Below are 143082 nucleotides of genomic sequence, written 5' to 3' on the forward strand. Positions count from 1 at the left end.
TTACGGCACTCCTTTAACGGTGCCTGGTGATTTTCTGGCCACTGAAGATACTTCCGTTGCAACTTTTTTGCCAACGTTGCGAGATACTCTGCAACGCCTTTTGCCCCAACCGATGTCACGTCACTGCAACCCTCGCGTGTCCATCCCTTCAACGCTGAAGGGCAGTCCTTATGTGTTTGTCCGTCGTGACACTCACCGACCTCCTCTGACCCCACCGTACGATGGTCCGTACAAGGTCCTTCATACGTCGGACAAAACGTTTACGTTGGACATGGGCGGTCGTATTGCATTTCTATTGACCGATTAAAGCCCGCCCACGTAGATTTGACCGCACCTGTACCAGTCGCGCATCCTCCGGCCAGAGGACGACCAAGACGGAATGTGCATCCCCCGCAACGCTACCAAGCGTGACGCATGCCCGCTTCTGGAGGGGGGTCCTGTGGCGACCTCTCTTGCATGTGTACAATCGTGTTTATCGAAGCGTGCGTTTTGCCTTTTTCTCGCATTGTCGTTGTTGCCTTATAAGCGCGTTTTTGTTGTTGCGCGTTCTTCTATCATCGAACTGCATTGAAATAAAGCCTCCGCTTTAACATGTCCATTATATCAATACACAAGATTGCACTTGGTAGCAAATACTGTCCACGTGGTGTGTCAAGAAACCAAAACTTGAAATTGTCATCACTAAGGTATTTCAAAATTCCTGTTGCTTGTGCAATTGTTTGTTCTGCATTTAATATTGCCTGAATTTCAGTGAGGCATTAAACTTCATAGTGTGAGTAGTTCTTGTGTTTGCTTATTCCTGCATGACATATTTGGAATAGAAGATGTTTTATCCCAGTTTTCAATAGAAGATGTTTTTATCCCAGTTAAACTTTTTATTCAGGTTTTTATTATAAAGGTTAATCGTGACTTTTCAAAGTGTTACCGTAGATGACCTTTTTCAAGGTGGTAGATACACTTTCTAATTCAATGATGACTGCAAAAACTGAAGCCCACTTACATTCATCTTAAAAATTCACGACAAACCTTCAAACAAACAAATTAAAACATGGCAAAAAAATTGTTTAACTGTACTCACTGTCGAACTTAGAATATAGCAAACGGGTTAGCACGAGCCGCCCCTGTAAGTGCGGTGCCCTTGTTTTTGATCAACCTCTGCAGATTGGCCACGGTTGGATAAACCGTTGCCACGTGATGATTTTTATTTATTTTGCTAGTGATTGCATAGGGCGCTTTAAACTTTTCTTAAAGTATGTTCTAATTCTAATACAGTGTTTTCAACCGGTGTTCCGTGGAACACGTGTTCCGTGAAGCATCGTCAGGTGTTCCGCGAGAAATTTATAGTTGAACAATGTCACAATCACTATTTCAACGCAATGGTCATAAACAGCTTTTCTTTTATGGTAGTATTTATCCACCATCAGCAGTTTGAATGTTGCATTGTGATTTGCTTTATTTATTGTTGTGTAATAATAAGACTGCTTTTAGTTGCTACTGCTCAGTTGAGTGTGAGCTCAAAGTAATGAATATGTAAGTTTGCAGTAGGGGAAGTTATTATTACCTCAACAGTGCGAGAGATCGAAAAACAGTACGAATAAATATAATCAGATATGTTTGTTTTAGTTTTAGAGTTTAATGTTTGAACAGGCAATAACGGATAGATATTTAAAAAGGAAATGTGTAAATGAACAGGCTAGTTGTAGTAACATAGAAAAAAAAAATCAAAATGTGTAATAAGACAATACAGCGAAGATTACATTTCGTTTGGATTTGATTTTTTTGGTAATTCGACTGCCCCGATCCCATTATGTTTGATATGTGGAAAAGAACTTTGCAACAGTGCCAGTAGATAAAATTCCTCTATCAGACAACACGATTGCCAGACGGATCGAAGACATGTCTGTGGACACCGAAAAAAATGTTTTGGAAAAGGTAACAGCGGAAAATTTTCATTACAATTTGATGAGTCGACTGACATCAGTGGACATGCTCAACTCTTGGTAAACGTTCGTTTTGTGGATGGAGTTTCTATCAGAGAAAATATTTTGTTTTGCAAGAGACTGCCTGAAAGCACACAACCGGAGAAGAAATATTTTGTGTTACATCGGATTTTTTTGAACAAGGAGGACTTGAATGGTAGAACTGTAAAAGTGTCTTCACAGATGGAGCAGCGGCCATGGCCGGACGTCACAAAGGTTTTGTCAGCAGAGTTAAAGAGAGACACCCAGCTGTCAATACTTACACACTGCTTTTTGCACCGAGAAGCCTTTAGCTTCTGTACTTAATACTGTGGTGAGAATGGTCAATTTTGTTAAAACAAGACCATTAAAAAGTCGCATAATCGCTAGCAGAATACACAACTTTACTGCTGCACACCGAAGTCAGATGGCTGTCACGCGGTAAAGTCGTAGGTCGTCTTTACGAATTGAAACATGAGCTAAAGATATTTTTAACTGATGAAGGATTCGATGAGGCAAAGCTGCTGGCACGTGATGACTGGTGTGTAAAGTTAGCAGACATGGCTGACATATTCCAGCATTTAAATGAACTGAACACACGGATGCAAGGCCGAAGCGAAAAGCACAGACAAAATAAATGGATTTCGTTCAAAGGTGGAGTTTTGACAGCAACATGCAAAAATTGCAGTCGTTGATATGTTCCCATTTACACATGCCAGCAGCTTGAACGCAGCTGCTCTATGCGAGACCATAGGAAACCATTTGAAAACTCTTGAGGATAAATTATCTTTTAATTTCCCTTCTGTTACCACCGAACGTTTTGACTGGGTCAGGGATCCTTATTGCTCAGCAACTAATTTTGGCGAAGTCATGACTGTGCAAGAGCGAGAAGAATTTATTCAACTTAGACACGATCGCACATTAAGATTTTCTGATCTACCTTTGGAACGTTTTTGGGTGATGACCACCTAGGAGTTTCCTATTGTGGCAAACAAAGCTATTTTGATTTTGCTTCCATTTTCAACAACTTATCTTTGTGGGATGAGTTTTGCAAGCATGACTGCTATAAAAGTTAAAAAACGAGAACGATTGAAAATTCTAACACAGTAAGTCCCCAGATTTTAGACTGGGAAGATTATGTACATTGTGTCTGTTATTAAAATATGTTACCATACGTTTCTTTTCTTTTTCAAAAATGTCTTAACGCTGAGCGTTTAACCCTCAGTTTTTTTAGCTTGAATGGGAAGGTTGTTGTTGGTATATCTTCCCATAAGCAATTCTGCTGGTGAACAACCGCAATCTAACGGAGCACTTCGGTAAACAAGTAGAGCTAGATGAAAATCCTCTCCACTTTCTTTTGACTTTTTTAACAAGTTTTTTACTATTTGCACGGTCTTTTCAGCAAGGCCGTTTGATTGCGCGAAATATGGACTGGACGTTTTGTGTGAAAACTTCCAAGAGTTCGAAAACTCTTTGAATTCCGCATTGCTGAACTGTGGGCCATTGTCCGTAACCACACTAAATGGAATCCCATGACGCGAGAATGCCTGTTTCATACAAGTTATAACAGCTGCAGATGATGTACTTGCAAGTTTAAACACTTCTGGGAAATTTGAAAAGTAATCCACTATAACCAAATAATTATGTCCATTCCAGAAGAATAAATCAGCAGCCACATTTTGATTTGAAAATTTTCATGATGTTGAATGGGCTCACTGGAAAACTTGGGTCGATATGTCATACAAATAGGACATTTCATAACAAGGTTATTAATGTCTTCATTAATGCCAGGCCAGAAGATAAGTGTACGTGCACGATTTTTGCATTTTTCTGTTCCTAAATGACCGATATGAATCTGTGCAAGCATGTTCGCACGCAAACGCATTGGAACAACAAACTTTGACCTCTTGAAAATAACTCCTTTACTGCTGGACAATTCATCGCGATATGCTTGTAACTTAATCATAAGCTTTTGTACACGTAATGGACAATCATTCAAGGGTTTAGAAAATAAACATATCAAGGGCTTGTGATCCGTTTCCACAATAACGCATCGACCGTAAATGTACTGACGAAACGCAGTGCAGGCAAATGAAATTGCTAGTAGCTCCTTTTCGATTTGAGCATATCTCTATTCAGACTTGTTCAGTGAACGAGCTGCGAAAGCAACAGAAGCCCATTGACCTAAAAACGGTTGCAGCAGAACTGCTCCCAACCCTTCCAAAGACGCGTCTGCCGACACCTTAATGGGCGCCGTGGGATCGTAAAACCTTAAGAGGTTGACTTGCCACAACGTGCTTTAAATCTAGCCATGCTGCCTCATGCGATGGTGACCATTTCCAGTCACTCTGCTTGTTCGTCAGATCTCGTAAGCAGGCTGATTTTGCAGCAAGATTGGGTATAAACTGCCCCAGGAAATTTACCATTCCAAGAAAGCGTTGCAAGTCTTTGACTGATGTCGGTCTTCTATTTCCACAATTGCAGCTTTTTTTCGCGGATCTGGCTTCAATCCATCTTTGCACAACAAGTCTCCCATGAACGTTAAACTTTGAACACCAAACAAACACTTTTCTTTGTTTAGTTTTAAATTGGCCTGCCGTGTAGCTTTAAGTACTGTTTCCAGCCGTTCGTCATGCTCTTTCTTACTTCTACCCCAAACAATAATGTCGTCCATAAATATATCTACTCCCTCTATATGTTCATATAACAAATGAATTGCTTTGTGGAACACTTCGGGCGCCGAAGATACACCAAAAGGCAAGCGAACAAAACGATACCTTCCAAAAGGCGTATTAAACGTGCATAACTTGGAGCTTTCTTCCGTAAGTTTCATTTGCCAAAATCCTGACAACGCGTCCAACTTCGAAAAATACTGCGCTTTAGCAAACTGAGCCATCAATTCCCGTCTGGTTGGAAGCGCAAAATGTTCTCGCATAATTGCTTTATTGAGGTTCCTAGGATCCAGGTACACGCGTAATTTTCCGTTTGGTTTATTAACAATCACAAACGAATTCACCCATGCAGTTGGTTCGTTAACTTTTTAAATGACACCGAGTGTTTCCATTCGTTGCAGTTCTGTTTTCAACTTGTCTCTTGACGCCAGCGGCACTCCGAGACAAGCGTGTACTACAGGTGGCACCTCAGGTTTCAGTCTTATTGTATGTTCACCTGGAATGCAACCAAGACCAATAAAAACATCCTTATAAACATCATCAACAAACGCACAACTTGACTCAACGGATTGAACACGATGTAAAAGATTGAAATAATAATACAAGCTTCGCGTTTGTCTTTCTGCAATTCCCGCCCGAATACTAACTTTGTGCTCAGTGACAAAAACTAAAAGTGAAAAATTGTTGTCGAGTTGTTTAGTTTGTTCCACCATTATCAAATTTCGTTCGGTGTTCCGCGAGATTATTTTAATGAATATAGTGTTCCGTGGCTCAAAAAAGGTTGAAAAACACTGTTCTAATAAATAAAAGCCCGCCGGTACCGATATTTTTGGATGCAAAGCGCACCTAATTTACAAGAAGTAACATGCTTAGAGGAGAAAATCTACCTAATTGTTGTCGAAATTGATTAAGAGACCAGGGCAACCAGGGTTGAATGTCCAGGAACAGCGTACAGGTTGTCTCAATGCTACCAAGACCGATGTATCACCTCAAGAAGTGGAAGATGTCTATTCTATTGCTGCAAAAATGGCTAAAAGTGTAGTAGTAGATGTACCAGATGTTTGTCCTGATGTCTACAGGTCATTTATTTAATCAACTATACAGCAATATTTACTAAACAGTACAAACCACAACATTCGTACAAAAATTTGCACAAGTTCGCAAAAATGCATGTGAAGTTCTTGGAATGCAACAGGTTGTTTCTACTAATTTGTCAAGGGGGCAATTCGTTTTGTGTCAAAAAAACCTAATAAATGGTTTGTGCTAAGGTGTCCACCTAGAAATTTTATCATACCTCATTCACAAAATGCTATTTAGGACACATTTCTACTTGCACCAGAGTTTGGACAATCAATTTCATAAATTTTTTATTTCAACAAAAAGTTTACTGAAAAAGTCAACATAAAGATATATTTTATTTGGAACTTACAACAAAAAACAAAACTTGTGCCCAAGTAATGTATATTTTTGGTGGCAATGAATACAAGTAAAATCAAAAGTACTGCATATCAAAAGCAAAATGATTTGTTTTCTATCTTCTTGTTCAGTTTGAATTTCCTTCTTTGAAAATTTACTATATTCAAGTCTTTTGTTAAATTTCCATTCTTAATTTTATTTACACGATTGTTTGCCAGAGTAAATGTCATGAATCAAGTTCAAACATAATAGGTTTGTTCTGGTGCACACTGCAAAAAAACCTATCTTTATTATAAAAGTAAATAACTTTGGCACGAACATATTTTAGTTCATTCTATTAGCTTTAAAGCTTAACTATAAATGTCATGACATTGGTACCTGTAAACAAATGTCAGTTGTTTGAACATGTTAGTAAAGTAATGTTATACTAGGCTGGCGTTTGTAATTTGCTTGGGTTTAATGGGATTCTGAAAGACCATACAATTTTTGCATGTCCTAGACTAGAGTAAAATGTGTCTCCTTTTGTAGTCTTGGATTTTACACCCCACCTGTTTTCAGCTATGCCATCATAGTTTAAATCACAAGAAACTCAAACAAAAAATTTAATAAGGGAAACTTCTGTATCGCAATTTTAGAAAAGTACTAAAATTCAGAGACTTATAAACAAAGATTGAACCGCTTTGCGACTAATTTCTATATCCAGCTTCTGGATAATTGTGGTAGGTGTTTAGATCATATTTGCTGAGAAACTTACTTCCAGTTACACATGGTGCAGTTGGCATATAAAACAAAAGAAATAACCACAACATACCTCTTCAAGAGTTACAAAAGTAGAAACGATTTCTTTGAAAATTTTCGGACCAGAATTTACCAATTGCAAAACTTTGTCTTGGAAAATACAATAAGTTGATCACTGCCAAGTGATTTTTATGTACATCTATATTGAAGTAAGCGTAACTCACGCTTCAGTATGTCACAATTTTAGTGGCTACCCTGTATGCAGGATTGTCATTCTGGCGAAATGAAAATAGGGAGAAAGAAGAAATATGTTTCTGCAGTGTTTCCAAAAAAAATTCATTTTAATGTTAAAAACAACTTTTTTTTTATATAAAATAATACCGTTTTGATCTGGATCTCCAATTACGATTTTTAAGCGACCTATACAATTTAGCAAGTGCACCATTTTGGCTGTGAAGTAACGGCTAAGCCCTTGAATTTTACAACTGATTTTAAACACTTTCCGAAAATGAGAATTCTATAAAAATTGGCAGAAATGTAGACCAAAGCATGCTTAAAACCTTGGTAATAAAATAAATTTGGCGCGATTAAAGAATTTTCAGCAAAATAACTTTTTGTCAGACACCTATACAATTGAGCATGCATATGCATTGTTGGCTATATGACGTAACAGTATGACCCTTAATATTTAAAGCCTAATCTAAACACTTTCCGAAAATGAGAATTGAATAAAAGTTGGCAGAAATGTGGACCAAAGTATGCTTAAAACCTTGGTAATAAAATAAATTTGGCACGATTAAAGAATTTTTAGCAAAATAACTTTTTTGTCAGACACCTATACAATTTAGCATGTGTATGCATTGTTGGCTATATGACGTAACAGTAGGAACCTTAAAGTTTAAAGCCTAATTTGAACACTTTCCGAAAATGAGAATTGAATAAAAGTTGGCAGAAATGTGGACCAAAGCATGCTTAAAACCTTGGTAATAAAATAAATTTGGCGCGATTAAAGAATTTTCAGCAAAATAACTTATGGTCAGACACCTATACAATTTAGCATGTGCACCATTTTGGCTGTGACGTGACGGCTAAGCCCTTGAGTTTACAACTTTATTCAAACACTTTCCGAAAATGAGAATTGAATAAAAATTGGCAGAAATGTAGACCAAAGCATGCTTAAAACCTTAAAAGCAAAATAAATTTGGCGCGATTAAAGAATTTTTAGCAAAATAACTTTTTGTCAGAGACCTAAACCATTCAGCACATGTATGCATTATTGGCTATATGACGTAACAGTAGGACCCTTAAAGTTTAAAGCTTAATTTAAACCAGGGGTTTTCAACCTTTTTTTGCTCATGGCCCACTAAATTAGTAAAAAATGGCGTTGGCCCATTAACGTTTAATGAAAAACACCTAATGAAAAACTTCATCAACGAAAAACACCAAGTTTCAACAACACAATGAAAAACTTCAACGAAAAACGCCAAGTTTCAACAACACAATGAAAAACTTCATCAACGAAAAACACCAAGTTTCAACAACACAATAAATTAATCAGCTGAACATTCACACAAATTTAATGAGAAGGTTGTTGCTGTAGTTTGTCCACAAGACTTTGTATTCTGGGTGCAGTCGATGAGAGAGCGCACCGTATGTCAGCTGCAACATCAAGTCTGTTGCGCGGCTTGGATTTTATGTTCAATAGGGATGAAAATGCTGACTCACACAACCACGTGGTGGTGAAAGGCAGTAGTTTCATAAGACAATTTTTGCTGATTTGTGAATATGATGAGGACACTTGGATCCAGAATTCAGTGACAGGCACATCTTCAAATAGGTCACGACAGCCTGAGTCATTTCTAAGGTCAATTAGTTCATCTTGTAACTCGTCATCCACTTGCTCAATATCAACACGAAATGGATTCCTCACAAGTGTGAAAGCATCTCTGCTAAGCTCTGGAAAGTAGGATTTGAATTCAGTTTGTAGAGTACCAAGGTGGTCTGCCACTTCATCCCTAATCTCATCATCCACATCAGATATACATGCGAAACTGTGAAACATGTCAAAGTTACCATTTGTCACTTTACGTCTCCAATTGCCCAGCTTTTCAACAAATGCCCTTGTAAAGTCCACAAACTGAATGATATCTTTTCCTTTTCCTTGCATTTTTAAATTCAGCTGGTTCAAAGCTTCAAAAATATCCACCAAATATGCCAAGCAAGAAAGGAACTTTACATTTTCAAAATGTACTGCAAGTTCAGGTTTTGCTGTTCCCAGAAAGACCTTTATCTCATCATGGAGCTCAAACACTCTGGCTACAAGGTTACCTCTTGACAGCCATCGTACTTTGGTGTAGTAGAGAAGTTGCTTATGTTCAGAATTTAGGCCTTCACACAACTTCCGGAACAATCGAGTATTTAATGCGCTGTTTTTGATATAATTGACGCTTTTAACGACCACATCAAAAGCGCATTTTAGACCGTCAGGTAAGGTTTTTGAAGCTAATGCTGCGCGATGAATAAAGCAGTGAGTGGTCACAAGATTAGGTGCTTTATTCTTTACGAGCGTCTGGAATCCACTCTTGGCACCTAACATGGCTGGTGCGCCATCAGTGCACACACCACACAAACTTGCCCAACTTATGTTCTCTTTATCAAAAAAATCCTCGACCTTAGCCATTACATCTTTTGCCTTTGTGGTGGTTTCCAATTCACTGCAAAAGAGCAGCTCTTCTTTCACATTTTTCTCTGTTACATAGCGAACAAAGGCCATTAGTTGAGCTGCTGAAGAAACATCTGTTGATTCATCCAGTTGCAGAGCAAACAAACCAAACAATGACTTATCTTTAACTTCGGTGACCACTTGCTCTTTTATATCATTCGCCATAAGATCAATTCTTCTCTGAACTGTGTTGTCCGACAAAGGAATTGACTTTATCTTTCTTTCACTTTCTTCACCCAATACATTTCGAACCATAGCCAGAGCACTTGGCTTTACAAGAGTCTCACCAATATTATGAGCCTTTTTCTGTTTAGCAATAAATAGGCTCACTTCAAAAGATGCCTCTGTCAGTTTCTTATCTGTACGTGCAAACGATCCAGTCTTGTCAAGTCGTTGACGCTTCAAACCGTTTTCCAGTCTTTTAAAGTATTCAATATCTTTTCCCTTAAGGCCAGGATGATTCTTTTCCAAATGATTTTGTAATTTGGATGGTCGCAGTGATTCATTACTCAAAACACGATAGCAAATGACACATTGACCCTTTTCCTCACCTCGATCACTGAATGAAGTAAACCCATACTTTATAAAATCTTGATTGAATTTTCTTTTTGCCATGCTAAATTATTAAAATCTTTATGCTATTAAACGTTAAATTGAATCATGTCTAAAATCAAAATTGAATTTATTTAACGCTTGTACAGTATTTCAAATTCACTGCCCAGTGCCCACTCAACCAAAGTGTACCAGCATCAACGCAAGATAGCAACTTCCATAAACAGTTAAGCATTGTTAGCAGAAATTATGTCGTCACAAACGTAACGTTCTGTGTTGAATGTTCATAATGACATGATTTCTGATATCGCTGTATGCCAAGCTCTGTGGCCCACTGAAAACAGCGTCATGGCCCACTACTGGGCCATGGCCCATAGGTTGAAAACCTCTGATTTAAACACTTTCCGAAAATGAGAATTGAATAAAAATTGGCAGAAATGTCGACCAAAGCATGCTTAAAACCTTGGTAGTAAAATAAATTTGGCGCGATTTAAGAATTTTTCGCAAAATAACTTTTTGTCAGAGACCTATACCATAGGTAACTTAATTCACTAGATGCGCAACTCGGCGAAATCGCTCAGACAAGTCACGCTTGAATGAACCAGTACACATTGGCTCATTTACAATGGCGGGCAATGGGTGAAGAGTGAAGATATTGGCCAAAAATCGCAATTTATTGCATTAAACGTCACATCGTGCCAGCCAATGGCAAAAAATCTTTGTTTAAAATTTGCAATCCTGAATTTCAAAGCAACTCTGATATGAATAAACATTACAGCAATTTACAAAAATGTGTGCTCTCATTGCTTGACCCAACTTAGGGAGACATAATACATGCTTCATAAAGAAACGTAATATTAATTTCCTTTTAACCCACTTCTGTTGTCAAAATCAAACAGTAATTCTTTTAGAGCATTCATATGTGAAGATCACTTTGAAAAAAACGATCTGCTGATTACACTGGCCAACACAATTTTTGGTGTCTTTAATGTTAAAACTGATATTGACTAATTTTAGGGTGCTGATTTCAAAAATCATTACGGTTTTCTTCAATCAGATCAACTTTTTAAGTTATTTACAAAATCAAAATTTATGCCTACATTGATTCAATGACTTTAAAATCATGCTTTTATGTGTTTGTTAAAGTTTTGTTACATTATACACATCAATTTCCTACAGTGCAGTCAGTTTCATAGCATGAATATGCGTTCTATGCTTATGCTCTGTCTAAAAATGGTTGGTGCAGGCTAGCGATAACTTTAAACTATACGTGTTTTATGGAGTGATTTTCAGACTAGTAAAGCAAGGTGGTAAAACTAAAATTAATAGTGGCTAGGTCATCTATAAGGTGTTGTATGAATTACCAAGATGTTTTATGCTACATTACTGGTGACTACCCATACAACACAACTAAAAAGAAAAAAAAAGATCTGTATCAAATGTGCATATCTTGCACACTTCGATGTGGCTTTAGGGGTTTAGGACAAGCAATGGGCTCCACTTACCTAATGTTGATTGGAATATTGCAGTAATGGACAAAAACAGTATTTTTAACAGTATTAAATTATAAGAAAGAGTACAAAACTAAGTTATTAAGCGGTCTGAAAAATTTGGTAACAAAATGAGTATAAAGCTACACTTCCCTTAAAACGTAGGGGATATAAATGATGAGAATTAAGCTGAAAGGTTCCAAAAGAATATCAGTAAAACAAAACGTATCAGGGAAGAGGGAATAATGTGGTCCTGGCTAATTACTGTTGGTCAATTAAACGGGATGATATTGGTGCCAGTTACCAAAGTACATGTGTAGGCCTATACCTGATAACTTACAAATTTGAAACATTTTTTGTGTTGAATTTTGTTTGTTAGGAGTGTCCACCTGTTACATTTAAAATTAAATTCGAAATTTTGTTCTTGCAATAACGTTAATTCCAAATAAAATACTCAAAACCAGTTTCACTATAGTGTACACATATAGATTGTTTTTCAAACGTGGATGTACCATACCAGGAAATCTAGACGTGATACAGATAAACCGATTGCATTTTTGAAATCAGGGCACTAGAATTAGTCAAAATCAGTTAAAACATTACAGACACCAGAAAAAAAATATTTTTTTGTTGCCCAGTGTTATTGGTTGCAGAAAAAAGTTAAAAATTGGTGCTTTTCCATCCAAAAAAATTCCTAAACAGCAGTACAGGACAAAATTGGTAACATTGCCCATGAACATATAAATGTTTATTACAGCTAAAATCATTTGTTGTGGCCAAGACAAGCAGAAAAGCACCATTTGACAGAAAGGTTCTTTCATAAGTTAAACACCACAGTGTTAAAAGTGTTGAGAAAGCTTTTAAACTATTAGGTCCTCAGCTGAAAGTTAGTACACACTTCTTACGTTAACAATTCATTTTAAACAAGTTGTACAACATTTAGAAAAGTCATTTTATAGAAAAGGCAAATACCTTTTGGTAGAACAATATAAAAATAAAATTGTTAAAGCATACATAAGGTACAGTTATGTTTATTATGAATTAATCTGGGTTTCTGTATGTTATACTTTTTGTGGCAGACTTTGCATCTCAAGCAATGTTGAGGTTGAATGGGCTCCATTTTATGGATGGTGAGTTAAACCACTATCCTTGGGTAGTACTCCATTGAGGAAATCAACTTTAAATGCATTTTTAAGTATAACACCTGCTTTTAAAACAAGATAGTTTTTACCATTAAGGGCTCTACAGACATACTGCGTCAAGCGTTCGCCGTGCGGAACGGCATTTCATGCGTCCCGACGCGTTTTGCGTCGTGCGGTGACCATTGCACACAAGTCGCGGTTGTCGTTACAAATGCTGTTTAAGCGTTCTGCACTGATCATTGTATATATTATATACATTGTCCTGTACTGACCATTGAATGGTATAAGTATGGGGCATCTCCGATCATTTGAATTAAAATTTTATTAAAACTCATCTTAATTGTTTTGCTAAAACCTTAAGACATACTTTATAATACAATGTGACAAATAAACACAGTTTTTTTTAACCCAATTTATCACAAAGTATAGTTAGTTCAATTCCGTTGACACAAAACATCAACGCGTCACGCGGAAAAGTTAAAACATTTTTAACTCTGCCGCTTGACGCGTTGAACGGAGATTTTCGCCCCGACGTCGCCGTCGTTGGCGTGTGTGTTAAGTGTGCCGTTTGACGCAAAAACGCGCCGCTTGACGCAAAACGCAGTATGTCTGTAGAGCCCTTTAGGCTTTTATTGTTTTTTGTGCATCATTACAGGGGAGTTGGATAACTTTGAACTTTGTACGGGAGTAAGCAGGAAAAAACAAAAGAGTATTAACAAACATGTCATACAAGCATGGAATGCCCCGACAGGCACAACCATAATCCGCTCACCTCACTGCAATGTAGCCAGTAGATAGGGCCGGTAATGTGTAAAATGTGTGCAAAGTATGGCAAAAAATGGAACGCAACGGAGTGCTGCAAATGAAATCCAGTGCAACTAGTGAAGAAGAATTGGTAACAGTGGATGACCGAATTCATTAGGATATCTTGGTGTGCAGATTCAAATGTTTCTCATTTAATTTTGGAACAGTAATGTGTCATTTCCCATCTGCAGGATTTGGTTGAAAGTCAAAAACACTCACTAATGAGTGGCAAGCCTCATTTTTTAAAAATGCTTTAAAGACCATTAATCGGAGACGGTACCACCCTGATGTGGTTCATTGGGCAATTGAGGTTTTTGCTAGAGCTTCAGCAGCATATAATCATCTCAGAACCAGTGGTGTTCCTATATTGCCATCATCACGTACTTTACAGTAGTACAGGTATAAGTTGCAATTTTACACATAATTTTTTGAACTGACATATCATCACACAATCCTTAAAAACACTGTATGGTAGATTGTTAAAAATATTGGCTCTGGTGCATGTGGTATCAACCAATTGGCAGTCAATGCTCTGTGGATGCAAAGTTAGTTAACAGCAGCAATTTATGCACTTTTTCATGTTTTTTTAATTTATTATTCTCATGTAGTCAAGAAAATTGGTATTCTAGGAAGGCCACTTAGTTGGATTTATTGAATACGGGCCCAGAAATGCAGACACCATAATGGCAACCCATGTAGCAATGTGGTACACATACTGCAAATTGTCCAATTCAGCGAATTCAAAGTCCAAACTTGCTACATAAATAAGGTTAATAGCCATTTTTTTATGATATTATTATGAAAATTCCAAAAACTAAAACATTTTTATCAAATTAAACGTCGCAGCTCAAAAAACTATCGACAAGACGACAAAATATGTGTATGTTCTTACCAATGCACACGAAATGTGTACTTGTTCATTCGAGCGTGCAACGTCTGAAGGAAGGCAAAAACAATATATTCGCGTTCGTGGTAATTAAATTAGATTTGTTAAAATAAAAATGTTTAAAAAATACATCAACCACACATAACTACACATTAAAAGTTACATCTTGTTCTATGTAGTAATTCACCCGAGAGATTTTTTTTAATATTTTGTCGGCAGCAGGCCCCATGAGAGGAGGGTGCGCCGCACCGGGGCCCATGAGAGTCTAGGGGGCCCATAATTATTAAGTTGAAGATTACAGGGTGATGAAATGTGTACTTTTAAAATTATTTAGAAACTGGAAAAAGTTGATGCTGATCGCCGAATGTGGAGTTTGATTTGTTTGTAGTGCATCTCTATGCAACAAATTTTGTGATTGTCACGTTGGTGCATGCGCGAATTGTAGCGAGATCTCTTATTGATGTTTCTACTTTACTGTGCCACAGTTGTGTCCGTTGTTTGGCAAGAATTATGCACATTTGCGCTGACTACATAGTGCTGGTGAGTTTTCTGGACGTAGCATTTGTTACACGTATTTGATTTGGTCACAGCTTTGGTAGTAAGCGAGGTACTTTATTGGACCATATTTGTTAAAGTACATAAACGATAAAGCGACAGTTATGTGTGTGTGTGTGAAGACGTTTACTTTGCTCTCTGCCTTCGACCCTTCGTATTAACATTTTTAATTGGTCTGTACGTACCTGTGAAAATTACCGTCAAAGCAGTTATTATTTTAAACAAATTAGCAGTAATGGGGTATCATGTCCGACTTAAGTCACATTTTTCGAAAGCTTGACTTGACTTGAGTCTTCTCAGCTGTGAAAAGTCTTGGCTTGACTCGGTATACCAACAAAAACAGGAAATCTTTTACCAGATAACCTGTTCAGTTGGCTTTAACCAAACAATAGCAGAACTTTACTGTGCGATTTGTAGGTATTTTTGTTGGTATACTGAGTATATATATTTTATATTTTTGTGGTCATTTCATCCGGCCCTCGACCATATTTTTTGGTTTGCGAAATCGTATTGGTAACTTTGTAACATTCAAAAATTAAACTACTCCCTACGAAAGTTTTCCTGTCGCGATGTGTGGAATTGATATTACCTTGTTTCATAAGATTACAACGCCTATGATTGATTCAAAGCCAGTTTGTTACATCACATACAAGACTACAAGTGCTGATTGTGCGCAAACAACTGCCTTCCAAGTTACTTGTGACGTAATATACAAGCATTGCTCGTAAGATGAGACTAACTATATCAGGGGACGGCAACCACTGCGTGTCAAGGTTGGCACACTAGGAGGTATTTTATGGCACGCCAACCGATTTGCCTGTTTATATTGAAGTAACAATTTAACCTGTCACACTGCTTGTTTATAGTTTTTATCATGCCATGGTCTTAAAATTCAGCCTTTGGCACGCGTCGCCTAAAAGGTTGCCGACCCTTGAACTATACAGTTTAACAGTCGCATTACCAGGTTTTGGGATTTTAGAAATACCATGTCTTGGCCCTGAAAAAGTTTGTGGTGACCCCTGGTTTAAGCGAACACAGTACATGTCAAGACCAATATTTGCTTTTGAGCGTTTACTTTGTTGTACGAACGCTATAGTGCATGCAGTAAAAAGAATTTTAGGTTTTTAAAACTGTAAAGGTTTGACGTTATTGTCCAAGCTGTTTAATAAGTGCGGCTAGCTTGCTTTTGTTTGTTCTTTTGGCGAATCAACGTATCAAACGCTTGATCATCAGCACACAAAAAGTGTTCAAAGGGGGGCCCAGAAATTGACTTGCACCAGCATATTTTTTTTCTCTCCAGGGCCCTGGTCGGCAGACGAGTTGCGCATCTAGTGAATTAAGTTATCTATGCCTATACCATTCAGAATATGTATGCATTATTGGCTATATGACGTAACAGTAGGACCCTTAAAGTAATTTAAACTTAATTTAAACACTTTCCGAAAATGAGAATTGAATAAAAATTGGCAGAAATGTCGACCAAAGCATGCTTAAAACCTTGGTAGTAAAATAAATTTGGAGCGATTAAAGAATTTTCAGCAAAATGACTTTTTGTCAGAGACTTATACCATTCAGAATGTGTATGCATTATTGGCTATATGACGTAACAGTACGAACCTTAAAGTTTAAAGCTTAATTTAAACACTTTCCGAAAATGAGAATTGAATAAAAATTGGCAGAAATGTAGACCAAAGCCTGCTTAAAACCTTGGTAATAAAATAAATTTGGCGCGATTAAAGAACTTTCAATATATGTGTTACAGCGAGAAATTACTTGTATGTGCTTTCTTTTCCTGTTTCTGGTTCATGTCAGTAATCTGACTTCATTGACTATGACGTAACAAGGCGCCTGCCATAATTGGTTAGAAATCCAAAACGTAACAATGCGTGTGATGTCATTAGTGTCGCAATCTTGTCCTGACCACGTTTTACAGTTTCTTTCTGTGCTGTGAGCAGGCTTTTTAGTAGTTGCAGTTGTGGTGGATCTAATGTAGTTTTTGTAGATATTTATGTGCTAACAATATAGTGTATTATGTGCAGGTATAAAAACATGAAAGCTAAAGTTATTAAAATCCTGAAACGTCTTAGTCCGTCAAAGTGCCTGTAATTCAGTCCTGGACTCCAATTGTATAAGTTAAATGTCGTAATACTGTTTGTGTATGATTTAAGAAGTATTGACTTTCTTAACGTGACATATTCCTAAGTGTAAGTTTATCGGCCATATTGAATGTGCGTATTGTTGCCGATTTGTGACACGTTTCTGTTCGTTTAACAGAGAACCAATGCTGTTGTGCAACCAAGGAGAAAATTGTACCATCAGGCAGACAGTGTTGCGTTCAAGACAAATTAGGAAACCCCCTAGTGCGGCGGTCGGTGCAGATCCAGGCTGCACAGATTTTTAAGTAAATTACGGCCGCTACAATATGTTTGTCGGAGAATTATATAATGTACAGCAGTATCGATGTGCATGGTTTATTTACCGAAACAGTGCAAAATAATTAACACACAATCTCCAATTTAAATTTATTCAATATTTCAGGGTTTAGGTGTTTTTAAAATAATGTCAATACACAATAAAATGAATGTCAATACGCAATAAAAAAAACGGTATCAATTTACATTTTATTCACATATGCTACTGCCGAAATTCCTATTCGTTTGGACGCTTTCATATACGTTAAACTTTCGACATGCATTATGTAGTAAATGGCTGCTTCCATGTATAACACATTGTTGGTAAAAAAAGATATGTCGAATGTTTCAACCTGAAGCAAACTGTGAATAATGCTTCCTTGGATGGCTATTTCTGGCTTCAACTCCTTGCAAACACTTGTTTCCCTATATACTTGCTTACCCATAAGACGTTGTCGGACGCGAAATCGACAAAGTGAATAATCTAAAAATCGCATTAGGTTTTGAAACGTGTCTGTTAACAATGATGTTTTTTCCAAAGTTGACCTTAAGTTGTAACCAGTCAACTGCTTTCTACGGTTTTTCGAAAAAAGGCATAAACGATAACACTCAAGTTCATGTTTGCCGACCTCAAACGACTTTGACATAGCGGACAAAAGCTGACAATTGACAAATTTGTAAACTTCTGCTACGGAAGCTTCAAGTATCTCTGGACCAGAAAGCGCCACTACCTCTCCCTTGCTGTCTGTCTGCATAAATTCTATGTCCCTATAATCTATTCGTTCCGTAATGACAACGGCTGATGCGTACGACGACGCTTTCTAGGGACTACTTTAATCGTTTGATCACCCTCGTCACTTTCAGAGGATTGATCTTTACAAAGTGCATTCACTGATTTTTTTCGATAAAACAAAATACAAGATCCTGTGGAAATATTTTCCTCAACAAGAGTCCCAAAACATGTCTTTTACTACCAAATCGTTAAGTTCAGTTATTTTATCGCCATTAATTTTGTAGGTAATGTAATGCCCAGAATCAACTTTCGTTCCGACGTGAACAACAACAGACATTAACTGGTAAACATACTCTTCTGAAGCGGATTTAAACGACAACAATTGTGTGGCTTTTATGCGTTTGGTTGTTTTTTGGCCTGTTATGTTTCTATGCAAAACAACGCACAAAATATCTGATACATTTTCTAGGTGTGATTCAAAAACGATTTCCTTTTCCAAGTTGCAACTAGCACAAAAACTTGACGCCACGAAATTTCTCTTCATAGTATGCATTTATATTGCTATTATCTGGAATTGTTTCAAAAACTGGCAAAGCTAAAACCGATTGTTTATGAAGAATATTAGATTGTTGGCCACATGACTTACACGTTTTTGTTATATGTAGCTGAAACGTAGAATCTAAATTACCCCCTTTCAAAACAGAATTGAAATCAAAGATTTGCAGAAATTCACTTGCATCTTGGTGTTGGCCGAGAACCCAACCAAGATGACAACACATATCGCGGACTAACCGAAGATAAGCTGCCTCTTCCACTTTTCCTCGTCGGAGGTCGCAAATTACGTTCGCAACTCTCCCATTTAGATCGTTACAATCAATTAAAACACTCGGTAAATCTACAAATATACTTTGTATACCCTGCAGTACAGAATTGATTCAGCAGTTATTAAACTTGTTTGGAAGACCAACTGAGACCCCAGTTTTCTTCTTCGAGAAATTTATTATTTTTAAGTTACAACTTAATGAATCTTGAACCAATGCCTACACCAACCAAACTCGATAGTTCGTAACGTCAAAGTTGTAAACTCAAGTGCTTAGCCGTCACGTCACAGCCAAAATGGTGCACATGCTAAATTAAATAGGTCTCTGACCATAAGTTATTTTGCTAAAAATTCTTTAATCGCGCCAAATTTATTTTATTAACAAGGTTTTAAGCATGCTTTGGTCTACACTTCTGCCAATTTTTATTCAATTCTCATTTTCGGAAAGTGTTTAGATTAGGCTTTAAATATTAAGGGTCCTACTGTTACGTCATATAGCCAATAATGCATATACATGCTGAATTGTATAGGTGTCTGACGAAAAGTTATTTTGCTGAAAATTCTTTAATCGCGCCAAATTTATTTTATTACCAAGGTTTTAAGCATGCTTTGGTCTACATTTATGCCAATTTTTATTCAATTCTCATTTTCGGAAAATGTTTGAAAAAAGTTGTAAACTCAAGGGCTTAGCCGTCACGTCACAGCCAAAATGGTGCACATGCTAAATTGTATAGGTGTCTGACAAAAAAGTTATTTTGCTGAAAATTCTTTAATCGCGCCAAATTTATTTTATTACCAAGGTTTTAAGTATGCTTTGGTCCACATTTCTGCCAACTTTTATTCAATTCTTATTTTCGGAAAGTGTTCAAATTAAGCTTTAAACTTTAAGGTTCGTACTGTTACGTCATAGAGGCAATAATGCATGCACATGCTAAATTGTATAGGTGTCTGACAAAAAGTTATTTTGCTGAAAACTCTTTAATCGCGCCAAATTTATTTTATGATCAAGGTTTTAGGCATGCTTTCGTCTACATTTCTTTCCATTTTTATACAATTCTCATTTTCGGGAATTGTTTAAAACAGGCTCTAACTTCATACCTAATAATGTACACTGCTGCACATGCTAAACACACCTATCAAAGCTCCTGACTTGCTTAGCTTACTGAACAACACACTTGTGTTACCTAAACGAGAACAACAGTTTTGACTTCAACAATTTTGAATGAAGTACTAGAAAGGTAAAATCAACGTACAAACTTAACGACAACGCAGAAATAATGAAACATGTCCACGCCATGCTTTCCATACTGACACGAGGCATTAACTACGTAACAATGACCGCCACAGAACTTTGGAGTTAATGGAATTCATTGCTTGAAGAAGTGTTTGGTATTGGAGTTTATTTAGGGTTGGTTTGCTGTATAGGAGTGCTTAAAATTCATCACATTAAAAACAATAAAAGAAACCAAGCTGTGCTGAACCACTAAGTTGTGCAACAAATGCCGCGCATTGAACAGCAGAAGCATAAATGCTGTGTACCTTTTGTATTTACTGTTTTCTTTTTTCAATTGCCCAAATTGGCAATTTTGCTGATTTTGAAAAATTCCTTACAATATTGTACCCTAAATTTCGGACATTTGTAGTGGTTTTATTGGTAGAAATCCTGTCCAGGTATCTATGCCATTTCCAATCATGTACGGGTGACTCCGGACGTCTGGTTGTGTTGAAATACGGCACCTGCAAAATTAAGTCTTAAAAATTGTGCGAAATTTTGTGCAGTCGTAAGTAAAATAATTTTCCATATCTTCGTCGTTCATTTCGGCAGAATGACAATCCTCTGTATGCCGCATCTGCTGTACTTATGAGACCTTACACGTGAAAACAGTGTGCACTGCCTTCATGATCATTTTTTTCAGCTCGTGTTGTCATAATACACAGAACAGACATAAATAACCCTGACAAGTTACTTTTATGACAATCAGGGACATGCGAGTGCTCTTTCAAGCTCATTCCTAACAACTTTTCCCTTTAAAACTGTAGTGTGCATTGCTGAAAAGCGTCGATCTTACCCGGGTCATCCAAGCGTGACCGATCTGGCGATATTCAGGAGTGTCGCCTCTAGTATTAGTGCTCTATGGTTGGTTGTGGGAAAAGGCTCCACACGCTACTGCAATGGACGCACCCTTCTTGCCTATCCGGGCAATCTTCTAGCGCTTCATCGGAAGTTGACGGAGCCGGCTTGTGGGGAATTTCCGCTGCGACATTGCAAACCCACTCTGTAAACTTAATTTAGTTTTTGTGTGTAGATCTTCAGTCTCTCCACTGGTACTTGTGAGAGATACCGTGGGTTAAAATGAAACTGTTACAACTTCTGCAAAACACTAGTTTTTACGGAAAAAAACTCCAGGTCTCTAAATTCACAACACTATCACTTAAATCTAAACCACTTTATTAAGACTTGTATTTGTTCTTTGCTACTAGATTGAAGCATAGAGATATAGTTTAGGCAAAATAATTGATAATTTTCGTGTTGATTTTCCAATGATAAATGTTTTTGTACTGGAAGCACTGCCAGGAAGTCTTTTTGAGTTGATTGTGTTCCTTTAAAAAAGTTAAGTTCTTTAGTTCGGCTATTGTGAAGGATTTGCTACATTTTTCTTGACACAAAGGCTTAAACAGTCCAAATTTTTAATATTGCATTTGATTGTAAACATTTCCACATTGCCTGTTAAAAACGTTTTAACCAAAATTCCTGTTGCTTCGGCAATTGTTTGTTCTGCATTTGATGTTGTAAAATTTAGACATTCAACAAAAATTAGACAGCCATTAACTTTACAGCCACAAGGCCCTTTTTTATTGTCACTATTCAAAATTAAAACGGTATATTTCTTGTTGTTGATTCCTGTATGACGTATTTGGACTAAAAGGTATTTTATACCATTTTTTTCCTTTGCACTTTTTAAATAAATGATAACTGGAAAAAACCACATGCAGTCACCATGAACACGATTTACCTCTCAAATTGATGACTTTAAGCTGGAAACATAGTTGTAATATTTATATTTGACTGTGATGTAATAAGCTCCTCATAGATCATTGAAACGCGTAACAACTGAATCTGTACAGGCAAAAAAAATCATGGCTGTTGTAGTAAAAATGTATCGGGTTTAACATTTCATATTTGATGATACACACAGTGGCGTAGGAGCATATGCTGCCAGCCATGTCTTTCGTTGAAAATGCCGCCCTAAGTAGACTGCAGCAAATTTTAAAATAGTTTTACGTTCAAGCAATCTTTTCAATAAAAATAATTACAAATAAAGTGTCGCGTCTCAGAAGTTCTATACTGCTCGAGAAAGAAGCCTCACTGTCTCAACGTTAAGGCCAAAAATAAAAGACAAAAAATGGAGAACAAATGTATTAGGCAAATAAAAGATCAATAGCCGCTTTAAAATTGAACTTTTCGAGCTTTCGCCGTAGCAAAATTAGCGATAATATCTTCGAAATCAAGTTTTTGAACGTAGTCTCTTTTTATAGAAAGAATCGATAGAGCTGATAGCCGGTCATCATTCATGGTAAAACGTAAATACGACTTTATCATTTTGAGCTTTGAGAAACTCCTCTCACAGTTCGCAATTGAAACACCAATGGTAAGTGCAGCGAGCTACTAAGCAACTTACGCTCGTGGGCTCCGCTCTGTATTTTGTTCACTCTGTGCCTTAAGGGTTATTTGTATTCCTGCGCAGTTTAATTACATTCCTTAGTTCCGCTTAAAGTCTCTCGTTTTCGTGTTGCTTTCCTCAGTTGTAGTTTTCGCGTTTACTTGACATTTTGTGTTAACTTCTATTTTGCATTACAGGACTTATAGTGTCGATCTTTGTTGCTTAAAGCTAATAAACTGTATTACGTTTATGTAGCCAATTACTGCAATTTAAGCAACAAAAGATATCCGATGGGCAAGCTGCTTTTACGCCCGAACACTTTGACGATAGAACCTGAAGCTCCAAATGCTGACACTTTACGCATTGGCTTCGCACTGTTACAGATTACATTGACCATCTCTCTGAAGGCGAAAACACCGTTAAAACTGTCTATCACCTGATGCTTTTTCTTATGTAGAAGATGCCGATTCTTTTGAAGATATCGTCGTGGCACTAAAGCGAATATACGTAAAAAAGAAGAACAACGTATTTGCTAGATATCTACTTGTGAGTCGCATTCAAAATTCCGACGAATCCATATCTGAATATCTACGCGAACTGAAAACTCTTGCCAAAGATTGCACCTTTACTTCTGTGACTGCTGTCAATACAAAGACGACTTAACGCGAGATGCCTTCATTAATGGTCTTTCTTCTTCCTCGATTAGGCAGCGTCTTTTAGAAATTGAAGATTTAAACCTACTTAAAGCCGCCGAAATCGCTGAAAATCTTGCCAAATCACAGCAACAATCTCTCTTGATGGGTAAAAATTCATTAGTTGCTTCAGCACCCTCGGAAAGCGCCGGCGGCAGTACCGAAGACGCCGCTAGTTCATCTGCTCAGTTGTACCACGATGTGCCTCTGGCCACTGCTCGACGTACAAATCGACCCCGGGCAAAGTCTTGTTATTTCTGCGGTGGTGCAATGCATAGTAGCCGATCTGCTTGCCCGGCTCTTGAAGCTGTGTGTAATAACTGCGGGAAAAGAGGACATTTCTCCCAGGTTTGTCGCAGCAGCCCCTCTTCTAATCAAAGCAGCTCTCGTTTCCGTCCCACCTCAGCTGTGTGTTTCTCTCCACGACGCTATATTCCAAACGCTTTCAAAGCTCACTCTCGCTGGGGCTCCCCTAAGTCTGGGACCCGCTCTCGTAGACGGCTCGTTGGAGTCTAATCCAGTAAAAGTCTTAATTGATTCTGGTGCCTCCGGTAACTTTATTAGCAAACAGGTAGCCCAGTCACTTCACTTACAGACATCCGGCCCTCATACGCCCATTACTATGGCTTCTTCTTGTTTATCTATTGCCACCTCTGGCTCTACATCGGCTACCATCTCTTTACTTGGCCGTTCGTATTCGCTGACTTTCGGTATTTTGAAAGACCTTTGTGCTGATGTCATTCTTGGGCAAGATTTTCTCCAGAGACATCAAGAAGTGACTTTTTCTATGGGAGGCGCCGAACCTCCGCTTCGCATCGCGTCTCTGGGCGTTTCTTTGTTGGACTTACCCGCTGCAACGCTCAAGCCTCCTCGACTTTTCGAATTTTTGTTGCTGGTTGTACACCTATTGCCGCTCGGTCTCGCCGATACAGCATAGAAGACTTGCGCTTTATCAATGCGGAAATAAAACGGCTTCTGAAGTCTGATATCATTGAACCTGCCCGTTCTCCTTGGAGAGCGCCGGTGTTAGTCGTTTCACGAGGTCACACAAGAAACGACTCGTCGTTGACTATTCTGTCACGGTCAATAGATATACTCAGTTAGATGCCTATCCTCTACCTAAGATTGAGGAAATTGTAAATTTAATTGCTCAAGATCGATTCTACAGCTGTCTTGATCTCCGTTCTGCTTACCATCAAGTTACATTGCTGGAAAACGGACGCCCGTATACCGCATTTGAAGCGTGTGGTAGACTTTATCAATACAAACGGCTTCCTTTTGGCGTGACGAATGGCGTGGCTGCCTTCCAACGCGCCATTGATGATTTTATTCAAGACAATAAGTTGCATAAGGTATACGCGTACCTTGATGACATCACCGTTACTGGCGCTACGTTAGAGGAACACGATCTCAACCTTCGTCGTCTTCTTGAAGCTGCTCGCAAAAATAACATTACTATACATCAAGAAAAGTCCAGAATTAGAACAACTACTTTGGACTTTCTTGGGCATCGTATTTCCTTTAATGAAATTCGACCTGACCCAAATCGTTTTTGAGTATTTTATAGAACCATTCTTTGGAAACACTTCTTCGCTCAAGCTTAGTGCTATCTCCAACTTTAATTATTCTGCTGCTGGAAGCAAATGGGCCTTCCTTGTTTTGATACTTTTCTGGTCCTGCTTTGACTAGCTCAACTCTCAAATAGTGATCTATAACTTCAGGCCAAGTGGCCACATTATTGGGCAAGTTGTTGACTACTGCAACTGCTTCGTCGTTATTTTTACCTTCGTCCCCATATATAACTGGCAATGCATAATTGATTTCATTGGTATTACTTTTGATAGACCTTGTTTCTGCTGATAAGCTGATCTTTCCAGTATCTCTCTGGAGCTCATCGTTATTGTCTGGGTTTTCACTTGAATCGTTTTCTTGTAATGTTAAAGAAACATTTGAACCAGAAGAGGTTAAAAATTTTAGCATAGCTCCCTCGTGCTTTTTTAATTCTGTTTCCCTTGCTTTCTTCTTTTAAAAAAAAACTCCACTCTCTTTGACACGTTTCATTTTCGAGTCTAAATTAACACCTGTATAAATTGAAACACAACCTGTCATTTAAACGTTCAATAAAGGGGACACTTCTGTCTAAAAACCGATTTCGATATACAGTCACTCATTAACCTTGAACAAAAGTTGTAGAATTCAAGCACTGTGCCAATTCTACCCTTCAGTCTCTTGACTGGCAGAATAAGAGCGGTCAGGTTCACATGCACTTTATTGAAATGAAGAGTAATTCAAAACGATTTTCGACCACCTAAACCCAATAGAATAAAGAACGTCATAACTACAAAATAGTCCAAACAATCGTACTTACAGCACATAAAAGTATGCTCCGTAACACAAGTTAATATGCTCACAACTAACTCAGATGCCACTGTGACACTTACTGGACTGAATGTGTAGAAACGAAGAGACTGTAAAAAGTGAGACACACACAAGGTTAGCAGTTGTGATGTAACAATGTATGGTGTGATGGTTGCAACGGCGGGAAAGGTTTTTGTTGTAGGTGATTGTCCGTTACACAAGCCATAGCATGCATTAATCCCCACATATTATATATTGTTGGAAAGGGTATGAAATTTGGCATCACATTCATCAACTTGATGAAAAGCAAATCAAGAAAAAAATTTTGCACTTACAAAACATCTAAAAACTATATTGGTGAAGCACATACCAACTTGAATTTTTTTTTAATTCACACTATCCATTTATCTAAATATTAATGAGAGCTTTTTTTCTTAAAAAAAAAAAAAATTAAAGTTACGTACCAACAGATGCTAAAAATTTTCCAAACTTTTGTCAATAAAATTTTTACCAAATACATGTTCAGAATCCTGATAAAATTTCCTTTTTTATAAGAACAAAAAAGTTTTTAAAAAAAATAATTATTTTTATCCAGAAGTTTCCCCGTCATTTTGCAGCCTGCCGACCCTGGCGCAGAGCCAGAACCGCCAAGTGGCTGCTGCGCCACTGGGTACACAATCCCTGACGAATTTGTCTCAGTTGCGTTAACTTTTGTTTGCGATTCAAACACTTATTACGGAATGAATTTGGGATTTTCAAAAGTCACACGGGCGGCGACACGAGAAAACGTTACTCTAAACCAGGGGTCCGCAAGTAGTGGGTAGCGACCTTCCAGTCTGGGTCGCAAAATATTTTAAATTTTCTATGAATATAAGCATCGCATCTATAGTATTAATGAACTTCAACTTTTTTAATCTCCTAACTATTATTACATTGTTACATATGACTACGTAACTGTTACATCTATGTAACAAATTTTTGAATCATTCTATTTGAACAAGGGGGATAGATGACTGCTTAGGATTATTTAATAAAGCCATTTTGCTCAATTAAATTTGTGAACTGTACATCTGAATTCTGAAATAATGGGGAGATCAACCAATGTGACACAAATGGAAAAACTGAATCAAGCACTTGAAGAGTTCAAACAAAGACAAGATAAGTTGGAAGAACAAATCGAGCTAGTAAATGCTGTTAAAATCCCAGAAACTGTTTCCACAGCTGGACTCTCATCTGAAGGAATGATGAAAGAAGCTGGTGAGTTGAGGGCCACGCTTTCCAAACTTGAGACGGAGATCCGTACCTTCGATGAAAGGATGAAGAGCTGTGAGCAGGACTTGGATGACCTTGAGCAGTATGGCAGAAGAAACTGCCTGATTCTTCATGGTGCTGATAAAGTGCCCAAGGGAAGTCATTCTGACCTGGTTAACTTTCTTTTGCCTATTTTAAATGTAAAGTTACAGCCCTGTGTTCCAGTAACACAACAGGACATTGACATTGCTCATGTCCTTCCAGCAAAGAAAGGCACTCCTGTAATAATAAAATTTGTTCGAAGGTCTGTTCGGAATGATCTTTTCTTTAGGAAAAGAAACCTGGCTCGAAGTGGACTTGTTCTGACAGAATCCCTCACAAGAAAGCGTCTCCAACTGCTTCGACAAGTACAAGAGAGGATTGGAATGAGAAACACATGGACAAACAATGGAATCATCCATGCAATGGCCCATGGCCAAACAAAGGTGATCCGTACAATAGAAGATCTTAATTGCCTTAACTAGATCATCACACTTATTTTTGCATGAAAAATGTAGCACACTGTGTCCTACTGTACCAGATGTAATTCATTATAGCAACAACCTATATGAGCATGGCTTACCCTATGCCGGTCAGAGATCTACCTAAAAGCCGAAAAGGGGGCACAACTAGTAGGACGAATTCCATCCATACTACCAATTTTTTAAATACTGAATTATACTCTTGTTTCCCATTTAATTCACTCACGGACCAGGAGTTCGATTACCAACATAAAGGCACAAAAGAACCAAATATACTCCCAGATTACCTCTCCACTGATATTAATGATGATTGTGATTCTGAAAGTAATACTTCAGATAATGAGTTGACTGATCCTAGCTGCTATGTTTATTCAAACCAATTACCAGTGTCAAGTTGTCATGCTTCTTCCAGTTTTTCAGCACTCTGCATTAACGCGCGGTCAATAGTTAACCCAAATAACTTCTGTAAACTCGAGGGATTAATACATAATATGAATATTAAACCTACTATTATTTGTGTCAATGAAACATGGGTTAGGAATAATCAACCTGGTTTACATTGCAACCTGCCAAACTACACTTTTATCTCAAATAGCAGATGTAAAGCAACTGGTGGGGGTGTTGGTTTATTTATTAAATCTGGCATAAAACACTCTTTATGTAAAGACCTGACAACAATGAACGAAAAAGTTTTTGAATCTATTTTTGTGGATATAGATTTGGGCACTGAAACCATAACATGTGGAACTATCTATAGATCACCAGGGCAGAACCTAAACACAAACGATGAATTTCTAAGAGTTTTAAAAGATACCCTTTTGACTATTAATAACAAAAAGAATCATTCATACATTCTTGGTGATTTTAATTACAACCTCTTGGATATTAGCAATAATCAAATTGACAACTTTACCAATATTCTATTTGATAACTCTTTCATTTCATTAGTCAACAAACCAACAAGAATCACAGATACAAGTGAAACATGCCTTGACCACATTTGGACTAATGACCTTAAAAATCAAACCCAATCCTTCATAATTTTGGACTGTATATCTGATCATCTTCCTGTTTTTGTAAGTGTTAATGTAAAAAATAAAGTTGACAACCAAACCTCATTAATACAGTTTTCAGAAAAAAACCTTGCTAAATTTTCTCATCTGATGGGCCAAGCTGACACCTCAAGCATTCTCTGTGAGAATGAACCAAATAAGGCTTTTAAACTGTTCAGTAATTTATTTGGTACAATCTTCAATGAATGTTTCCCAATTATTAACAAACAAAGTCAAGCAATACATAATGAATGGTATGATTCAGATCTTTCTAAACTGCTTTATGCTAAACAGAAAGCGTACAAAAAATACCTAAACAAAAAAAACACAGGAACGAAAAGAGAAATACAACTATGTAAGAAATATTTATAATCGCAAATTATCTCAGAAAAAGAAACAACACTACCAGGCTATATTTGGCAAAGTAAAACACAATATGCGAAGCACATGGTCCATAATAAACAAACTTTTGGGTCGATCGCGTCAATCTTCTTCAGGTCATATACTTGTTGATGATAATCCCACCAATGATCCATCCAAAATATCAGATCTTCAATTGCAATTTTTTTTTCAACAATTGCAAAAAATCTGGCAGATAATCTAGAAACGCCAAAAAAATCATTTACTACTGTCTTGGATCCCCCACAAGCTAATTCAATGTTTCTGTTTCCGACCTGCCCTGGTGAAATAGTAAACATAATCAAAGCAATGAAACCAAAATTGAGCTGTGGTTTTGATGGAATTCCTATTAGGGTTATTAAAGCATTTCCAGAAAACATTGTGACCATCCTCTCACATATTTTCAATAGATCGCTAAGTACGGGTATTTTTTTGGATGATTTCAAAATCTCAAAAGTAGTTCCTATTTTCAAAAATGGAAATCGCAAACTTGCAACAAACTACCGGCCGATAAGCTTGCTTTCGAACCTGTCAAAAATACTTGAGAAGCTCGTGTTTACTCGCATAAACTCGTTCCTCTCATCCACCAACTTCTTCACTAAATATCAGTTTGGTTTTCGTAGAAATCACTTGACCAGTCATGTCACTACAAACTGTATAGCGAACGTCACGGAAAACCTAAACAATAAACTTACTACTATGGGAATTTTTCTAGATTTAAAAAAAGCTTTCGATACAATCAAATCATAAAATTTTACTACAGAAACTATCACATTTCGGAATACGCGGTATTCCCAACAAATGGTTCGAAAGCTATCTTACCGGTCGTTCACAGAAGGTCCTATGCAATGATGCTATTTCAAACAACCAATGTCCTATCTCACTCCGAGTACCCCAAGGTTCTCAATTGGGTCCTTCGTTATTTATTATTTATATTAACGACTTTACAAATTGCTTACAATTCGGATCGCCACTGATGTTTGCTGACGACACTACTATTTTACTACCTGCTAAGTCAAAAAACGAATTGCAATGCACAGCGAATAAGGAAATGATAAACATCACTGATTGGCTGTTAGCAAACAAACTGACATTAAACGTATCGAAAACAAAAACTATTCTATTTCAACAACAAAACCACAGCTATCAATCGATACAGGTCAAAATTAAATGTCCTGAAACAGGTACAATCCATAAAATTCCTGGGTACAATTCTTGATGAAAGGCTTTCCTGGAAGAAGCATATTAACAAACTGGTTTTGTCATGTAAACGAAACCTTGCCATTGTTTGCAAGATAAGACCTTACCTCAGAAACCCTACTAAGCCTTTATCATGCATTGATAATCTCCCATATAAGATACTGTATTGTTAACTGGCACCACGGTCAAACGAGGCTAATTGCAAAACTACAGAGAATATGTCACAAATTCTTAAAATGTGTTTTCAACATTAAACACAATAACAATCTACAAGAAGTTATGTCCCGACATAATATTCTATCTATCAAGGAGCTTTTTGAGTTAGAAATTGCAATTTTTATGTATAAATGTGACAATAACATGTTGCCAGAAATTTTTAAAGATGTTCTAAACATAAACTACAAACGCGTGCCAGGTCTTTTTTGTTCAACCCTTTTATCGAACAACCCAAAATCAACAATCAATAAAATATATTGGTCCCAAAATATGGAATAGCATTCCTGAGGAAATAAGAAACGCACCAAACGCAAGATTTTTTGCAAACTCCTACACCGCACATTTGCTACAAAGCTCAACACTTTTTTTAGATACCTTCTACACTGATGCATGCATGACAAATCAGTTTTTGTTCACATTCACCACCTTTTATAATCGGCCCTTTGGACAACCCTTGTCTCTACTACAGATCCAGCTAACTAGCATGCGTTTTTAGTTACTGACTGTATAGTGCCATCAGCCACATGTGGACTTAGGTCTACTATTATTTTATCACTACAATTACTTTATCACTACTAACATAATTTTTGTAATAGCGTTACCACGGTTGATGTACCACTTGACCACTATTTTTCTCTGCTACGACTTTATACTCTGTATTTTTTTAATAATACACCTATAGCCTACACTATAAAAGTTTGGTTTGTCACGAACACCTGTTTTAGTATGTGTGTGCATGTAACTAACAAAATCACTTGCGTTGTGTGATTGTTGTCTGGTAATTGCTCGAGCAGTTGACTTGCTGCCAATATTTTTACAGACAGCTGTCGAACAACCCGGATGGATTTGATACTGCGACCCACGTCCCCCTTCGATGCCCTCGACCGAATACGTGTTGCTTCTGAAATTCGACTTTTTTTGTTTTCTTTTTCTTTTTACTATTCGTGTACATATTAGAGGAAGTGTTCCTTTACGTTAATCTGTTATCTATTTTTATGTAGTCCAATTCGAACTACGACTAGTTTTAAAGGTTTAGAATTTTTAACAATTAAGTCAAATGTAACGTCACAATGTGTGTTCTGCACCCTTTCTTCCGGCGCTCGAAACTATCCGGCAGGGTTTCTTTTCCTGTCGAACCCCACCCTCTTTCTCTAACACGAGTGGTTAGATTAGGTCCCAACCTGACTGGTTCCACAAACGTTTCACCCCCAGTCTTGATGTCCTAATGCGCCAACCTCACCCTCTGATGTGAGTCCCCGTCACATTACGCCTATAATAACGGTGTAGCTGCAGCGCGTTTCTCACATCTCCACCAACTGTGCCCTCTACTTTGTCGCGCTTTTTAACGTCTCAACGTTGCGCAGCTATCTCCGACAAGGTGAATATTTTAGTGCAATTGTGTTACTACGATTTTTTCACCGAGCGAAATAAACTCAACTCAAACAAAGCAATAATTTAAGCGTACCTGCGCAAGCAGCCATGCTTTTCTGTTGCCATTTTGCAGAATAAATACGTTCGTTTACCTATCTGTTTTAGTTGAGTTTCGCTTGCCTTGCCCCCTAATAAAACACAAATTCTATGAAATAATTACACACCAGCAGTGTGCACAGTCTGCAGCTTATCATTTATTGGCTTGATGCTTAACAATCTTTACCTGTCAACCAAATTGTTATTTGCTAAAGAGCCTTTATATGTTTCAGTAAATCAAACTTTAAACGTAGGGCAGCTCATCTCCGTTGAAATGGTTCAATGTAAATTGAAACAAACACAGTTTATTTTAGGATTGGGTATTTGACCAGTTAAACAAAATCTGGTCAATTGACCCTACGTTTAAAGTTACCAATACTTGACAAATAGATCGAATAACGGTCAAATATGCGCACACTATTTAAGTCCAATTTTGGTAAAAGTAAACCGCAAGTAAGGATATAAAGGTTTAAACTCATGTAAAAAAATTTATGAAATGGAAAATCTTCAGTTAATTTTATGTCACAGCATTTCCCACTGCATCACATCAGTGTGTCTATATTTTTCATGAAATAATTACATGTATCAACTGGATCTCATAATACTCTATCTCAGATTAAAGTCCAACTTTGACTGTGAATTTACTACAAAACTCGCCCATCCATCTTGACGCCACAATCCTATTGTTGTGCTGCTGTCACATTTATTCTTATTCTTGACACACAAGGAATATACAAGCTTGTCATGTACTTATATTGTAGATCCCAATAAACTTACATGGCCTGTAATTAATCCAAAACAATCTATTCAGAGCAATTAGAAGTCAAATATCTACAAACAAATTGGAAAAAATGCCCAAAGTAATACACAATGATATGAGTAAAGTGCCTTCGCCCATGGACAAATTATACTAGATTTTTTTTTCATTTTATTTGCGCTGCAGATTTATTCAAAAACGCAAACATTTTTTAAATGCGCAGAACAATTGTGTCGGTTTGTACAAGAAATATGCGGCCTGATAGCGCTGTTACTGTTTCAATTCTTTCGTTTACAAAGCCTCTTCTTTTTTCGCGATTTTCAGTTAATTTTATGAGAAGTCCTTGATAGACAGGTCGTGGTGGTGCGTTCAAATCTGCTAGTTGCACTACATCTAAAGAGAATGAACGTGAAAACTTGTGTTGAGTAACAAGCGAGTTGGTCCTTCCATTTTGTCGCCAAGTGTATTCCCCGTAGATATTCCTGAAAAATGTGGGCAATGTGCATCGTTTCCACATTCCCAGGTCAGTTTGATCACAGCCTAAAGATGACATTCGCTGCTCCAACCAAGAGGGATGTGGAAAGGTCCATTCGTAGGGGCTAATGGTGATGAAGACATCTGGCAAACCGAACTGCGTTGTACAGTCTATCAGAAACAGTGTTGTCATTGTCAGTATGTTGGGGAGAAGTGTTACTCTTCTAATAAAAAAACAAGTGACAACACAAAATCCATTCAGCCAGCAACGTTCAGCAGCAACACTTCTGATAATAATCATCAAAAAGTATGAAGTCAGACACGATGTAATCATGAATGCAACAACAAATGCAACATCGACCTACATCACTCCGGACTCTGTCGATCATTTTACTGGTCTGCCGAATCAAAGATCTCTGCGGATCCTCAAGTACTTGACCTGTGCCTGGGCAAGTTGTTTTCTAGGTCACCTTGCGAATATATTGTAGCAATCTCCGTCATAGTTTCCGGAGAAAAAACTGGATATGGCAAACACCAATCCACAATGGCGCGTTGTTTGAGCACGATGTTGGATTGTGCTGACTCATGACGCTGTTATATCCATCAACTACTCAACTGGTGTAGCACATTGCAAAAATCGCTTGCTCGTCTAAGCGCGCAGTCATTGGATCCCCTGTTAAAAAGCGGAGCTGAAACCATGCTTCTCTACACAGGCAATCTCAATTAACTGTCGATCAGTAACATCAACGTTTCCGGTTTGAGTCACAATATTTTGGAGAAACACTCGCCTAAATCGTTCCAGATCATGTTTAGCATAGTTGACTTAAATCTTTGGTAGATTTATACGCTCTACATGGGCAAAAAATCGAACATTGGCACATCAGCTAGAAGACGTTTCACTTCGGGCAGGTCACACACATTTTTGGAAAAAATTATAAAACTTTCTTGACCGTGTTCTTCCCATTTCCTCCGCTGTTCAAGACCGATGATAAGTTTGCTTGAAGGTTTGGAAAAATCCGACATATGCGCCACAATAAATTCTAAATCAAAGGCTTCTCGAAGGACGCAAACAGTTGGAAGAACTGCTTGCTCGAAGCGTTGTTGCTTACCACTTGTCATGTGTTTGATTTCATTTCGAATTTGATTTAAGATGGCAACAAGTTTCGGATACCATTGCGCCACTTTCCAAGGCTGCTTGTTCGGTCCTTGAACTTTCACCATCATTGTGGTTGCAGGGCTAAAATATCTAACGATCCATAGATATCGATGGCAAAATCTTCCCCTCTTACCAGATATTTTGTTTCCTCACAATCATGGCCGATTTTCCGAGTTTGCACAAACGTTGTTACAAGCGCTGGGTAAGCTGCGGTCACAAGGTTTCACTTTTGTAACTACGCAATGCTTAATGCGCAACAGAGATTTTGGGTTGGGGAAAAGCTGTTTCATTATCATAGACGCACCATTTGCTGTTTAATCGTCTCCACGATTTGAGAACGGAGTACTATTACCCCGATGCACCTATGAAATCGCTCTGTTCTGATGTGCGCTAAAAAAATCAACGCGTTTATACCACAATACGCCTCACGCTAAAGCTAAACACTTGATTTAACGTCAAACGGAAAGTGGTTGTTGCGTTGCAAATCGTCTACTAGGTCAAAACGACGCGTTAAGTGGCAGACAGAGTGCTTTGTCCAGAATTGCAAGCAGGTCCGAACCAGAAAGTACAAGACCTCAACCTAACTCGCAACTTTGGCACGCAAAGGCGAGCGGAATCTTTTATTACCAGTTATCTAATAAACAAAAGAACTATAGATTTTAGCGAAATCATTAAAATTTCCAATCATCGCTCTTGGCTCTGCTATCTAGCTTATACAACAAAACTGCATAAACGTGACTGCCAGGTAATCAAAATACATTAGTTACTTAAAAGAACTTCAAAGGGACTGAACGCCTTTTTGAAACGAACGGTAACCTTTTAGGTTGCGCAACGTTGCGAATGCAATAAAATCGGCTACTACGCAAGGCATAAAAAATGCCAAGCATTGGCAAGTTACCAATTACATGTACCTTAACAACATGGTTCGATTTTTATCGATCGAATATTTGTGACAAACAATTACGTGTTTGGTAGGATCATAAACAATTTAGCATTGAACATTTTAGTCGGATTTAACATCGTTTAAATGCGAAAACAGTTTAATACATTACATTTAGTGCAGTCAGCACTTATGACTTCAGCGTCCTTGGCGGATAATCATTTTTGTATTGTTAGCGCAATAAACTATTCATTTTAACCCTTGTTACGTCACAATAGACTATTAGATGAGCCAATACAAAACGATGAAGGCGCACGGCTTTGAGATAAGGACTCCTTGTGCTCACGCAGCGGTCAAAAGAACGTTTAGCGTATTTAATTTACGCACATCTTCAAAATGGGAGCCCGGCAAATTTCTGAGGGGGGTGTCAAAACACCAAACACCCCCGTCTAGATCCGCCCATGGGCGCACTGATATAGTGCGTCATGTTATCGACACGGGTGACAACGGCCCTGTAAGACAGCCACCGCATCGCATGCCTCATCACAACAAAGCAAAGGTAGAGGAGATCTTAGCTGAAATGGACAGACAAGGCCTAATCCGACCTTCGAAATCACCGTGGAGCAGCCCGATTGTGTTGGTCCGAAAGAAATCCGGTGAGACTCGTTTTTGCGTTGATTACCGCAAGTTGAATGAGTTAACTAAAAAAAAATAGCTACCCGATTCCCCGGATAGATGACAGTTTAGACCAAATGTCAAACGCCGCCCATTTTTCAACTTTGGATCTAAAATCCCGGGAGAAAACGGCTTTCACCAGCCACGTCGGGCTTTTTGAATTTCATGTAATGCCCATGGGCCTGTGCAATTCTGCAGCGATTGTCCTGAACGGAATCGAATGGCAGGGAGCCCTAGCGTACTTGGATGATATCATTGTATACTCGAAAACTTTCGAAGAGCATTTAAAGCGACTGTCGGACGTGCTAACAAGAATCAAATCGGCTGGCCTAACTTTAAAACCTAGCAAGTGCACTCTATTTAAACACGAAGTAGACTTTGATGCGACCCTAACAAAATAAAGGCAGTTGCTAAATGGCCGACTCCCCGCAACGTAAAAGAAATCCGGCAGTTTCTAGGCCTTACTTCCTACTATCGTAAATTTTTTTGCGGTTACGCACATATCGCGGGTCCTCTTCACCGTCTGACGGAAAAGGGATGAAGATTTCAGTGGGATGACCAGTGTCAGGATGCCTTCTCTCAACTAAAACAACACTTGACGACTGCACCAATTCTTCGGTACCCTGACTTTAACATGCCGTTTATACTGGATACGGATGCGTCTGACGCTGCCGTTGGCTGTGTCCTTTCTCAGGAAATCGACGATAAGGAATGCGTGGTCGCCTATGGTAGTCGCACTTTGAGCAGGTCGGAACGTAACTATTCCACCACGAGAAAAGAGCTTTTGGCCGTAATATTTGCGACAAAGCTGTACCGGTGTTACTTACTGGGTCAAAAATTTACCTTACGGACCGACCATTCTTCGTTAAGGTGGCTTTGGAAGTCTAGAGAGTTATACGGGCAGTGCGCCCGCTTGGTAGAGCACCTATCCGCGTATGACTTTGAAATCCATCACAGGTCGGGAAGCAAACATAGGAATGCAGACGCTCTGTCACGCCTTGATGACATAGAAGATTGCAGGGCATGCCCATACAAATTGGCCGAGGGTATCGAAGATACCCAAGTTCACGTCGTTGACTTAAAATGTACGGTAGGATATCAACATGAGGACTTGTTGGAGCGGCAGAAAGATGACCCTGATCTAGCAGTCGTCTTGGAATGGTTGAATAAAGGTATGCGCCCGAAATTCAAAACCGTTAAAAAAGAATCACCAGTACTTCGCCATTATTGGTCTCGCTTTCCCAGCCTCCTACTTAAAGCAGGTGTACTTTGTTGTCTTGGAAACTCTACACTAGGCAGTGATTCTGTAATTGTTTTGCCACAGAGTTTAGTCGATGAAGCAATGTCAAATCTTCATGATAACGTACACGGGGGAGGGCATTTGGGCATAGCTAAGACGCTGGCTAAGACAGCGGAACGCTTTTATTGGTATAAATGGCGCGATTCTGTCGAGACCTTTTGCCGCAACTGCGTCACCTGTCAATACAATAAAAGACCCACGCATCATTTTCAAGCCCAGCTCATGCCCTCAACGGAGGACAGACCCATGCAAAGGATCGAAGTGGACGTTGTCGGACCTCTACCTCTCACCCGGTCGGGTTACCAGTTTATTTTGGTAGCGTGTGACATTTTCACAAAATACGTAAGAGCCTGGCCGATGCGAAATCAAACTGCTAATGAGACCGCCAGTTTGTTATATCGAAATTGGTTCACCGAACATGGGGTACCGGAGACTGTTCATTCCGACCGCGGTTCAAATTTTGAAAGCCATTTGTTCGCAGAATTATTACGCCTAATGGGATGTAAGAAAAGTCGAACGACATCATACCACGCGCCTGGGAACGGTGGGGTCGAACGTAACAATAAGACCATTATCACTATGATCCGAAATTATATACATCAAGATAACCGGCGGTGGGACGAAGCATTACCAGGAGTGGTGGCCGCCTACAACGCGAGTGCCCACGATGCAACGGGAGAAGCTCCGCATACTCTCTTAACCGGACGACCATTGCGATTGCCGGCAGACTTGATGGGGTCTTTGGCGCGTGACACCACACATTCGTATGGAGTGGAGATTGACCAGCTTCCTGATGGTCTACAGCTTGCGGAAGAGGTAGTGAGAGAGAGTCTCACGACGCAACGGAAGCGGATGGAAGACTGGTACAATCAACGACAACAAGGAAGACCCTACTCGGTAGGCGAATTTGTTTTGTTGACAAACCCGGTCGTCCCGATTGGACAAAGTAAAAAACTTCAGTATCCATACAAGGGACCATACAGGATCACCGACATTCGAGGTCCTGTGAATTACGTAATCGAAGACGCGACAGGCAAGAGGCAAACTGTACATTTTAACAGACTAAAGCCAACGACGAGTACATTCCCCTGCCCCACGCAAGAACCTTTAGAACATCCGCAACCGCCACCTGAAATGCCTGCAGTCGTGTATGTTTACAACCCTAAAGTAGTTTCACAGGAAGACACAACCGAGCGGAATCCTCAGGGCAATTCGGATGGGTGCAGAAGGTCGACTCGGGTACGTCGTCGACCAGCGCGATATTCACCGGAAACGATGGTGTAGACCAGTGGTTCCCAAACTTTTTTCTTTTAAGGCGCATTTTAGAAAAAAACAAAAATTATTTGGCGCACTTCGAACATTTGAATAAATTTTTTAGCTGACAAAGGCACTAACTATGAGGTCATAAAGCCGCTATACAGGTCACTTTCATAGCTAAATAGCCTAGTTGAACATCTCAGAGACGTGAAGCATGTTGGCCTAGTGGTCTAAGCACCTGGTACTACTACTCTACTTGATTGATTTTAATTTCAATATTTTTGCGGCACACCTAATGACATCTGGCGGCACACCAGTGTGCCGCGGCGCATAGTTTGGGAACCACTGGTGTAGACTGTTGTCCTACGGGAGTAGGACCTTTTTAAGTCGGGGGGAATGTGGCGAATTTTAATCACGTTCTAATTTTGACGCATCTTTTGAATACTTTACCTTCACTCACGTATTTTCACTTATTCTTTCACGTTACTTTGTTATATTTGTTCGGATTATTACACACCTTCATGCACATAACATTCTTTACAGTTTATTATCCTGTGTTTCACTATTGTTTAGTCTGTATAATCGTTGTTATGTTTCGCCACTCATTTATTCACTTAATTGTTTTGTTTAATCGTTGTTATGTTTCGCCACTCATTCCTTCACCTAATTGTTTTGTTTAATCGTTGTCATGTTTCGCCACTCATTTCTTCACTTAATTGTTTTGCGTATTATTCTCACCACACAGTATCCTCACTAAATGGTTTTTGTTACACATGATGCTTTTCCTGTGTTTTATACGTTCGCCTCATATGTGCCGTTTGCGTGTTCACCCTTGTTGGTTCTGCGATACCCGGATGTGCCTCTTGGAATCACGTGATTTGTTAATCAACGTGATTGGTGTGGTAAAACGTGCTTGAGAAGAAATCATGGTCAGTCTTCCTCTGGGCGCCGTGCGAGTAACACCGTGTTGTTTTATGTCGTGTATTGCTGGCGTTGACTTGTAGTGAAACTTGTCGAATTCGGAGTTGTTTTATGTGAAGGCTTTTCATCGTTGTGTTTAAACAAGGCGCCCATTAGTGAAACCAGTTTGTGGTCTTTCTTTGGCTTAGTGGTGAGCCGTTATTGCAGGGTTCGGGCCGTTTCCGAATTAGGGAGGCAGTTTTGGTTTTAAGGTATAGAATTAGGTTTAAGGCAGGGGTTCCCAACTGGGGGTACTCGTACCCCTTGGGGGTACGAGATTAAACATCAGGGGGTACGAAGATCCTTGGGCCACACAGCAGCATTTGAAAGAGGTTTAGGAGTACAGTTTTATTTTTTAAGGGTTTAACAGTACAGTACAGTTTTAATTGTAAATGATATCATGCCATTGTGGTTTTTGCTTTGAAAAAACACACAATTATCTCCAAATAATTGTTGTTATTTAGTAAGAAGCCTCATTGTCTCATATCAATGCCTTTTACTTGCTGCCAGCAATAAACAACAAAGCACAAAGTTAGAAAGACAATGCACAGATATAGGAGGCATTCAGTGTAGTCTTACTGTAAATCTGTAGAACTAGAGAAAGGCGGTGCAAAACGGTCACCATATTGTTTTTGTATTAAATGTAGAAAATATGATAGCCTAATTTATTCTTGGATGGAATGTTTAAGTTTAGACAAGTTTTTATCAAGGCAGCGTAATCTTTTAGTGTTGTTTAAAAGCTTATTATGGCTAAATGTTCAGTAGCGAAGAAAAGAAAATGGATGGAGGAGTACATACGTTTTGGCTTTACGTTAAAGAAAGGCAGTGATGGAGATGAAAGATCGCAATGCATTATTTGCAACGTTTTGTTTTGCAATGCGAATATGAAACCTTCAAGACTGAAAGAACATTTTAACAAAAAGCATGGAGGAGTTAAGCCTGGACAAGATTCAGAGTCACTGAAAACTAAAAGAGTTCGCTTCGATTCGAGTGGAACTCTTCCAAAGATGGGGTTCGTACCAACAGATAATCCGCTGCTACTTGCCTCCTACAAAGTAGCATATGAAATTGCCAAAAACAAGAAACCACACACAATTGCTGAAAATCTTATAAAACCATGTGCTTTAGAAATGGCGGGTATAGTTTTAGGAAAAGAAGCAAAACAAAAGTTACAACAAGTACCTCTTTCTGACAATGCTATATCGAGCAGGATTCCAGACATGAGTGATGACATTTTGAACCAAGTAATTACGGACATAAAAAGCAGTCCAACAAAAATCTCTATGCAATTGGATGAATCTACAGATGTTGCGAAATGTTGTCAGCTTTTAGCTATGGTTAGATATGTAAAAGATGAAACTGTCCGTGAAGATTTTCTGTTCTGCAAACCACTGCTAACAACAACAACTGCACTCGATATCTTTAATTTGGTGAAAGATTTTTTCTTCAAACATGACTTAGATTTAAGTTTGATTGGTTCTATCTGTACTGACGGTGCACCCGCCATGCTAGGTAATCGTTCCGGTTTTGCAGCTCTCTTGAAGCAAGAATTACCAACACTAAAAGTTACGCACTGCATGATTCACAGAGAAGCTCTTGCCTCAAAACGTATGCCGAAAAGTTTGAAAGATGTGTTTGACACATGTGTTCGGATGGTCAATAATATCAGAAAACATGACACGAGTCACAGAATTTTTCAGTCTTTTTGTGCCCAAATCGGAAATCAACACGGCATTCTACTGTACCACACGGAAGTAAGGTGGCTATCTCGAGGTCGAGTAATGTCACGATTTTTTGAACTTCGAGAAATAATCAAGTTGTATTTATAACATCGAAGTTCTAATCTGGCTGCCTCACTTGAAAGTGATGAATTCGTTCAAAGCGTGGCTTATATTGCTGATGTCATGCATCACCTAAACGAGCTAAACATGTCGCTTCAAGGTCAACAGATAAATGTGATCACAGCTTGTGAAAAAATTCAAGCTTTCAAGCTAAAATTATCTCTGTGGTCTCGAAGAATTGAAAATGGAAACCTTGCTAATTTTCCTTCTCTTGATGAAATTGCAAATAACTCTTTGCTGCAAAATGTCAAAAATGAAATTATTTCCCATTTAAAGATGCTGGTTGATTCGTTCGATGGTTACTTTTCTGCTGGTGAATTAAATTATTTCCAGCATTGGATTATAAATCCATTTCTTTTTGATTTAATTAAGATGAACATAAATTCATAACTGGGATCAGCCCTGAAGCGTCTATGCAGACCAGCGATCACGGCACACGTGATTGCCGTGATCGCTGGTCTGCATAGACGCTTCAGGGCTGATCCCAGTTATGAATTTATGTTCATCTTAACTGATATTGGTCAATCTGGCGATCCCCTACTACGAAGCTGACATGTGCAGCATACGAGGCAGGCAACGGTGCTTGTGATTCGACTTTCGGCGGATTCTCCACTGGGCCTGTGTAGCTCAGTTGGTAGAGCGCGAGTCCCGGAAAGACTCCTGTCGTGGGTTCGAATCCCACCGCAGGCTAGATTTTTCTAGCCTACGCCTTGCCATATGGTGGTGAATGCTTGGTGACCGGCTGATTCGGTATAGCGCCTTCAATGGGCCTGGCGTACTGTGCTTTTTGATTTAACAAACATGTCTGATGATGATAATTTGAAGGAGAGCCTCATCGAAATAAAAAGTTGTCAAAAATTAAAAGTAATATTTGACAAATCAAAGTTAGAAGATTTTTGGTGTGTTGCTATGAAAGCCTTCCCAAATCTTGCTACGGAAGCCATGACAGTGTTAATTCCCTTCTCAACAACCTATTACTGTGAAAGTGGCTTTTCGACCATGATGTATATCAAGAATAAGTACAGAAATCGTCTGCAACTGGAAGATGATTTACGTGTTGCCTTAAGTAGAATCAAACCATCGTTTGAGCGGATTTTATCAATGAAGCAACAACAAATATCTCACTGAAAAGAGAAGTGACAAACAAAATAACTCACATTAAATTTCTTTTTGTGATTTTCGTTTGAAATACCGGTAATTTAGCAATACATGTCTAAAAAATTCCATCAGAATTTTTTTGGGGGTACGAAGACTGCTCTGACCTGACAAAGGGGTACGAGCAGCCAAAAAGGTTGGGAACCCCTGCAGTAGAGCGAGTAGAACTCGATACTGAGACCGTCGGGACCCGGAGTTTTGCCGTTTGGGAAAAGGGATATGTTTTTTTTTATTTCAGTTTTCGATATTGTCCGGGGGTGGGGTAGGTTTGTTTTGGTCCGAGTAGAGGTGTGTAAAAAAACGGTGAGTATGGGAGAGCATTTCTTTGGGTGTGGTGAGGGGAAGTCCAAGGTCGTTTTCAAGTTCGGTTATCGGGGGGGTGTCGTTTGGAGGGGAGGAGTTGTGAGGAGGGAGGAGCTGCCATGTGTTTGAAATGGGGGTCGGAAGCGAGGGATTAGATTAGATGGGATCGGGCGGTGTCGAGGTGGAGAGTTGCAAGGGATTTTTTTGCAGCGAGGAAGGTTTTGTAGTTTTCAGGGGAGGGGTCGTCGTTGAGGGTTTGCCGAAGGGTGTTGAGTTGGGTCTGGAGTTTGTGGGTATGGGTACGCTGTTCTTGGGCAATTCGTTTTGAGGGGTTTGGATAAGTTTTTTGAATTTCACCTTAAGGGTCAACCAGAAGTCTAAGGGATTGGGGTGGAATGGGGCAAGGGTTTTCCATACGGGGTATAGTTGTCGGAGGTGTTTTTGGAATTGTTTTTTGAGGGCTGGAGATGTGTAAATGCGGTCAATTCGGGAATGGGTGTTAGGTGCTCTACGGGAGAATTGGCGAGAGGTGGGGTGAAGTAACCGAAAGGAATCCTGCAGTTGGAAGGTTTTCAAGAGGTTGTGTAACGTTTGGATGGGAGGGCGGGTATGGCTGGGGGGATATCTATCGAGAAGGGGGTTTTCGACACAATTAAAGTCACCCGTTAATATAGTAAGGTGGGGGGAATTTACGTAGGGGTAGAGGGAGTCGAAAAAGTGTTGTAGATGACTCTTGGCTTAAAGTATTTGCTTCATACTTCGTACCAAAAGCCAAATACGGTTGTAATGTCTGGTCGGAAGTAATGCTTAATGTTAAGTAATTATCCTGGAGGTATGCAGGCACACAGACAAGCACAATGGAAAAATAGGGATCACAGCTGGCAGGGCATTTTGTAATGGAATTCTACAAAGGTAACACACAAGTTTATTCAACAGCAAACAAGTAACACCACCCAAATACATTATTGGTTTTAATAAAGAACTGGTTCAGTTGCCACTGTGCAAGCCAATATCAAAGATATCACAAAAATGCAGGGTCATGTCTGGTAAGTAACAACTGCAAATTGGCATTATTATGCAGGGCTGCATGCACAAACACATTTGTGGGTTGTCAAGTCAAAATACAAAAACACATGTGTGGGTTGTCAACGTAGAATACAAAACACATGTGTCGGTTGCCAAGTTAAAATACAAAAACACATGAGTCAGTTGTCAAGTTAAAATACAAAAACACATATGTGGGTTGTCAAGTCAAAAAACCAAAACACATGTGTGACAGTTGGCCACAGTGGTCTTGCAGTATATACAGGTTGGGGATAGTGGAAGTGGTCAAGCCATAGAAGGTCTATGGTCATGCAGGCGGTCAAATGGTATTTACATACACCCTTGGGCAAATATTATGTGGTCAGCTAATGTACATACATGGGTTTGCATGAGCTTGGGTATTCAAGATAAAACAAATAAAACATGGCTATTAAACTTTTTAATTTAGCAAGGTGTTAAATACACCTTTTTAATTCAATGATAACTGCAAAAACTGAAGCCCACTAACAGTCATCCTAAAAAGTCACGACTACCTTCAAAAAAATAAATTGAAAGATGGCAAAATAGTTATTTAACTGTACTTACTGTCGAAGTTAAAAATGTAGTTTTCGAGTACAGTAGACACGGAACAGACAACACAACTACAGGCCGGTTCACACGCTACGCAGCACCCTGTCTCCTATTTCGCCCGGTGTGCAGCTTTTCCAAGTGCGCATGCGCACAACTACAAAACGTTACGAAACTGGAGCTGCATATCCAACGTAGATAAATCATTAATTTCATTATTTTTTTTTATGAAAGAAATGCCAATCAAGACGGAAATTCTACCTATTATATTTTGCTAAAAAATAAGTATAATAAAAGTTGTATATGATATTGTGTTAGGAATATGAAGTAAAAATATCTAGGAGTGCTGCACCACCCTAGCACGAGCCGCCCCTGCCCCGGCATCTCCCGTTAAAGCTCAAAGTAATAAATTTCGGTTTTTTAATTGATTTCTACACTTTAAATGCTACATGACCACTGACGCAATTATGGCATTAATTAGTATTTTTCTTTCGAAATAAACCCGATATAACTCAAACAAACCACAAAAATTGGGCTACAAGGCATGTCATGGCTGAGCAAAAACAGGCTATGTATAATGCAAGAAAACAATGAGGAGAAAGATGCTACAGTGAGCAAAGATCCGGTAAACATGAAAGGATGATTATATAACGGTTTGTGCTTGACACGACCCCAAGCGCCTTTCTTTACTGTCGAACATCCGTGGGTCACTCAAAAAGCAATTAGATCAAGAGCATCACCACAATAAGTGGACCAAAGATTTAACTTATTTTTTCCACACTAATCAAGAAAATGCTTCATGATAATATTTGATAACATTAATTGTGTAAGTTACTTAATAAAAATTCATGTATAGTTTCGAAAATTGTCAAAATTATAGCATAATGTTTACATTTCGAACCAAATTTTGTTACTTTGCTAACAAAATGTACATTTGTATGTTTCAATATATTTTTTTACACTGTCAATTATATTTTTATTGTAAGGACTACTACATATCGACTACATAACCTGATTAAAGAGGATGACTCAATATCAGAATCTTCTCTTCTTGACAAACAGTGTCATTGGACGTCACAAAGGCACACGGCATCACAGAGGCTTCACATGGTGTTGGTGTTGCCATATAAAGTCATATATGCGGTGGTCTTTTCGAAATCATTTATATTGGAAATGTAGAATAAATTTCTACATTGTTTTGGTGCAGTTGTAAATCAGATCATGTCTGAATGTGCTTGGGATTGTCGATCCTTTGTTTAGTTCAATTTCAAAGCCGTTTTTCTTGTAATGTGATTTTTTGCTGTTTAAATTCTAACTACTGAGACAGTGAGGCTTCTTTTTCGAGCAATAAAGAACTTCAATTATTTTTATTGAAAAGATTGCTTGAACATAAAACTATTTCAAAATTTGCTGCAGTCTACTTAGGGCGGCATTTTCAACGAAAGTCAGGGGCGGCAGCATATGCTCCTACGCCACTGCGTCAACGGTATGGTCAGTCGGTGGGTGGGAGTGTCGCTAAATATTCAGGGGTCACACTAAACCAGTGTTTCTCAACCTGGGGGTCGCAAAGGTATTTTGGAGGGGTCGCGGAGGTGTTAAAAATTTCACCAAAAATAATGGAACATCCTTGGCTTAACCAAAAAATATGTAACAAGGTGTTACTGCGACCAGTTTTCGTTTAAACCGCAGTAAGTTACTGAAACAGAAAATGAATAGACATTGTTACGTAACAAAGTGGATATTGTCAGAATGAAAGACAATTGCTATTTATAGTGAATAAGAAACTAGTTATCTTATAATTGTTGTAATGTTTTGAGCAGTGTCATAGAAAGCGAAGATCTGCAGTCCCATCCGTAATTTTGCTTCAATTGTAGACATGAGCAAAAAACGCCAATATTTGAAAGAGTATTTAAAGTTCGGCTTTACATCCATAGTTAGCAATGGCACTGAAAGGCCTCAGTGTGTTATGTGCCACAGTGTCCTCAGTTCTGAATCTATGAAGCCTTCTCAGTTGAAGCGGCATTTGGAGACAACTCATTCCAATCTGTAACATCGTAAATCACTCAACCGTAACCTACGTCACATCTTATATGGTGTGATTGCACCACAATGCCAGAATCCCCTATGACGTAACAATACCATTGTAGTTTATTTCTCTATGCTGCTGTGCTTTTGGCCATTTAGTATTCGAGTTTAGTTTGAAACACGTGTAGTTCGTTAGTTGCTGACTTGAATTTGCAGCCGTTAGATAAAGTAATGAAAGTGACTAATTATAATTTGTTTGTCATTAATAGATGGTAATGATTTATAAACTTAAAAACTCTGACGAAAAGGAATAATGTTGCCTTTGCAAGGTAAGCTTGATTTGTATTTCAGTTGCGCGATTTGCCGTACATTTGAATTATCGTTTTTCATGTGTGTAGAACGCTTTCTGACGATATCAAATTGTGTTTATCTTTGATACCCTGGTCCAAAACTCTGGTAAGCTTTATTTCTGCCGGCCTAAAGTTAATTTATGTTTCCCATTTTTGAGTGAATGTTCTCTTTGCAGAAAACCGTGTCGTGTCTACGGTGAACGTGACGTGATTACCGTGTCGTATTGAACCGTGTCGTATTGAACCGTGTCGAAGTGTAAAATAAATTCACGCGTTTCCAGAAATAGGACTTCTCTAGTGTGACGCCAGCGCGGTACCAGGCGCGCAAATTCCTGACGTTACACCAATCTATCAGGGAAAGATTTAGATTTTTTTCGGCGTCACGAGTCTGCTTTAAAAAGCCAGAAACTTGATTTAACGGGAAAGTTTTATCAAGACAACTCGGCCCTAATACAGGCATCTTATGGAGTGGCACTAGAAATAGCGAAGCATAAAAAACCACATGTAATTGGAAAAACCCTTATTAAACCCTGCTTAGTAAAAACGGTAAAACTCGTTCTTGGAGTTGCGAGTGAAGAAAAAATAAGACAAATATCCCTTTCCAATGATACCATTCGGAGGCGCATTGCAGCCATGTCGACTGATGTGAAGGAGTTAGTTGTAAACGAAATACAAGAATCCCCAATGTTTTCTTTCCAAGTGGATGCATCGACCGACGTGACTTTATGTGCCCAGTTGCTAGTTTTTGTCAGATACATTCACTGTGGAGACATCAAAGAAGAATTGTTGTTCTGTAGTGAACTCGAAGGCACCACAAGAAGCGTGGATGTGTTGGAAAAAGTAAAAATGTTTGCGGAGTTTGCACTGACGGAGCTCCTGCGATGTTAGGTTCGCACTCTGGATTTCAAACAAAAGTTAAGGAACTTTCTCCGATGGCAAAAGGAACACATTGCATCATTCATAGATATGCACTTGCCAGCAAAACTTTGCCTGTCTCTCTCCACGACGTACTAAAGTCAGTAATACAAATTGTCAATTGGATTAAATCAGGAAGTCTTAACACGCGCCTATTTAAACAACTCTGTAAAGACATGAATTCCACACAAGGGAACATTGCCATGTTCGAAAATTTGTCCAGTGTTTTTTAAGAATCTGAAGAGCTTGATGAGCAATTAAAGACATTAATTACACAGCATCTTCAATCCCTTGAAGTTGAGTTTGAACGATACTTTCCTGAGCTCAGAGAAAAAGATGCTTTACTTGTCCGAAATCCGTTCTCTGCTACTTTAGATGTTGCCGATATTCCCGATGAACTGCAAGACCAATTTTGCGATCTTCGAAATGATTCGTCAGCACGAGATGCTTTTGATGAAATGTCTCAAGCTTTTCGGGATATTGCTTCCGTTTGCCACAACGTATCTCTGCGAGAGTGGTTTCTCGGCACTTGTACATATCAAGACGAAGGCACGAAATCGAATGATGGTTGAAGATGATATGAGACTGGCACTGTCAATCACAGAACCACGGATTGCAAAGTTGGCCATTCAGATACAACGCCAACCCCCCATTAATTATTTTCAGTCATTTACAATAAATGTTTTCGAGTTGTACTGTAGTGCGATATGTATAGTTCCAGAAGGGGGTCGCGGTCTGTACTAAAACGTTAAAAGGGGTCGCAGACCAAAAAAGGTTGAGAAACACTGCACTAAACGATGTCCGTGAAATGTGGGAATGTAGATGGTTAGTATTAGCTCAGCGTAGGTATAATAAGGGCGGTTTGTGACTTTAGAAAAACGACCCAAGTCCACTTTGCAGATTCCTCGCAGTAAAACCTTTTAAAATGTGCTCAATGCGCTAACCGGTCAGATATTTGCGTTGGTAAATATATGTCTATCTCTTCTCAACAAGAGTGCTACGCATATTTCGAGGACATGAGCCCCATATTTTAAAATGTTGAAGTCTATCGGGCAGACATTGGCGAGTTTGTGCGTGCTCATGCGCAAATGCCTCACTGGGAGCATGAAGAGGGATAGGACTGTACTCGCCACCCCTCTTTTACAATGGTATCTAAAGCATGGTCTGGTTGTCACCCATATCTACCGTGTGAAATGCTATGAACCTGATGCCTGTTTTGCCTCATCCGAATCCTGATAAGAAAACAATCGGTGACTCAATGAAATTGGTAGACGGAAAGGAACTCTGTAACAAGCTCAAGCACCGCAACATTTTCTATTGCAATGAGAAAAATTCGATAAAGTTAATGAACCAGGGTAACTTTGAAAAATTAGCATTATCGCATGCTCGAGTTTTATTATGATTGTTTTGACCGTTATGTAGACCGTTACGATTTTTAGTTAGTTCAGATAGATACTGATTCGTCGTACATGGGAAGGCTCTTACGGCTTCTACGCTTGATGAGGTAATTTGTCCTGAACTGCCTCATGAATTCTATGCTAATTTTTACCACTGGTTTCCAACCGAGTCTTGCGACCACCATCGTAATTTGTTCATTGAGCGCCTTGTTGCAGGTTTGCCGGTGCTGTCGTGAACGCCACAAGTTTGACCTACCAGGCTTTTATCTCCTCCGATATACCTTGACGTCTTAAAACTAAGGTAAACGGTCGTTGTGTAAACACCGGTTTTCGGCTGTTTAACCAACGAATGTACACATGACCCCAAAATGGGATCAAATATTTCTACCCAAAACGGTATCTGATGGAATTTCAACCATACCATTAGACATTTGAACACCCCTCTTATTTTGCACACTGCTTGCTTTCGTGATTTTCGCAATAAAGGGAAAATCATGTTGCTTTAACTTTGTGTTGTTGTTTTGTGATTTCGCAATGAAGGGAAACAAGTCTTTGTGCTGTAACTTTGTGTTGTTGTTTGTTTTATAATTGCGCAATAAAGGAAACAAAACATTGATGCTTTTCTTTCAAAACCATTCTTAAGGAAAGATCAGTACACCTAACTTTGTGTGGTTGCTTGTTTAGTGATTTCGCAATAAAGGTAAAAAACATCGCTGCTCTATTTTTAAAACCATTTCGGATGGACATAATCGGCTAAGTTATCATTTTGTACAATAAAAAATTCATTAAACTCTAAATAAAGAACTTTATCATAATTCAACAAAGGGCTATTAAGGAAAAAAATGTTTAAACTTTGTTAAAAGTTTCAATAGTTGGACTCATCCATTTTCCACCTCGTGAAAACAACGTGCAACACTATTCCAGTATAACAATGATTGTGCCCATTTTTAAATTGTGTTCAAAACCATATAACCTTTCGTTTTTTTTCAATGATTGTGCACTATTTTTACTGTTACCAATCGCATATGCACATATGTTTTGGGACACACCAAAGTGCCAGAAAAAAGATAGTGACCTAATGAAATGTAGGTGCCAAATATATATTCATTATAAATATAGTATATGGTATATGTGATACATCGTTAAATATGATGTAGTATATATAAACTGGCAATATATAGGAAAACCACTTTTCTAGTTTTCAATAAGTCTGCTTAGCCTTGGGCAGGCAGCAGTACAAAGAATCTTGGAATAATGTTGTCCAAGCATTGAAAGACCAAAGGCACACATGGCGTCTTTCATCAAATCAAAGCTTATCTTCAAACAAATTTTGCTGTGTGTTTTCTAGATTGCTGCTGGCCTTGTCGTAAAGATTGTCTAGGTCAAATACTCAACAGATTCCAGCGAAGCCATCTTCACTGTCCTTTCTGCAAACATACTTTTACTCGAAGTGCAAATTTCAAAAACATGTGGCAAGCCGCATAGGTAACACTTTTGTACTTGGGCAAATTTTGTTACTCTCCCTTTAACAATGTACAATGTTTTGTTTTTTTTGTAGGAAAATGTGCATTATCATATGGAGGTATGCATTTTGTGGTAACTCTTTAAATTACTGTTATTGGTACATCATTACAAAAACATTATTACTGCCATGTGGAGCTGCAGCAGCGAGCTGACAGCAAAGTGAGTTGTTTTAAATTGTAAAGAAGTCGTTACAAATTTAGCAAGAGAACTTAATTCATTGTGTTTATTATACAGACACAAAGGGAAAATCGCCAGCGAAGGTAATACAGTTGATTGTTAATTAGGAAATCTGTGTGCCAGATGATTTAACATAAATAGAAATGCTGTATAAATGTTCAATTTTACAGATTTATGCCTTACCGGCAGTTTCGGGCCCTACAACAGTAAGTGACCTGTTTATAATCATTACCATACAATGTGTTACTATTATATGTCTTATATTTTACAGATAAAATAAAATATCCCAAAATGCAAAGTGGTGTAACTGAAATTTGGTGTAATTAATCCATCTATTGCAGTGGTTCCCAACCTTTTTTGGTGTCAGGGCCGAATTTCAAATTTCAGAGTACGTTTGGAGCCGCACGAATATACTCATTAAGTATAACAAAAATTATAAAGCATGAAAGCACGTACCAACGAATAGCAACACTAACAAGAAAAAACACACAAATCAATTTAATGTCCAACTTGGCATTGGCTTTGAGCTTTAAGAAGTGTGTCAAAGCGAGGCGTAATTGCAGAGGATGCAGTACGCAGTAGCTGCTTGAGGTGGTCATCGGTCAATCGATTGCGATATTGATTTTTGATTATGACCATTTTGCTCAAAAGTGCTTCACACACATAAGTTGATCCAAATAGAGAGGTGTTTTTCTGGGCATTGGTTATCAAGTTGGGATACTTTCCCTCTGGAACTTGACTCCAAAATTCAAGTAAGTCTTCACTTTTAAATAATTGCTTGAGCTCGATATCTGACTGCATGTCTAGCAACTCCAATTGAAAATTGTCAGGGGCAGTGGCCACATTAATTGCAATAGGATTTGAAAACATTTTCATCATGGGCAAAAAAGCATTCATTCCGTCAATGCGGCGGTTGAACTCATAAATCAAGTTGCTGATAAGCCTGTTGTATGCATCAAATGATCCATTGGTTTGATGGTCAGATAGCGTTGGAAAATGTGTTGTAACACCACCTGCAAGCTGCGTTTTCCAAAGACAAAGTTTGTTAATAAAAGCAGTTGCTGTGCTATACAAATCATGACAAAGCTTGTTATTGCCTTGTAGAGTGCGATTTAGAGAAGAAAGGTGTGCGGTGATATCCACAAAAAACGCCAAATCAGCAACCCAATCTTCGTCGCCAAGCTGAGGAATATCTTTCTTTCCTTCAGCAAACATTTTAATCTCTGGAAGAAGATCATAAAATCTTTTGATACATGAAGCGCGGCTTAGCCATCGTACGGCTGTGAACATGGCTACGTCACCATACTCAGCGTCAGTATCTACTAAAAACTTTTTGAACTTCCGATGCTTAAGTGCGTTTGCTCTAATCCAGTTTACTGTTGTTATTACCACATCCATCACATTAGACATGTTGAGTGACTTAGCAACCAGACTTTCTTGGTGTAAAATACAATGATGCCATGTCACCGGAGCAAGATGATACTCGTCTCGCCATTTATTGATGAGCCCTTGAAGCCCTTGATTTGCTCCAAGCATGGAAGGACAGCCATCCGTTGCCACTCCAACCAACTTTGATGGGTCCAAATGTGCTTCTTCAAGAGTAGCATGAAATTCACGAAACATATCTGTTCCTTTAGTTGAGCCATGAATAGAACGCAAAGTGAGATATTCTTCACAAATCGTAAAATCCGGCATGACTCCCCTAATAAACACAGCTAATTGCTCTGTGTCGGTGACATCTTTTGAGCTGTCTAGCGCGACAGAGTAGCACACAAAATTTTTTGATTTCTCAAGAAGCTGATCATGTTGGTCGTTTGCTATACATTCAATGCGCCGTGTTACTGTAGTATTACTCAGCTGCAACTTTTTTGCCTTTTCTTTTACGGAACTTGAACAGCATTCTGTTGCAAACGTAACTATAGCCTGCTTCATAATTTCACCATCCGAGTATGGCTTCATATTGCGAGCAATTAGATGGCTCAACTTGTATGATGTTTTGGTAATATCTTCAGATTCATTACTAGCCTTGAACATATTTGTTTGCTTATGCCGTGCCGACTTAAGAGATTCCAACTTCCTTTTCCTTGATTCTCCTTGGTAGCAATCATATTCTGAAGAATGAGTTTTGTAGTGCCTCTCAATGTTAAAAGATTTTACGCTACTTATCACCACAGGACAAAGAAGGCAATGGGCTTTGTTGTCTACCTCAATTTGAAAATACTTTGCTTCCCAATCACTTTGAAAAACACGATTTTCCTGCTGAAGTGTACGTGCTTTCTTTGAAGGCTGTTCTGACATAATTTAAAGCTTGAATATACCTAAAACTTAAGTAAATGACTGATTATCCTACTGCAGTTTTATAGCGGTTGTAACTACTTTAGATCAAGTTCAATAAAAAGTTCACAAAAATAGAGTAAAATCGAGAAGAACTGGACAGCTGCTGCTGGGTTTTGCCTTAACTATAGCTGCTGCTCGTTCAAATGGAAAGTTATGACACATTGCTTTGAAACAACAGTGACGTAACAATAGCAGTCTATTCACAACTTTCCTCTCATCTTAATTATAAACTCCAGACTCCAAGCCAAGCAAGGGTAATTTTTGAATATGATTTTTATTTTTTTGTTATAAATAGATTTTTTTAAATATTTTTGTGGGATTTTCAAACGTCAATGAGAGCCGCAAGAAGGCTAGCTGGGAGCCGCATGCGGCTCTAGGAGCCGCGGTTGGGAATCACTGATCTATTGCATTATTATTTGCAGATGGCTTCCCAGAAACAAATTTAATCATAGAAGTCAGACCTTAGGCACCAAAACAGGACACCCCGGCGGAAAATGAAGGTATGGTAAAAGCCTTTAAGTGTAAACTTTTTTCAAACTGTGCTGTGCTTTGCAGAAAAAAGAGAAATAAAATGAACAAGTTGTTTATGGTGTCTTTTTTGAAAGTTTAAAGTAAAGATAACAATGCACTGGTGATCACAACAGTGATTGTTAAAGTGTCTGCATAATGTGTTCCATATACACAAGTTCTTTGGCAGTTATGTTTATGATGAAAAGATAACAATATTTATGATTTTATTTACTAATATGAGAACTTATGTAAACTATCATGAGAATTCCAACCACACCCATGGGGCTCTCATTTGTGGTCGTTGGCATTTTCGATAACCCAGACGCCTCGCCAGTAGCCCTATGAAACTGGGGGTTTGTAGTACAACCACACCTGTTGAGCGTTTAAGCCTTGGGTTTTTTAACTGCCTTAGGCTTTTTTGGTTAACCACACCTTTAAGCGTTCAAGACTGCAGGGTTTAAATCTGCAGACTTAAGGCTAACCACACCTGTTGAAGTGTTCAAAACTTCTTGCCGTAATAGTAAAATACTATTGCAGTGAGTCAATCACACTCAGGCGTTCCAGCTAAATGCTTAAGGGTTAACCACACTCAGGCGTTCAAGCGAAAAAGCTTAAGGGTTAACCACAATAATGTGTTTCAGGAAAAATGCTTATTAGGTAATAACACTTTTAAAGCATTTGTACTGATACTGATAAACTTTTCAGACGATGTATTATAAAAAAGTGATATTTTGTCTGTTACATGCACAACTAGATATTGCAGCATTTAAGGGCAAATAAACCTATTGTCCACAATGGAACATAGTAAAATTCTGTCAAGACAGCTGGTGTGAAAACTAGTGATGCACCGAACCCGCCTAAAAAGGTTCGGGCCGAAACCGAATATTCGGCCATAAGGCCGAATAATTTCGGCCGAGTCAGGCCGAACCTAAAATCCCCGTTTTTTGGATGGTTTCAACTGAACCTTGTGTTGTTGATGCGAATGAACTCAATTTTGACAAACTAAAATCACTTTCACACTGGGTAAACTTTGCTAAACATCTAATATTTTGCAGACAACGTGGCTGGTATTTCATAGATACAACAAATAGATAATTTATCATGTTTCGTATGGGCGTAAATGAAATTAAAGGCCTTAATTCAATGCAATAAAAAAGTTCGGTTTCGGCCGAATTTTCAAAAAAGTTCGGGCCGAAACCGAAACATTGGAAAACAGCGGATTCGGCCGAAATGTTTCGGCCAACCGAAACTTCGGTGCATCACTAGTGAAAACCTTGTTTGCATCTCACACACTTAACCCACTCCCCTTTCATAATGCTGGTATTGTCTAACATGGTGCCAGATTGACATTTCTTACACTGGTCTCTCCTCAGACTTCCTTGAAGGCAGTTACCAGAAATAGAGTGGAAAATATCTTTTCGACATAAAAATGTTAAAGCTGGCTGCATAAGGTTTGTGCCTGTTGTAAGCCATTTTGCGTAATGCAAATGAAAACACCACAACTAGAAGAATCGTTTTGTTGGGTTCGCATTGGAACTCCCACTGATTCTAGTTGGGAATGGAATTTTTCGGACAGCAGGTAGTTAGCCAACTCCTTTGCAGCTTGAATCTTTGCACTTGTCTTAACACAAGGCATTTCAATTGGATCCAAGTAAATAAGTTTTTTGTTTTGAATATCAATTGTCAAAAGAATCCAGTGGTGCTGCGATGGGTTCCATGGAATGAAAATAAGCTTTTTGTCCTTAAGGGAAACATCATTCCAAAGTTTTCCAATAGGACCCTTTTTTCGAGGGTCTGTGCCACCATAGAACAAACATACAAAGTATGGTTGTTGGCAGAAACTATCTGCCACAAATAACTGTTGATTATTTTATCAAAAAGCCATCCAGTTACAAAGTGTACATCAACACTTTTTAATAGTTGCTCTTCATGTTTTGGTAAAGTTAGTTCTAGTGACTTTAAATTCATAATTGAAAGGGAATACTTTTGAAGTTTATCATTATCATTCCATTGAACACATGACTGAAAATCGTGTAATGCTGTTTGGTAAGTTTCCTCACTTTCAGCTCTGGCAATAGCTCTCATAAATGCTAATACTTCATCTTTTCTATCCCGAACACCGTTTTCAGACTTTTTAACCCAACGCTCCCATGCTTGCTCACGATGAAAGTCGCATATTAAAACATGGCAATCTGCCAAAGTATATATACTAGTCTTTTCATTAAACATACACATAACTAAGTTCAAAATTAATGTATTTCAGCATCACATTTGTCTGTCATAAAAAAAGTTGGTTTCCAGCCAGGTGTCCATGTCTTCAAAATTGAAAGAGCTTCTTCAATATCAATTTCTCTCATTTTGTGTGATAAAACTAGCCACAACCGGGTAGTTCATGTTTGTTTTAACACACAAAAAATCAATGGCAGGGCATATTTTGAAGTCTTATATGTAGCATCTAGTAGGCACATGTCCTGCCCGTAACGAAGAAGAAGTTTTCGCTGCCATTGAAGTTGATGGACAAACAACATAGTTTGCTCTGATGCCATTACAGGAGGTGTTTTTTCATCCGTAAGGTCTAAATTAGTGGTGTTGGCCACATTAGGAATATGTGGTCTAAAAAAAATGTTGTCCTCTGGATTACTTGATTTCACCCACTCGTCAACCGAACATTGGACATTTGTTTGATCCATTTTAGCCAGTTTACGTTTGGAAAAGGCCCTGTAGAAGTGGCTCTCGACGTCCTTTCTTGTCGGAAAAAATCTTCTGTTTGTGTTTGATGGTACATTATCATTTTTAAACAGTTCATGCATCACAAATAAGTTTAGGCCTCTCATGATCTCCCCAATATTACATATGCCTTCATTTACCATTTCATCAATTTTAGCAATGATCCGCTTATCAACCATTTGAAGAAATCCTGCCGCCTACAATACAAATAAACACATATATGTATGTCAAATTATTATAGTATCCGAAACAGTGATCACTTAGAGAAACATTTGGTATAAGGAATAAAAGGTAAAGATTTAAAAACAAAAATCATTTGTATGTTGGAATCAATAATGGTGTTTTTCACATACTTCTCCAATAACATGGCCAGAATGATCACCACTGCTTGGGAAAGAAACGCTATAGGCAGATTCATTTAACATAGACTCCCTTGAAGCTTTGTCTTTCAAAGCCTTGGGAATAAGCACAGCTGACTTATTCCTAGGGTTTCGGGAACTTGCCATAACCTGATATTAACAACAGCAAACATCAGTGTAAATATGAAATTATTTTTTATTGGAATGGTAAAGCATTACCATACAAAAATACTCACTTGAAATTGGGGAAACCTTAGTATTTCTTGTATTAGTGTTTTTGCTTTGCAGTTACACTTTTTTGAACCTTGAATACACCTCTTTTTTTGGGCAGGATTTGGATGGTCAAGCAACTGTACACAACAACAAAATACTATTTTTGTCTGCAAGTCAATGTAATTAGTAACACACAAGCATACCTGTTTGGGAATGCATGGTTTACGTTTTTCATTTTTTTTCTTATTTTGATCTTTTGCATGTTGGCACTCCAGCCACACACTTTTTACAATAACATATGGGATTAAATCTTTGTCCAATCGTATACCGCCTTTTGAGATATCTTTGTCAACATAACATGATCAGCAATAAATATACATGAACATACATAAATATGCGACAGTCGGACATGTCTAAAAGACGGGAATACGGGACGACGGAAATCGAGGTCCAAAAGACGGGAGAGACGGGAAAAGTGCCAAACTAAAAGACGGGAGAGGCGGGACTACGGAAAATCGCATATTCATGTAGAAGGAAAGACGGGACTGGGTGAAAGTTCACATATAGTTCCTATAGCGTTAGACGGGACTACGGAAAAGCGTTTGTTCGACATGACTAAAAGACGGGACTGGGTGAAAGTTCACATATAGTTCTTACAGCGCCAGACGGGATTACAGAAAAGCGTTTGTTCGACATGACTAAAAGACGGGACTGGGCGAAAGTTCACATATAGTTCTTACAGCGCCAGACGGGACTACGGAAAAGCGTTTGTTCGACATGACTAAAAGACGGGACTGGGTGAAAGTTCAAAGGCGTTTGTTATGGCGCCAGACGGGACTACGGAAAAGCGTTTGTTCGACATGACTAAAAGACGGGACTGGGTAAAAGTTCACATATAGTTCCTATAGCGTTTGACGGGACTACGGAAAAGCGTTTGTTCGACATGACTAAAAGACGGGACTGGGTGAAAGTTCACATATAGTTCCTATAGCGTTTGACGGGACTACGGAAAAGCGTTTGTTCGACATGACTAAAAGACGGGACTGGGTAAAAGTTCACATATAGTTCCAATAGCGTTTGACGGGACTACGGAAAAGCGTTTGTTCGACATGACTAAAAGACGGGACTGGGTAAAAGTTCACATATAGTTCCTATAGCGTTTGACGGGACTACGGAAAAGCGTTTGTTCGACATGACTAAAAGACGGGACTGGGTGAAAGTTCACACGAAGTTCTTCTAGCGTTAGACGGAACTACGGAAAAGCGTTTGTTCGACATGACTAAAAGACGGGACTGGGTGAAAGTTCACATATAGTTCTTACAGCGCCAGACGGGACTACGGAAAAGCGTTTGTTTGACATGACTAAAAGACGGGACTGGGTGATAGTTCCTATAGCGTTAGACGGGACTACAGAAAAGCGTTTGTTCGACATGACTAAAAGACGGGACTGGGTGAAAGTTCACATATAGTTCCTATAGCGTTAGACGGGACTACAGAAAAGCGTTTGTTTGACATGACTAAAATACGGGACTGGTTAAAAGTTCACATATAGTTCTTATAGCGTTTGACGGGACTACGGAAAAGCGCACTCGACGCATTTTTAATGCGCGAAAAGGGGAGCAACGCTGGTTTGACGTGATTGATCGACTTGTCGACACCGACCAACTGCTTGCTCCCTACGTCAATGGGGTGCCTGGATTGTGGGAGTCTAATTTCTTGCACAATGTTGGTCGAGAAACGTATTTATGTGCAAACAGTACATTTGAAGTTGTTTGAACAATTGTAATAATTCTTCCTTTTTAAAGTAGGTCTATACCTTTTCGTTCCCTAATCATTAATCGTTTTTCACATTGTTTTTCGCGACTTTTATGCAAATATCACTGTATTTCAAAAAAGGTTTCTAAACATCTAGGTTTTATAAACAACTCGGAGTTCAACACAGCACTTCTGCGGTTGCATTTGAATTTTAGTTGTATCTTCGAATGTTGTAATAAACAATGCAAAACTGAAAGAAGCACGAACCGAAATGAAACGAAACACATAAGCACGAACTGAAATCGAATTAAACACACGACCACAAACCGAAATCAAAATCCATTAAAATAAATATAAATTTCCTTATTTTTCATATCTGTGTCCGCATGAAAAGTACGTAGCAGAGCCCGTTTTTTGATCAGGTAAACAGGAATTGTGATACCACTTTCTGCAGGTCACGCAAAATATCTGTTCCTCTACAATGTAGGTTGGTCTTTTATCTCAAGAAGGCTTGAAAAGCATTTGTTCGAGCGGGGAAATATTGGGCAATCAAAACTCCAAGCTTTTTCCACATTGGCAACTGCACATAAAAGTTAATCTTTGGACTTTGTTTTCATGACGCTTTCAACTGTGGTATCAGTGTTGAGAATAGATTTTACCCAGTTCCGAGCTTTTTTGTACGCAACAGATTTGGCAAGGGGAATGCTGTTCATTATGGAAAAAGCATTTAGGGCAACATGGTTAAACTCTTTTTGGGCAACGGCATAGCAGGCCTGGATAATTTTAATTCCTCCCTCAACAAGGTTTTCACCAGTAATTGACGTTAATGAATTGATTGAAATCAGCCGCCTTGCTTTAAAATCTACTACAAACAAAACCCAATGACTTCCAGTGCCAGAAATAATTAGCAAATTGTCATAATTTAGGGCTTCTGTTTTACATATAAAGCATGCAAGTTGAAAAGGGGCGCGGCGCGTGGCTCAAGTCATAAAAGCTGAATCCAACACCAAAAACTTGTTGCCAGCGGTTTGTAAATTGAGTTGAAAATACTTCACAGCTGTGTCCAGAACAAGGTCACAGATCCATTGGTTGCCATCAAGAGATTGCCTCTTTTCATTGGAAGTTAAGTCAATTGTATCGCTTAATAAGTCCCAGGGGTACAAAATCTGAAATGAAGGTGCCGTAATTGACTCTTCGTCGATAACGGAAAAAGATGGAATTTCTTTGCTCTCGTCAAACGATTCGTGTAAGGATGACACATCAAAATCAAGTCGTTTAAAAACCTTGTTCGGTGTAGAGGTCGTTTGAATATCTGTTTTATTCATAGGAAATGGGGCATCGGGAACTGGCTCTACAGTGTAATCAAAGTCGCATGGACGAGGTTTTTTTCGTCCAGATTTTTTTGCCTTTCCGCGTCTTTTTGTTAACATAGCCGACAAAGAGTAACTAAATTTGTCATTAGGGTTTTCAATCACAGGCAACTGAACTGCCATACGCACAGCCAAAATGTGATAACAACAGCCGGTGCTGGCGCAAGAACACTCTGGTTTTGGAAATAATTTGTCGCTTTGCACAGTGCCTTTGAAGGGGTGAGAAACGGAGAAACTAGATGTGGCGGGCGAAAAGCCCACCAAACCCCTCTTCACACACAGTCGCGCCATTCCTTTTTGCGTAAGACGGTACTGCTCATCTTTTTCCATTCCAGAAACTTTTGGGTTAGTTGAACTCGTTATTTCGTCAATCATATTTTCAAGTGTATGAATAGGAGGCAAATTTATTTTCTGACCACTTTCCCTAAGATGTTCAAACGATTTTTTCAACTGAAAAATTCCGAACTCTTTTTTTCCGCGTTCGAAGTCATACACATAAATCTCTTGCATTTGTCGAAAGACCAACATTATGGTGTCCAACGGTAGTTCTTTTCTTTCTGTGATGGATTTTAGCACGTTGTTTAAACTTTCGCTTGCATTTGTTGTCGCTGCCTGGCCATCAAAAGCTGCAAAATTGCATGTTACAAATTTGCAGCTGTGTTTTATCAAGTCTTTCTTTAGAGACCGGTCAAAGTACTGACGAAAAGATGTGGACCATGTGCTACTAAAAATTTGGTAGCAATCCTCAAAATCTGATTCCGAAGACTGATTGATCAGTCGGGTTACATCGTCTTTTAAGACTTTTATATCATCAGATGTGCCTGAATTTTTCTTAATCCACCTGTCGAGGTCTTGAAGTATATGGTTTGTGCAAAAAACATTTGTAAGTTTGGGAAAGCACTTTTGAATCGCATTTGCAATTCCCCTTTCTCGATCGGTAACAATTGGGATGTTTCGTATCTCGTTCATTCCAATGTGAGGCAGTATATCGGTTAAAAACTGTTTATGGTGTTTAAAATACTTTTGTGTGTGGATCATAAATCCTATCGGAAAAACAGGGTCACCATCAAAGCATACGTTTCGCCCAGAAAGAACAGAAACGTAAAAATCTCCCAGGCAAAAAGTGGTGTCGTACGCTATAGATTGTCTCAGGTCGCGGTTGTTTCAGCTCAAACGTAAAACTTCTTTTGTTAAATTTATGATGTCATCAGTTGCAAGAATGACAACCAAATCGGGATAAAGGTTAAACATTCGTACGAATGTATCCGTTTGAATGGAAACCTCCATAGCCCCAAAGATTTCGTCGTTTGAAATACGTTTTTTCATAGCAGATGTTTGTTTAATGTTTTGGCATTGCTTAAGGTCTCTGGGACGATCCACGGGCATATGGTCTTGATTGCCCTTACTTTTTTCGGATTGCATTTTTTCATAAACAGTTTTTGCGCTTTTAAAGTCAACTTGTTCTTCCACTTGTTCAATTACAGTCTTCAATGTCGGTACGTATACTCCGGTTTTTTGCTTTGCATTTCCATGCGAGGAATGGCGATGTGCTGCAGCGTCACCCATATAATGGACCAAACACAAAGATGCATCGTCCTTATCAGTTAATAAGGTGTAAACATGTCTTTCAAAAGATTCCAAATGACTTCTTAACTTCCCATCTGGATTTTTTATTTTATAATAGCGTTTCCGAATACCTGTTTCGCGGTGCACATATTGGCCCGTGTAAATGAATCTGAACTGGTCGCAATTGAAGTCATTTCTAGAACGCTTTGAGGAACCTTTAAAGAAATATGCGTCACCTCCTTCACAATTACTCGGAGGCATGCAACTGACTCCAGTAAGGCTCTTAAACAAATCAACAACTTTCTCCAAACTCAAAGGATTGTTGCCAAACTTCATAATACTTGTGGTCATTTTTTAGCTTCTGGTCTTTGTCTAACCGCAATAACGTACATTTGTGTGACTTTCGAACCGCTACGCAGTTAGATCCTAGCATAAAAATATCACAGCAGGAGTAGGGAGCGCTACGAGTTTTAGGGAGTTGGTTGCTGTTGTTATCAAGCACTATGTATACTTTGTTCGCCAAAAACTGTATGTTAAGTCATAACAATAAAATCTGTAGTTTTATAACGTAACAGCGCATAAAACTTCAGTGTATTGATTTGAACTAGAGTAACCCGATATTGTTGTGTCCTGTGGTGACATCTTAGTGCTGCCGTATTTGTTCTTTTTGGATGTTCTTAAAAGGTCTCTTGGTATTACAAAAATTACCGTTCGACACAAATTATTTTTATTTTTTACCGTTCGACACAAAAAATTCGGTTTGTTCTATGGACATCATCGACACGTAGAAGTACAACTAGCAATTGTACGCCTAAAAATGACGATTAAAACAAAACATGTACGAAATCTCAAGAAATAGCCATTATTGAAAGCATTTAACATGTTAAAGTATACAGGCCGAAATATAATTTATTCGAGCCTTTCTAACCGAACAACGACATTGTTTCTGTTAATTTCCTTCACTTTGTTCGGTTTGGTACACACCTCTTGTTAGTAACACAAGTTGTGTTTGATACGCGCTATTCTGTAGTCCCGTCTCGTCTTTTACCCAGTTTATGTTTTAGTCATTTTGAACAAATGCTTTTCCGTAGTCCCGTCTAACGCTATAAGAACTGCGTGTGAACTTTCACCCAATCCCGTATTTTAGTCATGTCGAACAAACGCTTTTCCGTAGTCCCGTCTGGCGCTGTAAGAACTATATGTGAACTTTCACCCAGTCCCGTCTTTTAGTCATGTCAAACAGACGCTTTTCCGTAGTCCCGGCTAACGCTGTAAGAACTGCGTGTGAACTTTCACCCAGTCCCGTCTAACGCTATAGAAACTATATGTGAACTTTCACCCAGTCCCGTCTTTTAGTCTATCGAACCAACGCTTTTCCGTAGTCCCGTCTGGCGCTATAACAAACGCCTTTGAACTTTCACCCAGTCCCGTCTTTTAGTCATGTCGAACAAACGCTTTTCCGTAGTTCCGTCTGGCGCTGTAACAACTATATGTGAACTTTCACCCAGTCCCGTCTTTTAATCATGTCAAACAAACGCTTTTCCGTAGTCCCGTCTAACGCTATAAGAACTGCGTGTGAACTTTCACCCAGTCCCGTCTTTTAGTCATGTACAACAAACGCTTTTCCGTAGTCCCGTCTAACGCTATAGGAACTATATGTGAACTTTCACCCAGTCCCGTCTTTTAGTCTATCAAACCAACGCTTTTCCGTAGTCCCGTCTGGCGCTATAACAAACGCCTTTGAACTTTCACCCAGTCCCGTCTTTTAGTCATGTCAAACAAACGCTTTTTCGTAGTCCCGTCTAACGATATGAGAACTGCGTGTGAACTTTCACCCAGTCATGTCAAACAAACGCTTTTCCGTAGTCCCGTCTAACGCTATATAGGAACTATATGTGAACTTTCACCCAGTCCCGTCTTTTAGTCTATCGAACCAACGCTTTTCCGTAGTCCCGTCTGGCGCTGTAACAAAGGCCTTTGAACTTTCACCCAGTCCCGTCTTTTAGTCATGTCGAACAAACGCTTTTCCGTAGTCCCGTCTGGCGCTGTAAGACCTATATGTGAACTTTCACCCAGTCCCGTCTTTTAGTCATGTCCAACAAACGCTTTTCCGTAGTCCCGTCTAACGCTATAAGCACAGTCTGTGAACTTTCACCGTCTTTCCTTCTACTTGAATATGCGATTTTCCGTAGTCCCGTCTTTTAGTTTGGCACTTTTCCCGTCTCTCCCGTCTTTTAGACCTCGATTTCCGTCGTCCCGTATTCCCGTCTTTTAGACATGTCCGCGACAGTCGATTTTTACAAAATAGTATACAATAGAAATGTTTCACATACCATAAGCCTTTTTTTGGTACACAATAAATTTGGTTAAAGTGGTAAAATGCTGTTTGTTGAGACAGCTGCTTTCCAGTTGAAAGTGCTTCTTTGATGTGTTTGCCTACTACCCACCGTCTAAACTGTGACTTGTTCTACATATAAAGCAGAAAATTGTATGAACCAAGTATCTGAAATATTTGTTTATCACAACACAAAGAACATGTATAAAGGACAGGTTGTTAATAAACCTTATCTCTTTTTAAATCCTGGTATATTGATGCTGGGAATCATTCCCTGTTCACATCTAAAAATTCCAAACTCTTGTCAATTTCATTGGTGTGTAAAGTGCGTATTGTTAGTTTTAACCCAAATCGCGCAAATCGATTTTTGAGAGCCTTGATAATTCGCCTGGCAGAAATTTCACCAATGCAAATAAAACCAATGTCATCAATAAATTTCTTGAAGATTTGCGCTTGAGACAGCACTGGGGCGATTCCAGAAATGATGTGGTGCATCGCTATGTTCGCGATAGCAACTGAGTGGTTGTCGCCAGTTGCTTTGCCATTTTTTATTCCATAAAAGCGTTCCTTGAACTGCGTGACCACGTTTGCAACAGTGAAGGCTGTAAGTTGAATGATGATCTGTTTAACCTTACCAGAGTACGTGGAGTGGTTGTTTAGCGCATTTTTTAACGAAGACTTTATGAGGGAATGTTTAATGTTTGGATATAGCGATACAACATCAGCCCCAACAATATATAGAGGGTTTGCATCTAGCTGTTCTGGTATGCTGTTAATGTTAGCCTCTTCCCAGTCGAGCAAATTGTCGATGTATTGCCTACTGTCTTTACAAAACTCATCTACCGACGTATGGCAAAATTCCTCACTGATCGTTTGAAGAATCAGTTGAAGAAACGCGGTTACACGTGTGGTTGTAATGTTGCCTGAAGCCTGCACTAGTCTTACAGTCGATCGGTATGTTACCTAGTTGCGTCACTTCCAGCTTATGTGTCTTGAAAAGCGGGTATGCATAGGCGGGTTCCTGAGCAGAAAAGAACTTTGCGATAGAACCTGGTATATGTTGATACTTTCCATCTACAGTTTTCATTCCTATTACGTGCTTGAGCATGGCACCAGCTTGATGGAGACTTGTCACAAATTCTTCGCACTTTTTCTTAATATTCTCCAAGTGAGACTTTATTGAGTCCTGATTCAAGTGTAATAGAGGTGAGGTAATTGTTGTAACTCCCTTTCCATAATGCTGTTGTACGATGCCTCGTTGAGAATTACCACTTTTCCGTCTTTATCTGATTTACACATAACAATTTTATTGTCCTGAACTAGTTTTGAAATTTTCCGTAGGCTGCAACGAAGGTCAAAAGAAAGATTGTTTTCCCTTGTGAACATTCGCTTTACCTTTGCTTCTAGCAGACGTACCTTAGCGAATATTGATTCAGTGTATGTTTTAGTTATTTCATCTAAGACTTCAGTTTCCGGCCGCAAAAAAACTTGGAATCGCAAGCTTACCAAAGAAGTTGTAGTACACTGTCAAAAATGTTGGGTACAAAATTTTAAAGTTTTGGGTAGTGTGTTTGTTCACCCAAAAAAGTGCGGAAATATTTTGGGTATCGTTAAAATTCACCCAAGTATAGTTGGGTAGTATGATTACCCAAAATAACTTCAATCAAACATTGGGTAGAAAATTGTACCACCCAATTGTGTGAGAAGTTTTTTTTGGGTAGTCGGCTTTTGTACCCAAATATTCAGCTCAGGTTTTGTACCCCCCAAAAATAGTTTGGGTATGGTCAACAGGTACCCAAAAAAAATCGTTAGTATTTTCAGACACTTGGGTATTGCTACCCAAAAAATGTCTGTTATTGCAGCTGCAGCAAACTAATGCAAAATCACAACCATTGTGTTTCTCCCACATGGCAACCATGATCCTAAAATATTTTTTTATTTCCACACAATTCAGTTAACTCAAATACATACAGGCAGAACATTTCAATGGCTCTAATCTAAATTTTGGACACACAAATTTCTCAAATACACCGAATGGGGAAACTATGCACAAAGGGTGAGGATAAAATAAATTTTTTTGAAGAACATACGCTTTCACTGATGTGGGTTCTACGGACCATGCATGATAATGTTCATTGTAATAATTAACACAAAGCAACTGCCCCACAAGTATTGGACCACATGATGAACTCAAATAAACAGCATCTACTGACAGGAAATCTGGCACCCCATCAGAACAAACATGTACACATACAACACAAGGTACAGAGTATGTTATCCCTTCAAATATGAGCTTGTCAGTTTTTTTAACATAAGTTTCATCAGTGGGGCTACTACTTGATCCAAACACATCACGTGAATTTACAGTTGTAAACTTTTTAATTTCGAAAGAGCATGAAAATATGTCATTTTCAATAATATTTGATGCTAATTTCACTTGGTGCTGGACAGCAATGGTGTGTGGAACATTAATGTAATTGTTACTCCTGGTGACAATTTGCTTTAAACTTTTATGCTTGGCCTCAAATCTCATGCATGAAAAATGTATTAGAGGACCAATTTTTTTTTAATCAATCTTGGATAGTGTAGTAAAAAATGCAATTTTGGCGTAATTGTTGCATCAGGATACCTGGCATGAAACATTTTAAAAAAACTTTGCAATTCTAACTCCAGTTCAGTTACTGTGGTCCCAGAAACAAATGGTGCGCAATATATGTCAACAATTCCACAAAACATTGTATATAACTCCCAAACTTCATCTTCATCAGGAATGTAGCTTCCAATCAACATTGGCAAACATCGGAATAGACACCAATATTGTGATGCTGACAAAACAACAAATACAGCAAAAATAAACTAGGTTGAACAAACATACACACATGTCATACCGATTTGGCGCAAATTTTTGTTTGAATCATCAATCAACTTGCCATAAGAAATATGAGATGGTTTGTTTTTTAGGTCAATACCATACTTGAAGCAATCAATTTTGTTATTCAGACAATCAAGACTAAACAGTCTTTTTGAATTACCAGATTCTGTTTAAAAGAAAAAAAAGTTTAGGGCAAGATGTACTCATGATTATATGCTAACAATCGAACTACCTGTAAAGTTAGTTTAAGAATGTATGGAATTGCACCCTCGAATAAATCATGATGGACATCAGCAGCATAATTTTCTGCTGGGTGAAAATACTGAGATAACAATGGACATCGAAATTTTATACCGTGATGAGGTTTCCCTGTTGCCTGTGCTACTACTACTGACTTGTTGTACATTTCTGGGGTTCATAGTTGACATTGTTTGTAGGAATTCTGTTTGAAACAATTGGAGAACACTTTATGCTAACAAATTTAAACACTTTGCAAACGAAAAGTTTTTATAATAGTTTACTTAATAAGCAACACATAAAAAGCCTTTAACCTTTGTCTGAATGTCATTTCCAGTGCACGTACAGTATCTTGATACGAATGTATTTAACCCTGAAAATCGCTCGGTAAAGCCTAGAAAGGAGTGTGCAGCTAAATTATCCAATGATATCTGTGCAACTGTCCCTCGAACAGTCACTTCTGAACCCTTATAATTGAACTGAACACCCATCTGCAAAACACACACACAGAAATATATATACATTGAGTTACAGTTGTCACTACATTTTACTTACTGTTTCAAGTTGCTTTATGTCCTGATTAAGTGGCTGCAAAATTTTGTCCCAACCAATCTGAGGGTGTTTTAAATCTTTAGTATAAAATAGGGTACTGAGAAAAATTCTAGTTACAGCTGATGTAAGTTTGGGGTGAGTGTTATCAAAAAATATATTGCACCTTGAAAGAGAAACAAAAAAGACTTGAGAATGCGAAATACAACAAACAAAACTGCTTATTGTACCCATATTGTGTGTGCCTGTTTTTGGATCCAAGCGGGTTAACAACCTCAAATCCATCATAGTAAAATAAAAGTTGTAAGTTTGGTCTTGCTTCAGAAAAAAGAGGATGCATTTTTGCATACTCTCCATGTGAAAAACTTTGGTATGCATCCACATCATCCAAATCCTCTTCTGATTCGATGATCTTAGTTAAATTTAGAGATGAATATTTGCCACGGAGCACACTTTGTATAATCTAATGCTGCAAATATACTTACCCAGTTAAGTATACTTCAGTTAAAAAATACAATATTGGCAACCATGGCAAATCACACTTACCACCAATGTTGGAAGAAGTTTTTTTCTTTGATATTCAGTCACAATATCATGAAAGGGGGTGGCTAATCCCATTGCGAGTTGAAATAACTCCTTATGGCTTGAAGACAATGGTGGCGTTGCCTTAATTCCTCCTATTATAGTTCGAATACTCTCTTCTAGTAGGCCTTCTGCCCACGTTTCTACTAAATGTAAAGCCGACTCAGTCAAATTACAATCAACCTTTAATTTGGTTAGTGAAAGAGCCATTAACTGCTTTCTTTTGTGCAAGTTTTTTATTGTGTTTCTGTAAGTAATAATGTCCTGATCAATACAAGAATCTTTACAAGCTGCATCACTGCAAGTGGTAGTGTCACAATCACTACCACATGAACCAGTTTCTTCTTCCATTGGTGTGTCATTTGGAACGGTAATTTCTTCTATGTTGGAGGCAGTGTTGCTGGACGAGTATCTGTACCAACAAGTCGGCATATGCCAGGACTTCCCGCAGTGCCATCTTTTAATGTGTTGTCGCAATGAAACTTTGTCATTTAGCTGCATCGAGCAACCATCTATGTTGCAAATTAGCTTGAAAGTCTTGTCATAGCAATGGGAAGAAAACACATGCCTTTTTAAAGCCATTCTACTTTTAAAACAGTTAGCACAAAATGTGCACTTGAACAGAATTCTTTCCACACTAGTACTACACATGTCAACTGATCATGATTTATGACTATGAACCATATGAAGCGAACCAGTTTCAGCCAAAATAAACCTGTTTAGTTAAGTTCGGATGAGCGTAACGTCCTTACGTTTCGCTACTTTCTGATCTTCACTTAAAAAGATTTTCAACTTCATTAGTTTATCTTCAAAACGTTTATTTTTTTCATCTTTTGTAACTTTTTAATTTCACAAATTAAAAAGAATCGATTGGCGCGAAAAGTTTAGAAGTCTTAAATCAAATCGGAAACTCGGCGCGAAAAGTTCATGCCCAGGAAGTTCATTCCTTTGCGAATTGCTGACTGTGCCGCGTGGTTTTAAACTTTATTGATATTTTCTGTTTGTTTGCACAGGAAATTAACCTTTTTAAACATCTGAAACTTGAATATTAGTGAAATTATGAACCTCAGTGTTAAAGACGTTGTAGACATAGTGTCCTTGGCGTTGAAAGACGAAGATGAAAGCGAACGGGAAAATGTTTGCAAAGCCTTTTATGGTAAGCCAATGTGTCATAATCCAAATCAGTCAGTCACAAATATAGTGTTTTTACTTCTGCTGCTAAATTTTGGAGATGAATAAAAAATATGTATGTCCTGCTAATACAGACGAATCCGGTTAATCGCATAATCCGTTTAATTGCATCACAATTAAAAATCCCAAACCGCCGCCCATCGTTTGTTAAGAAAATCGTCCGGTTAATCGCATATACCGGATATTCGCATCGATTTTCAACGAAATATGCGATTAACCGGATTGATGATCTCTATGTGAAAGTCGAACAGACCGAGTTTTTCGAATAAAAAACGACGATATGATAGTAAAATCCTCCGGAGGTAATGTACACGAAAAGACGTGGATGTATGGTTGCATTCTACACAAAATAACGCATCTAATTTCAACGTTGAAAATGACACGTCTCGACTATAAAATATTTTGGAAAAGTCATTAGGAGATTAAAACGGCGTTCAGTGTACCGCTGTGCGATAACAAGGAGTCGTTATCTCAAAGCCGTGCACATTGATCCATTTTTTTTGGCTTCTATCGCCAATAGTGATATAACAGGCGTTTAAAATTTAAATGAAGAGTTCAACGTGTCAAAATTACGAAACTGGTGTTCCGGCAAAGACGCTGATTGTAATTTCTTACTAAGTGCGAACTGCACCAAATTCGAAGTGTTAAACTGTATTGAAATTTAAACAATGTTAAATGTAAAACAAATGTTTAAAAATATTTTCTGTTATATTGTTCATGACCCGCCAAACACGTAATGGTGGTAAAAAAATGTTAGATCGCAAGTAATCACACGATGTTGTTTAGATTCACGTAATTGCTAACGTGCCAACGACTGGCATATTTTATGTCTTCTATTCGTGACCTTGCGCAACTTATCAGGAAGAACACCGATTAAAAAAGGCATTTATTTCTCTAGTACTTGTTGCTGCTTTAAATTTTTGAAGCAACGATCACACGTTGATCACGTGACAATCACGCTAGTCTTGCAGCTGCAGTTTTGCTGAGTAAGCTAGATAGTAGCGCCACAATCTGAGTTTTTAAAGGTTTGCTAAAATTAATTATTCTTTTTGTCAATTGGATAACGGGTTATAATAGAAACTGATGATGCAGCTCGCCTTAGCGCCCTTGCGCTGTAAAATGTGCCAAAGTTGTAAGTTTGACTAGGTTTCGGTCGTGTACGGGTTTGGGCTTGCTTACAAATATGCACCTAGCACTTTGCCGCTTAACGCGTTGGTTTGAACTAGAAAACGAAATAGGTTAGAAACAACAGGCCATTTTCCGTGTATATGACACGGAAAAATGCCTGGCACATTTATAAGGGAAACTACCCAAAACAAGACTAAAACGTCATAAACCGTCTTCATAGGGAAGTTCCCAAATTTAATTGTTGGGCCCCTTGCCTACGATGCGATGTAACATATCTTTTCAAATAAACCTTACTGCAATAGAAAGCACAATCAAGCGAACTGTGGCGTGCGCGCCAACTAAGAATGTGTGTGTGTGCGTTTCTACTGTTTCTTCAACACACTTAGGCGATTGCACCATAGCCACGACAGTTAGGAAGCATGACGTCATGCATTGCGCTGAGAGTAATAAATCTAGTTTTGACTTGACAGTACTTTTTTCGATTCTCGGCAACAAAAGAGAGAAAATACTGCCCCGTTGCCATAGTTGAGCATCACTGCAACTTTGTTTTAGCTGGGGAAGTGAAAATGAGCACTTTCGTTAACGGCGTGTACTGTTTACATAGCAACCGGATTATCGCATAATCCGGTTAATCGCATCAAATACCCGTGGCAAATCGATGATGCGATTAACCGGATTCGTCTGTATAGGCTACTGCAATTTTTAGACAACAAAATTGATGGGAAGGCGCTTGGAGCTGTCAATCAGCTTGACATATTGTTTAAAATATTTCCGAATTTGCCAAAAGGAAGTTTGCTGAAAGTTTATCAGGAACTTACAAATTCTGAGAAGTCTGATCTTGGCAACATGTCATTGTCAAGTTCAAGCACTAGCTTGGACGACTCAAGTGAAATATGCACCAGTGCAGAAAGTTCAACCTCAAACCATGATTTGGAAGATCGTCCAAATCTAACAAAGACTGTTCCCAAAGTGTTTCCTATAGAAATGTGTGATTTCGGATTTCATGCAAAAGAGCTTATACGGACTGGTACACTTACAGAAAAGGGCAAGCGGGAAGTCACCACCGAGATAATACGTGTTATGAAAAAGTATGAAAGGTACAAGAATTTAGGTTGCAATATAGCTTATAGTCTGTTGTAATTGATGTTTTGTTTATAGCTTCCCTACCAGATCAACAAAAAAATCAGCGTTAACCTCATTTATAAAACTTGGAAAGGCAACTTTGGGCCTTAATGAAGAAGATGCAAAGGTAGAATTCGACATTGTATATACCTTGTGTGTATATTTATCTATTGTATATTTCTTTTGCTTTAGAAATTTTGGTTGCGGAAAATTACGCAAAAGATTAACACACAGATGAAACAACAGAGACGCCTACAACATCACACTGGCGTTTCTAAGCGTTCTAAAAACAACACAACTGGGACAGCTTCAACATCTATTGTGAAGCGTAGAAAAATTATGCACGAAGAACTGGATGTAGATCTGATGAATCAAAACAAACAAGTAAGTTTGCGTTGTTTTGAATTGCAACATTTAAATATTCCGTGTTGTGTGACCAAGCATAGCTCATTCCTTAAAGCAGTTTTTAAACCGCTACCATGAATATTTGGTCGAAAATGCAACAACATTTAGGAATTTCGACGTCTAACAACGACGTCAGTTTTTCGTCTTTTAATGACGTTGAAATCGCGTCTATTACCGACGTCTTTTTGCATACATTCTAAGGTCGAAAATGCAACAACATTTAGGAATTTCGACGTCTAACAACGACGTCAGTTTTTCGACTATTACTGACGTTGAAATCAATACATGTTAAGGTATCAACGAAGAAACACGTTGAATAAAATATAACATTATTTGTTAGGGGACATTCCTCCCTTTCGGGATTTCGCATGCTTCAGATAGTTTCCGACTTTCTGAAGCAGACTCGCCTCGGTAATCCCGGGGTAATTTCCACGAACACTCTCTGTGCAACAAACATGCTTTAATCAAAAGCACTGGAAAAACATAAGTCTTATGTATTTATACATACACCATAAGGCAGTGGTTCTCCACTCGTTTAAGGCCAGGGACCACCAGTTCAATTAAACCAATATCGTGGACCAGTCCATTATTAAGTAAAGATAAAGAAAGCATCCACAACAAGCATATTAACTTGAAATATATACATTTAATGCCTGAATTTTGAGGAGTGATATCAAACAACTGACAGCTAACAATAAATGGCTAATAACTTAGATAATATATAAGCTATTGCTGCCCGGCATAATATCAAGTTTATTGAGCCCTTCTGGCAAATGTACTTAAATACTCTGAACAACCTATTGCAAATAAAAAATAATTACAAAAAATAAACTGAAATCACTTTTGCAGGTATTTAGTTTAACCCTATAATTTTTAATTCAAAAAGAAAATTATTACCTGCGCATGACTCTGTTCAGTGTCCACTTCACTGTTCCCTCCAATCAACTTTAATTGTTGAACCTTAAAGTAGATAGGAGTTGTTTTTTACCATTAGAGCTTGTAGTTGTTTGTACTTCTACTTATTTTGTAGTGATTGGCACAACATTCTCATTCAAGTTGCAGAAAAAAATTGAACTACAATCTACAAACATACCAGCTGATTTCTCGTTTCTTCATTTTGACAGTCACTTTCCATTTTTTGAAATTCCTCCATACTTGTAATTTGGTTGAAGACATCCTTGGCAGTTGTGACGCTGTTTTCTTTCTTTGCCATACTTTCCTTCATTTCCATCATGGCCCTCAACATTTTGTTATTTGCTGGCTTGAACGTTTTTTAGATCTACACATAGACATATATGTAAACTATCATTTGTACTAAAAATAAGGTCAGAACAACCAGAACTTACATTTTTCCAAAATATGGAAGTTTTGTAAACTTTCATCTGAACCTAAAAATGCATAGTCATTGGATGACACCAAATAGAGTAATCATTGGATGACACCAAATAGTCAAACACATATGTATTACTGCTGCACTTTTACAATATTAAACATGAAAACAGTAGTTTTAACCTTTGCAACAAGGTGCACTGATATGTCCTAGAAAAGTAGTTGAGCAGGCCCCTTTATAACGTCAAAAGTTAAAAAATTTGAATGTGACTTTATTTAAAAATAGATTTTTTTCCAACACAGAACACACAAACTTACCGTGTGGTAAATTATCATCTGTACTGTGATTTTAAACGTGATTTAACACAAGCTATTCAACAAACTAATCTACATACCCAACTCAACTACAATCCTCTTTTTTTGAGGTATATCACCTAAAACCAGTAAAAAGAGTTACAAAATAAAACTATTTGCTTTAAAACATTTCCAAACCTATGTCAAAGGGAAATTTGATTGTTTTTTATCCAGTTTGATGGAATCACACCCTCTTCCTCTCTATCTTTTTCTTTCCATGCCGCCAATGACCACATTTTTTCTAACTTTTATCAAATATATACTAAACAACAAGACAATTAAATTAAATGCAACAAAGGTATCAAGACAAAACCTTTTTCATTGGGTACACAGACACATTTTGTGTGCAAGTCTTTCTTATTTATAAGCTTGGTATGGCTGGAAACATGATTTGGCATGAGCAAATGTTAAAAAGTTTTCAATCACAGGGCTTTGTAAAAAAACTGTACAGTTTTTTTCTGAAAACCATGTCACAAACACAGTTATTTTCAGAAATTTCTTTGACAAATGCAAAACAACCATTGTCAAGTAAAAAGCAGTTATCTTTTCGTGTAGTACAAACATGTATCTTTTGATTAACAGATTCAATTGACACATTGTCCAACTCTGAAATTCGTTTACAAATTTGTGCTGCTGGGTTTTTTGAATTTCTGACAATTTTTTTTAATATTCTTAAATGGTTTTCAAAATGAAAAGCAGAAAAAGAGTTCAAATCTGACTTAAAATATTCAACATCATCCACCAAATGTTGCACACAATGCACATTGTACACAGTAAAAGTTTTACCATACAAAAAACTTGACTTGCTAACAAAGTATGCACTTAATTGTTTTGCATAACTTAAATACTGCAAGCGAAATTGTTCTTTGGGGCAAAGAAATATTGTCATTGCCACAACAAGTGATAAAAAGTGTTCATAAATTTTACTGGACACCACTCCTTTAAGCACAACCATTCCAGTGTACAACAAAAACTGACGATATTCAGTGGCTTTCCATCTTTCTAACTCTGAAAGTGGACGAGGTTGTCTTGCAAATTCTCTGGGCAATTTACCATTCAAAGTTGACAAACGTTGCGAAATAATGGCAATTTGGTTAGATGAAAGTCTACATTTCTTGGGCCCTTTTTTTATATACATTAACATTCGCCTGACAACCCCCAAACAAACAAGGTGCATATAATCCAAAGCAAAGCTTGACACACATGAAACACCATAAAAAACAAGTGGCGATATTTGAACTTGATGTTCCTTAAACATAAATCTGTTAAAGTCACGATCATTTCTTAGTTGATGTTCAAAAGGATCATTATAAACCACTCTGCCTTGCCACTCACCTTTGGAATTACACCTTTCACAAGCAAAATAAGAATTGTGATTTTTAACACACTTCAAATACGCTCTTGCTGGGGCATCACAAATAAAAGTCTTGATTTCGACATTATACGTAATATCTTTATGTTTCAAACCATTCTTGTTGAGAAATTCATACTCAGTTAAAAAATCTTTCATAAAGTCAAACACTGAAATTGGCTTGTGATTACCTACAAAAATTGCAACCACAAAAGGCTTACTTACTTCAGCCATACACAAAATTGGCCACATTATTGGACTTAAAAAGTGGTACACCATCAACATTGACTTTTCAAAGTAAGGAGTTCTCCAGTAACGGATTCTGAAGGGATTTTAAAAACTTAAGAAGTCCAATTGTTAGGCCTAAGTACACATAAGTTCCACCACACAAGGCTTTAGTCTCCACAGTTTTAGGTGTTTGCATGAGTGTTCTTGCATCTTTTGGAAGATTTAAACCAGCATGTACCTTTAAAACATTTAGTAAGCCATTTATAAACTCACGCGTCACTTGATGCTGAGCACATAGCTGTGACAGTTTTTCCTTTACCAGTAAATCAGCTTCTGAAAAAACTTTGTTACTGTTTTCATTTTCTGGTGAAAGTTCAATGTCTTCACTAGAATTAAAACCACTTATGCTAGTGTCCGCTTACTGTTGATTTGTTCTTCGGAACTCGAAGAAAACTCTTCGTCAATACCATCTGCCACTTCATGCAAAATTATTCTTTTTGGCCTTATATCTTCTTCGTCGCTTGATACTGAAGAACTCGAAGAATATGCAGCCTTCATCAACGTTCTATAACGCCTGTAGTATGCGGCCCTACTGCTCATATTCGTATCTCACTCTTAACTTAGTTCGCGTGAACTGGACCAAAGTGACGAACACGCCCTTAGCGATTATTGGATCCTGTGGTCACATGACACTTGCGCGGGAGAACGAGACGAAAAAGGCGCGAAGGGATGAGCGCAAAATGAAATTTATTGAAACTGGCATCAAAGTGCCTGACAGCGGGAGTTAGAACTTATAATCTGATAACGTTGAAGGGAAAAATGCCATTGTTTGCGTCCCATGGAAGAGTCATTCCACGATACTTATGAAAAAACAGGCATCCGAGCCTGATCGACAATAAATATGTATTTTATTCTGATCACCGCTAACATATTTTTTGAATTGGTGTTTATCAAATTAAGATGTCAATACCTACTTTTGTTATTCATGCTACTAAATTATACACATAGATTTTTCTTCTGAAAATCAAATTGCGATATTTAATGTTAATATACACGCGAGAAAATATGATGTTAAATTGACGTTTGAAAATGGTTTACATTTTTTGTAAAAAAGACGTTGAATTGTGGGTAATTTGTCCAAAAGTACAGTTTCTTTTGCGACATTTAATCAAATTTATTTCAACGTCGATAAACACATAATTTCAACGTGAAAAAAGACTTCGAAATTTAATCCATTTTATGACGAAGTTACGGAGACACCAAATTACTACGTCGAACGTACGTGAAAAACTCAACTTACTTAAACGTTTAAAACTTGTAGTTTAATCGACGTTCAATAATGGTTTCAAATTGTATTTTAAGTTTTGGGTTGGATTTGGGTCGGATTTCAACGGTGAAATGTGGTCGATTTTTAAACCAACAAAAGACGTTTCATCGGCGACGTTTAGTCGACTTCATTTCAACGTCGACAAAGGCACATAATTTCAACGTGAAAAACACGACGTCGAATTTTAATCCATTTTACGACAAAGTTCCAGAGCCTCCAAATTACGACGTCGAACATTCGTGAAAAACTCAACGTATACTTAAACGTTTAAAACTTGTAGTTAAATCGACGTTCAATAATGGTTTCAAATTGTATTTTAAGTTTTGGGTTGGATTTGGGTCGGATTTCAACGGTGAAATGTGGTCGATTTTTAAACCAACAAAAGACGTTTCATCGGCGACGTTTAGTCGACTTCATTTCAACGTCGACAAAGGCACATAATTTCAACGTGAAAAACACGACGTCGAATTTTAATCCATTTTACGACAAAGTTCCAGAGCCTCCAAATTACGACGTCGAACATTCGTGAAAAACTCAACGTATACTTAAACGTTTAAAACTTGTAGTTAAATCGACGTTCAATAATGGTTTCAAATTGTATTTTAAGTTTTGGGTTGGGTTTGGGTTTGGGTCGGATTTCAACGTTGAAATGTGGTCGATTTTTAAACCAACAAAAGACGTTTCATCGGCGACGTTTAGTCGACTTCATTTCAACGTCGACAAAGGCACATAATTACAACGTGAAAAAAACGACGTCGAAATTTAATCCATTTTAAGTTGCGGAGACACCAAATTACGACGTCGAACATACGTGAAAAACTCAACGTTGCTTTAACGTGCCTGATATGCCATTAATTCGACGTCGAATACCGGTTGTTTTCGGACCTTGAAAATTGTGACTAATTTTCGACCTTACTTTCTTTTTGACGTCCTAGTTTTGCATAATGGTCGATTTTTGTCAGAAAGACGTCGATGTGAAATTTCGCAACGCCCGGTGCCCGCTGGGTAGCCTTTACTGAACATATATAAGTTGGCAATATATTGAAAAGCTACATTTCTAGTTTTCTAGCCATTTGTTTTGTGTAGAAAAACAAGTAATACAAATCTTAATTAGCAACTCCATTGTGACGTAATTTTTGTTACGCAATAATGTACACGGGTGTAAACAGCAGACGGCATCATTTGTATATTTTGTTTACTTGCACAGCGACGGGCCAAACACAATAACGTTCAGTAATAATGTGAAAAACAAAAACACACGTGGCACAGCTTCGAAACGAAGCGGTTGTAAATACGGTAAAACGCAACAGGAATATAGAAAAAAAGGAATAGAAAAAATAGATATAAATGAGTCGAAAAACGTCGAAGTTCGACAACAGTTGTCATGTTTCATTTAAGTAAATTTAGTCACAGTCAGCGTTTTCAACATATTCTATGACACTTTACAGATTATTGTCACACAAAAAAACTAGCCATACAGCTTTTTATTGGTATCATAACTAACAAATTTAACAACCACATTACATTGGTTTCAGAACTTGTTCATTTAAACATCTTTCTTGAATTTTTGTGTACAGACTATTAATTATATTTTAGTTTCTTAACTGCTATAATTGCTGCTTGCTGGCAAATAGCTTATAATTCCTTTTTTAAGTGCAAAACGCCTTCAAGCTTTAAAATTTACACAACTCTCACTTAAATTTAGACCATATTATTAAATCTTGTGCTTCCTTTTTCCAACCAAAATGAATCATGAAGTTATAGTTTGGGCATGATAATTGATAGCTTTTTCCTTAATCCCAAATGATAACTAAGAAACTGTTTTTCTATTTAGTACTAGCACTGCAAGTGCAAGTCTTTTGGAAATATTGATGTTCCTCAGAAAAATTAGCATCTTTTTTAGTGTTAAAAGGAACTGTTTTGCCTTTGAAGGAATCATGGAAAGAGCAAAAAGGATTTTTCATCCTAGTAATTTAACTTGTCAAAACATCATCTCTAGATTAATTATTTTCAAAGTAATCATGAACATCAGATCTACAGAAACATTTTCATTTGAGTAACTAGCTTTTCTTTGTCAACAATAGAATGTGCTTGGTGTCACTACTATCTTGTTTGTAGAATGTTCATTCTTAAGAAACACTTCCTGTGAAGCAATTTAGCAGCTACTGTTTAGACAAACAGTACATGTCCATTACATCAATACACATGATTGCACTTGATTGCAAATACTGTCCACATGGTGTGTTAAGAAATCCACACTTTAAATTATCTTCACTCTTTTTTTGTCTTCATTTCAAAAATCCTATTGCTTGCAGTTGTTTGTTCTGCATTTGATATTGCCTGAATTTCAGTGAGGCATTTAACTTCACAGTCACAAATTTAATTTTTCTTTGGTAACATTAGGAACTAAAACTGAGTATTTCTTGTTGTTGCTTATTCCTGCATGACATTGGAGTAGCAGATGTTTTGTCCCATACTTTTACAAATCTTTTTAATTCAGTTATTTATTATAAAGGTTAATTGTGACTTTTAAAGGTGTTAGATGACCTTTTTTCTTTTTCAAGGTGTTAGATACACTTATTTAATTCAATGATAACTGTAAAAACTGAAACCCACTTACAGTCATCTTAAAAAGTCACCACTAACGGTCAAACAATAAATTTAATGATAGCAAAATAATTATTTAACTGCACTCACTGTCGAACTTAAAAACACAGTACACGGGTTTGGCTTTGGAGCTCACTGACGCGAAGCAGACAACACAACTAGCGCTACGTCACGGGAGGGGCTGCGCGAGCCACAGCCCCCTCTCGCCTATTTCGCCTGGCATGTAGCTTTTCCAAGTGCGCATGCGCACAACTGAAAACGTCACGAAACTGGAGCTGCAGCTCCGCCATAGATAACTTATCATTATTTTTATTTTATTTTTAAATTTTTTTTTTAAATAATACAAAATGTTTATTAATTTTACTTTAATAAAACGCCAAAAATGCCATAAAGTACACTGATCAAACATAAAAACTATATGTAAAGATTGTTTTTTATAACAACTTGGAATAGGAATGTCAAGTAAAAATACTGGGGGTGCTGCAGCTCCGCAGCCCCCTCGCACGAGCCGCCCCTGGTTATAAATCCTGGTATATTGATTCTGGGAATCATTACCTGTTCTGTTGCCATCGTTGCAACGATTTCCACCTCCCATAGTAATATCACACGTTTTGGGAAATCTTTATTTCCAGGTTTAAAAAAAAAATAAAAAAAAATAAGCATCTTCAGTGTCTACAGAGAGCAATCTTTTTTCTCAACTGAAAGCCTAGCAGACTAAACCGACTGTAAACACGCAGTGATAGATAAGAAACACAAGGAAGATAAAAACAGTAAAACGTAAGAGGCGAAGAAAAAAAAAACACCCGTCACTTACACCTCGGTAAAACCATTTTTTTAATGTTAATTTTTGCATCGATTTTATTAAGCCACCATATCCAGGTTCGCAGTACGTGGTTATTCGACAAACACAACACAGTAACAACTTTCAACTGGTGGTTTCTTTTCAAACTCGTTGGGGTGTCGGTCTTTAAAGTGACGCAAAAGCGCCGCGTCATCATTACGCTGCGAAGTGTCGAACTTCGCCCAAATGGCACGGTGACCCGACCACCGATTGGCAAACCGATTTTTAGTTTGGCCTACATATTGTTCTTGGCATAAGTGGCAAGTGGCGACATAAATGCCATAACTCCTACATGTCAGATGTTGGGAGATCTTAAAACTGCGATTTGAGGTTTGCAGAAATGCGCTTTGTTTGACCATGTCGGTTTTGTGGCTACCATGGTTGCCACATAGGGCACAATGCCCGCAGGGATAGCATCCTGATGGAGCGCAATGATTCAGTCGCCCTAGAGCAAGTTTCCTAGGGCGTAAAAACAATTCTTGTAGGGAGGGTGGTCTTTTATAAGTCACCATACAGTTGGGTTTAAGTGCCTTTTCTTTATCTGTGAGGCGCAGTAGCGCTTGGCATCCCGTGGCCCAAACGAGTTTCTTGGTCCTCTCTTTGGAATGCCTTGTGTTTTGGTGGCGCTGTTCCTTCCAGGTTTTTGCCTCTTCTACAACAGCAGCGGTCATTGCTTTACAAAAGCCGGAGCAGTTCGCCTTTAACTTCAACCTGTTCAGGCTGTTGTTATAATCCAAATACAACTGATCGAGGTATCTCAACCGAATCGCTTCAGCTCGTACAATTGAACGAAAAGTAGCAGGCGGATGGTGCGATGACCCATGTAAAAACAGTCGATTATAACTGGTTGGCTTTGTGTAGCTGCACGTAACAAACCGATAGGGTTGTGCTGGCGTTGTTCTGTGAAGCACATCTAAAAATTCCAAACTCTTGTCAATTTCATTGGTGTGTAAAGTGCGTATTGTTAGTTTTAACCCAAATCGCGCAAATCGATTTTTGAGAGCCTTGATAATTCGCCTGGCAGAAATTTTTGAGAGCCTTGATAATTCGCCTGGCAGAAATTTCACCAATGTCATCAATAAATCTCTTGAAGATTTGCGCAAAACGTGTGTTATCTCTTTTTAAAATAAATTACATTTTTAAAATTATTAAACTTTTAACTTTGATACCTCTAAAGGTGTAACTTTAAACATTGTTATCGTGTAAGCATGCTGGAAAACCATCTCCTCATTTTGCTGAAATGATTTCCAGCAATTACTTTGAACAATAATGTATGGAGTGTCATTGTTCCAACACACTTTGCTTTTTTTGTCTGTAAGTGTATGTGTTTAAATATATGTACATATACAAATATGTTATTTATGTAATGTTATATATATGCAGATGAATAAATTTCTTTCAACTAAGGTTAAAATGTAGACCCACCATATGTCTTTGATATATGCAAATGCAGCTTTAAATCAGTCACAGTTTGGAATTGCAGAAATGATTTATCTGCATTTTCTTTACATTGAAACCAGCCAATAAAATATACATTATAAGACAAATCAAATCAAAATTTTCACGCAATGACCAACCGTTTGAATTTGGCTTGATGTTGCAAAATCAAATTCATGCAAGTTTCTTGCATTTTCATCTCTGCAAAAAAATAACTATCCTTTTGTTCTTAATTTATTTACAAAACAACCTACGTGGCTTCTTTAGCATTGCATGGAGTCATATCTTGTGAATTTGAGTCCTCCACCATGTTTGCTTGCGAAAATTATTTGTTTTAAGATACACTTAATTAAAGCTTAGCTTAATTTCACTAAGCTACACTAAATTGGCGCGGAATGCTCTATTGCGCCACCTACCGAAAATTAGGTCGTTATGGTGTTAGTAGCTCTACCAAAAATAACTTCCACGTGTATTCATAGAAGCTACATACACAAGATTTTTTTTATTGCGCATAAACATCACGACAAAAAGACGATTATAGCGAGCGGCATTCCACTTCACTTACAACGTTTCATCTCATAAACAAACATTTCCACCTTTGGCCTCAGTTTTTGAATCTTACTTTTGTAAATAACAAATCTGGTAGTCAAAAGCAAGCAGTTAATCAAGTTCAAAAAACATTTTTTAAAGCATTCATTGTGGATTCCAAAGAATTTTATACAGTTGTTAAGGTAATAAACAATGGCAAATGGTCGGACATGTCAAAAGTGACCAAACCTGGTATAATTATGTCATCAGTATTGTTTGTAAAAATGTGGTCTATTGCTGAAAAGGGTGATATTGTTGTATTAAAAATGTGTTAGATTGGGTATTAATAATGAAATCACCAAGGATGTAGTACTTATCTTTCTTTTTGATTAATTTAAGAAAAGGTTGGGATATTTGGCCCAGGATGTCTATATACAACACCAATAATCACTATTTTTTTGTTGTCTAGCTGTAACTCAATCCAGAGATTTTCACATTTGGGCATGTCAATATAATGATGTGCTGCAACTCGGTACACCAAATTTTCTCTGATATACAATCCAACACCTCCTGCTTTTGTTGGTAAGTTATTATGTAAAAAAGTGTATCCACTTAATGATATGTTAGCTCTGTGGTGTTTGCATATATTCGTGTTTCAATTACAGCTGTTATATGTGGCTAAATATTAGCCACATGTGAAAATTCTTCCAAGGTATGTAAATTGCGCACAAGACATCTAACATTAAAGTGAAGTAGTGTCAGGTCATAAATCGTGGTTGTCTGTACAAGCATTTTGATTGTTCAACATTGGTCATGATACTTACAGGGTGTTTTCTTTCAGGTTTTCTTCGGGTGTATGCAAAACTAGACACAGCAAGGTGCAAAAAAAACATTATGAAAAGTACGTACTGATATGGGTACCGGTTGATGTTCTATGACATTTCTGCTGATGGTGAAATCTTGTTTTTCATCATGTCCGCCGCATGTGGATTGCAATAATGGCAGATGTTTCTTAAATCCATTTTGCCTTTTAAATTGAAGGCATTGGTAGAACATTTTTTTGTTTGCTTTTGGTAAACTTTCATTTTTGTAAATCCGCGGTTGGTGTGCATCTGCTTCAGACACCCTTGCTTTGAACAATTTTGATCGATTATTAAACATTTCATCTCTTATTTCCTGCTTGCAAGTTTTATAATTATTGGTGCAGTGTGTGTTTTGGTCTTTATTTTGTGAGTACCCAAGTCTGTGGAATACACAATTTTTTTCTTTTTTAAGCATGATATCAACTGCAATGACCATTTTATCTGTGCATTCGTTGGAAATTTCGTGTGGGAGTGTGTGGGACTCCTTAAAGTGAAAGCAATACATCCACTTTAAGTTGTATTTTTCTTTAAAGTGACTGGTGACATTTTACTGATTGTTTGTGTTTGTTATTATTTTTTTTATATTTATCAGTTTACTTATTCAGACAGAATCTAAAAAAACTTATTCAAATAAAAATTGACTTTGGGAGCAATAACAGTATCGACTTTAGGAGGAATTGGGCAAACGAAACAATGGTCGCGGTTCTTGTGACGTAGTTTGCTTCACAGGATTTTCGTCGTTTAGGTTTGAAAACACTGCCAGATTGCCGCAGGTGATCGGTGATCGATCCGAAAGCTATATGCTGACGAACATGGCTATTCGTAGTGAAATCGCTCCTGATTTTTCTCAGATTTTACGATGTTTCGTACGATACCGCTACAATCAAACCAAAATATCCACGGTGGCATGTTATCACTTCGAAGTGTGGATCGCGATTGCAAACACGAAAAGGTATCTCGGGGAAAACGTTCTGCTGAAAAAACGCGGCAATGAAGCTTACCTTCGGAACCCTTTATTACTCGCGGTTATTTGCACATAGTTTTAGCGCATGTTATCACTTCGAAATTTGGATGGCGATCGCCAATGCGAAAGGTGATATCTCGGCGGAAACGTTCTGCTGAAAAAACGCGCAAATGCTACCTCGTATTGTCAAATGGAAATGACAAAGTAAGCTTGATTCTATAACATGGTAGCCTTCTGATTAAAACCTTACTCTTGGAACATTTTGTTAATCGCGGTTGTATACACCGGATTTTTAGCGCATGTTATCACTTCGAAGTGTGAATCGCGATCGCAAATGCGAAAAGGTATCTCGGGGAAAACGTTCTGCTAAACAATTCAGCTAATATTACTTCGCAATGTCAATTGGAAATAAAAGAGCAAGCTTTGTTCTATAACATGGTGCCTTCTGATTAAAAGCTTACCCTCGGAACCATTTAATAATCGCGGTTGTTTCCACCTGATTATAGTGCATGTTATCACTTCGACGTGTGGATCGCAACGTTACTGAAAAAACTCGCCAATGTTACCTCGTAATGTTAATTAGAAAAGAAAGAGCATGATTTCTTTTATAACGCGGTAACCTTTTAATTAAAAGTTTATCCTCTAAACATTTTTGGCTGTTTATGAATTTTTTACGTTCGTATTCATTTTAATTTTGTTATGGCGCCTAACATTTTGTGTGTACGATTCCGTATTTTAGCTGAATTGTTCTGGCAAATGATGGTAACTCATCTTGTTAATAGATGATTGGTTCGACATGAACACATAAACAATCAGAAAACAGGTTAAACTGGTGAAGCTTTTCTAAAATACCTTCAGCAGTGCAACACAATTCTGACAAAAACAGAGAGATAAATCAAAACTGCTTTTCTGTCCATTCAGTAACACACAATGGTTTACAGATGACCATTCCATGGACAATCTGGTCAGAGACATTCTTCAAACAGGTGCAGAATACTTCGCTAGAAGACTAAATCAAGATCCACTTAAGGGCTACTTTAGCCAGCAGCGTCAAACGGGAAGGTTTAATAATGCACCAAGAGTTCGCATGTTTGGTTATAATGCAAAGACTACTTGTCTGAGGAAATCAGTGCCAATGTGGAGGCACAATAATTTTTATTTGTTCCATTTTTAGTCATATTTGGATTTATATTATTAAAACAAATCAACAAAACTTCTGCAGCGTTCAATATCAATACTAAACACGCAAGGTTTTAAGGCCTCTTACAAGTTTGAAACCAATAGGCGCCAGTTACTGTCAATCGAGGGTAAATGAGTACTGCAGAGACAGTAAAGACTATCTGTTGCAGCTTAACGAGTCTATGCCCTAATTTTAACCGCAATTTGGTCGAAAGGGCGCCCTAGAAAATCAGTCAAGTTGTAATGCCACAATCTGCAGGACTTTGGTTAGCCTAATCTCATTTACGTTACAAAGTGTAGTTACACAGTACCAGCAAGGTTTTTACTCACAAGACAAGGGTATCGTCGCTGGCGATAACCATTCGGTGTCCATCACCAATATTGCAGTGCATTTTATTGTCAAAGACCAATAACGGTTGCTGCTGACACGAACTGGCCTCTTCGAACGGTTTATTGAAGATATTCTTTGGATATCTGAGAGAAACACAAATTGTGTGAAATCGCACCTTTTAAAATCTTTCGCCTCAAGAAATCTGGCACTAACCTTCCGAAGCTTAAACACCACCTGCGTAGGTGAAAAACTAGAGTTCTTAGATGTTTCTCATGTTGCTTGTAGAGAAAGTCCAGGCTTCTTTACTACAGATTATCAAAAGCAAACCGCTATAAACCGGCTTTATCTAAACCAGAGGTTCTTAACCTTTTTATAACGGCCGAACCCCAAAGTTACATCCTAGGTTTTTAACCCATTTTGTTTGGTGGGTCATAATTACTTTTTGTTCAAACGTAGTGGCAACAGTTACTGTTTGTCATTTTGTTAAATTCTGACATAATAGTACAAGCAACCTGTTTCATGATTGCTTTAATTCCGGCCATTTTTAGTTTTTACCAAAATGAAGAATTGTATTTTTGGCATCTGTACTAGTGATGCACCGAAGTTTCGGTTGGCCCACTGACTGAAGTTGGCGACGGCATTTTCGAGGTAAAAATCCGGAAAACTCGCTTAGTCCATGACTTGCCCATTCAGTGTGGACTTCTCTGTGTGTGTGTGCGTGTGCGGCTGTGATCCGCCCCGAACACCACTAGTTTATGACAGCAGCAAGTGGTCATAAGGAGAACCTTACGGTACCAATTACAGCGCCACGCCCGAGATAGTTGAGTAATCACGCCCAAACATTGCAACCTTATCCTCGGTCGACGAGGGACATTAACTCCTCCGCACCGTACGTCGTCACCACCAAAGCCCCGGGTCAATTTTGCGGGATACAAGCGCAACGACGTCGAGTAAATATGTGATTCATTTTCAGACAAGAAGCAGAAGCAACAGTCAGCAACAGCAATCAAGCAGCATGCAAACCCCAACCAAACGACCCACTCTCGCAGATATCACCAATGCCCCCACAGAGCTTGTCAGCTCGTTAGATTTTCGCCGGGATTCGAGGAAAGCGTGGCCGTGAAAGTAACAAAAATACCTTGCACTAATACCTGCAGCAGCAGCGGGAATAAATTGTATGATAATGCTTGCTCAGTTCCACAGTCGGTGTGCGCTGCGATACCTTGAGCGTCGACTCTGCACATCTTGGTGTTTTCCACACCGCCCGAAGACGGCTACAACCGGCTGCGAATCTCGTCAATCGACTCCTCGCCACAGAATATGCACCTAGCCACCCCGTCCCGCGTCTTTATCGCGTTTATTTGGTTTTCGTCCATCAAGCGGCAAAGTCAAATATGACGTTGCGATGCTTGTCTATTTTAAAGGGGACGCATAAAAACACCACCTTTGACCTCCAATGGAAAAATAAAATAACCAAGGATGTTTTACTAAGTGAAGATTCATCGCAAAAAATACTCAGAAACGATGAGGCTTACAAATCACTAAAATGCATACGTGGCAGCCCTCCATATTGGGACATACATTGAAGGAATTAAGGATGAGGCAACTTTGAATACCCACATGAGTTTGTAGTTTATCTGCAGTTGATCGCAGAAGGCCCAAAATTATTCAAACAATCTGCGCACACCAAAACAAGTCTGTTCCACCATTGGATTGAGAAACATATTGCAAGCAACTCAGTCACAGCTGCAAGAATGTTCGATCGACGAGTTTACCATTTCCTCAATGATTTTATAAAATTTAACAGCCTATTGTAGAATTTGTGGATTTTTGCAGAAACTAAATTCCAAATGCGAGGTAAAGTTTTGTAGTTTTCAGCCTGCATTTTCCTTTTTGTGGTTTTTATAAAAAAAATGCTCCAAAATTTAATAAAAAATACCAACAAAGAGGTGTATGACTTCATTGACATAAACGTAACTTGCCAAATTCCATACCAAAATAAAAACCCAGAGTTTCATGAAATGGTTACTAAATTACAGACACATAGTAAAAAGTATTTCAAATTATGAAAAAAGGTGGAAAAGCGTGCAGGTATTTGTAGGCATAATGTTAATTTATGACAATTCTTTTGTTTGCAGTTTTAATTTTTGTCTTCCAATTTTTTCAGAAACATAAAAAAAATTACACAGGCAACACAAAATTTACAGAAAATCTACCAATTGCTTTCAAAAATACCCCCAACTGAAAAGGATGCCCTTCAGGTTTGTCACAAAAAATGACTTCATACATATACAGTATTTTTAAATTTCTGTTTCTGAGTATTCTGATGCACATTACAGTGCAATAATTCAGCGAAGTATAGTTGTCTTAAAAAGGGATCCAACTGAGTGCTGGGTTATTACATCCACTACCTTTCTTTTCATCAAAGGTTTTATGATTGAGGTAAAACAATACTATTTAATAAATTGTCCCTTCCAAATTTTTAGTTGATCACCACAGCAAACTGTCAGATATAGAAAAACGTGGGTTTTGAATATGAGAAATGGTAACAGAAGGGAACCATTTTGACTTTTCCTCACTGGTGGTGCAGGTACATGAAACGAAAAAAAAATACGAAATAATAATTTCACACATTGATAATATGTTTCAGGAACTGGAAAAAGTCTTTTGGGGAAGTGTACCCACCATAAATCAAAACCACTCAAAAGGAAAAACTCGCATCACTGCGATTAAAACTGATTTGTTCACAAATTCTTGTGATAGGTGAGGTATGTTTACACAAATATGCAAAACAAAAATAGGTGATTATGATATTCAGTGTTTATTTCTTTCTGCAGGTGTCAATGATTGATCGAACTCATATCATGCACTTTACCCAACGACTAAACCAAACTTTACGCCCAGCAGATCCCATTTTTGCAGTAGGTGATTTTTTTGTCAAATTCCTTCAGTATTTGGCACTTCATTATTAAAACATAAACCTGATTCAATGAAATTTTCCACTACCAAACAATCGATGCTTGTAACAAATGACTCTGTTTCTAGTGGTTTTCACACTGATTTTTTTTTTGATCTAATTTTAATGACCCTGAATCGTCGCAGTTGCTTTACTTGAAAGGAGACAATAAAATGAATGAAAAGAAAAGATGTACCACGTTACACCAAATCATGAGACCAAAGGAAGATGAGTCAAACTAACAACGAGGAAATGTCAATAGATGACAAAACAGCATCGCAACAACCAATAGTCACCTGGCACCCGGATTATGAAATGGATGCTTTTAATTTGTATTGAACCCATGCAGAAATTGACAAACATAACCAAAAAAATGCTCTCAAAACTGCTCTACTTTATCTGCAGTAGATGAGGTAAAAAAAAGTCATAGGCCAGCATTATCGCAGCAAAGTACCGGTTGCTTAGGTTTTTTAAATGAAAAATATAACCGGCGATTGGGAACAATAAAATGAGTCTTGAAACTAAATGGCTGCGTGGTCAAGGATACGACGGAGCAAGCAAAGTGGAAGTTCAATGGCGTGCAAGCAAAAATACTCCAAAAATTGCAGTATATTGCCATTGTGCTGCCCACTCACTGCCTTGTGATAGTTCTGACATCGTCATCTGTCGTTGGTGCAATACCGCGGGTTATGCGCAAGTAGCGACGAGAGAATGTGGGTACAGCGTTTCGCGCCGCCTAAAGAAAAAACAAACCAACATGGATAGCTTGGGCTACATCGTTTCCACGGCTACCAAGAAAAAAAAAAGTAAAAGAAGGTAGGCTACTGGGACCAAAAAAAAAGTAAAAGAAGGTAGGCTACTGTTTTGCAATGATCGCACGAAAAACGAGTATCAGTTTAAAAGCCATGGTTAACTTGAGAAGCCGTGGAAACGATGTAGCCCAAGCTATCCATGTTGGTTTGTTTTTTCTTTAGGCGGCGCGAAACGCTGTACCCACATTCTCTCGTCGCTACTTGCAAACATGAGGCCAAAATTTTTACTAAGAACCCGGGAATTTTACACTTTTGGAACTAAACAGCGTGCAAGGTATGAAAGCAAATTCGCTTGGTTGTTTTTAAGACAACGTTTTATTCGTTGCCATTAAAAACAGCACCTGCACAAGGAAAAAAAGTCAAGTATAAGAGCGACAGAAGTCGGTACCGGAAACGGATAGCTATAAAAAATCATAATGAACACGTTGAAGCAGTGACTGGCACGATTTTAAACAAGTCTGATTTCTTATTAGATCATAATGCAGAATCCCTTCTCATAAGGGGCCTTAATTTTGTGCCTACACCTTGTTGGGACAACCGCACAAAAGAAAAAGAGTGGATGAAAATGGAATAAAGATGAACAGAACTTCGAAATAACAGACATTTTGTGTCCACTCCCTCTATGCGTTATACCAATGTTTTGAAAAAAACTAGCGGGTTGTTTCGGGCGACTGGCGTGTGAAGTCTTTTTAATGAGTCAATTGTGGGGTTCATAGACATAATAAAATTTTAAGCAGGCCCATCGAACGTCAAAAGACTTTCTAGCAACGTCTGACTCGTCAGAAATAAATTCTGAAGTTGAGGTCCAACATCCGCTACTTTTCAGAACGCGAGGCCGAAATAAGTGCAACCGAGCCTTCTTTTGACGGCAACAATTAGTCAACGAGTAATTACATTTTTGTAAACATTAAACTAGCAGTTGAAACTGTTCGCAGGTTTCTTTTACACGACCTGGAAACAATGGGTCAGAAAGACCGGAAACGGTGTACACACAACATTCAAGCATTTAATATTATATTGGGATGGCCTAATGCAAATTAAATTTAATTGGTAGCAATAAGTTATCCTCAAGCCTGTAAACAGACAGAGCATCATGGTACAAAACCCTGTCAAGACTCAACAGGTAGAACTCATTTTTGGTGTTAAGTACATATGCATTAAATGAAAATTCAATCTCGACAGTGTCAAAAAATTCAGTCAATAAGAATTGAGTGCTCTGTTGTGACACAATTGCCACCAACCTTCCAAATTGTGGCAAATCCATTGTTTTATCAATTACATAGAAACAGTTTTTTTAAAATGTGTGTGTTGTAATGCAACCAAGAATGTTGCAATGTTTTAGACAAGCAGTTGGTAGGTACTGAAAGGTGTAGCGGCCACGTGCTTTTAAACCATCATTTTGGCACTTTGGTTTGGCTAAGCATTAAGCAATGGAAAATTTTACTTTTGCAACCATGACTTTTCGTTCCATGGAATTTATATGCTGCTTTTGCGACATATGGTATCGAGCGGTGTAACTTACTGTTCCATGTGTTCTCATGATTCAGTAACTATTGGAGGCACATATTCAGTGTCGTATGTTCCAACAGCCTGACCATAAGACAGGCTGTTGCGTAAACCGGGTGTTTCGAAATAGTTGTGCAATCCATTGCAGTGCTGCAAATCTTTGCAAGCGTTTAACTTAAAACAAACTAATAACTGATGTGAGTAAAAGAAGGTAGGCTACTGTTTTGCAATGATCGCACGAAAAACGAGTATCAGTTTAAAAGCCAATGTTTTATCGTTGATCTCTCTTTTCCATCGTATCTTTTCCTTGACATAAATGAGACTTGATGTGTGTTGCGTAACCAGAATAAAAGACAAGAACTAAATTGATCTTTTGTGGATCATGTCGGCTCTGAGCAGCAAGCGTTAAGAATCGTAATAATGAACTTACTCGCTACTGCAGACGACCGATACGAGCCACGAGAAGCAGAAGAAGTAACAACGAGCTTTCAAGTAAACAATAACACCACGCGCGCACCCACTCGCCCCCGCAAAGGTTAGTGTTTAGTAGATGGCAAACTTCTTCTTTGATTTTTCCTGCCGGCCCCAGCTTGAAGTCTGGCTTCAAAAAAAAATTGTCATTGACAAGTTGCATGCATAAATGCATCTGGGGTCTTTGAGCCATGTACTTGGCCACATTTTTGTAATTGGCGATATGTGCCAGCTTTTTGAAATAAGAGTGTTTAGCTTCATATCTCATCGACCAGAATTGAATATTTGGTCCAAGCTGGTTGGTACTTGAAGGAATGTGTAAAAGGTAATGTTGCTTGGGTATTACGTTTTTTTCTGGAAAACTTTGTTTGAACAAATGTAGATACTGAGCTGTTGTGAACTTTACTGACACAGTTGTTTGTTTGTGTATGTCAGATGACATCAATGTACTCCAAAAGATTTGAATAGCATTCCCACACTGTATCTTTCATGTCAATATGACTGTACAAAATGAGGGGAAGAAGGCGACAAAGGGATGCAGACTGCCTTAATGAACCACCACACCTATAAGATGTTGAAGCAAGATCGGTGATGGCTTGGTAGGCTTGTCAAGGTATGTATAATTAAAGTTTTTCAAACTTTCATTGATCTGGGACAAACTTACACTTTTGGCTTGAATATAATGGCCAAGGACCAGTTTAATTGTATAAGGTATACAACCTTCAAGCAGTATATGCATTAAATCATGTGGAGAACCTTCAAAAATATTAAAATGCTCCACATCTAAGATAGTAGCCCTTCTGTTTACACCTGTTGCAACAGTGTCCTCACTCTTACAGTGAATTTCTGTATGTGTCTTAAGATCCCGCAGTACAAATTCATTTTCAGTAAACTTGGTGTTCATATCGTTAAAGTTGCAAAGGCAAGTTCTGCATTTCTGATGGGCAAAGCCAACACCCTCTTTAAACCCGGTCATTTGATGACATGCAAGTGTATCAGCAACAATTGCTGCTAAACCACCCTTTTGTACAGTAATTTCCTTTGCGATTATATTAATGACAGTATCAATACCAAACGTTTTTAGGTCTGAAGTTAATGCAACAGCAATTAGAAAAATTCCTTGAAGTTTGGACAGAAGTTTCTTGGGTAAATTTAAAATTGAAAAATAAAACAATCCCAATTTGTGCACTGATGACTTCCTTCCCAAAGGGTTACACACTTCCATATCATCATAATACAACACCAATCTGATTACATCAGGTGTGGTAAAGATAGTACTGCGTTTGGCAACTTCTCCATCATTAAAATTTTCCAACACTCCATCTGGATGGATTTTTGATTGACAAGCGGTTGAAAATGCCTGTTTAAAATTCTGGTTTTTAAATAATGACTGAATTGTGGATTTGATTGGCACATAATAAATATTGTGCGTCTTGTGGTATATAACTTGACTGGCCCCTACACCTTTTGTACAAGAAGACTTTCCATTACATATTTCCTCTGGTTCAACAAAACCAAAATTTTCTTTGATGTACTTTTCTTGTTTGCATGGAGTAGAGAGTTCATTTAAACTGTTGTCCCATGTTTGCCAGTGTTGGTTAAACTTTTCAATAACATTTCCCTTTTCTCCACCAGATATTTCTTTCCCACTGTTAAAAAGATTTTCCAGACATTTCCGTGACGAATCAAAACTTGCATTTAACAACGATGAAACTTCTTGAACAATTTCATTGACTGCCACCTAAAAAGTTATGGTCAAGCAACTGTAATTGTTAATTATATTTGATAAAATATGTTTCATCTTTTACATAAGCTTTGCTTGAGTTTTTCTTAAAGATTTGTTTAAAATCGTTGATCTTTAAAAAAAGTTTTACCTGAGTAAGATTGTGATATTCCTTCATACGAAGTATTAATAATGCTACAGATTTTTCTGAATAGATCATTTCAGCAGGTGGGAAAATAGAGTTGCCACCAACTTCAGTACTTGCATCATGCTCTCCCAACAACTGTTTGTTGGTACATGTGTTTTCTGGAAAGGATGATGAACGTTTATATAATCTCGCGTTTATGTAAAGGTTCTTTAACGTTTGGGTACCTTGTTCGTTCTGATCGCCAGGGCAGGCAACGTTGGTGGAACAGCCAACATCGCCACGCGTCGCGACTTTATGTTGGCCTAGCACTCTCGATAAAAACGCTTTGTGATATTTGGTACAATGTTTGTAGTATGTGTTAGTTTTTTCGAAATTGTACAGACATCCGTCTATAATGCAGCACAAAGGAAACTGGAGGCACAAAAATTCACCGTAGTTTCACAAACATCGCACTGCCAAGGGCAGGTACGAGTCATGCCGTCTTTATCTTAAAGCATAGTGAATTAGTTGTACATTTAGTCGGTTGTTACGTCACAGAAGCATTGTTATGACACACACGATCCTGTTCTAGAAATTGGTTTATAATGACTTTGGTAAACTGTTCAAAATGTAAAGCAGCATGTTTAACGTGGACATCAGTAAAGAAAGGTTCAGGCTTAAACTGTCATGGATGAATTTATCGGTTCAGTCCAGGTGTTTGGATTCGCAGAAGATGTTTTGCAAACAATGCGAAGTAACATAATTTACTTATTATGTTTTACTGCGTGCTTTATAATTATTGTGTCCTAACTGATGCGCAGACATGCAACTTACGGTTGACGATTTAATGGAGTTAAATCGAGACGACATCAACGTTGAATTTGGAAAATACCTGTTCACGGTCAGGAAAAAAGTTTGGGCGTTTTTCATGCAAGTTAAAGAAAACAACAGTGTTGCAATAAATGACAGTGTTGCAACGCAGTCAACCGCCGTAAGTGATTTCGATTTAATATTCCAACTTAATGTCGGCAAAGTTTAATATTCCAACTTTAACACGACGACTTTGCAGGAATCTTCAAGCGTTGCCGACGACAAAACGGAAAGTTTGATGGATGAATCGCTGATTTCAACATCAACGGCAAGTCACGCATATAACGCTTTACATTTATGCAACATTTTTACAAAAAGCGCGTAGTCACTCCTCAATTTATATAAGTTCATTTAATATTGATTGACATTTGCATGCACCAATTTAAGACCTATAACTATTTATGGTGTTTTAGACTTTATGTTATAACCCTCATAATTGTAACAGTGGTTTTGTGTTTTTTTTTAGGATCCTTTGTTTGATGAGGAAGCTGATTGTTTATTGGAATCGTTTTGCAATACAGATGCAAAACCAAAGTCCAAATCATTTGCACAATTTTCAACCCCACCTGTTCACTTTCTGACGCAACCACTGGGAAAGTATCCAGGTGAAATTCCAGACCCATTTCCCTTTGAAGAAAAATTCATCAAGGCTTTGAAACGGCCAAGACAAAAATTTTGTGAAAACCACACTGCCTACCTCCACATAGTGAAAAAAATTTATGAGGTCGTCAGTGCATACCTCAAGAGAAAGCCCACCAAACAAAAAAGGAAAGTGATCTGCACAAACTTGTGCATTGAATATCCAGTTTTGCAGTATGGAGAAAAAACGCATTTGCTCTGGAGGAGGCTTTACGCAAAAGAGCTAATAATGTTGAATTAAGAGCAAGATCATCACTTTGTGTTAAGTATGTTAAACAAACCCGGCCCAAGGATTCGAAGAAAAGACCAAACAACAGTTCTGGTGAGGCCCCAGAGGTCAAAGAAAAGAGGTTTAAATTTATTTCTCTCGTGAACGGTGACAAAATCACATTACATGTGATGGCGCAGTTTCCAAACTACACAAATCCTGATGTGGTAAGTGCTGGAAATATGAAAAATATAAAGTTTTTAGTATAGGTTTCAAAACTTTTTCTGACAGAATTTGTTGCTTTGCAGTGCATTGAAGATCTAGCGTATTTAAAAAAGATTTCACTGGACGACTTACATGTCAAAGCCGGTGCAAGATGGAGTGCCTTCATGAAATGGAGCATTGAAAAACTGAGAATGGAGGAGTTAAGTGAATATAAGCAGATATTGTCTGCTTTGAGTGAGATTTGGGGAAACGCAGTTGTTTCCAAATTTGTTTTCAATTTATGTAGTGATGGCCAGATCTTGTGTATCAATTGTTTTGATAGAAAATCACAGTTGACCGTTATGTCCGATAAAATACCATTTATACATGTAGAATCTGATCCATCTCGCCCACACCCACCTTTTCTTTCTTTGATTGCGACCTACTTTGTCCTAAACCTGTCCTACCCAGCACCTGCAACCCCTTGCTACCAAGCCCTAGATTGGCTTTTAACAGGGTCTGGTGAGATAAATGATGCCAGGTTTGCTCCAGTGCATGATGTTTTTGAAAAACTGTAATGATATAGTATGATATTATCAATAAACAAGTATGTGACAGATAAGTGTGTTACGGATGCATACATTACAGATCAGCAGAATGGCAAAGAAGAGAAAAATAATGGAGACAAGCTGAAGAAGACAAAAATGCAATGTATAGGATTGGCAGTTAGGTATTTAACATTGTAACAGTGAAGTAGCACAATATCAACGTCGTAGGGTTGTTGATTAAACAACAAAAAACAATAACAAATCACAACTTTAATGAAAATGAAAAAAATAAAAATAAATGATAAACACGAGACAAATAATCCAAACCATGCATTACGTATTACGCTATCAAAATCATAAACTTAGTGAACACGAACCGTTGTGCGTACAACAACCAACTACTGATAAGGGAGTCAAGGAAACAGCACGTTGTGTAATTTGTAAACAATAGTGGTTTGACCTTCAACGTTCATAGTTTTGCAGTAATGTGGCTTTAAATTGAACTTTAAATGAGTGTAAACCAAGATTTTTCAGTTTGGTTGGAATATTGTTCCAAATTTTTGGACCACGGTAAAGTAGAGACTTTTGGCCGAGGGTTGTTTGAAATCTAGGGATAAAGAGGTTTTCGCCATCAGCATGTCTCGTGAAGTGGGAATGAACCTGTGAAGTTTTAGTGAAAAACTCATCAAATGTTGAGGGGAGTTTATGGTGGTGGAACTTGTGCATAATTTGTGCTGTTTGAAGTTTGTTGATATCTGCTAGTTTTAAAGTTTTTAGTTTTCTATAAATAGGTGTAATGTGGCATTTTTGTTGTTGTAGGTTATGATTCGCAGGATATTATTTTGCAGCACTGTTAATTGGTGAAGTTCAGGTGCATTCCCACTCCCCCAGCAGCTGATGGCATATTGCAGTTTTGAGTACACAAGGCTATGATATAAAATTTTAAGTGTCTTTAAATCAGCATATTTCCTTAACTTATACATTAGACCAGAATATTTAGCAAGTTGTGTTTGAAGTTGAGTTCTGTGCTCGGACCAATTTAATTTATCATCCATTATAACACCTAGATATTTCATTTTTGGTTGACGAGATATAGTGTTGTTGCCAAGATGAAGCGAGAAGCTATCACTTTTTGGATGTTTTGTCACAAGCATGTAGGATGTTTTGCTTATGTTTAGGGTCAGTTTGTTTGCTCTTAACCATTGACCTATTTTTTGTAATTCTTCGTTTATTTTGATTTGCAGATTGCTTAAACTCCTGTCAATCATGATGAGATTAGTGTCATCTGCGAACAGCGTTGTTTGCAGGTTGCTTGCAAGTGGGAGGTCATTAATGTACATTAAAAACAGAAGAGGACCAAGCGTAGAGCCTTGTGGAATTCCGCAGGTGACAGATTTTGCACTTGACCTAATCCCATTGCATTTTGGACAATAAAATTTTGTGGTTTATATTATAAAAGGCCTTTGTTAAATCGGCTGTGCAGTATATGCTCAAATATTTTGCTAAATGTGGATAGGAGTGATATGGGCCTGTAGTTTGTGCATTTATTTGCTGGTCCTGATTTGTGAATTGGGATTAGTTCAGCAATTTTTAACATATCTGGATAGATCCCCTCTTGAACACAGTTGTTGAAGATGGTACTTAAAGGATAAGCAATGACTTCCTTTGACATTTTAATAAATTTGACTGAAATATCATTGTGGCGTGTAGCTTTTTTGGGGTCCAACGAGGCAATAATTGATAAGATTTCATCTGAAGTGGAGGGTGCTATGAACAGTGATTGAGGAATCCTTTTAAAATTAACAGTTTGTGGTGTATTTGCTGTTGGTATTTTATCCGCAAGCTTCTGGCCGATGTTGGAAAAAAATCATTAAATGTTTCAGCAATTTCTTTGGGGTCGTGAGTTATTTTGTTTTTTTTCAGTTTCAATACATGAAATGGGATCATGTTTTTGTCGTTTAATATTAATTAGGTCATTAATAATTTGCCATGTCTTACTAGAGTTGTTATTGTTATTGGCCAGAAGTTGGTTGTAGTAGTTCTTTTTTGATTGAGGATGTTTATATATAACTTACAATGTGGGGCATTACCAAAGTTTTCATTGCGATACATTTTAGCAAACATTTTATGTTTTGCTGCCATGGACTTACGAATTGCCTTGCTTATCCAAGGATGGTTATGAAGTTTTTTTTCTTGTCTTTTTTTTTTTTTGCGATATGGCGCAAAGGTGTCTATTACGGGGGTGAATATTTCATAAAATTTACCAAAGTGGTTGTGTGGTGTAGGGAGTGTTTGATAGTTATCACACAATGGCAACAGTGCTCTTTCTAACTCATCTAAAAATACTTGTTTATCAAAATTATGTGTATCTCTGACGCAGTGAGTTGTGTTTTTTGACCTCTCTTTGTTGGAGTTATGTGAAACAATAAATATTGGCAAATGATCAGTAATGTCTACATTTATAATCCCAGTGGTATGAAAGTTTCTTGTGTTGTTGGTGTATATGTGGTCAATGAGTGTAGCACTGTGTTGGGTTATTCTGGTTGGTTTATTGATAAGGGATGTGGCGGAATGACTTTGAATGTTGCACCTGTAATTATGAATTGTGTGGATGGTGTTACTTTTCATCAAATCAATATTGAAGTCTCCTAATATGTAGTAATTATGTTGTGTTTTGTTTAGAGTATCTAAAGCAGGGGTGGGCAAACTACGGCCCGCGGGCCGCATGCGGCCCGGCAAAGGAGTTCATGCGGCCCGCCAAATGTTTCCGAGTAACGCTGAATAGTACTATGAGCACAGGCGCAGAGTTTTAAAAATACCGGGGGTGCGACTTGCTAAAACCAATATCATGTGCAGTATCTGTACCCGCACGATACTTTGGAACTAAACACAGATACTTTTCACGTGCTTTAGCCTGCCACGTTATTATGCAAATCGTCACTTGACACAATTTCTTCGTTCGATAAAAGTAAAAGCGATTCACGTTTTACAGCCCACTTTGCACTGTTGACGCCCAAACTTTGGCACAAGGACTTTATCAACAAAAAACGTGGTTCAGCCTTTGTTGCAACAAACGCTTATTTTTTTGAAACAATTACAATTGTAGCGTTTCAACCAATGTTTGTACAATCATGAACAAACGTATTTGCATATTGCTGAAAATATACTATGTAATAATTTTGCGCAGGGGTGCACAACCTGCGGCCGCAATCTATTTTGCTAAATATTTTGATTTTCAAACTGCTAAAACAGATTTCGTGGGACAGGAAAAAAGATTATCAGTCTAGTAATAACCATGCGCCAGGCTTTTTATCCGCTTATTATGTACAAACAATGCGAAAAAACGGGCACTGCAATCGTCACAATACAGTTTATGACGTCATAAACAGTTAGCTCCGTTCAGCTAAACTTATGCACAAGTTAGAAATTGTTAATCAGAGCACTTCAGGCGACTTTAAATGGTATATATATGATACAAACCTTATTCTTTGCATCAGTTGTTTTAAAACAAAACAACAAGCAAGCAATTGGCGGCCGTTGGTGAAATACCATGCGGCCCGATAAGATTATAAACTTTTGAATGCGGCCCTTGCACTGAAAAGTTTGCCCACCCCTGATCTAAAGCATCCAGAAGTTTGTCCTGAAAATCTTGAAAGTTTTGCCTAGGATGCCTGTATATTACACCAATTGTAAGTATGTTTTTGTTGAATATCAGGTCAATCCATATACTTTCACAGTCTTGTGTATTCAGCAAAACCGTTAGGTTTTGGCTGTGAAGGTGTGTCTGCTTTATGTACATTCCTACACCACCACGTTTTTGGGATGAATTGGAGACAAAATCATAGCCTGGTAAGTTAATGTTGCTTATAAAATGATCATCAGAAAGGGCAGTTTCAGTAACAGCTATTATGTCAGGGGATCGATCCAGATTGCACACCATTTCATATAGATTATCAAAGTTTTTTTGAATGCTTCTAATATTTAAATGCATTAGAAAGAGGTCACTCTTAGTAGTTGTCTTGATACATTGAGCGAATTGTTGCATGTCATAGTAATTACACTTTATTGTTTCTTGGAAACAATCAGCCATTTCTTTATTTATTACTAACTCTCATAATTTACATAATTACATACTGGTGGTGATGTGGTGTAATTCCTGTAGGTTTCCAATTCGTTGTGTTGGTGCTTCATCATCCTTCATCAAGAAAGTTTTGCCATACCTTGTCCATATATATTTGTAGTTGTTTTTCTTTCTAAACTCAAGGCATTGTGCAAATATGTTCCTGTTTGTTGCGGTCAGACTTTCATTGATGAAACGTTTAGCTTCCACAGATTGTATGTTTTTGTTTTCCAACTGTAGCTTGCGTCTATTTTTATAAATCTCCTCTGTAACTTTTCTGTTCATAAATTTTGCAATTATGGTGGGTCCAAAGCCATTTAAATGGCTCAAATATTGAAATTGGCTTGCAATCAAGTCGTGCTTTTGGGTCAAAATAGGTTGCGGTTTGTGGCTCAGAATGAGGCACGTATATTGACTCTACAATCAAGTCATGCCTTTGGCTCAAAACAAGTCACTTTTTGTGGCTTAGAATAAGACGCCAATATTGGCTCTACTATGAGCCAAAAAAGTAAAAATGAGTCACTATAGATAAGGATGGGCTATTTTGGCTCAATAGTGAGCCAATATTTTTTGCAGTGTAATGTAAAGGTGTCATATGTTTTATTGCATGGCTGGGAATGTCCAGTAGGCGTGTCCTGTCTGGAAGATCCAAAATTTTCCACATTATACTGCTTTTTAAGTAAGGTTAAATATTATGTAATTATGCGTGTTTTGCAAGTGTCTTTCTGTTGACAGAAAGTGCAGAAGAAATAGTATTGTGCAAAGGTGTCAGTGATCACAGTGCAGACAAAACCACAAACCAGCATCCAGTTTTGCATTGGTCAGACACAGAGAAAAAGATAATTACCACTTATATTTTCAGGACTCAGAAATGTGAAATAGTTGGTAAAAAAATGTTTTTATTTGTTCGGAAAGGGCAGTATTTTAAAAGCAATTGTATTGGTTTAGCAAGTAAAGATGAGATATGCATTGAGTGCAAAAATCACAATAAGCAAGCAATGCCAAGTGCACCAGTCAGACCTCAGGTAGATTGTTTAAACAATATAAAAAAACAATAATACAAATTTTAAAATTGTAAAAGATGTACTGTTTAATGTAGAATGGCGATGAGCAAACAACAGAATTAAATGAATGGCAGAAATTATTCTTCGCCAATCAAACAAAAAACTTTGAAGCAACGCGGATTGGAGGGAGATACCATCCGGATGTACTCCGATGGTGTATAGAGTTGTGCTGCCGTTCACCTGCGGCATACGAACATGTCAAAAATAGTGAAGTTTTGGTTTTACCCTCAGCCACTACAATAAAAAGCTACAGATAAAGAAAGAATGCAAATTAAAAAAATACTATTATGTGATTTCTAAGTTTAATTTTAGGAATCAGATTTCACCACAGCCAGGTTTGAATATCCAAGCCATGAGACATGTGGAGAAAGTTATGGCTAATTATAGAGCCCTACCAGGCTATATTACTATGGATGAAATGAAAAGTAATTTGAAACAATGTTAACAAAATAGAGCTAAAAATATTACAGTTGTTTCAAGTTCGTGAAAATTTGGTTATCTCTGAGGGGAAGCTGGTTGGATTTGTAGATTGGGGTGTACCAGATGAAACAAAACTGGCAACACATATTCTTGGTAATATAAATAACTTGTTTAAACTGTAGCACTTAATGAACTTAATGCATTTTGACAGTTTTTATGTTCGCACTATTAAACGAGAAATTTCCTATCTAATTGCTTGGTTTCCGACAAATTCAACACCAGCAGCTGAGCTGGCATTAATGTTCTGGAAGGTTTTGTTTCAATTGGAAAAACATGGTGTTGAAATTTATGCACTTGTGGCAGATGGTAACTCTATAAACAGAAAATGCTTTTTGCTTTAAAAACTATACCACTGGATAAACCTTTTGCTGCTCCAAACCCATTTTTGCCGAATCGGTCAATATTTTTGTGCTCTGACCCTTCACATCTGTTAAAAGTAAGGTTAACTTCAATACGTTACATTCCAAACAATTAACAAAGGCATTTGTTTACAGACTGCTAGAAACTCTTTATTTGCATCCAAACCAGGCACCAGATACATGAATATGGGCACGGGAGACGGTGATATTCTGTGGAGCCATATTTTAGAACTTTACAAGGAAGAACAAAAAAGTTCCATTCTGGGCCGAAATAAACTGTCAAAAGCTCATGTTGCATTGAATCCCTTCAGGAAAGTATGGAATTCTAACATCTTAGACTAGAAGTAAAAATCAACAGTGAGCTGTACTAGATGTACTGACAAAACAAATTGGCTGTAGCATAAGAATGAGCTATCTGCAGGGGTTTAGATTTTGTTTGTGCTATTTAAAGTAGTTTTCATGCACTTATATTGTAAATCAAACAAGAATGGCTCTTTCCTTCAGGCAAGAGGATGTATTATGTCATGTGCATCATCCTGTGCTGACCCAAATTGCTGTTTTTGGCTCTCTTCATATCGACTACACTATTTTGTATTTTCGAAGTTGGTTCTAGTAGTTGTATCTTATTTTGCTTGTATGGTGCAGAAATCAGAGCAGATAAATTTGTAGCAACATACATTTTTATTGCAATGAAGCTTTAAAGGCACAAATTGCCACTACACTTACTGCATAACATAAACAAATAGTGAGATTTTCATGTGGCCATCTCGCTCAATACAATGAAAAGTTACATAAAGTAAAATACAGCAATTCTAATCAGGACAAGGTGATGCTACCAATGCAGTACTTGTTTTAAAGAAATGGCCATTTTTGTTGGCACTACAACATGCATAGATACAAGAGAACATATTGCAAACAAACCATTTATTGCAGCCCACATTGTACTGCAACATAACAAATACAATAGCGGCAACCAGGGTTTGTAGGACTCCATTTACATTGTACGCAATATGCAGTTTTTTATCACTTGTAAAGTTATTGCTTCCTATTTGCACAGATGAAAGTAGGCCTGCCAACAGACACATTCAGTTGGAAAGTGTTTGGAGTCCATGCCAGGCGCCCTGGGCAGTATGTTTTGTGACACTGTTTTTATGACTTTATTTTAAAGCTTTCAATTTAATTAGATGGTTTGATGTGATGAATTGCTCCGTCAAATGTCCAATTCGACATGCAATTGACCCACGGATATCTTTTTTGCAAAAGTTTGATAATAAATTACAGTCGTGGAAGGTAGTATAGTAGCAGTTCTTGTTTAACCTTATTTGGCAACTCCAGTATTCTAATCAGCCACTAAAAAACCTTTAGAACTTGGTGGAGGAAAAGCATGCTGGAGAGCATAAGCGCTTACTTGCAGCACGGACACTAACTGGACCAATTTTCACCACAAATAATTACATAGAAATGTCTAGGCAATTACTTCAAAGAGATGACATTCAATATGTTTACTTTCATACTTTTACACAAGACAACTTGGAGGCATTTTTTGGAAACTTGGTATGCTAATCTATTGAAACTCTCTGAAAAAAAGTAACAGTGTTTAGATTGGCATATTTAATACATGGTAAAAAGTTACAGAGGCAACTTGGGCGAAGATCACAGAATCCAGATGTGTTTCAAGTTTCTTATGGAATACAACACATGACCCAACGTAAAATAATAAAACACATAAAGGGCGGAAACACAACATACGGAAGAAAAAATGCATGGACTACAGTTTATGAGAAGCCACTTGAAAAAAAAGTCTATCATCAAAATAGTCTGGCAAAGTACAGCTATTTTTCTTTAATTCACCTCTAAGACCCTTAGATTGTTTATTTGCTCCTGTGTACATTTTTCAAACAACGTTTTGGCAAATGCATGCGACAACACTTTAACAAAAAGGATCACAACATAAGATAATATTTTGCAGATATTCAAAGGATCTTCATCTGACATGTCAGATATTAAAACTTTGAAGTTTTCGAAGTGAACACCAGACATTATCTCTTGACCAACATGATTGAAGTTAATGTTTGTTAACTTGCTGTTTGTTTGCTTTGATATCTTTAAATATATATGCTGCAAAAAGAATAAAAAATCATCTGAAGGATATTTTAAAGAGTCAGAAGCTTTTCCCATTATTTTAATTAAATAGCCATGTGGAGATGAACTACACATGCACTCAAGCGCTTCTGTCATGTCTGGAAACTTCACTGTTGTTTTTCTGATCAAATAGCCTCCAATATACTCTAAAGCAGGGGTGGCCGACCTTCTACATACCATTCGCCAACTTTTTAACATGCTGTGTTGGATGCGCCATAAATGTCTCGTAACCCCACCTTCTATGACCACTTCTTGTATATAGAGAGAAAGAGAAAGAAACAACTTTTGCATGAGAAGGATATTAAAAAGAAATAAGAACTATTAAGCAAAAAATAACTCTGATAAACTATGTATATATATATAATTAATAGGGCTGGCTTACTTTATTTATTTATTAGTGTATTAATTTGATTTTCATGATTATCAAACGAAGGCAATGCGCCACGTTTGGCGCATGCGCCATAGGTTGGCCACCACTGCTCTAAAGCGTCATTTTCAAATGCCTTTATTTGGCCATTAGAAGGCACTCTAGGCACTTCTTTCGTAGAAGGGTCAACAAGCACTCTGCAGCCACTGGGTTGGAAACATCTTCTAAAAAATACTTTTGTGTATCATTGCACAGCAAAGGAAATTTTGCAACGATTTCCTCTGCCTTTTTATTCTTCGAAAACGTTTCCAACAAATCTATTACAAGATCAGTTCCACAAGGATTCAAACTTACAGATAGGGCGTCCGCGATTACAGTTTGGTGGGCAACGAATGTGCTTCAAACTTACGACTTGTCGATTGTTCAGGCATGTCATCGTCCATATTTTCAAATAAAAGGTCTCGAATAACCTCCTCTGGCAAATTTAACTGATTCTCCATAGATTATAATGCCTAATTTACAATAGATTCAAAAAAATCCTTTATTTTTGGCCAAGTTACTGTACAGTTTAATGTAAGCCCGGTAAGTTTAATAAAGTGTCATTCAAGCGTGACGACGAAAAACGTCATAAAAAAACAAACACTAGTTGACCTTCCTCTTTATAGGGTACTTTGGTTATACCAATGTTTTGATAAAAACTAGCGGGTTGTTTCGGGCGACTGGCGTGTGAAGTCTTTTTAAATGAGTTAATTGTGGGGTTCATAGGCATAATAAAATTTTAAGCAGGCCCATCGAACGTCAAAAGACTTTCTAGCAACAACGTCTGACTCGTCAGAAATAAATTGTGAAGATGAGGTCCAAAATCCGCTACCTTTCAAAATGCGAGGCCGAAATAAGTGCAACCGAGCCTTCTTTTGACGGTAACAATTAGTCAACGAGTAATTACATTTTTGTAAACATTGAACCAGCAGTTGAAACTGTTCGTAGGTTTCTTTTACACGACCTGGGAACGGTGGGTCAGAATGACCGGAAACTGCCCAACAGTAAGTAAAACGTGCTCCTAATATACTAAAAAAGCATTACAGCAATAATTCTATTGTTTTAGGTACAGAAATAAAACCAATTCGCATATGAATACTTAAGTGCCCTCTTATCTACACAACAGGCCGAAACGCATAGTCAAACACTGCCTTAAGCGAATACAAAATACAGATGAAATTCAACCACAGCAAATTCTAACTAACAGTGACAAAACCTTTTTGTCTTCTTCGAGGAGGTATTCTTCTTTGGAAACCATCATTTATCTCCAACTTGTTCCTGTCCTGATTTCAGCAAACAGTTCCTTCCATGCAGACACATGTTTGCCATCATTAAGCATTGTCCCAACATAAACTGGTGTAGTTTACCTGACTGGTGCACTAACTCTGTGTATATAACCCTTGACCCGGATATAATTTAACCATTCAAGAGTGTCCCAACCCAGACTTGAGCAATTCTGTTACAGAGGATCAAGTGGAAGTTTCTGTTAAATACAGCACAGAGTCAAAAAAGGTAAACCAAACACACCAACTAAGAAACACATCAGGCAAATAAGTAAATTGTTGGAAGAAATAAAAAACTTAGTGTATATACCGACAAAGAAGTTCTCAGAGATACAAACTGAATCTTCAAAATGTTATTGCCAATTTGAAATCTGCCCGCACCAAATTAGGTGGTGTACGACTAAGAAACAGTCCACAAAAAACAGAAATTGGAAAAGAACGCTTCCATAAAGCACACAGGTATTTGATCCTTTTCCAAAGAAAATACCGAAAACAAACAAGTTTGCTGAAAAATGTGGCAGGTTTGCAAATACGATAAAAAAACCTTACATTAGTTTATGGCATACCTCCGGATCTTAATTTAACTGTACCTAATTCTTCCTCACAACATGTAAACATTGGTCTACAACCTCTAGTCTAGAAAGATCGCCCAATTTGTGGTTGATCCAGCAGATCTGCATAAAACTCCCTTAAAAATAGGGGGCCCATCATTTATCCTATCTTCAAATGAAGTCTTATATGTAAATATATTGTCCTACCCCCCAAAAAATACTGTTTGAATCATAATACAACCAAATTCCGAAGTGGGTGGCTGTATAATGAAATTATCAATGGGTATTTGTTTCTGCTTTGCTACGTATTATCCACAATTACACAAGTTATCGAAATGGGTGGGTCAATATCTAGGTTATGGAATAACCAACACCTGGACGACAAGCAGTTTATCTTGATTCCCTGAAATCCCACAGGACATCACTGGATTTTACTGACTGTAGGCATTGCTAAAGAAACTCTAATTTTTCTGAATCCAAAAGAAAACTACCCAGGCCACAGATTTACGCATTGTACGAGCAAGAAAATTTGTCAATATTATTTTGACCGAAAAACTCGAGATGACCATACACTACAAAGATACCTGCACAGTGTTTTTTTAAGGTGTTTTGGGGGACCGAAACGGTCCACCCAAACCAAACCTTAAAAAAAAACCTGTACCTGCACACAAACTTTAATCATAAAGATCACAGCTTCAGAAGCAGTAATGTGGAAGGTAAATTGTGGTTACTGTGCCAGTACATTTTGATGAAAGTATTTTAGAATCTTAAATGTGTCTCCTTTAATCCTACAGATCACATCGTGTTGGACACAAACCTCTTTTGATTACGGCAACATTTGTGTGTTAATTAACGAAACAATGCTATGTAGAGGCACTTTTTTAACTGGGGTCGGCATAACGATTGATCGGCAGTCTGCGAGGATCCTAAAGTCCTGCCAAAATCTTATGTGAGTCCAGATTGTCCAACTATGACAAAAAATGGTCGATTATTTCACTATACATTTAACAAAGCGGCCGTTGTTTGCGCATAATTGTATCTGTGATTTAATAAACTGAATTTTAAATCATTACCTTACGAAGCAATCCTGTAAAACCAGATAAAATGTGTTCTGTATGACGTTGTACCAATACACTCTCGCAAGGAATAAAATCACGTTTAGTGCATATCAGTTCAAGATTTCAATTTTGACCGCGATTGTCCACATTAGGCTAAGACACGTTGCATTTGCATTTTCTGACAGAAGTGACCTTTGGTAATTTTTACCTTTTGTATCTGGACTTTTGACGAAACTAATTGAGTAGCCCTGGAGTATAGGGTCAACTTTAATGAAACACGTTAATTGACACTCATTAAACAGCTTGGACAAGAACGTCAATTTTGAAAACCCAAAAATATTTTTACTGCATGCGCTAGCTGGAGCGTTTGTACAGTAATAATATAAGCGCTTAAAAGCGAATACTTGGCCTTGGCGTGTAGCATTCGCATACCTTAAAACAAGCAATAAGTACAATGCTTAATGCCTAAAAAGTTTGTGCATGTAGTAGCGACTTCGTTACGTTAAAATTAAGCAAAAATAGCTTCGCATCGCACATTAAAGTGCTGTTGTTGTTTGGTTGAAGCCGACTGAACAGGTTATTCATTATAAGAAATTCCCGTTTTGTTGGTGAAATAACGAGTCCGAGTCGGGTCTTTACTAAGACGAGTCCAAGTCAGGTCGAGTCTTTTCACAGCTGAGACTCGAGTCAAGTCAAGTCTTTGAAAAAGGTGACTGGAGTCGAGTCGCTGACTCGAGTCTCCCCAACACTGAAAGTACCCAGACAGTGGCTGGTAGGGACAAGTGAGTGCAGATGGCCCAAAGATGTCACCAACATGCAATCACATGTTCAGAAACAAGCCATGCCTGCAGCAGATTGGATAACCTGTCCTTGTTTAATAATATGTCAAGCAAGTAAGTACAAACTATATACTTGGTGCATTGATTTTGTCGCAATCATAACAAGTGTTGTCCATTGTAGATACATATGAGCGATGTGTGAAAACAAGCTATTCAAAACAAGGAATGGTGGATTCTTCAACAGAAGAATGTTCAGGTGAGGAAGGAGACATCCAAGGTTCAGCACCCAAATTGAATAAGCAGATGACCTCCCCATTTATACGCACCGATACAGCACAGAGGTTCATAACTGCTCTTAATTTACTTTTCATTACTGTTATCCACTTGTAGAGTAACAAGTTATTGTTTTATTACACAGGGCAACTTTTAAGAGACCTCTTTCACCACAAAAGCGTACGGATCACTCGATCAACTTATCAGAATGGATACAAACTGGAAACACTTTTGGACTTAAAGAACTGTGGATGCCAGAACCTGCAGATAATGAAAAAGGCCTTATGGATAGTATCACACAGATGAAAGTAAGTAATATTATAAATGTGCAAAAACTTTGTGTTGCTGCTGTGTGTACACCAGGGGCGTCCAAACTTTTTTTAATGGGGGTCATTTTGCACCAGGTCAATATGCCTGCGGGCCAACGTTTTTGGGCAAGGTTTTCAACCATAGAATTGGAACACAAATAAAATGAAACAGGAGTTTTATTTAGAAACATGAACTTTCAACTAAAGTAATATGTAACATTTTCACGACATCACACAAGAAGTTTTCACTTACCAATAATCTGTAGTCGCCGTAATTAGTGAGATGGGTGATATTGTGATTTAGATTTTACCAAAAATTCCAGGTCGGGTTGAAGGTCAGTGATTGAAATGCGTAAAACGTCACGTAAGTGGGTGTCACTTAATCGTGATCTTAATCGACTTTTATTTAACTTCATTTCTGCTGAGATGCTAAAAAATGGAGGGAATGCACTGATTGCACAGTTGACAAAGCTATGCAACTTATGTTGGAAAATGCAGACTGTACCATCTGATTGGAAAAAAGGAGTAATTGTGAAACTTCCAAAAAAGGGAAATCTAGGCATTTGTGGTAATTGGCGAGGAATCACACTGCTATCTGTTCCAGGGAAAGTGTTCTGCTGCGTGCTTCTGCACAGATTAAAGACATCCTTAGATGAGAAGTTGAGAGAAGAACAGGCAGGCTTTCGATACAACAGGTCGTGCTGTGACCAGATCTTTGTTCTCAGAAACATTGTGGAGCAGTGCCTTGCATTTCAGAAACCCCTGTTTGTCAACTTCATTGACTTCAGGAAGGCATTTGATAGTGTGCATCGCAACACTGTATGGCAGGTGTTACAAAAATACGGTGTTCCACTCAGGTTTATAGATACCTTCAAAAACATCTACGAAGGATCGAGCTGCTGCGTAAAAGTTCAGTCAGGAAACACAGAGTTCTTTAGAATCAACACAGGTGTGCGCCAAGGCTGTGTCTTATCACCCCTACTATTCATTACCACTATCGACTATGTGATGAGAAAGGCAATGAATTATCCAAAGTTCGGCATCTCATGGACAAACCACAAGCGTCTTACAGATCTCGACTTTGCAGATGACATCGCCTTGCTCGCAGAGTCGATGACAGATCTTCAAGAAATGACCAACTCATTGGCCAAAAATGCAGCAACAGCCGGTCTGACGATCAACAGCGACAAGACTAAGTTACTTCGAGTTGGAGGGGAAACTCAGTCCAACGTACATTTAACCATCAATGGAATTGAGCCTATTAACAACATCACAAGCTTTACCTATCTTGGCAGTGTGTTCACAACAGATGCTGATGTGGAGGCCGACATAAATGCCCGCATCGGAAAAGCTGCTTCGGCCTTCAGAAGGCTCAAAACAGTTTGGTCAAGCTCGAAGGTTTCGAAACTGGTAAAGATCAAACTGTACCAGTCAATTGTAATGCCCACCGTTCTATATGCCAGTGAAACCTGGAAAATGACAGTCAAGCTGAAAAAGCACATAAACGCTTTCCATCAGCGTTGTCTTCGAAGGATCCTAAATATCACATACAAGGACCACATTACAAATGATGAGGTGTACCAAATTAGTGGTACCAAGCCTTTATGCGCCATCATGTCGACGCGGAGATTTAGACTTGCAGGGCATGTGTTACGCATGTCAGACGAACGGGCTCCAAAAATCGCTATGAGCTGGACACCGCAAGGGAAAAGAAAAAGAGGTAGACCAAAGCTTACCTGGAGGGAGACTTTCCGCAAAGATCTAGAAATGAGAGGGTTAAACATAAAGGAGATAGAGGAAATTGCAAAAGACAGAAAAAAGTGGAACAATCTTGCTGCCCAATGCGCCCAAGAGCGTGGGAAACTATAATAATAATAATTTAACTTCATTACTGAGAATGTCTGCTCACACAAATACGTTGAGCCGAACAAACTCAGCATCTTTTTCGCAAAACTTCGCATTTCTGGAAATTTGTCATTATCTAACTGTCGGTAAAATTCTACCAGAGAAAGTTGTTGATGTCTGCTTCGCAACTCGTCGTCACATTGCAGTTCAAATAGCTCGAGCTGCAAATGGGACGGAACATCGTCTGGATCTACTGTCAGGGGCGAAGAAAAAAGCAACAATTCCTTTTCAATGGCTGCAAAATCCCGAAAGCGATTTGAGAACTCATCAAAAAGAGACGCTACAGCTGTCGCATACCTAGCTATTTGAACACACATGCTATTGCGGGGCAAACTATCAAGAACTTGTTTTCGAGCCGGAAAGTGTACAGTGCAGGTTTCTGTTTGGGATAAGTATCTTCGAAAAAATTGCAGCTTGGTTTTGAAGGCCTTGATGTGAGTATAAAGGTTACTACATTTTCATTCAGATGCTTTGTTAAGTTAGCGAAAAAGGCCAAATACATCCCCGTATTCTGCCTGGATATCAAGCAAGAACTGTTGATACTGGCGGTGGCGCAGGGCTCTTGAACGAATAGCATTGATTGCCTTTACCACTGGTCCCATAATGTGATCAAATTTGAGAACTTTTGCACAGAGAGCCTGTTGGTGAATAATGCAGTGCAATTTAATAGAGCTGCCTCCTTCTTCGCTAACTTTATTGCAAATCAGTGTGGCCAACCCACTTCGTTCACCAGTCATGGCAGGTGCACCGTCAGTACTTATTCCACAAAGTTTGCTCCACTGTAGCTTTGTCTTGTCAACAGCTGCGCAAACAGACGCAAATAAATCTATTCCCCTTGTTTGACCTTTAAGAAAGACTTTGCAGGTCGAGTTCTTCTGTAACATCCATGTTGTCATCAACCCCTCTTATAAAAATTAATAGCTGTGCCGTATCAGACGCATCTGTGCTTTCATCGCAGGCCAATGAAAAACAATTCAAACATTTTCTTCACTGTCTTTGTATATTTTCCGAAACGTCCTCAATTCTTCTTGCAACGGTGTTGCGAGCCAGACAAGCGTTATTAAATGCTTGCTTCTTCTCGGGACATATATTCTCCACCATTTTCATAACGCAATCTTTGACAAACGCACCCTTTGTAAATGGTCTTCCGTGTTTCGCTATAAGTACGGCTACTTCATAACTAGCTTTAGTGATGTTTTCGTAAGACTCACAGGCCCTCGTAAAAAATCGCTGTTGGGATGCAAGCCTACCTTGAAGCTGCTTTACCTTTTCTTGGCGACAGCTGCCTTCTATCTTGTCAAACGCAGCGGCGTGCTTTGTCTGGTAATGTCTTTTCACATTACTTTCTTTAAAAACTGCTACCCTCTCGTGGCAAATGAGGCAAACACAATTCGTTTGATTTTCAGTAAAAAAGTATTTCAGTTTCCATTTTTCTTGAAAACGTCGACCCTCACTTTTCTGACTTTTCTCTTTTTAATAACCGACGCCATCTTGTATGAATGCAGAGAAAGATTATAACTCTTGCTGTAAACACCTTCATTGTGTATGGTGGCGTCATAATGTGTTATTAATACTACTGTTGAAAGATTAACATGCTCAGTGTTATAGAATTTTGCTGTGTCAGCACTATGTATACACCTTTTTACCGCTAATTAAAGTTTCATGGTAAGCTTTTGTGTGAAGTCGCAATCGAAACTATGGCGGGCCATACGCAACGTAATTTAGGACAACAGCCGCGGGCCATGTGAAATACCGTCGCGGGCCGCACTTTGGACACCCCTGGTGTACAATGTACATACTAAAATAGGCTCATTTTCAGAGATAGTGTTGAGCTTAAGTTTATAGTATTAAAAGAAATAATGCTGGTCGTGCGTTGCGAGCTGATCCAATCTGATAAACTTCCGCGAAGCGGACGGAAGTTTAACCGATCCTTGTTTGTCAGACGTTGAGTAAGCGTAATCCTCACACTTGTTCGTTTCTACTTTAAATAAAAGCCAAACAGTAACACCGATGTGAATGGCTGACTAGAAGTTATACACGTATGGCGAACACACGGCCATGCTAGGGGCAGGTTAGTTTATGTTAGGGGCAGGTTAGTTTAAGTGAGGCTCAACGACGTAAGAAGACTGTCAAGTATTTGAGGATATAATGTCTGGCCGTACATACGGAACGTAGATGGACCAACCATAATCCAGACGTACACCCCATGTATGGGGGTGTTTCAATGTCAACCCTAAGCCCATGGCGGGAAAAAGTGGGGAAATGGGGATGCTCCATCCCGGGAAATCGGTCACACTCGCGGGAATTTTTTAGATCTGTGTGTAAACGCGAACACAAAAGTCAAAAATAAGTTTTGCGGTGGAATAACGCAACAGCGCCAGTTGTTATTGCTGGTTACATCCGGCGATGCAACGAAACGTGACGTAACTAAAACGCTGGACACAAAGGTCAACACACAGGGTGCTGAGTGTCTTTGTTCGCATTGCGTGTGTGTGTGTGCACGAGCACAACAATACGCATTTGTTTCACGACAAGTATAGTAATGGCGCGAAACAAAAACAAGCAGCAACATGGATAAAAAAACAGAGTGAAATCCAGGCGCACAGTAGTGATAGTACACATCTTTGTTACGAATTTTAATCTTTACAATTATTGAGTTTAAAAATGTACTACATCTCAGTATTTCGTTTTTTTTGAACACTTACGAATAGCGTAGTACAAAGCAACGAAAGTGCATAAATAATAGGGATGGGCCGAGCCGAACCAGAACCCGAGTACTCGGTACCGAGCATCGCCGTTTTTGATGTTCGGTGCTTGACCGAGCAGTTGCACAAACGGACCCGAGCGTTATATTTGCATATTCATGCCCTGCTAACATACGTAACTAGTGTTGAAAGAGGTATCCATGAACAAAAACGAATGTTTTTTCAAATGTTTCAGATGGTGGAAAAACGCTTACTTTTCATGGGCATGTGCAGCTTAATAAAACACTGCCGGTCACGTAAGAGACCTTGTAAAGCTAAAACATAGAAAGGGGATTTTTTTGTGGCGTCATAATGAACCGAGCGTGCTCGGCCGAGATGCTCGGTGCTCGACCAAACAGAACATTTGCAGTTTTGGCACATCCCTAATAAATAAGTTTGGGATGGCTCTTTGTGTGCGAAAATTACAACGTTGGAAAGGTGAAATAAACTGCGTTAGTTTAGTATTCCTGTTGCGTATAACAACTTTTGCTTTGGATGATGTTGGAATCGACTTACTCCTACACCTTATAAATAGCATTTACAACACTGGTCAAATTCCAGAAGACCTGAGGAAGTCGGTTTTTGTCGCACTGCCAAAAAAAGCAGGAGCAATCGAATGCAAAGATCATAGGACAATCAGCCTTATGAGTCACATTGTTAAATTACTTCTAAGAATATGTATAAATCGAATAAAGAACAAAATTAATGCAGAAATTTCTGATGAACAGTGTGGGTTTATGACTCTTACAAAGGGACACGAAATGTGATAGAATACTCAGCGAAAGAGCAATCGAAATGCTACTCTACGGGTGTGAAAGTTGGACTTTCAAAAAGGAACTGTTTGACAACCTGAGTGCGGCTGAACTCAAGTTTTTCGGCCACATAACCAGACAACAAAAATAAGAAAACTTAATTTCGTGTGGCAAAATGTGGGGGAAACGTTCACCGGGACGAAAAAGGAAAATGCTGATTAATCAACTGAGGGACCTTATAGACATCCAAGCAGAGAATATATTTGAAATGGCAAGACAGGTTCAGGCATGGCACTGGATGATGATGGGAGATTGTTCAGCAGATAAGTACAAAAAAGAATTTTAACAAGTAGATGAAATTCTTTTGAAGAATCAAGAAATATAGGTCTTGATGTAACCTACCATTGCATGGTTACAGAGACAAATATGCCAAAGAAAATGCCTGGAAAGCAATCGGGCAAACATTAAACATGGAAGGTACAGTGGCTATGTATAACTGAACTTCTATTGCAACCAAAGACAGTGTACACTGTTAAACTAGAAAGTATCATTAGAAATAAAGCCCGCTCTGTGACTCCAGCTTGTTTGTAAAGGATTTATAATTTTACAATAAATTGTGGATATATTTCTTAAACCCTCCTTGCTGGTGCTTTTATTTGTTTAGTACAACATCCAATTACAACGTAGTGTTTGAGGAGACCTCGCTCTGTGAGAGTGATGTTTCTGGTATGGAATCGGTTTGTTTCCCAGAAACTGTTTCTACACCAGAAACACAGTCAACCCCATTTTTGTATGCCCTAGAAAAAACAACAGGTAATAGTAGTCAATGATTTTACCTGCAGTTTCCTTTTTGTGTGTATTTTGTTTAAAACTCAAACTTAGAATTGAGTTGAAATGTGTACATGCTAACACAGTATGTACCTGAAATTTCTAAAACCAGAAAGCGTTTTCATTGGGCCACAGACCAATCAAATAGAAAGCTTTTTCTAATAATTTACTTTCATTTGTATCGCTACACTCAGTTTTACAAAAATAATGCCTTGAGAAGAAATGTAAATTAACTTGAATTTAACTATTTACGGCATAAAGTTACTTTGAGTTTCTGCAACACTTTATGTTTATGATGTAATAAACTACTTTATGATTACAATAAAGTCAGATAATAGCAGCATATCCATTGTCCAATTACTCGGTCATAACTGAAAGTGCTTGATTAAAACAAGGGAAAGTGCTGTTTTATGAATTTTTTGCATTAAGTTATTTTGAACATATAATCTGTTTGAAATATGTTCTGCTTTTTTTCCTATTTTATAGTTGTTTTTTCTTTCATAAAAATTTACTGGGCTGCTGCAGATCCCGCCTTTATGTAGGACGACACATAGATGAAATTCACTGTTGCCGTGCTTCAGTCCGTTCGCTTCGACATGGTTACAATCCAGTTGCACATATGCGAATTGCATCAAGTCGCACGTGCGCTAACGTACGGCAACTCAAGTTGTCACAACCCCACGCAAACGTTTGTCTTCACGAAACCAACGACCATATGCGACACAGCACACAGTGTTGTGCCGTCGCAAGGTTTGGCGCGTTCGAGTGAGCAACGTCGCCCGACCGGAAATCGCCTAATTATCTTGCCTTTTTCGACAACTCGCAGGACTATAAATACTTGCAACGGACAGAACGCCGTCATTGTTCAATTTTGGAGAAGAGAATTGCAAACGAAAAGAGAATTATCGACCAACAAGATGTCAAGAAAGAGACAAGCACCAGCAACTGTGACAAGTCCTGCCAAAAAGAAAGGTGTGCCATTCTTCCATGACTTCCCTAAAGATTTCCTGAGACCCTATGGTTTGGTCGTCCAGGGCGGGGAGGCAACCGATGATGCGTCGTTCGCAGTTCGGTTACACCCTTATATCTGCGAATGGCTAAACCGACCAGGAATCGCCTGGAGCGAGTTTCTCGCTACTTTGGAAGACAACTTCAAGCCGGCGTTCGAGAATTTGGACATGCTAATGAACGAGGAGGTCCAGAAGCACATTAAGACCCACGTGGAGAAACTGTCTAAGCTCATGGCCTTCACCAAGTTGGACTCGGCGGACGCAAGCAGCCACGAGACAAAGAAGAAGAGGTGCAAGCGCGCCTTTAAACAACTACGCAAAAAGGATGAAGCAACAGATGCGTGGATAAAAGAATGTATTACTACGGGAGCCAGGCATGTATTTGCTGGGCATTCACTGCCGTGTGGCCCAATATATTGCAAACGATATTCCAAATCTGAATGTCAACATGGAAGGCAATCTGGCCGCGTTTGCCAACGAGAAGAACGACTCCGCATACTTCGACACGATAATCAGCGACGTGTCGGAGCGCAATCGGCAGCCTCCTTCAAGCTCAGGCCGATCACTGCGGGAGATATTCTCGCAACGGCCCGCCACTTCAACACGCAACAGTGATGATGAACAACCGGGAACATCGTCACAGTGACTTTGTGCATTTCCGCTCGTGCTTTGTCATGGTACTCTTGTTTGTGTACAATTTTTTCAGTGACACTTGTTTTGTTTTTTCAGTGACACTTGTTTTTTGCGCCACAATAAAAAAAAGACGTTACACAGTCGTTACAGCTTCATGAACGCAACAGCTCAGTTCTGTTTTATGCCACAGCTGTCGCACAATAAACCACCGGCGCACCTTCAAACGAAACGATGCGTCGCTAATCTTATGTTACGCGCTCATTGGGTTCGTCTTCTCAATCACAGCATTGCAATGATGTTTCTCAGCTCTAACCAAACGTTCCGCAATTCAGTCTTCAACAGTTTCACATTACACAAAAGACGAACGGCGCAGTTGCAAGCCATATACCGCCCGTTCCTGAACCGATCATAACAAACAACCAAAAAGAAACAGTTGAATACCTCATACGTATAACAGACAAAACTAAGTGATTGCGCTGAAACGCAGACCGAATGACAAAGCTTATAAGAGACTTACCACTTCGTTCACGTCCGTATTGAAAACAAATAATTACACCCTGATAATCTCAATTGGGCATTTTTCTGGAAATCGTGCAACAAAAGTCTCGCGCACGCACCCCAATGTCCGGTCAAAGTTAACCCTTCAGTCAAATTCACAAAATCAACACGCAAACACTTATGGCACAATGAAGGTGTTCGTTTTCACCGCAACCTAAACTGTTTTCGCCTGATGGAACCATACAAAATCCTGTTGCGTTTTTTTGCAATTCGCGGTGAGCAATCATGCTGAGACATATGCAGCGGTTATGAAAACAGCATATTGCCTCCAAATGCATTAGAAACATTACACACACTGTAACTGCAGTGTGACTACGCTCAATTGCCTTTGGTCATTCTCTTCCTCCACGATGCTGCTCGACTACGGTCGGACGCTGGACACACAGCGGGTGGCCCAACAAGTCTCACCCCTTTTTCGTCCACGTTCAAACACGTCACATAAATTGACATCGCTTTCCACTCACGTGTCACTTACCACAGCTCGTGAAAAGAGAATTGTCAGCTGTTGTGTCAGCTTGCAGAAAGTAGAAAATGATTATTGAAAGTCGCATGCAACTGTTGTGCAGCACCGTCTCCAAGAGCGTTATCTTTCGGCGCTGATCGTGTTCGAAACGTACGTACATAAATGGCAAGTCTGGAAGTAATCAACCCGCTGATATTGCGATTCTTTATCAGATCAGCACCCTACTGCTGTTGCAAGATCGCGAGCTAACAACATCTCAATAATTTGCTCGGCGGAGGTCACATCAACAACATTTCTGTCTGCGCATACCGAAATTCAGATTGTAAACGTACTGAGGCGCGCGAACTTCGTTTTCAATATCTCAGTTCAGAACATCAACAAAGCAGCTCTGCAGCGCGTTAAGTTTCCATCACGTTCACTTCCTGCGCGATGGTCTTCGAATACGGTCGGTCGCACGAAAACCAGCGGATGGCCCAGCAATTCGCACCCTCTTTTTCGTCCACGTCCGGACATATCACTCACCACAGCATGTGAAGAGAGAATTTTCAGCTGTTGTGTCACCTTGTTGTCAAAGCAGAATACAGCTTTTGCCTGTTTCATCAGTTGAGACTACAAAAAAATGAAAGAGAATTGTCAGCTGTTGTATCACCTTGCAAAAAGTAGAAAATGCAAATGTGTAATTGCAACACAGCATTGACGTGTTTGCTCAGGTTAGTGAAAGTCACATGCAACTGTTGTGCAGTACCGTCTTGAAGTGCGTTATCTTTTGGCACATATCGTGTTCTAAATGTACGTGTATAAATGGCAAGTGTGGAAACAATCAACCCGCTGATATTGCGATTCTTCATCACATCAGCACCCTACTGCTGTTGAAAGATAGTGTGCTAACAACATCTCAATAATTTCTCAGTTCAGAACACAATCGATAATGCAGCACTGCAGCGCATGAAGTTTCCACCGCGTTCAATTACTTCCTTCCTGCGCGTTCGTGAGGGAATACGGTCGGTCACGCTAAAAGCAGCGGATGGCCCAGCAATTCGCACCCCTATTTTGTACTCGTCCGCAAACGTTACATAAGTAAAAACAACTTTTCAGCGACATGCAATTAGCCACAGCTCATGTGAAGAAAATTGTCATCGGTGTTGGCAGCTTGCAGACAGTTTATGTAGCAATTGTCGGATTGGATGCACCATTCAATTCAACTATCAGTTCTGCACACATCGCAGGAAAGGTGAGTAGTCAGTTGTTGTCTCAGCCTGCAGACAGCAAAGAAAAGCACACAATGGCAACGTGTGATTGTAACACGGCATTTCCGTGCATGTTCAGTTCGGTCGAAGTAATATGCATTTGTGCTGCAGCATCGCATTCGATTCTGTCCTTGTTCCGTTCTCATAATGTTTGAAGTGACTTACATAAACAGAAACAGTGCAAGTAATCCGGCGGTCGCCTTTCGGCCCTTTCAAACATCAGCACTCCACTGCTCTTCCAACATCGTCCGCTTGCAATGTTACAACAATCTGCTCGCATGAGGTTTTTTCCTTAACGCTCAGTTGTATGACGTCACATCTTTTCCAACCACCTATAGCCGCTGGCGCACCAGTCAATACCGCTTATCCCATGTGCGTCTGAACTAACAATTCGACTACGGCTATTCTTGCAGCATTTTCGTGTACCAACACATCACACCATAGCACATGAAAGTCAACTTGTCACCTGTTGCGTCAGCTTGCAGAACGCCAAAAATGCGATTGTGGAATTGCAACCACATTTGCATGCATGTTGAGTTCAGTGACAGCCGTATGCTTTTTGCCTCCATTGTCCTTTTGTCACACCTCGGTGATTGCACACTCCGTTAGCAGTAATGATATCGCTTAAGGCCGCCCACGCACAACTATCTGTAGAATGCAAGTGTCGCACTCATTTACGGAGCAACATGCAACATCGCACTACGACACTGGAAATGCAGCAATTTCCAAAGAATATGTTAATAGCATTTCGTGCAGCAGGCGTGCATGCAATGCAGTGCCACGTAACCATCCCTTACCGCATTTGAACTACTTTGCGGCTGTAACTTGCGCCCGCATGGAAAATTTCACATATTGGGCGAGCAATGGCAGGCACAGTTAGTTTCAATCATCTGGCCCTTACAAACATTCCATGCGTTTCCACTTCAGTTCGTGACGTTTGCATTGCGTTCATTCACTTCGTTCCCGCGCGATGCTGCTCGTACATAGTCTGACGCAAGACAAGCATCAGGTCTGAAACACATTTAGTAAGTTCACATCAGTTTCTACCGGCATGTCAATCAGGAAAGAACAATTTTTATGAGTTGTTGTACCATTTGCAGAAAGGTGATTATGCAATTGCCTAATCACAAAGCAGCATTTACGTCTATGATCAATTCCGCCCACCGCACATGACACGAGAGTTTTCAGATGTCATGTCGGCGTGCAGAAAGTACAGAATGCAAATGTCCAATCGTAATGCAAAATTGACGTGTATGGTCAGATTAATTACCGTCGTATGGATGCCCATCAGTCCAAACGGCTTATCCTGCTTACGTCCAAACAAACCAGCTAAGGCAACCACCACATAGTATTACTCGTTTATAACATATGAAAGCATTACTTCTCTACGCCTACAAATGTTCCGACGGTTGGCGAACGCTAGCGAGCAAATGTAGTTAGACTTATCTGACCTTGCTGTTTCAGCACGGCGTTGTAAATGCAGTGTCTCTTACATATGCTTTCCTTCCATTGTGCAACTTCTATAATTCCTTCATTCTGTCACAGCGCTTCATTCCATTAGGAACACTGCTTAAACAATTAATCTGCACCTGTTGCAAACGAAACTTCTCATCGAACACATCAAAAGCACTTCTCAGTGCTGACTTATTCCGCTTCGAGTCTCCAACGATCTTCTCCGAATTCATCGAACCACATTTGTGCATGATTGCGTGTGTCACTTGCTTTGTCTAGTTGCATGCTTAAGTTTTTCATTGTTGCATGACATAGCTTGCGAAAGACCCAAGAACAAGACCAGAATAGCTCCTCACAGCAACGTGACAAAAGCTAGTTTTTCGTACCACAACCATCCAGCAATGAACGACCAGTACTGGCAAGCATACAGACAGCGGACAATAGCCGTCACTACGGATGTGGAAGCAAGAAACGAAAGAGTTGCAACGACCATCCAAAGTAGACTTGGACATTTCGAAAATGACACTCAGCGGTTTTTCCGGGATACACAATTCCCAAATAGCGCCGTTTCTTTCAACTTGCAAAACACTGTCGACAAATTGACACATGGTCAAAGCTGAGCTCATGGAAGTACTGTAACATCTGTTTCTCGCTTCATACCTGCCAAATCACACCTTCCATGTCCCTACCACGCCCTTCCACCCCACCAACCTGCCCTCGCAGATCTGCACTTACACTGTACCCAAATTCCAGGATTAGCCAGTGCAGCTTCTGATTCTTACCAAGGAAGATGCACGCTTCCTCTCCTTGTACGACGTGCACATTGGCAACACTAGAAAAGTGCGACATGGCTATCGCGCAAAAGACTAAATGTTCCGCATCACTTTGAAACCTCTTCCACCACTGCACACCATCAACGCCATCACCGATGAACACAAACGTACGGTCCTTCTGCGTGCATACGACTGATTGATGTCTTGCCCATTCAGTCAATACAAGACCTCCGTGCAAATGCGGGAACGAAACGAGCTCATGCAAAAGCCCAACTTCTCCACTGTTTGCAACGAACCATACTTGGAATGAGCAATATGGCCTGTGCTGTATTGGCACCGGGAGTGGTGCGAATCCTCGCTGTCAGGAAACAGAAGGCACGCAAGCACGAAAAAGGCTTTCTGCGTTAAAGCCATGAGCAACATAATGGACTACGGCGAAAACTTCGAAATCATCCGCTTCCAATACGATCGATGGATTTTCAAAACAATAACAGGAGCAATAGAAACTGCCAAGAAATTAGGATGTTCCTCGGCAAGAGTATTAGACACCAAACACTTCTCCCCAACGTACTGGCAATGGCAACACTGTTATCTCATAGACTGCACAGCGCAGTGGGGTTTGCCAGATGTTTTTATCACCATCAGCCCCTACGAATGGACCTTTCCACAGCCCACCTGGTTCGAGCAGCGTATGTCTTCTTTAGGATGTGATCAAACTGATCTTGGATTTTGGGAGACAATGCACATTACGCACATTCTTCAGGAATTTTTGCGGGGATACATCTGTGGCCAAACAAAGTACACTTGGAGAAATTCAATTCTGGGGAAGGGCAACGTCATCACGTACTTATACCGCTTCGAATTCCAGCGGCGAGGAACTTTGCACGCCCACTTGATAGTCTGGCTAAGGGACCGAAAGAAAATTAACATTGACCGTTTGGCTGCCACTATTGACACAACCGACGAGGCCCTAGCGAGACAACTGCCTATCGCACACAGAGGAGCAATCAAAGGACACAAGGCATTGCAAGGACACATTTCGACAGCAGTGGATAATTAATCTTCAGACGCAGCGACCTCGACCAAACTTTGAATATTCGAGCGTACATCGATTCAGTGCTTCTGTCGCTGCAATCAAGCATGGATTTTCAAATGGGCAACTCCAGAGGTCTTCTATTGAATTACGTTGCAGGTTATGTCACCAAGTGCAAAGATTCTTTCCTCTCCATTCCGTGGCAATAAGACAAATCAACACGATGACACCCAGCGAACCTGAAATCAGTCTAGCCTTGACGAACACTCAACTTGCCTACATCTCGGCCACTACCAAAAAGTAGCTCTGTCCGGTTTCGATGGAGCGAGCACAGTTGTGTCGTTACACATTACATGGACAGACCTGCTACTGAAAACGATTCGACTTTGCTTCATTTCATGCGAAAGTACTACATTGTAAATCGACAATAGAAACGGTACCAGATTAACAAACTCATACTGGTTGGGTGCAAAATGGTGCCCCCAGCAACGACACATATTTCTTCCGAGACGCACTTCTCCATTCAGATCCTGTTCCGGAAGACCACCACATGTTTTCTTACGTGGTAGCCAACAGATTCTCATTTTGGACAGACGAAAATGCAATTTCCCGTTCCCTTGAACCGTACGGCCACAAACAATACTTCATTGACAACACATTGTCAATGGTGAGAAGCCTGTGGGTCGCTTGGAGACAGTGGCGAAACAACCTCCTTTCATTCGACAACCTCAGGATTTCCTTCAGTCATCCGAACACAGAAATCGCCTTGAATCTAATACAGTTTACCTTTGTGGACGTTGTGATGCGAAACCTAAGCAGATTTGATAACGAAGAGCAATACCATTCGGAACAAAGAGCATTCTTTCTGCTGAAAGGTCAACAAGGTACGGGGAAAACCGCTTGCTTGCTTCACTTGATTGCACAGGCAATCGACAGAAATTTGACCATCCTTTTAACGGCTCCCACGGGCATACTCGCTACTACTCTGCGTAGTCTAGTCAGGAACAATGTAACATGCGAAACGGTGCACAGTGCATTTCATATGCAATCGCCACATCAGCCAACAACCACCGTTAACTGGACATTGAAAAGATACCACCTCATCATTATCGACGAAGCGTCAATGCTTTCCACCAGAACAGCACATCTCATCATAAGCTCTCTCAAAGCAGTTTCCTCCAATGCCACCGTGGTCTTCTGTGGTGACTCAAACCAACTGCAACCTTTCGGCACAGACTCTATTGACCGTCAGTCTTGCATGCAAGACCCCACTCTTCTCCACCTTAGCCACATAGTCAATTTGGTCGATGAACAACGCACACAAGACAACACACACAAGACAACACACTTCGCGACTTCTTGAGACAAATCATCAACTTCCAGCCTTCTTCAGCACAACTTTCAAGCTTCACTGATGGCCTCGTACTGCTTCCGCACTCACAACCGACCGATGAGGAAATAACTGCAGCACTGCAACCATTCGACAACTGGATTGTTCTCACACACAGCAATAGGGCTTCAGCAAGGATAAACTCTATTGTTACTCAGCACAAGTTTACACAGTCATCCCCGTTAGATGTAGTGCAACTGGCAGATCTCAACGAACCACCACAACCTGTGTGCCATGGACATCTGATAAGATTAACTGTAAATCGCGACAAACGAAGAGGCTTTGTCAACGGCAGAATTGCAACAGTATCAGCGCTCTCTGGTTACACATTCCTTGTTCAAACCGACACAAGTGTTGTACGCATTTACCCACCTGGCAATTCCGACCATCAGTTGTACTATCCCTTCCTACCCAGCTACGCCCTCACAGTCCACAAATGCCAAGGTCAAACATTGAGCAACGCAATCGTATGGTTTGACACATACCGTGTTTCTAAAGGACTAGCATACGTGGCTATTTCACGCGTCCGACGAAGACAAGACCTAAGATTCCTCACTGAACCAACGCCCGCTCAATTCTAAGCATTTTCAATACATTGACAAAACGGAACATGAACTGAACTCTTTGAACGTCTCAGTGCCGGTTCATTGCCGGTTCATTGCTCGTTTCGACCGGTCACTTCCTCATCATTCTCCCCCAACACCATTCCACCGTTGGCCGCAACATTCATCGCCGACCGATGAAAACTATCTCCGCGTGACATCACAGCATGCACGCTACACCTTTCCGTGACTGCTACCTTGACGCGTTGGAAAGGCTTAGGCTGCTAGCACGGCAAGCAGCAACCAAAGCAGTCGAAGAGACGAAAAGAGTTCCGTTGTGGGGGCCACACGACGCTTCGCTCACATCATCGCCCAGCTGAGAAAGGAAGGAAAGAGGGGACAGCGCAGGATCAAAAGGCGACGTCGCGATGAGAGCTAGGCTGAGCAACAAGCCTGAAATCACTGTCAAAAGCCGGGGGGGGCTGGGAGGGCAAGACGTTCCCAAATTTCCCATCTTATTATTATAGTTACTACACGGTTTATCGTTTACTCCTAATGGATTGTATATAACGGACGCATATTACCATAACGTATGTATTAAGATGTATCTATATATTAATCATTATAACTTTTCTGACACCCCCTTCAAACTTTGCCCGTAAGGGGTTAAACGTGGGTGCGCTGCAAAGCCCTTGCGGCACTAACCTTCAGAAATAAATTTTACGTCACACAATTTTGTGGTTTTTTTTTTTACAGGGATTTAAAGATACGACTACATCGGGTCGCGACTTGCATTTCGGCCCTACCGCCTCAAACGAATTCCCGCGGAAAGCGTCTGAAAATTCCGACGTTTTTTTTCATAATCATTAGGGCTTGTTAACACTACGTTTCACTTACATGCCACCCACTGATGTTGCACTACCATTCTTGGTCCAGTCGCATTTGCACAAACAATCGGCAGCACCGCACTGCTCAAAATCCCGTCGATTTTAGTGTCACAACGTCGATGTTTTTAAATGTCGCATTTCTGCAGTATAGACCCTTCGCAAGTGCTGCAATGTATCTGATGAAGTTACACCTTTAGAGTAGGTCATTCAACAGTAGGTAAAATTTTGCGTGAAACTTGTTCTGCAGTTTGGCATGTTCTTGGTCCTAAGTTTCTGAAACCAACAACAACTGAAGATTGGTTGAAAGTTGCTGAAGACTTCTACACTTTGTGGAACTTTCCAAATTGCATTGGAGCAATAGATGGGAAGCATATTCGTATTAAGTGCCCTCCTAACAGTGGGTCAGAATTCTTTAATTACAAACGATACTTTTCACTCATACTTTTGGCAGTGTGTGATGCCAACTACAAATTTATACTAGTTGATATTGGTGATTCGGGTCGCCACAGCGATGGTGGAGTGTTTTTGAATTCCAAGATGGGCAAACTTTTTGACAGCAATCTTCTAAATGTTCCCTTAGCAAGCACATTACCAAACTCAAACTTTGTTGCTCCCTACATGCTGATAGGTGATGATGCATTTCCGATGAATAAATATCTCTTGAAACCGTACCCTGGAAGATTTCTTTCAAGTGACAAGAATGTGTTTAATTACAGACTGAGTAGAGCACGCAGGGTTGTAGAAAATGCTTTTGGCATTTTGTCAGTAAGATGGCAAATATTCTACAACATGATGAACTGTGACCCAGAGCTGGCTGAGTTGGTTGTTCAAGCCAGTGTTGTACTTCACAATTATCTTCAATCTTATTCACAATTGAATTATGGTGATAAGAACACAACAGATGGAGAATTTATTCCAGGTTCTTGGAGACAAACCATCCCACAAGCAGTCAACCTGTCCAGAGTTTCCAACTTGGGTTCCAACCATTATGGAAACGATGCACGATTTATTCGTGATGAACTGTCAAATTACTTTAACACTGTTGGTGCAGTACCATGGCAATGGAGAATTGGCGAACATACCTAAATACTTATATTTTTATCTGAAAATGTGAAAATATTACAGTCCCTAGGTTTAAATTTACAGTTGCATGTCATAGTTTTTACAGCTTGACCTTTGCTGTTTGCATAATGCTCAGAAAGTTTCATTTTTATTCAAGCTAAATGATTCTTTCTTTTTCTCTTTTAGAGTATTAGATTATTATGGAAGAAGAAAATTTAAACAGAAAGTTAATTGAGTTCGTGTCTGCCTTACCTATACTCTACAATCAATTTCACCCGGATAAAAAAAATAAACACAGGACTGAGAGTGCGTGGAAGGAGATTGCTGCAAATATGAAATCTACTGGTAAGATTTGAGCCAACATTAAGTTAACTGTATTCTTCAAAAGGCTGCAAAACAAAATCTACTGTTATTATGCAATGACCATTCTATTTTCCTAGTGCAATTTTGTCAAAGTCGATGGAGTAACTTAAGAAGCATGCTAGAAAGCATAAAAAGGCAAGAGAAGTTCCGAGCGGATCAGCAACCCAGCCTCCTCAAACCTGGCCATATTTCACCCAACTAGCCTTTCTGGAAACTTACATTACTCGCAGAAGGTAAGTTAAGTTTAATTGATTCAAAAATTGTTGCTGTAGCATACAAGCCACTTCATGAATGGTGTGTTTTGTTTCTTTTTAACTATGGTTTAACTTTGTCCTAGTTCCAAAGACAACTTTTTTCATTCAGATGAGGAAATGGCTGCAACAGGTTCACCTTGTTCAGAAACAACAGGTGAGTGTGTTGAAATGAAATATGTACCACAAAAAGAAAACTGTTGCAGTAGATTTTGTTTAAAATGCACTACTTTAAATTAATAGAAACTGAGCCAAGTGAACAAACCTCGCCTCAAATTGCTGAAACACCATTGAGTGAGGCTAGCAGTGATTTTTGCAAGCGTCGAAAGAAAGGTGCAATTGATGACGTTCAAGTAAGTTTGTTGTGTGTACTACAATACTGTTTATATCATTGTTAGTGTAACCCATTAGTAATTAGTTATAAGTGGTAAAATTTTTAAAACACATTCTTGTTTCAGAATCAAATGCTGAAAGTTCTTCAAAGGTCTAACGACAGGTTGGAAAATCTAAATGTTCCAACAAAAGATAGGTTTGATAACTTTGGTGCTTTTGTGGCATCAGAGTTGCGAAGCAAACCTTCTGAGCTCGTAAGCATGTATATGCAGGATATTACTAAAGTTATATATGGTGATTACACTGTTGAGCTGAGCATAGGGTAATCAATATCACATTGATTGCATGCATTTATGTTTTTCATTCATTACTGCAGTTCATTCTTCTATGCTTGTTTAAATTTTCATTGCATATGTGGGTTTTTAAAACTGTTTTATATATTATCATTGTGAAATTTGTGGTGAACAAACCAAACATTTACAAAACATCACCGCTGATTTATTTGTGTCTGCCATATTGCAGTCAGGTAGTTGATTTGTTTTTTACTTTAATTGTTTTACCTTTATTGTTCAGTATTTAATTCTTTCTCGTTCTTTATTGTTCTGAATAAATTATTTTCTACAATCGTTTGTTTTATTTTTAAGCTTGACTTGGTCAGGGGCCATGTTTGACAAAAAGTTAAAATCATTTGTACAGTTGATAAGTTTGTGTGAAAGTGCAGAACATGTAATAAACAAGTTTAGTTACTTCCAAGGGCAGCAAATTAGTAACTATTGCTTGACCAGCGAAAACCACATCGTCAAGCACTTTCGGACCAGTGTGCATTTGACGGTCGCGGTCGTCGGCGCATCGTCCTAAAGTGCTCCAGAGAAATCGGAGAATGTCTGGGGAATACCGGATCGTTGTCGTGTCGGCCATTGGTGGGAATCCCGCTTAATCATTGCTACGATTCCGAAGACCATCTAACTTCTAAGTCATCGTAGTACCAACATTTGATGTCGTTTTCGGCAGGATTTTTGGAAATTTCGGGAAATAAAAAAATGCTTGCTAAACAGCTAAATAAACAGCAAAGGCACAGAGAAATGAGAACAATTGAAATCAGATTTTACAGCACATGACTCTGCAAACTTGGTTTTAATGCTACTAATCAATTACAATCTGTATAAAAATCCTAATCAGCTGAAACAAGCAGCTTCTTATTCTTGTGTTAAGTTGTGTTGAAATATACATATCTGTTTGTTTATTTTTTACATAGAGTCCATCTGACATTTGGGCCATACCCCACCGTGCTACTCGATGCATGGGACAATTATAACAGCACAAGGACATCAGAAAATGATCGGCCTTTTTTGCCAGACCTAAACCAGCATTATGTTTTCATTGAATTTGCTGATGGCGGAATTGACATCGAACATTTTAAGTTCTATAATGCATCCTAGGTATTGTATTTATTCTATTGTTATCCACACTATTGTTAAAGGTGGCTGTACACAGACTGCGTATTCCGTCAACGTGCGTAAACGCATGCGAAAAACGGTCCGTAATGTGACGTGCGTAAACGGACCGAATTTACGTTCCGAATGTGGCTGCGTTTGGTGGTATACACAGGATCCGAACGATGCGATGTTTCGCTTGAATGCGTCCTACTCCAAATCAGTTGTTTGGCTGTTCGAAGCAGGAACACCGCTAATTTCTTGCATTTGGGTTATCACCGTGGTGGTGGGATTTTAATATTGCTGAACTCGAACACACCAACCAAACAATGCAATTTAAAATGTTTACAATCAAGATTATCCAACCTAACCTTCGCATAAACTCAACTCAACTCATTTGCTAGTGACAAACCTTGCTCAAATAAGATAGCAGTACAATGACATCGTTTGTGGAAAACAAATGTCACAAAATATTTGTATTTTTTTTCTGAAATACACTTTTGAAGTAGACAAAATAAAAAAGTACAAACACACAGTGCACATGAGCAATATGTTTAAATGGTAAAACCGGGGATGAACAAACACTGAAAGGATTTTTTTGTGTATTTATATAGAATGCTTCATACTTCTAAAGAATATTATTTGCTTTTAAAAACCTTCCTGGTACCCTCTTTCGATTGCCTCAAGCGTTTTCTTAGTTTGGAAAGATAAAAGGCAATCCTAGCATCAGTAGGTAGCTTCTTACAATTTGGCAATGTGCTGGTTGTTGCCTGTAGGTCTCCTACAAATAACAAAAACATAAATGCAAAAATATGTACAAATTAGTTTAGAAGTACTTTTGTTTATTCCACAAGTGCAATCTTTCATTTTATTAGACTTTTCTGGTTTGTTTCCATCTCTCATATTAAACACAAACCTTGGTTAGAAATTACAATGAAGATGTAAAAAATAATGCTATTTTTGATCAGAATTCTTTCCCTGCATTACTCTGAAAGAATATTGTTTGAGTCCATGCCTTACAAATGTAACACATATAGTAGGTTTATTACAAATATGGAGCATAAATCATTTAATTTGCATACCTGTGGTGTTGTGTATAAATCTTAAACCATTGGATTTTCTGTCTTTTTATATAGGTGTTGCATATTTCACCTTTCTTTCACATTTCTCCTGGAGAAAAAAGTAACAGGCAGAAGTCACATATACTTCACAAAATGTACATTTGATAAGCAGATTAAACCCTCCCCAATGTACAATAAAAAATTGTCAATTTGTGATAAAAACCACAAAATATCTTTAACCATTAAATATGTATCCACATTGTAATAAAAATTAGTTAAATTACCTGTTAAACCAAACTGCTGAAGTTGAATTACAGGCATTTATAAGGTAGATTTCTCTCCAGAGAGGTTTCTTTCTAACTTCTTTTTCGTTTTTCTTGTTAAACTTGATTTCTTTAGTTGATATTGCTCAATCAAAGGATTCTACAAATGAACATTTCATGATAACTTAAAGTGCATAATTCACAGATTGTTGCAGAAACATCAACCAGTACTTAAGTGTACGCAAACAACAACTATGGACTTATGATTTCATAAGCAACATCCTAAATATTAATACAACATAGTTTCGAATTTCTAAACCCTGATGGCATATTTGCAGTTTCCTTTTTCTGAAACTTTGTGATCAATGACATTAACTGGGCCAGAACTTAGTTATGAACTGACTCTTTCCTGGACCCTTTGTTTCCCGGAAAGCTATTGTTACTTACATTATTAGCTTTTTGTATCCCGCTGTTGTTCTGCATTCCAGTCGTGTTCGAAGCCTGTCTTGCATATTACTTCACTTCTATTTATTATTAGAAACAAGAGGGCTTTAAGTCTTGTGATTTGATCAAAATAATTGATACTAATCAACCCATTAAGAAATATCTCTCAGTTTTGCACTATCACTACACCGAAAATCGCATGCGTACGTCCGAAAAAATAGAACATGTTCTATTTGTTCGGATGGCCTTGCGTTAACGTCCGTTTCGGACAAAACGCATGGTTCGCATTCTGTGTATACACGTCGACGGAAGGCGACGGACCGAAATTTACGCGCGTATACGCATGACGGACCGAAACGGATCCTGTGTCCAGCCACCTTAACAACTAAAAGCAGCCCCTTTAAAGCTATCAGGATTTTGACTAGTGATTTACTTACTTGCTTGAGGTGTCACGTTCTTCTGTCGTTTGTGCCAAGTTATGGCATCAAACAGGTTGGCGAAGCATGACTTTTCAGCCTATTTTCCCCCAAAAAATGTAGTGCCATAAGGTGGCTACAGTAGCTCATTCTCTCTCACCACCAGCTGCACCGAGACCTCGTTGGTCGAAACAGTGACTGCAGCTTGTCACATACTTTCACTAACAAAGCACTAAATGAAAACATTCAATCAAATTTTTCAGTCACTTTCAGCTTTGAAGCAGACCATCAGTGGGTTAGCATACTTTAATGTTCGAACATCGCAATCTTCACAGGAGTAACATCCCTGTGCAGAAAAAAATTGAAACAAAATCTTTCAGTTTTACTCTAAATGGGACAAATTACAGTTCAGAAACAAGCGGGATTTCAACGAGAATAATTGACTTTACTTTGTCACGGATGACTAAAGGTATTGTGTTTGGTAGGGATGGGCCAAAATTGCAAATGTTCTGTTCGGTCGAGCACCGAGCATCTCATGTTAATGCTTGGTGCTCGGCCGAGGTGCTTTGTGACGTCACAAACATTCCCAACTCCACCCTAGTTTTTGTAGCTTTCCAAAGTCCTTTTGTCAGCTTTCTAAAAACCAGCGTACCAAAATACTGCATGCAGTTGATATATTTCACTCATTTTTGTCTATGAATGCAAAAATGACAACGATTGTCTAACTCAGGGGTCGGCAACCCCTGGCACGCGTTCCAAGGTTGGCACGCGAGGTGTTTTTTTATGGCACGCCAACCAATTTTCGCGTTTATATTGAAGTAACAATTTAACTTACAAGTTAAACTGCTTCTTTATAGTTTTTATCAGACCATTATCTGAAAATTAGGCTTTTCTTGCCCAAAGCACGCGCTGCTTTCTCTTCATTATTGGTATCTGCTCGCACGAACCACTATTATTTAGAAAAGCGTTGGCACGCGAGGCCATTAACACATTAACAAGTAAATTGGCACGCGTCGCCAAAAAGGTTGCCAACCCCTGGTCTAACTGCATGTTTCAAGTTACCCCATTAAATTAAATAGTGGATTCTGTTTTAACGTGGGATTTTCCTGTATCAAGACTTGTCGAATGACGAGGAATTGTTCAACGCCGATTCAAGTGTGGATTATCAGTTTGAAATATACAGAATGATGCGAGATGAATTGCGAAATGATTGGTCGCTTTTTCGACCCAGAACTGATGCTTTATGGATCCACTACCTCATCGATAAGTTGATCAACCCGGTGTGTTGGATTTTATGGAATTCATTAGTCGGATAAAAAAACTTAAACTTAACTCCATCTTAAATCTCTGACTCTGCCAGCCTGGTACTCTGTATAAAGCATCACCTTTCCAATTATTAGGTTGAACGTATTGTGTGTACACTATTATCAATTGAACACTTTTTATCATAAACCTTCCCACTAGCAATGGCAGAACCTGAGTACTCGGTACCAAGCATTGCTGTTTTTGATGCTCAGCACTCGGCTGAGCAGTGACCCAAATGTTTAAATGCGTTAGATGGTGGAAATACATACCTCTAGCTAGGGTCTGTACAGCTTAATACACCGCTAGTGACATAAGGGACCTTGGAAAGCTTCAAAACTATGTGTTCTCGGCCGAGCACCGAGCACTACCACGAGATACCTGGTTTTCGGCCAAACAGAACATTAGCAGTTTTATCCCATCCCTACTTCTGACCATACAATAAATTTAATATACATCTTGTAACATCATAATATTGGGTGTTGTCTGCAACTACAAGCCTGCTTAGCTCATGATTATCCTTCGCTACAATGGAGCAGCTAATTAACCTTGTATAATAAAAATGGTAGGCTAAACAGGATACAGTTTTGACTGGCCTAAATTGATGTGTTATCCCATTTAATCTAATATGTTGCAGTAAAGATAAACAATGACACTTTTTGTAAATGTTTTCAGGTCCATTATAAATCAAAGCGAAGCAAAATCCACAGTCAGTCGATGTACACCAGTGGTTCCCAAACTATGGTACGCGTACCACTAGTGGTACGCGAAGGTCTCCAAGGTGGTACGCGAGCAACTTATTCAGTTCACACCAAACGATCGCAAATGATCTCCTAGTGATTATCGTAATTATTTTAATTTACACAAGTTACGTACAGCGTGAAATTTCATACTATATTCCCTACTAAATTCTAATTCCTTGGTGTATTGATTGACGCATCGAACTGTAAAGCAGGGTTTCTTTGTGACGAAATAGGTGTATTATGACGTTATGAATCTGTTATTACGACGTAATAAATCCTTAAAGTCAGATTTTGTAATAAGCTACTAGTTGTGTTGACAGTGGCACCGTAGCGAGAGCGGTAAAAGTTTGACTAATTTTTGTTTAATATTTACGAGCCTTTGGTTACTAAAGGCTAAAGTTACTAAGGTAAAGTTAGTTAGTAAAGTTTAGTAACATTTATTCATTAAACATTTTGCACATCATTTTTTATTTGTGAATTCTGGAGTTTGACAATTATTGTAAGTGGTACGAGAACGGTGCATGAACCCAAAAAATGGTACGCGAGTAGATAAAGTTTGGGAACCACTGATGTACACTATGTGGCAACTCTCAAAAACAATTTTAACATTCGCTTCATGTCAGGAGATTGTGGAAAAAAGTTCACTTTTCAACAAATGACAGGCCTGCCACTTATCTCAATGTTATCACTGTGCTTTCAATGTTATGCGTTTGTGCAATCGCTGTGACTAAAATCATAATTGTGATATTACTTGTTTTCGTCGCATGATAATATTTTGCATCTCCTCGCTGTTGGTGGATTTAAACTCCGTGCAATAGGACACAAATCAGTTGGTGCTACTCTCTGGTTCAATATTTTTATAGATTTGTAAAACAATATACTTGTAACTTTAAAGCTGTTATGCCTTTCAACCCTAAAGAAATTTCTTAGGTCATGGACATTGATGAAAAGAAGGGCAGGGTCAATTTTCATGAACAACTGGTCGACATAATTTTACAAACTGTTATTAGGCTCCATTGATCTGTTGTCTGATTTATCAGCACAACAAGCCATAGTGACTAAGGAAAAATGCATGTACAAAAGATTTCAACGTTGATCGAGTTCACTACACCAAAATGTGACATGGAAGGGATCAGCAAGTACTGCAAGCTATATTTTAAAACAATGCGCCAAAGTGCCGCAACAACCAGGGAAGGGGTGCATTTTTTCGACGAATGTTTGAAAACAGGTGCAAGTTTGCATCTTCTGGTCGTACATCACCGAATCACAAGGTTTGTTTCTTGGTACTTGCCATCACTGCCTGTCAACAATGCAGGCAACATGGCCGCATAAAGAGGCCTTGTTGGGCGACGTTTCTAAACAAAACAGGTGCCCCTCCTCATCTGAAAGCAGATCAACGTTGAAACTAATCATTGCTACGATTCCGAAGACGAAGACCATCTAACTCATCGTAGTACCAACATTTGATGTCGTTTTCCGCAGGATTTTTGGAAATTTCGGGAAATAAAAAAATGCTTGCTAAAAATATTTTTGTGCCTTTCTATTGACCGCCATAATAGAGATAGGGTTATGTCGACATATAATCGCCACTTTTTTGCTGTACACTACCGATTCGCAGTGGTAAAGAGATATGGATTGTGAAGTTTGGAGAAGAAACGAAAATAGTTTGCCTTGTTATTCACCTCAAATAGCTTTGTAGCTCTGTTAGCTTGATATTTTAAGTCTGGTATAGGTTATTGTTTGACATTTTTTTATGTTTAACTTTGCTACGAAAGGTGCTTAATATGATTGTATAATTATGCAGGTTTTTAGCAAGGGTGATTAAAAAAACACTGTACATTAGTCAGTGCTCATTTATATGCTAGTTTTTGTTTTGGCGCGAGCTCTTACCTATACTACTTTATTTTAAAATGTCCCTTTTAGCCTTCTGTGTGATTGTTCTACCATGCTGTCTCAGTCAACCGCTTAATGTATGATGTCATAATGCAGTATACGTAACAAACGTGTTTACTTCAATTTTTATAGTTGGCAGTTGGCAGCAGTTGTGCTAAAATCATTCAGTGAAAAAACAACAATTTAATGCATTTTCGTGGAAGTGGCAGTGTAGTGTATGTAAGGCGATCGAGAGCAGGCTCATTCTTGAGAATTAGGTAACTTTTTCTTATGTTACAGTTCCAACATAGCTAAAAATTAACTTGCAAATCAGAAAGCATAACATAGTTAAAATGGCAGCGAAAAAAAGAAAGTTTGTAGACGACTATATTCAATTTGGTTTTGTACCGATGCAAAAAGGTGACACAGAAGTCCCACAGTGTTCAATTTGTTACAAGACGTTCAGCAATGATGCAATGCGCCCCTCGCGCTTAAAACGACATTTGTCAACAGCACATCCTACCTTAGTCAACAAACCTAAAGCATTCTTTGAAATGAAAAGCCGCTCATTGAAGAAGGTTAAGTTGGACATGGGTGGGACGTTTCAGCAAAGATCTTCGAATGTCGTTAGGGCATTTTACGAGATTGCCATGTTGGTTGCAAAGAATAAGAAGAGCCATAGCATTGGGGAGTCTCTTTTAAAACCTAGCATGCTCGTGGCAGCAGAACTAGTACTGGGCAAGGATAAAGCAGATGCACTTTCTCAAATTTCACTATCAAATGACACCATTAAGGGGAGAATCGATGAAATGTCCCAGGATATCAAAGATCAACTCCTTGTAAAAATAAGAGTCTCCTTTCTTTGCTATACAATGTGATGAAACCACAGATATTGGAAACTGTGCTCAGCTTCTGATGTATGCTCGTTTCATGTCAGGTAACACGATAAATGAGGAAATGCTATTCTGCCACTCATTAAAAAGTCGTGCAACATCGGCAGATATTTTTAATGTTGTGTCAAACTTTTTTGAGGATAACCAACTATCGTGGAAATCACTGGTAGGAGCGTGCACGGATGGAGCTCCAGCCATGCTTGTTCTGCGATCTGGCTTTATTCAGAGAGTAAAAGAAAAAAATCCATCTGTAGTAGGCACACATTGCGTACTTCATCGTGAAGCCTTAGCCTCCTGAATTCACGGAGGTCCTGACCATAGCTATTGAAATCGTTAACTATATAAAGGCGGGATCGCTTAACAGTCGTCTTTTCAAGCTTATGTGTGAGGATATGCAATCTGATCATGAAGTCTTGTTGTTTCACACAAATATTCGATGGTTGTCTAAGGGAAATATGCTACAACGGCTCCATGAATTACAAGAGGAAGTGATAATATTTCTAGACTCGAGAAAGAAGGAGGTTTTATTGGACAAGTTTCGATCTCAAAGCTTTCAACAATCGCTGGCTTATCTCGTGGACATATTTTATTCGTTAAATGCCCTCAACCTTCAACTTCAAGGAAAAAATATCAATATTATTATGCATCATGACATCATTCGGTCTTTTATGTCCAAACTTGACCTTTGGAAGCATCGAATTGAAGAAGGAAATCCAGCTGGCTTTAGAACCCTTGATTCTGCTCTCACAAATGGGAATTTTGGGTGTGATTTGAAGATACAAATAAAAACTCACCTAAAAGACCTAAAAGCGGAATTTATTAAATATTTTCCGGATATAGACGAGAAACGAGAATCCTGGAAGTTTGTAAGAAGCCCATTTCAGTGCGAAGTGGCAGATATTTTTGCCGATGCACAAGAGGAGTTTCTCGAGTTAAAATTCGATTCCACAGCCAAGGAACTTCAAAGAGTTGGTGGACCTTGAGGCGTTCTGGGCCAAATACCTCCCTGTTTACCCTCGCATTTCAACTCAGGCCCTGCGTGTGTTATGTTTGGATCGACATATTTATGTGAAGCTGCATTTTCTGCACTGGTTGCCATCAAAACCTCGCATTAACGAGTTAGTTGCCATCAAACAGTGTCAAGTGTCCCACTGATTCGTGAGCAATAAATGAAATGCAATTTCAACACTGTTGTTATTATTGATTTGTCAGTGTAAAGGAGGGGGGGGGGGGCGTGAAGTGGTCAGCCATCCCTCAAGGGGGGCGCCGCACCAAAAAGGTTAAGAACCGCTGTTTTAACGTGTTCATGAAGTTTGTAAGCGAGCAAAAATTGTCCATCTTTAAGCTAGTCTCCATCATTCTGATGGAGCCCCTGCTATGATTGGCCGGACCAGTGGGTTTGTTGTACTTTGTAAACAAAGTGAATTGTTTCCAGGTATCTCTAGTTACCATTGCTTGATTCACCAGCAAGCGTTGTGCAGAAAGGTTTGAAATATGAAAGATGTCATGGATATTGCAATGAAGGTTGTATGTTCTTTGCGTGCAAGAAGTATGCAGAGAAGACTTTCTTGCTCACTTGGTGAAACACGATGCTGAGCACGTAGATTTGCTACTTTACACGGATGTTAGGTGGAAAAAAAAAATTCTAGCCAGGTTTAAGGTGCTGCTTCCTGCATGATATCGTCGGTAAACACGTTTGAAAGCAAGCTTCATTTAATGTTAACAAGGCTACAGTGTGGTAATCTACGCAACTTTCCTAACATGCAGGCAGAATTACAACGTCGGAATAAAAGCGTCACACATCTTGCGAGTAGTGCAGGATATCAGGAGCACATTCAGGCCATCTTGACAGAGTTTAAAAGACGTTTGAAGGACTTTCCATGTATTCAGCCTATAGCCAGCTACATGTGTTATCCCCATTTGTGGTAAGTATTTACGTGGGTGAGAAAGTAAATGCGAATCTTTCGCTCTTGATCATGAGTTACTGATGCTGCAAAATGACCTTTGTGGAAGAGCCAGATCAACATCCTCTTAGTTTGGGGAGCATGTGTGTTCTGGAAAGACCTGACAAAGGGGAAGGAGGTATCACAATCTTAAAAGATGTGCTTTGAACCTTACAGCTCTTTTTGGGTCAACGTAATCGTGTGCGTCAGCCTTCTCGCACATGAAAACAATTAAGTCCAAGTACAGATCAACCAACAATCACTGATGTCCACTTTGCAGCATGCCTACGTCAACCAGCTTCTACACTCCCGACGACGGAAAATTAGATTCATCCTTCCAAAGCTAGATCTCCCATTAATGTAGCGGGCAACAAATGCTTTCGATTTTTTGCGTAATACAAAATACATGCCAACATAGGCAAAATCCGCTAAGCAGCAATTTAGGTTTCATGCGAGTGCCAATACCGTTTTAAACGTTTATTCAGCAGTGACCCTAAACCTTTCAATAGTGGTAAATTAACCATGTAAATTATTTGCGACATACAAGCAGCAAAAGGTATTAACATCAGAAATGCCTTGTTGGGCCAACAGAAAGCAAATGATTTTCCAGCCAACTATACCGTTATTGGACACGAAATAACAAGTACAGTAACAGCAGTGCAGTGATGTAAGCCAGGTAAAGATTTGCATAATTTTGCTATGGAGGAACAGACCTGGTCGATCTCCAAAGCTCACCTAGTTAAAAAGTAGACCTTGGGTCGAAAAAGGTTGGGCACCCCTGTCCAGCCGTACACAGGCCTCTATCTCAATGTCATGTACTTCCAAATAATAAAAAAGTCTTATTTGTTGGAATTTTAAAACGATAGTTTAAAATGTGGTTCCATATTGAACAAAAATTCATTTTCGTTAGCACATTTTTTGAAATGACTGGGGTAAACTTTTTTAATCTTTGTTTGAAAAATAAAGGTATGGGGTTGTTCAGCCGAATCAAAAATTCCGCTAGGTGGCAGCACCTTCCGGCCATACAATGCGTTGGTTTATGCTGGAGACAATAGCAAAAAACATATATCGGCAAGCTTCGCAGGTGTTTGGGGTGAATTTTTGTGGTCTAAATGTATGTTACGAATAAATGGACTATTATTCTTGTTATCTAAGATAAGTTTGTATAAACTGCAGGTTCAATATGCGTATTTCAGCTAAAATTCAGTGAGTTCTTCCCGCAAACCACTGCAGGGTAGATGAAGCATCATCCCATCATGTAATTATTTTCTGTTGCATGTGCGTGATTTTAAACAATTCCTTTATGGAAACTTGTACTATAACAGTATTATTGGAATGTCATTATAGTTGTATGTACAGGTTGTGAATGTAGGAGCACAGTACAACTTTTTCCTGACAAGAAGTTGCTTTTACAAAAAAGTGACATAAAATTGCAATTAACAGAGAAACTGTATTAGATACATTTTGGAGGCCAAACTTAAGGTCTTTAATCATCTAATATGAAGACTTGAAGTTACTGAAACATTCGCAACATCAAGCAAGCAAGCAAGATTTGACAAAGAAACTATATATCCTTCTATATTTCCACTTGGGAAAGCAAAAGAAGGAAATTTGAAATGTACTGGCTGGGTGTTATACCAACCAAATAGAGATGTCATATTGGCAGTAAATAGTACAACGAAGTAACATCCGTTGCAAATGATTCCATTGCTTGCATCCAAATGCATTGTTGCTTGTACAAACAGCTAGCAAATTAAAGATGTAACTTTCGACAGTATTTTTTTCAAAAATGGCAACAATACAGAATGACACTGAATGTGAGTTTCAAGTACTTTATCTGTTTTTAATTGAAAATTTAACTATGAATATAATGTTTCAGTTTAAGTTCAAAGATATATCAACTGATCTTTACCGTCACACGGTTTGACAAAATAAATATTACCAAGATATGTGTATCTTATTTGGCACATCTAAAGAAAGAATTAAGATTTTTTTCTGTTTAGATCAGATTTATATTATTGACAGCTAAATTAACTGAATAAATAACCATCTTCCAAAGTAGTAAAACCAGAGGCTGCTATCCTATGTGAACCAAAAGATTCTAAAATGGTAAAAAATGATTTCACAAGATCTTTTGATTCATTGTATTTGTAAACACACACCCACAATATGTCAACGAATTGCATGATATATATTAACTTGGAATAAACAAACACTTCGTTGTTGATAAAAATTTAAATGCTTGCAATGTAGCTCAGGTTGCAAAGAATTTTGCAATTATTGGCAATGCACCAAACAAAACAATATACAAATACTGTTTTAAATATTGATGTAAAGTCACCAAATATGTAGGCAATAAAAAGCATGCAATGCTTTTATAGTTGTTACAATTAGACTTTTTGGCAGTAGAATAGCAAGAAAATTATTGTAGCAAATTCTTTGAAATGCTGCATTCCAATTTTGACACTTTCTCCCATGGGTTGCTCAGAAAGTCCCACTATAGCATCATAAGTTGAAGCCAAACAGGACATGTGCAATCAGCTCCTCTTTTTGGGTTTTGCCTATTTCTCTTTCAAATTAACAATTTTCCTTGTTTAATACAACCTATATATCTCTACAACAACAGAAAGGTGTGGAATTATGATCTGCACAAATGTATCAGTATACTGACTTATAAGTAAATAAATCAACACCTCGAGCATTTAATTCTTCACAGCGACATACCATATATTGTCAACATTTGTTGACTTTGGGTCATAGATGTATATTTACATGTTGTTTGGAACGATACTCACTGTATTATCATAACATAGCTTAACTCAACTCCTGCAATAATACACTAAAGAATCAGATACCAGCAAGTGCCCTCAAGAACCAGATCTAGCAAGTGATTGTTCGCTAATCGCTAGTCACTAAAAAGGCATGAATTAACGCAAAAGAACATGGTACAAATCATGTAAATTATCAACAAACATCTGTATTTACAATATAAATATATTTTAAAAGCAAAACTAACAACCATTTTTCTCACAAACATGACCCAGACATTTTTTCAAATTACCTTCTGGACAGGTGTAACTGGCATGACATGCGCGAAATTATCAAGTAATTACTCTTTTTCTTTAGTATTTTTTCCGTTTATTTTTGCAAGTTCTTAAAATAGTTGAAATATGTTTCACAATAATAACTTAAGTTGTGGGAAACATGTGGTATTAAACCTAAAAAAAACGTCAAGAAAATGTGACTGTTTCCATTGTTAAGCACGACGCGCGAAACCTCTATAGGAGGAACGTGGCGGCACCTAGTGGATGAACAACCCCATTGCAAGAACCAAACTTGATTCGACAATGTTTTTGGAGAATTTTGGCACTCCAGTGTCTGCAGTCCTTGATAAAAGTGTTGAAGACATTTTTCAACGTTAGCACATTTTTTGAAATGACTGGGGTAAACTTTTTAAATCTTTGTTTGAAAAATAAAGGTATTGCAAGAACCAAACTTGATTCGACAATTTTTTTTGAGAATTTTGGCACTCCAGTGTCTGCAGTCCTTGATAAAAGTGTTGAAGACATTTTTCAACGTTAGCACATTTTTTGAAATGACTGGGGTAAACTTTTTAAATCTTTGTTTGAAAAATAAAGGTATTGCAAGAACCAAACTTGATTCGACAATGTTTTTAGAGAATTTTGGCACTCCAGTGTCTGCAGTCCTTGATAAAAGTGTTGAAAACATTTTTCAACGTTAGCACATTTTTTGAAATGACTGGGGTTAACTTTTTAAATCTTTGTTTGAAAAATAAAGTTATTGCAAGAACCAAACTTGATTCGACAATGTTTTTGGAGAATTTTGGCACTCCAGTGTCTGCAGTCCTTGATAAAAGTGTTGAAGACATTTTTTGAAATGACTGGGGTAAACTTTTTAAATCTTTGTTTGAAAAATAAAGGAATGTTTATTTTCGTTTCAAACATGTTTCAAAGAAAATGGTGTGAGTCATACCATTCTGGCGGTACATGTCATGTGAGCATGAAAAGAGCCTTTTTCAAAGCAATGTCATGGAATTTGGCCAAAACTTTGAAATAATTCGATTTAATCTTTAAGACGATCGCGGGAGAGATCGATTCAGCTAAAAAATGGGTTGTCCTCCGGCAAGAGCTTTAGATTGAAAGCACTTTTCGCAAATGTATTGACAGTGGCATTGTTTTTTAATAGACTGTACTTCTTAGTTTGGTTTACCAGATGTTTTCATCACAATAAGTCCTTATGAGTGGACACTCCCCAATGTGCTTGGTTGAAACAACGAATGCAATCGTTTGGTTGTGATTCAACAATTTAGCAACGCAGCTCGTTATATTTTTATCTTATTGCCTGGTTTGAGGGTAGAAAAAAAAATCGAAGTGCGTTTATAGACTTCAGAAGAGCAACGCAACTTTGCACGGGTTAATCTTCAGCTACGAACCTACTCACTTTAATGAATCGAAAAAACTTACGCTAAAATGTTTCCCAATGGACGAAGACTTGATCGTGGTTTCATTGACTTTTGACTAAGAAATTCTAAAGCACCTTTACGACTACGTTGCCCGCTACCAGTGGTGTACACGAACCGGATATGTATTTGACCTTTAACCTTTGCACGTTTGTTTTGACGAGATTGCAGTTTGGAGTGTTCACTGTAGCATCACAATTTGAAGTGAGCAACCATGAATATTGATCGTGAAAAATTAACGGAATTAATAAGCAAAAATAAAGTTGTGGATAAAAACAAAACGATGGTGCACAAAGTGAAGTTTGGATAAATTTTTCGCTGTTGTTAAATATTGAAAACATGGCTTATCTGGGATATGTTCGGTGTAAGCAGAGAATACCCAATCTGCAGAGTATGGCAGCTGCACGCGCGAGTTGTTACTGCACGCGGAACTTTTTTTTTGCACGCCAATGTTTAAACAGAAAACAGTGAATGAAAAACTGATGTAGTAACGGAATGCGCAAGCATCAACAGACAGGTTGTTATATTCACGGTAAGTAGGGTGTTTTCATACTGATTCAGGATAAAAAGAACGGAAACGAATGAATTGAAAAATTCATTACTGAGTAGTATGATTCAACGACTGCCTCGGACCCACCCATTGCCAAGGCGACATCGAGAGCAATGCAAAACTCTTTACCGGCAGCTGTAAACAGTTCCTCGTTTGTATAAAAGCTTTGGTAAACAGCAAGTTCATTTAGAGCTGCGAGACAGATACCATCTTCAAATGTAAATTTGTAGCTATCTTCCAAATCCATTTCTGAACAAGAAACTTCGAATCGAAGCAGTTTTGATGACCCAATGCCACCCACTTCTAAATCAAACCATTCGTTTCTACATTGAGAAAAGTTTTCCCAAACAACTCGAAAAATAATTTGCTAATACACTTAAAACTCTTTAAATACACTAAAAACTCTTTGAGCGTAAACAGGATGCAAATTGAGAGACGGACTTGTCCCGCATAAAACCTTCACGTGATTCAGAGAGCACACGTACTTGAAAAACTTGGCAAAGCTATCATTTCCATGGTTTTCCAGTCTGGCCCTTTCCCCCGTGGTGAACTGATGAACATTTCCAGTAACCAAACGCAAAATGTCGGGCAAGTACAGACAATCGGCCGAAATGTCAGCTGCTGCCGGCACGCATTTCGTCATGCGTGCGTCCAGTCGATTTTGCAAAGCATCACATAAGCCAATTAAATCAGTCAAGCAATCGTTAGGTTGTCGCATCTTCCATTCAATTACCTTCCTTTTGACAGACCCGGTGACAGTTGTCACCGACTCAGTCGTATTTGCCGTCTGAGATACATTACTGTCAGCTCCTTCTGTAATTGACATGGAAGAAGATGCGACATCTTCCGTGTCCGTTTCTTCGAATCGTGGTGTTTGTATTGCCTTTCTCGCTTCGACCGCTTTAATATGGTCGTTTTGTACTATAAACTTTTTGGGGTCATACAATGCGTCATTTTTGTGCACGGATTCCGCGTGTCTCTTTCGCGAGGCAGGGTTACCGCGAGAAATGGTCTTGTTACATTTTATTGTAAGTCCTCTTGTGTTCGTTTTGTGCTGGACTTTATTGAAGCAGGTTTGCTGCCGGACTTCCCATAATGAAACGAATACAGAAACTTTTGCTTTTCAGATGAAGGTGACTTGCTTGGCGATGACATACTGAAATTTGCTTGATAATAATCATATAAAGGTAGCCTGCAGAATAATTAAACCGAAAAGATAATTCCTGCATTTAACCGCTACTTAATTCGTATTGTATTGAAAACCGCGCAGACTTGTCAACATTAACTACAATTCAACTGATGCATTGACTTTTTTAAATTAGATTACTGTAATATTAACCTGCACTTAACAACTAAGTTGCATTGTTTGCAGAAAATTGAGCTTCGCCATTTAAACAACGGCTATATTTTAGACACAATGGCTGCATCTGACGTTAATAAACTCTAGAAGCCAGCAATGACTATGTTGGGACTTTACAGACCAATGCAACCACCTACT

The 143082-nt window shown here is 38.5% G+C and overlaps 12 protein-coding genes, 6 long non-coding RNA genes, 1 other non-coding gene and 3 pseudogenes across 23 annotated transcripts; 10 read left to right on the forward strand and 12 right to left on the reverse strand.

Moving 5' to 3' along the window:
- Window positions 1–8360: 8360 nt before the first annotated feature.
- Window positions 8361–9816, reverse strand: LOC145234519 (protein FAM200C-like). The gene has a single exon (XM_080099237.1). The coding sequence runs from the start codon at window positions 9759–9761 to the stop codon at window positions 8361–8363; it is 1401 nt and encodes a 466-aa protein (XP_079955363.1). The 5' UTR covers window positions 9762–9816.
- A 2688-nt stretch (window positions 9817–12504) lies between these two features.
- LOC145233084 (uncharacterized) lies at window positions 12505–14293 on the forward strand. 2 transcript variants are annotated; one of them, XR_013861014.1, is made up of 3 exons: window positions 12505–12567; window positions 12628–12678; window positions 13346–14293. It is a non-coding gene; the product is annotated as an uncharacterized LOC145233084 (long non-coding RNA). The 2 variants fall into 2 exon arrangements; XR_013861013.1 differs by lacking the exon at window positions 13346–14293 and having other exon boundaries at window positions 12628–12785.
- A 23195-nt stretch (window positions 14294–37488) lies between these two features.
- Window positions 37489–38252, forward strand: LOC145234077 (uncharacterized). The gene is made up of 2 exons (XM_080098857.1): window positions 37489–37856; window positions 38021–38252. Exons 1-2 carry the CDS (start codon window positions 37539–37541, stop codon window positions 38090–38092), a joined length of 390 nt encoding a protein of 129 aa, XP_079954983.1. The 5' UTR covers window positions 37489–37538; the 3' UTR covers window positions 38093–38252.
- A 1670-nt stretch (window positions 38253–39922) lies between these two features.
- On the forward strand, window positions 39923–48120 carry LOC145234520 (protein FAM200C-like). Its single transcript, XM_080099238.1, has 4 exons — window positions 39923–40935; window positions 41014–41330; window positions 47000–47301; window positions 47752–48120. The coding sequence occupies exons 1-4, from the start codon at window positions 39923–39925 to the stop codon at window positions 48118–48120; spliced, it is 2001 nt and encodes a 666-aa protein (XP_079955364.1).
- Trnas-gga (transfer RNA serine (anticodon GGA)) lies at window positions 41634–41707 on the forward strand. Its single transcript has one exon. It is a non-coding gene; the product is annotated as a tRNA-Ser (tRNA).
- On the forward strand, window positions 46354–46698 carry LOC145233851 (uncharacterized). The gene is made up of 3 exons (XR_013861198.1): window positions 46354–46440; window positions 46510–46567; window positions 46638–46698. It is a non-coding gene; the product is annotated as an uncharacterized LOC145233851 (long non-coding RNA).
- A 2852-nt stretch (window positions 48121–50972) lies between the features above and the next one.
- On the reverse strand, window positions 50973–52772 carry LOC145234521 (general transcription factor II-I repeat domain-containing protein 2-like). The gene has a single exon (XM_080099239.1). It carries the CDS (start codon window positions 52770–52772, stop codon window positions 50973–50975), a length of 1800 nt encoding a protein of 599 aa, XP_079955365.1.
- A 1981-nt stretch (window positions 52773–54753) lies between these two features.
- On the reverse strand, window positions 54754–56554 carry LOC145234522 (uncharacterized; annotated as a pseudogene).
- A 2285-nt stretch (window positions 56555–58839) lies between these two features.
- LOC145232191 (uncharacterized) lies at window positions 58840–59775 on the reverse strand (annotated as a pseudogene).
- A 6908-nt stretch (window positions 59776–66683) lies between these two features.
- LOC145232194 (uncharacterized) lies at window positions 66684–67772 on the reverse strand. Its single transcript, XR_013860844.1, has 3 exons — window positions 67311–67772; window positions 67070–67246; window positions 66684–66960 (listed from the first exon to the last, which is right to left on the reverse strand). It is a non-coding gene; the product is annotated as an uncharacterized LOC145232194 (long non-coding RNA).
- Window positions 67773–71425: 3653 nt separating this feature from the next.
- On the reverse strand, window positions 71426–75727 carry LOC145232193 (uncharacterized). 3 transcript variants are annotated; one of them, XR_013860843.1, is made up of 6 exons: window positions 75417–75727; window positions 73554–75232; window positions 73079–73495; window positions 72826–73011; window positions 72630–72692; window positions 71426–72174 (listed from the first exon to the last, which is right to left on the reverse strand). It is a non-coding gene; the product is annotated as an uncharacterized LOC145232193 (long non-coding RNA). The 3 variants fall into 3 exon arrangements; XR_013860842.1 differs by having other exon boundaries at window positions 73079–73120; window positions 73380–73495; window positions 73554–75727; XR_013860841.1 differs by having other exon boundaries at window positions 73554–75727.
- Window positions 75728–79822: 4095 nt separating this feature from the next.
- On the reverse strand, window positions 79823–80778 carry LOC145232192 (uncharacterized). Its single transcript, XM_080096732.1, has one exon. It carries the CDS (start codon window positions 80438–80440, stop codon window positions 79823–79825), a length of 618 nt encoding a protein of 205 aa, XP_079952858.1. The 5' UTR covers window positions 80441–80778.
- Window positions 80779–91363: 10585 nt separating this feature from the next.
- LOC145234523 (uncharacterized) lies at window positions 91364–93277 on the reverse strand. The gene is made up of 2 exons (XM_080099240.1): window positions 92691–93277; window positions 91364–92557 (listed from the first exon to the last, which is right to left on the reverse strand). Exons 1-2 carry the CDS (start codon window positions 92757–92759, stop codon window positions 91364–91366), a joined length of 1263 nt encoding a protein of 420 aa, XP_079955366.1. The 5' UTR covers window positions 92760–93277.
- Window positions 93278–93353: 76 nt separating this feature from the next.
- On the forward strand, window positions 93354–94905 carry LOC145234012 (uncharacterized). The gene is made up of 5 exons (XM_080098785.1): window positions 93354–93420; window positions 93488–93657; window positions 93736–93804; window positions 94003–94610; window positions 94692–94905. The coding sequence occupies exons 1-4, from the start codon at window positions 93354–93356 to the stop codon at window positions 94414–94416; spliced, it is 720 nt and encodes a 239-aa protein (XP_079954911.1). The 3' UTR covers window positions 94417–94610; window positions 94692–94905.
- Window positions 94906–99755: 4850 nt separating this feature from the next.
- On the reverse strand, window positions 99756–102711 carry LOC145233926 (uncharacterized). 2 transcript variants are annotated; one of them, XR_013861214.1, is made up of 2 exons: window positions 101296–102711; window positions 99756–101226 (listed from the first exon to the last, which is right to left on the reverse strand). It is a non-coding gene; the product is annotated as an uncharacterized LOC145233926 (long non-coding RNA). The 2 variants fall into 2 exon arrangements; XR_013861213.1 differs by having other exon boundaries at window positions 101292–102711.
- A 74-nt stretch (window positions 102712–102785) lies between these two features.
- Window positions 102786–104167, reverse strand: LOC145234524 (uncharacterized). Its single transcript, XM_080099241.1, has 3 exons — window positions 104077–104167; window positions 103815–103984; window positions 102786–103582 (listed from the first exon to the last, which is right to left on the reverse strand). Exons 1-3 carry the CDS (start codon window positions 104165–104167, stop codon window positions 103001–103003), a joined length of 843 nt encoding a protein of 280 aa, XP_079955367.1. The 3' UTR covers window positions 102786–103000.
- Window positions 104168–110342: 6175 nt separating this feature from the next.
- On the reverse strand, window positions 110343–110759 carry LOC145234525 (general transcription factor II-I repeat domain-containing protein 2-like). The gene has a single exon (XM_080099242.1). It carries the CDS (start codon window positions 110757–110759, stop codon window positions 110343–110345), a length of 417 nt encoding a protein of 138 aa, XP_079955368.1.
- Window positions 110760–115045: 4286 nt separating this feature from the next.
- On the forward strand, window positions 115046–115966 carry LOC145232576 (uncharacterized; annotated as a pseudogene).
- An 849-nt stretch (window positions 115967–116815) lies between these two features.
- Window positions 116816–122676, forward strand: LOC145232577 (uncharacterized). The gene has a single exon (XM_080097233.1). It carries the CDS (start codon window positions 120736–120738, stop codon window positions 121381–121383), a length of 648 nt encoding a protein of 215 aa, XP_079953359.1. The 5' UTR covers window positions 116816–120735; the 3' UTR covers window positions 121384–122676.
- A 2770-nt stretch (window positions 122677–125446) lies between these two features.
- LOC145232578 (uncharacterized) lies at window positions 125447–126808 on the forward strand. Its single transcript, XM_080097235.1, has 5 exons — window positions 125447–125582; window positions 125678–125833; window positions 125938–126008; window positions 126095–126204; window positions 126310–126808. The coding sequence occupies exons 3-5, from the start codon at window positions 125972–125974 to the stop codon at window positions 126508–126510; spliced, it is 348 nt and encodes a 115-aa protein (XP_079953361.1). The 5' UTR covers window positions 125447–125582; window positions 125678–125833; window positions 125938–125971; the 3' UTR covers window positions 126511–126808.
- A 1252-nt stretch (window positions 126809–128060) lies between these two features.
- LOC145232579 (uncharacterized) lies at window positions 128061–129761 on the reverse strand. Its single transcript, XR_013860917.1, has 4 exons — window positions 129389–129761; window positions 128963–129101; window positions 128700–128787; window positions 128061–128398 (listed from the first exon to the last, which is right to left on the reverse strand). It is a non-coding gene; the product is annotated as an uncharacterized LOC145232579 (long non-coding RNA).
- A 5491-nt stretch (window positions 129762–135252) lies between these two features.
- LOC145234526 (zinc finger BED domain-containing protein 5-like) lies at window positions 135253–135594 on the forward strand. The gene has a single exon (XM_080099243.1). It carries the CDS (start codon window positions 135253–135255, stop codon window positions 135592–135594), a length of 342 nt encoding a protein of 113 aa, XP_079955369.1.
- The last annotated feature ends 7488 nt before the right edge of the window (window positions 135595–143082 follow it).

This window comes from Phallusia mammillata, chromosome 6 (genome assembly GCF_965637545.1).
Source record: "Phallusia mammillata chromosome 6, kaPhaMamm4.hap1.1, whole genome shotgun sequence".
NCBI classification, from domain to species: domain Eukaryota; kingdom Metazoa; phylum Chordata; class Ascidiacea; order Phlebobranchia; family Ascidiidae; genus Phallusia; species Phallusia mammillata.

Excerpts from the sequence above, each read along its gene's own strand:
- LOC145234012 (XM_080098785.1), top strand. The coding sequence starts at position 93,354 with ATGGATGAATTTATCGGTTCAGTCCAGGTGTTTGGATTCGCAGAAGAT. Across the intron at positions 93,658-93,735 it reads TTGCAACGCAGTCAACCGCC|GAATCTTCAAGCGTTGCCGA; the intron begins GTAAGTGATTTC and ends ACGACTTTGCAG. Across the intron at positions 93,805-94,002 it reads CGCTGATTTCAACATCAACG|GATCCTTTGTTTGATGAGGA; the intron begins GCAAGTCACGCA and ends GTTTTTTTTTAG.
- LOC145234524 (XM_080099241.1), bottom strand. The coding sequence starts at position 104,167 with ATGGAGAATCAGTTAAATTTGCCAGAGGAGGTTATTCGAGACCTTTTA. Across the intron at positions 103,985-104,076 it reads GCCTGAACAATCGACAAGTC|ATTTGTTGGAAACGTTTTCG; the intron begins GTAAGTTTGAAG and ends ATCTTGTAATAG. Across the intron at positions 103,583-103,814 it reads GCCTAGAGTGCCTTCTAATG|TTGTTTCTTTCTCTTTCTCT; the intron begins GCCAAATAAAGG and ends CTCATGCAAAAG.
- LOC145234520 (XM_080099238.1), top strand. The coding sequence starts at position 39,923 with ATGGCTAAATGTTCAGTAGCGAAGAAAAGAAAATGGATGGAGGAGTAC. Across the intron at positions 40,936-41,013 it reads CTGTACCACACGGAAGTAAG|TTCTAATCTGGCTGCCTCAC; the intron begins GTGGCTATCTCG and ends ATAACATCGAAG. Across the intron at positions 47,302-47,751 it reads GCGTGGATGTGTTGGAAAAA|ATGTTGCCGATATTCCCGAT; the intron begins GTAAAAATGTTT and ends CTGCTACTTTAG.
- LOC145234525 (XM_080099242.1), bottom strand. The coding sequence starts at position 110,759 with ATGACAACATGGATGTTACAGAAGAACTCGACCTGCAAAGTCTTTCTT.
- LOC145232577 (XM_080097233.1), top strand. The coding sequence starts at position 120,736 with ATGAGCAACATAATGGACTACGGCGAAAACTTCGAAATCATCCGCTTC.
- LOC145234519 (XM_080099237.1), bottom strand. The coding sequence starts at position 9,761 with ATGGTTCGAAATGTATTGGGTGAAGAAAGTGAAAGAAAGATAAAGTCA.
- LOC145234526 (XM_080099243.1), top strand. The coding sequence starts at position 135,253 with ATGCATCATGACATCATTCGGTCTTTTATGTCCAAACTTGACCTTTGG.
- LOC145232578 (XM_080097235.1), top strand. The coding sequence starts at position 125,972 with ATGGCTGCAACAGGTTCACCTTGTTCAGAAACAACAG. Across the intron at positions 126,009-126,094 it reads ACCTTGTTCAGAAACAACAG|AAACTGAGCCAAGTGAACAA; the intron begins GTGAGTGTGTTG and ends TTAAATTAATAG. Across the intron at positions 126,205-126,309 it reads GTGCAATTGATGACGTTCAA|AATCAAATGCTGAAAGTTCT; the intron begins GTAAGTTTGTTG and ends TTCTTGTTTCAG.
- LOC145234077 (XM_080098857.1), top strand. The coding sequence starts at position 37,539 with ATGATCCGAAATTATATACATCAAGATAACCGGCGGTGGGACGAAGCA. Across the intron at positions 37,857-38,020 it reads AACAAGGAAGACCCTACTCG|ACTAAAGCCAACGACGAGTA; the intron begins GTAGGCGAATTT and ends ACATTTTAACAG.
- LOC145234523 (XM_080099240.1), bottom strand. The coding sequence starts at position 92,759 with ATGATCTATTCAGAAAAATCTGTAGCATTATTAATACTTCGTATGAAG. Across the intron at positions 92,558-92,690 it reads AATATCACAATCTTACTCAG|GTGGCAGTCAATGAAATTGT; the intron begins GTAAAACTTTTT and ends ATAACTTTTTAG.
- LOC145234521 (XM_080099239.1), bottom strand. The coding sequence starts at position 52,772 with ATGTCAGAACAGCCTTCAAAGAAAGCACGTACACTTCAGCAGGAAAAT.
- LOC145232192 (XM_080096732.1), bottom strand. The coding sequence starts at position 80,440 with ATGACCGCTGCTGTTGTAGAAGAGGCAAAAACCTGGAAGGAACAGCGC.